This window comes from Theobroma cacao, chromosome 3, assembly GCF_053813885.1.
Source record: "Theobroma cacao isolate CCN51 chromosome 3, ASM5381388v1, whole genome shotgun sequence".
NCBI classification, from domain to species: domain Eukaryota; kingdom Viridiplantae; phylum Streptophyta; class Magnoliopsida; order Malvales; family Malvaceae; genus Theobroma; species Theobroma cacao.
Genome location: NC_142641.1, coordinates 38,507,639 through 38,631,429, shown reverse-complemented (window position 1 = coordinate 38,631,429; position 123,791 = coordinate 38,507,639). Strand labels below are relative to the sequence as shown.

Sequence of the window (123,791 nt, the reverse complement as noted above, 5' to 3'; positions counted from 1 at the left end):
CCTTGAAGGTTGGTGGGCCTATGACTCAAGTGTGAAAGGCATAGGAAACCCAACCCACAGTAAAATGACAGACTTTGGGTTACTAAGTGTCTGTTTGATCTGATTTATTTTTAGTTTATCTATTATTTAAAAGTAAAAGTTAAGTTAAACAAGATTTCGTAAAAAGTTTTTAAAAAAAGCAACTTTTTTTTTAAAGAATAAAATATGAAAAAATAGCTTAAAAAAAAGCTTTAATTAAGAGCTTTCTTTTCTTTTTTTTTTTTAAAACACACCAACTTTTTAGGAGAGCTATTTTTTCCCAAAAAGATTCTCCCTCTCAAAAAATACTCCATTCCTCTCTCCCTATCAATCTTCCTTTCCTCTTTCCCTTTCTGTAAATCATGTTTTTTTTGTTCTCACAAAAATTAAAAAAATATATCCAAAATTCAAAATTACATTCAGGTATTATTTTTTTTATTTTATTTTTCATTTTATTTTCTATCGTTTTTTTTTTGTACTTCGAAAACTCTCTTTATTATTTGATATTTCTCAATTTATTGTTTGATATGACAATTATATGATGTTTATTTATTCTTAACTTCTTTATAGTATATATAATATTTGATGATTATAATTGAAATAATTAATTAAATAAGTCAATGGTTGTTGATATAAATTACATGAAAATTAAGATAATATTTGTTGATTATGGTTGTTGAGATAATATTGTTTATGGAGGTGAACTTCGTTAGTAAGAATCAGGGGCGGAGCTAGCTAATTTTTGTTGAGGGGGCCAAAGACAAAAAAAAATAAAAGCTTAAAATTTTTAAAACTAATATGCTGAATTTAACCAATGATCAAAAGATTCATAATAGACAATAATTTTATATAACATATAAATAAAAAAACCAACAAAAAATTATAATAGTTATCTAAGAAAGTTGTGTTCGACGATATTTCCTAGATTCAAATTCATCAATTATTAACTCTGTATTGAAAAGACTGGCAATATCTTTTTCAATATAAACAACTAAATTATCTGCAAGAAACTCTTCATTCATTTTGTTCCGGAGTCTTGTTTTCACAATTTTCATTGCTGAAAATGCTCTCTCTGTAGTTGTTGTAGAAACTGAAAGAGTCAAAATAAGGTGAATTAATCTATCAATCAAGTGGTAATTCTTTGACTTTTCTGTTTCTGTTAATCTCTGGCACAATTCAGAAAGTGTCTTAATATCTTCAAAACTTTGATGATGAGTATATCGATCTCGTAATGCCTCAATTGAAACCTCAAAATAAGCCTTTCTTGTTTTGTGAAATCCTGAGAATAAATACTCTCTGCTAACTTGTAGATATTATCAATATTAAATGATTTGTTATTGTTATTAAGATCCAAAGCAGTGCTTAAAGTTAAAAGTTCCACAGCTTGCTCATTGAATTTCGAATTCAATTCTTGTAACTGAGTATCGATCGTCACTAAGAATATATCAACTCGATAATGATGCTCCACAGTTACATCTGGTTGACGAAATCAACCTCTGCCCAAGATATATCGTGCACCCATGTCAGGAATTTCTATCTCATGTTTTTAACAAAATTTTTTCACATTCTCAAGTAAATTAGACCACCTATTATCTCTTAACTTCTAAAGGAGTGATTTTGTAGTAAAAACAAGATGAATTGCATTTAAAATATATTGAGAGCGTAATTGTAATGCTTGGCAAAGAACATTAGTGATTCCTATGATCTCATACATCAAGTGTAATATGAAAATAAATTCAAATGATGCTAATATTTTACTAGTAGCAAAAGCATCACCTCTTTGTGAATAACTGGCCCCTTTGTCAATAATACCTTTCACAATAGTGCAAGTTGCATGAAACATTCTCATCAAGCTACAAATAGAATGAAAGTGTGAGCTCCATTGAGTATCTCCAACTCTTTGTAGAGTTCTCACTTGATTTGCTCCTCTACCTGTTTCAAGTTCATCACTAGCAACCATGTTTGCAATGTCAATTACTTGAGCAACTTGTAATTGGTCATGTCTTTTGGAAGAAGCACTAACAATATTTACAATAAAAGTCAATTGTGTAAAAAATTCATGAATATGATCTACTTCTCTAGATGTTGCAACCAATGCTAATTATAATCTCTGAGCATAACAATGCACATAATATGCGTATAGATAATCGTTAAATACCAAAACTTGTAAACCATTCCATTCACCACGCATGTTACTAGCACCATCATATCCTTGACCTCGAATACTTTCAACTTGAAGGTTATAATGAGTAAGAACATACACTAACTCTTTCTTCAAAGTCATTGCACTGGTATCACTAACATATATAAGATCAAAGAAACGTTCTTAAACAAAACCATCACCATAAAAAAATCTCAAAATAATAGCCATTTGCTCTTTTTTAGACTCATCTTGAGTTTCATTAATAATAATACAAAACTTAGCATTTCCCACTTCCTCTCTAATTGAATTTCTCACCATATTAGCCAAAATATGCAAAATCTCCTTTTGAACATCATTGGATGTGTACTTAGCAACACATGGAGCATTTTCCAAGACAAGCTTATGAACTTTGTCATTGTAAGATCCTAAGAATTTTAGCATTTCAATGAAATTTCCTCTATTTTTTGAGGATGGACTTTCATCGTGACCTCTAAATGCACAAGCTTGAAAAGTTAACCATCTAACATAATCTATAGAAGCTTTGAGTCTAAGCTGATTATTCAAGATCTCTTTTGATGCTTGTCTTTTGATAAGCCTATCAATATGTTGGGATTTTTTCAATAAATCCTTACAAGATTTTATAGCAACATTATATGGGGAACTTGGATTTTTCCCAACATGATTCCAAAGTGGACAATTTTTTCCACTGTTTACTTTCTTTTAACTTTTGAAACCCTTTTCAATAAATACATTTGAACTTGGACGATTCAAGGTGTTCTTACCAAAAAGGTGGCATGGCAAACAAAATATAGCATCTTTGTCACAAGAATACTCTACCCAAGAAGGATATAATTCAAACCAAAAAGCTTGAAAACGATGAGGATGATCATCATCTAATAAAGGATACGTCTTAAGAATGGGTTGACATGGCCCACGTTTGATATAAGCACGACGAATTTCATCCTTTTAATTGATAGGAAATTCTCACATCATTTGTCGTAATCCAAGGTCAGGTTCTATATGAAAAGCATCGATTTCTTCAAGATTGAGTCTTGCACATTTTGATTCGTACTGCTCTTGTTCATGAGTTGAAGTATTAAGGTTTGGTGGCTCAAGCATAGGAGAATCATTTGAGCGATCTACCTCTTTTCTTTTAAAAAATTTATTAATTGTTTTCAATTTATTAATATTATAATCAAACCTGAAAAAAAAAAAAATATAGTCAACATTCAATATTTTTATTTATTTATATTTAAACTTAAAAAATAAAACATAAAACTAGATTGAATAAAATATAAATAATTAAATATGAAATACAAGATTTCATATAATAGTTAAATAATATAAATAGAAAGAATAAGGTAAAAGAAAACTTTACATCTTCTTAATTTTACACAATGGTGGTGGGTGATCTCTGTCTTTCCTTATCCAAACTCACAAGCTCATAAATCTCTTTTGAAGAATAAAGTGTATTTTAATGATGAGTTACAAGAAAAGAGAAATAAAAATAAAAAGACACAAAAGAGAAGAGAAAAAGAAAAAGAGAAAGAGGTGTAGAGAAACTTAAATTAGAGTAAAGTTAAGTAGGTTTGTGAGGTTGTTTGATTTTTTTATTTATATTAATTATTAAATAAAAATTTTATTTTTGAGTGGGCCATTAATAATATATAATAAATAAAAATTTTCAAAAATTTTGGGGTGCCATTGATAAAATATATATATAAAATAAATATTTTAAAAATTTTGGGGAGGCTACGACCCCCCCATTGTTAGCTTACCCTCCACCCCTGGTAAGGACATCAATAGCTAAACGTGATTTTCCTGAATTATTATTACCACCTTAAACTTCTCTTCTTCTTTTTTGGATTCTTCTTCATTGTTAGGGTTAAGAGTTTCAGTAATCAACTCACTACTTTCTTTCATCTCTCATTTTTTTATTTGATTCAATTTTTTTTTTGTCTTTATTTAATTTATTTATTAGTATTCAATAAAAAATTATTTATGAATTATGTGTTACTTATAAATTATTTATGAAACTCTTTTTTTATGATTTATTATTAATTATAAACTTTATGTTAGATAAAAATCCTTTTAATATTTTAAAAAATTTATTTTAAACAGATAAAAAAATAAAATTAATTTTTTATTTTGAACTAAGAAATTCATAATTAATAAAAAGTTATTTATTAAATACCTTTTATGATAATTTTAACTAAAATTAGAGTTTATATAAGTTGCTTTGTCAAACAACTTATATATAAAAATGACCTTATAAAAAGTAAATTTACTAAATAATTTTAACTTAATTTTAAAAGTTATTATTTTTTATAAGAACTTTATAATAATTTTTAAGTTAAAAAAAATCAAGTCAAACATACTCTAAGTTCACAAGAACAAAAAGTCAAAAAATAATAAAAAAAAAAAGATAAAACCAGATCAAGCAAAACAAAAGTTGGGCCTTCTTTTTTTTTTTCTTGATCTGAGTTTTTTTTTATTATTGTTTATGGGCTTATTAACCCAAGGTTCTAAATTCTTTTGCTGTGGGTTGGGTTTTCAATCCATTTCGTAGATGGGTCATAGGCCTACCAACCATCAAGGACCAAGGACAATAAAAATACACATAAAAAACCAAATTAAAAAGAATGTTAGTAAAAAATGAAATAAAAAAATTATAATTATAATAAAATGGGATCAAGCCTAGACAAATATGGTGTCGGTATAACTTAAGTCCAAGTGTGTTATGCATACTCTTATTGTAATATATTTTTTAAGTTATGATGAGTAGAATTTGCATATTTACTGGCTTTTTAAAGGAAACAAGATTTGATACTTAAAGTTGTTTAGTAAATCACTAATATATATATATATATATATATATATATATATATATATATATATAAATTGATTGATTATTCATTGAGACAATGATTTATAATATTGTAATATTTTTTATTTTACCAATTACTATTAATTATGCTCGAATATCTAATACTAAGTTGAAATAAATTTCATTCTTTTTATATCTTTGCTTTGTATTTTATTTCCTGAATATGCTTATAAATTAATTTAGATATACACTACAAGAAAATTAGTTTTTTTGATGGAAAAAATTTTGTTAGAAATTTTTCTTTGAAAATTTCCAATAAAATTCTAATGAAATTTTCATGTGACCTTTAATGACGGATTTTCAACGGAATAATTTCAATGGATAAATACCGTTGGAAATCTGTCGAAAAATTTATTGGCACAAAAAAAATTTATTTCCTCCAAATGTTCAAATGAAATTTCTGATGGATTTCGGTTGAAAATTTCCAACAAAAAATAATTCGTTGGAAATCTGTTGGAAAGTTTAAGGCGGAAAATTTAAATTCGCTAGATTTTCCAATAGAATTTTTTGTTAAAAAATTCCGTCGATATTACTATTCTTTAAATTTTTTATTTAAAATATATTAAGATTTTTTTAAAATTTATTAATCTTTTATAAGAAATATATTAATAAAAAATATATACATCTTGGATTTTATAATATTAAAAATATAAATATGTTTTCTTTCATAAAAAAGGTGATAAAATTCAATAATATATTAAACAAAAACTAATAATAGTTTATTAGTAATTATAACCTTTATTAGTAACTTTATTAACTTTATTTATATGATTATATTTTAATAACTTTATTAGTAATTAGTATCTTATTTTTTCATAACATATTATTTTTTATAAAATATATATAATAAAGTAATGCATATAAATATATATTATATAAAATTAACATATTAGTGATTAGTGATGAATAAGGACTGTAGATATCAGAATTCGGGTTGAGTTTAATTATCTTGAGTAAAGTCTTGACTATGACTCTTTGGTTTAATTAGATAAAAGACTTAAGTTAAGTGGATCACTAGAGTTTATGATCAAATAGGACACAGGCTGTAAGGAAATACTTTAAATGACTGTGGGCTGTAAATGGTTAGATTCTGGTTATAGACTGTGAATGGTTAGCTTTTAGCTGCATTAGTGATAATTGGTGATTGTAAATCAAAGATGGTTTTATAATCTTTTAATTGTATTATAGGATGGGGAGTTTTTATATTAGATACATAATATCTTTAAATTGGATTTTTTGGGTGCTTTGGGTTATTTCATGTTTTTATTTTTATATGTAATTTATAAAATCCAAATTAAGTTATTTTGTCTTTGGTATCAAGTAATAAAATTGCATACTTTTGGAAAAAAAAATTAGTTATGCTTATTATAAATAAGTAATTAATATTTTACAAAATGATAAATTTAGTTAATAATTAATAAATATTATATTATAAATAAATAATAAAATAATATTAATTTTGTTCATAATTTAATAATAATAAATATGTTACATTGTACATTAATGTCTAATATGTTATGAATATCTCAAGATATTATTATTATTATTATTAATTATTCATTACATAATAAGTTTAATATAAATATATTAAACTTTATTTGTATTTAAATTTTATTTAATTTTTAATGAAATATAAATTATTTAAACTTTTGTTGATTTAGAGACTATAAAGACTCAAACTTGTGTATGGATGAAAATGAAATGGGCTGAAAAATAAAAAAGGGATCCAAAAACTTATTCAATAGGCTTGAATTAAGCCTAACACCCTTCACCTTTCCTTTCCAACGGGTCGAGGTCTAAAGAAGCTTTAAAAGATAGTAGAACCCGAATCCAACAACTCCCAAAGAAAAGCTGAAGCTGAGCTCGACTGTGAACCCTCCAAATTCTAGGCTGAACCTTTTTCCTTTTGTTTTTGTATGATTTTTTTCCTTCAATTTTTTCTTTTTGATAACTATGGTGGTGAATTTGATAATGCTGGTGCAATGATGAGCGTCGATGAAAACCTGATGTGTTCTTTCCAGATTCTCAAGCCAACGGAGAAAAAAGCAAAGTTCATGTCCATTAAAATGTGATGGTTGCTACTATCAATGTATAATGGCTTACAAGTCTTTACCAAGGTCAGCTAAATACTGTTGTTTTCTTGTTCCTCTTTTTTATTATTGATGATTGTATGGGTCCTGAGTTGCCAGTGTTCCTGCTCAGCAGTGCATACCGATAAAGTATATTGACTTCCATGACTTTGCTCTAGCCTCTAGGGTTCAAGAATATGCGGTTGTGATTGTAGGAATAAATTAATTTAATGACTTAAGCTGACCAAATGCTTTTAATGTATGTCTTATTGTCTGGTAGTTGCATCTTTTGTTGCCTCAAACTTGCCATTAATTTTAAACGCATCACCTAGGAGTTATATGTTCTAAACTTTTAATTAGTCAAGGTAGCCATCTTGTTTCTAATACCTGCTAATGGTTTTAAAGAAATGGATTTTCTAAGGATTCTGTTTGTGGTAGAACAGTTTAGGCTTAGTTGTCTAATGACCACTGAAACATTTACTTGAATTAACCGAAGGAGATGTTCGTATTTGGCTCGACAATGTACAAAGTTAGGCATCTGGTATGGGACATTTTTGTATCCTGCATTCCCTCTACCTTCGTCTGAAACATAGTAGTTCTCTCAAGCCAAAGTGAGATTCATGTGCCTTAAGTATTCTAATAATATAGATCTCTTTAACAATCAATGACTCAAAATTGACACTAGCAGCTCCCTTCAGATTACTGTAAAGCTCGGCGCCAAAGAATTAATGGAGTAGATTTCATTGTGCTAAATATTTAAAATTTCAAGTTGGCTTTCTCTTGTAGCACTTCATCTAGCAATTCAATAGCATAAATTCCTTCATCTTACTGCTGCTAATGAATGCTTGATTGTTATTTTGTTTCTATTTGGCTATCTGAATAAGGAATTATCTCCAATTTGCTGGTCAGTTTTTTGCAACATATTTACCTTTATCGATTTATCCTTTTCATGTTTCATTTATCATAATTATTATAAGGTTATTTTATTTGTTGTATTTCATGTTGTCTTGAACAACTTTATATTTAGTAGCTCAGAAAGTCGTTTGCTATTTCATTATGTAGACACTAAATTAAAAATATAATGAACAAAAAATGATGGAAAGAAAGGGAGAGAGGTACGACTGGCAGGGTGCGGACGCACCCTGCCAGGCACCTCTCTCACCTGCCAGACGCGAAAAATTCGCGTCTGGCAGGTTAGTGGAACTTGCCCCTGGGTGCCCAGGGACAAGGCAATGGGGCGTGCCCCCTCCAGAACCCGAGAATCGAGTATAAAGGAGAGGGGGCACTGTAGCATTTCGGGGGGGAGGAGGAACCTGCAACAAAAAAATTTCCAGCAGTCACACCCAGAAAAATTCCACAATGAGCACTGAAAAATCAATCAAAAAAGGGAGAGAAATAGGAATGGATGATGGAGGGTGGGGGTTTTGATTTTGGAGGAGAAGATCCAGATTTTTTAGGAGAGAAGGAGGGAGAGGCGGAGCCGTGATCTGCTGCCGGCGCAAGAGGAAGGAGAGCCGAACGGAAGAAGAGAGAGAGAGGAGCGACGGCTGGCGCGGCACCAGATCTGGAAATGACGTCGTGCCAGTGACAGTGATCTGCTGCCGGCGCAAGAGGAAGGAGCACCGAACGGAGGAAGGGAGAGAGGAGCGGCGGCTGGCGCGGCACCAGAGAGAGAGGAGCGACGGCTGGCGCGGAAAGGAAGAAAGGAAACTTGAGCAGAGGAATAGAGAGGCGGACGACAAGATCCTGGATCCCATCGCCGGCGAAGGGGGCGGAGAGAAGGAAGAGAGCAAGGAGAAAAAAATGGAGATGATTTTTTTTTAGAGAAAAAAGCAACATAATAGTCAGGAACAAGAAGCATAGAGAAGAAAGGACGAAAACCATACCTCAGTGCAAAACGAGGCTCCAAACGACACCGTTCAAGTGAGGTAAAAAAAAAAAAATCATATGTCTTTCATAATTTATTATGTTTTATATGAATTGGGCTTATTGTGGTGATTGATGATATATGGCAAAGTTTAATCATTTCAATATAATGTTTTAAAATCTTCAAATAGCATTCTATAAGTAGGGAAATTAGCATGAGCAAAAATGTAAAGATGCAAAGAGGTAAAATGACAAGCATTTCATTTTAAAGATGATTAGTTAAAAACAAAAAACAAAAAAATGAAATAGGTAGAAATAAAAATAGGATGTTTCATAATATATAAAAAAAAATGTAAAAATGTAAAAAAAATGGAGATAGATAAGAATATAGGGACATATATATATATATGTTTGAATGTATAATAAATAATAATAAAATTATGAAGAGATAGATATTTGGTTACAAAGGTAAATGAAAAACTAAATAAATATATAACAAAACAAAGAAATACATCTAATTGCTAAAACTAAATATATATAATATGTATACATGTAAAATGTAATGGAATAAGATCGGTAAAGTAAAAAAAAAACAAATCAAAGGAGATAATTTTATGAAAAATGTAGAGTTAATAAAAATAGGATGAGATAATAGATTATTTAAAGAATCATTTAACTTAGTGCCGATGATGGGATAATCGATCGGGATGCGAGAAGTCGCAATCCCGAGCTTATGTTCCCTAGGCTCGGAATCCGAATCAAGGCCCCACCAGTACGATGGGAGGGTCTCGTTTTTAAGATTCCGAAATCCTTAATAAATAAAGAGCTTGATTATACAACAAAAATTATTACTTGATGAAATTAATTGATAAAAAAATAAATAATAAGTAATAAAATAATGATAAAATGATAACAATTCAAATATATATAATAATTAATTCGTGAAAATACAATATATATGACATTAAATAAGTAAATAAATAAATTAATAATAATAAAAAAATAACTAATTTAAAAGTAAGCATCGAATATTAAGTGGCATAAAGAAATGTGAAAATAATAAATAAAGACCTTAGGCATTATGTTTGAATAAAAATCGCTTATGAAAAATATAATAATAATAAAAATATAAAAATATATATAAAATAGTACGATAAAAAATATATAATTTTTATTCATTAAAATAACATAGAATTATAAACAATTTGTCTAACTATAAATGAAAAACAAAGAACTTAGGACAAAAAATGTAAAGTATAAAAATAAAAATAATAATAATAAGAAATAAGAATGGGAAATAGGATAATAAAATATATAATAAAAATAAAAATAATAAATGATAAAAAAATAAATAATTGTATTAGCATAACATATACATATTGCATCATACATATCATTGCATATCAATATTTTTGGTTTTCGAGTTTAAGCCCCGATGATGGGATCTTGCGGGGATCCTGCGAAGGCGGGTATTTCTCGAAAAGTTTCTTAGGTGAAAAGATGTCCTCGGGTCCCACCAGTATGATGAGAGGGCTCGAGAACCATCTTTAATAAAAGGCTTTTGCCCGAACTAGGTTCATTAGGCACAAAAATATTATTTTAAAAAGAAAACGTACGATGACCCCGAAGACGGGAATTATTCGTCGAATTTGCGAAGGCGAGTTTCTCGGATAATTTCCTAGGTGAGAGAATATCCCGAGTCCCACCAGTATGATGGGCGGATTCGGAAAGTATCCTCGATAAAAGGTTATTCGTCCGGCATTTTTATCTCACGCCATGCATTTCATCTCGCCACTCATTTGCGTTCCATTTTAGGTTAAATAATAAAAATAATAATTAAGGAAATCTAGTGAAATTAAAAATTAAAGCCCAATATGATGATCTAAAAATGGTACCGTTCATAGAACGGGCGTCCGAGGGGTGCTAATCCTTCCCCGGGCGCAACCGTACTCCCGAACCTAGATCCAGAAAATTGTAGACCGGTTTAAGGTTCTTTTCGGCGGGCTTAAAATTAATTTAAGTTTTCATCGATTAGAATCGAGTCAAATAGGTGGCCAATCATACCTAGTAAAATATAAAAAAAAAAGATTGGTGGCGACTCTTAGTTAAATTTTTTAGTGAGTTTTCACATTCACGTCTAGCGGTCAGGTTCTCGGACCCGCACGTTACGACACATTACAGGATTTGTCTGCACAGTTGGAGAGAACAAATGTTTAAGCTGACCAAATGCCTTTTTCTAACAAAAGCTGTGGCACAGATTCTTGAATACTTTTTATGATATGATGTCTCTTTTTCATTTCTAGATTTGGATACTTTTTAGTATATGTATTTAATAATACATTTAGCTTTATATCAGGTTATGTGTTAGACATTTTTAGATATTGTGTGTTTATAACAATTTTTAATTGTATAAACTTGATTTTGAATTTTAAGTTTTAATATGTATTTCTCTTATATATTTTGAAAGTCAATTGTGGATGTCAATTGATAATTTATTATCAAAATTTTAATTAATAATTTTTGTTGGAAAAGCATTACTAACAGAACATGAAATTAAAAATTAGTAAAAGAATTTCCGTTGGAAATATATTACTAACAAAAAATTTCGTTGAAAATTTTCAACGAAATTCTGTTGGAAATGCCTTTCGGACAACAAAGTCGATTGGAAATTTCCAACGAAATTCTCCGTGAAAAATGCTTTTCCAATGGAATTCTTCGTGGAAAATGCATTTCCAACAAAAAATTTCATTGAAAATTTCCAATGAAATTACTATGGGATAGCCCATGGATTATCTCTTTTTTTCAATGAAATTTTTTAACAGAATTTTTCGTTACAAATTTTCAATGAATTTTCAGTGGAAAGTATTACTGACAAGGCTTTTACAGACGAAATTTCTAACGGAAAATTCCATTGAAAATTCGTCGGAAAAACGTATTTCCAACAAAAATTTTACTTTTTCCAACGAAAAATTCTATCAAAAAAAGCTTGTTTTTTAATAGTGATAATACCTTTAAAAACCCCTAAATTAATACAAAAATTTAAATTTTTTTTATTTTTTTATTACATCCTGTACACACAAATTTCTAGTCAAAATTTCTTGACATGAAAATTATGAGACAAATACAAATATTTGATGATGTGAGTAGACTTGTCAATATGGGCCAGCCCGGCCTTAACCCTTGTGGACTGAAAAAATATGGGTCGAGCCGGACCAGTCCATTTTTATATGGACTGTGAAATCTCCAATCTAGCCCACCCCTTGCTAGCCCATGGGTTAGGTTGGGCCAACCCTTTTCTTTTTTTTTCAAAAAAAAAATTTATTTTTATAATTTTAGTTAATAAATTTTCTATTAATAAAATTATTTTATGATTTAATTCATAAATTAAATTTATTAATTTGATAAGTGAAGATTAAACACATTAAAATATATAAAATAAGTAATATATTGGTAATTAAATTATTACTTTTATATAATTAAATATATAAAATTATTAATTTTTTAACTCATAGGGCTAGCCCGCCCCAGCCCACTGATTTGGTGGGCTGACCCATCTTGGCCCGATTTAATATGGGCTTAAATTTTAATGACCTAGCCCACCCCATATCAAGTGAAAAATTGGTTGACCAAATGGGTCAAGCCCATTTTGACAGGTATAGATGTAAGTGATAATCTCTAAAAATTCCTCTGATTAATTTCTTCAATTCGTCTTCAAGAGTGTAGACACTATAAAAATTATATTAAAATTTTATTAATTAAAAAAATCATAAACAAAAAATGAATAAAAATGACAAAAAAATAAAGAAAAAATGAAAAAAAGAGAGAGGTACGACTGGTAGGGTGCGGATGCACCCTGCCAGGCACCACCCTCACCCTGTCAAACGCGAAAAATTCGCATCTGGCAGAGTAATGAGAGCGTGCCCCCTCTAAAGGCCAAAAACTGAGTATAAAGGGGAGGGGGCATTGTAGCAAAAAGGGGGATCAAGAGAGGCAATCAAAAAAACCATAGGATTTTAGCAACCAAAATACCTAGTCACAATAAAAAACACCCTAGACCTTCTAGCAACCAAGAACAACCAATCCACAACTAAAGAAATACCAAAAAAAAAACATCAAAAAATATACAAGGAGAGTAAGTAGTATTTGTTGTTTTTGGGGGATTTTCTTTAGCTTATTTTAGGGAGATTTGGAGGATATTTATATTGGGGGGGTTTGTGCTGCCGGTGGGGGGATTTGAAGCCCAGATTTTTAACCGTCGGTGGTGAAGGGAGAGCAAATCGGTGGTTGTTTTGGGGTCAGATCTGGTGGCTATCGGTAAAGGAGAGTAAACAAGAAAGTGAGAGAGGATTGGGTTCCTCGAGTTGTGCCGCCGACGTGAGGACCAGCCGCAGATCGACGCCAAAGAAGGAGAATCGATCATCGACGATGACCTCGAATGGCGATAGGGAGATCTGGTCTGAGCCGGTCGGTGGGGAGCAACGCCAACGTGAAGGTGAGAGGAGGTGAGAGATTTGAGGAAAGGAGAAAAATATCAATTTTTTTTTAGAGAGAGAGAGAAGAGAGGGTCAGGTGGTAGAGAGAGAAAATGGGGGGCAGAAAATGAAAGCATGAAGAAGGAAAGAGGTTTTTATACTTAGGTATAAACCAAAATGGCACCGTTTTGAAAAAGGGTTACAGCTAGAAACGACACTGTTTAGGGAGAGAAGGAACTGTGTCCTTGAAGTGGGTAAGCAGGCCATCTCCCAATCCGAGCTCTCTTTGAATAGGATTCGGGCCGCGGAGAAGCAAGTGGACAAAATTGAGTGGGTATTGGGCCCATAAAGGTAAACTCTTTGCCATGCTATTAAGGTCTGCAATGATTTGGGTTTGTTCATTTTGTTAGCTTTCGGATTTATTATTCAATTATTTAGGATTAGGATTGGAGTACTTTAATATAATGTTTTTAAGATTTTTAAGAGGTTATTTTTCAGATAAAGAGAACAATATATATAAGGGAATATAAATATATATATAAATAATATAACATAAAAATAAGAAAACTTGCATATTTAGTTAAGGAAAATTTAAATATAGGAAAATACTTGTTAAAAGTATTTAAACTTAGGAAAGTGAAGTCCATATAAAAAATATATATATAATAAAATGATAATAAAATAAATAATAAATAAACAAATATAAATGATATAAAATATCAAGGTATTAATTACGAGTGTAATGAACCAATGATGGGATGGTCGGTCGGGACGCGAGAAGTCGCAATCTCGAGCCCATTTTCCCTAGGTTCGGGATCCGAATTAAGGCTCCACCAATACGATGGGAGAGCCTCGATTTCGAGATCCCGAAATTTTTGTTATGAATAAAAATTTTAACAATACAAAATCTTCAAAAAATATAAATAAAAAATAATAAAAATAATAAATAGACAAATAATAAAGAATATCAAAGAATAAATAAAAAATAAAATGATAATAACAATGATTCAAATATATATATACATATATAAATTTATGAAATGTTAATATCCATGACATTAAATAAATAGACAAATAGTATAAACTATCAATGAGGAAATTCCAAATAAATAAATAATTTAAAAATTAAACATTAAATATTTAATGGTATAAACTATAGATTAATAAAATGTTATGTAAGAAAAAATAAGATAGAAAGTAGAAAGAAAAAATAGAATTAAATATAGATATAAAATACAATTTTAGGCATTAGGTTTGAATAAAAGATTGCTTACAAAAAAATATAATAATATAATAATAATAATAATATAAAAATAAAAAAATAAAAAAAATCATCAAAAAAATAAGCTTTTCAGTTCACTAAAAATAACATAGAATCATAAATAATTTATCTAATTATAAAAGGAAAATATAGGAGAAATTTAGAATAAAAATGTAAGGTATAAAAAAATAATAAGGAACAAAATGAAAAATATAATAATAAAAAATATAATAAAATAAAAATAATAATTAAATAATAATAAATAAAAAAATAGATAATTGCATTAGCATAACATATATATATTGCATCATACATATCATTGCATATAAATATTTCTGTTTTCGAGTTTAAGCCCCGATGATGGGATCTTCCGAGACTCTTGCGAAGGCGGGTATTTCTCGAAAAATTTTTTAGGTGAAAAGATGTCCTCGGGTCCCACCAGTGTGATGGGAGGGCTCGAGAAATATCTTTAATAAAAAGTTTTTGCTCGAATTAGGTTCATTATGCACGAAAATATTATTTTAAAAGAAAATGTACGATGACTCCGATGACGGGATTTATTCGTCGAATTTGTGAAAGTGAATTTTTCGAATAATTTCTTAGGTGAGAGAATATCCCAGATCCCACCAGTATGATGGGTGGATCCGGGAGAATATCCTCGATAAAAAGTTATTTGTCCAACATATTTTTATCTCACGCCATGCATTTCATTTTGCCTCACATTTACATTTCATTTTAAGTTAAATAGGAGATAAAATAAGAAAATAATAACTAAGAAAATATAGTGAACTTAAAAATTAAAGTCTAAAGGATAATCTAAAAATGGTACCGTTCATGGAATAGGCGTCCAAGGGGTGCTAATCCTTCCCCAGGCGTAATCGTACTTTCGAGCCTAGATCTAAAAAAAAACCCGTAGACCAGTTTAAGGTTCTCTTTGACGAACTTAAAATTAATTTAAGGCTTCGTTGATTAGAATCGAGTCAATAGGTGGCCAATCGCACCTTGTAGAAAAAGATTGGTGGCGACTCCTAATTTTTTAGAGTTTTCACTCATGTCTGGCGGTCGGGTTCCCAGACCAGCACGTTATGACAAAGAGTCACGAACTTGAACATAGTCTTGATCACGAACTTGTTTGATCTTCACTTTAAGGGTCTTGACGACTTAATCTTGATTACGAACACTTGATCTTCGCTTCAAGGGTCTTGACGACTTAATCTTGATCACGAACACTTGATCTTAGCTTCAAAGGTCTTGACGGGTTAATCTTGATCACGAACACTTGATCTTCGCTTCAAGGGTCTTGATGACTTAATCTAGATCACAAACACTGTATCTTGATCACGAACTTCGCTGCTGCTTGATCACGAACACTGTATCTTGATCATGAACTTCGCTTGATATCTTGATCACGAACTTCGCTGTTGCTTGATCACGAACACTGTATCTTGATCACGAACTTCGCTTGATATCTTGATCATGAACTTTGTTGCCGCTTGATCTTCACTTTAGAAATCTTCTATTCTTCTTAATCTCTGAAATGCTCTCAATCTTCGAATGCCTCCCAATCTTCGAATGCCTCCCAATCTTCAATTGCTTCCGAATGAATCAAATGGCTAGGAGGAGCCCCTATTTATAATGTTTGGTGGGAGACTTTGATGAAAATGTAATCTCTTTGAATTATCTCTAAATTATTTTACTTTATTTAGAGATAAACTATGATGACTCATTAAAAGTCTTTTGATTGGTTGGACATTGAGTCCTTGAATTTTGATTGGCCAAAGTTAGATATTATCTCTAAATTATCTTAATTTATTTAGAAATAAATTAAATAATTAAATTTGATTTTTATCTCTAAATTAGTATAATTATTAGAGATAAATTAAATGACCAATAAGTAATTTTTGATTGGTAAAAAATATGAATATTATCTCTAAATTATTTTGATTTATTTAGAGATAAATTGATTACCAATAACTAATTTTTTATTGGTCAAAAATATAAATATTATCTCTAAATTATTTTAATTTATTTAGAGATAAATTGGATGACCAATAACTAATTTTTTGATTGGTCAAAAATATGAATATTATCTCTAAATTATTTTGATTTATTTAGAGATAAATTGGATGACCAATAATTTATTTTTGGATTGGTCAAAAATATAAATATTATCTACCAATAGGTGAATTGGTCCAACTATATGTCTTTAAAATAATCCAACCAATAAATTAATTATTTTATAATTAATTATATCGTTATTAAATCCATATGGTAGCATGCAATTGGTTGATAATTTTTTTCTCTTTCTACACATCCAATACTTTCATTTTGGGTTAAATAAATTTTTATGCTTTTATTTTGAACTAAATTCTTGTAACTAATGGTTGACTTGATTAAAATGTCATTTATCGTTCAATATCATATGACGTTGATGTGACATATTAACATGTTATAATAGATGATGACATGATTATTTAACATTTTTCACCCTTTGCGTTAATGTTATGTCATCACTACTAGGACATAAAATGATATGTGGTATTTTAACTAACGATAATTAGCAAACCATAAATTATAAAGGTTTATTTGACTCAAAATAAAAGTACATGGACTTGATTGAACGTAATAAAAGAATGAGACTTTATTTAAATTTTTTAAATGTTTTGAGAGTTTTTTCAAACATTATATCTTTTATTCTTAATTCGTAGCTAGAAAATTAGGTTTCAATCTTTGTAACTTCTCAATAATTAATTAATTGATTGTGTATCTTAATGAATAATCAAATATTGCTTATATTATTTTCTAAATATGTAACTGAATGAGCAATTATTGAATGAGAAAGCATATATGTCAAAATTTATTTATGTTTTCTCTTTTTGCTTTTGTGATTTTAAAATTTAGTAAGTTTCGCATGATTGATGTTTTCGTTTGTTTTTTAATTTTTTACAAAAAAAAAATGAATAAAAAATAAAACATGAATAAATAGAAAGTAAATAATAAAAATATCGATCAAGAGTCTTAATTAAATTTTGATTGGTTATAGTATATTAAATTTTAATTGGTTATAGTATATTGTTTTTTACAAGAGAAATTTTATTTTAGATATTAAATTTATTTAATTAAGTATTTTCATGAACACATCTTCTTCTATTTACATATAATTAATATCCTTAAATTTTTAACATTAATTAATTAGATTATACAAAGATAAAAGAATATAGATAAAGAGAGAAACATGCGAAATATATAAAACAGGCCAAGTTTAACAAGTTCAAGTTTCCATTACATAAAGCTAATGCAGAGTTCCAAACCACGCCTACAGACTATATTACAAACCAAAATAAAACAACTGCAAAACCCATGTCCAAAGTTTCTTATTAACCAAACCATACTATATATGCATATATATGTCATGCATAACTATATGTCTAATTTTACTCCAATCAACTAATTTCTTGGAGCTTTCTTCATGATTTAATTCCGATGCTTGCAGCTATGCTTTCACTCAAAATGAGAGCCGAAGCTGAACAAGGAATCTACGAAATCGTCTCCCCAGTTCTGCAATAAGAGCCAAAACCAAAGAATAAGAAAGCTTTTTCATGAAAGTTTTTCATAAGAAATATAATTTGATATAAATGTACGCCACTATTTTCTACTATTTCAAAGAATGAAGCTTCACAGATAATGACATGCCTGATTGTCTGATGCGTTATCTCCAGAAGCAGAAGCATTGTTTACTTGGAATACGCTGCTGAGCTCAGAGATGGTTTCTTGATCTCCTCCACTTTGTTGCTAAACACATAACAACCGATTATATATGAGAATGTGGCTAAAGTTCGTTTTAACTTATAAAGCAATAATAAGGAAAACGTTCTGTAGTTTTCATCCAAATTCATTCAAAATCAATAGAGTTGGTTATTGAATTATGTATGAAGTTACATAGCAGATTATTGACAGAGGGCGGAAACTGAACTTGCCTGATTAGCGCTTTGATTAAAATTAGTAGGATAAGATTCATTCGAAGGATATGCACTGCCACCAACACTGGTGTTCATCAACTGTCCATCATCACTTTGAACCTGGGCGACCAACGACTGTGAGTAAAGGAGCAAACAGGGAAATTGGGGTTGGGGGGTTAGGATCTCGTTTGGGAATCTGGAAAATGGTTAACTTGCCTTTTCAAGAGCTTCCTCATTCTGAGGAGCGGTATCTTCCAAGGACAACGATTCAGAGAAGTCAGAATTCAGAAGTTCTTCCAGTGAGGGGAAGATTTCTGAAAATATTGAGCTGCTGAGAAAGTCAGGACTCTGGACGCCATCTCCACCATCTTGTTGCTACACCAATCAAAAACAATTGATTGATAAGAAGATTTTCTACTATTAAACAAAATGAGGGAATAGTACCAATTTGCTCAACCAAAATACTTGAAAGGAATATTGAAGGATACAAGTCTAGTACCTGACAAGGGAACTGATAGTTTTTCGACTCAAGGAGAAGGTCGCTGAGGGAACCGTCACCAAGTTGTTGAGGAGTTATATTGTCAAAAGTAGGAGCATTATTCATCAGATGACCAGACTTATAATGCTTTGCTCCTCCATTATTGTCAAGACCAGGCAACATCGAAGTGTTAGCTGCAGTGTTGGCTGGTGAAACTTGGTTTGCGCCGTTATTTAATCCTGCGGATGAGGAGCCTCCTTGACCCATATAACCAAAAGTTTGATTCCCCATGGCTGCAACATTCATTTCCTCATTGTAAGTTCCATCCATTGAGCCGTAGCAACCATTAAGACGGGTTTGTCCCATTTCGATGAGCTGTCCACCAGTAGTCAATCTAACCCCGGCATAGCTATTATTATTGGAGCAACTGGAATTCAGAGTAGGGTAGGAAGTGCTAATACTTCCTATGTTTCCAGTTCCCAGAGTAGAATTCGAAGAATGAAGGCTGGATGAGCCAAATCTGAACTGTGATGGGAAACCAGCACTGTGAAAATTTTGCCTTGCTTGAATTTGCTGTTGGTACGTGTGCCTTGAGTTTGCACCATTCATCAGGCCATTTGTAGCGTTGGTTAGGCTACCGTTTAGTGAGAAATTCGATCCATTTGCAAAACCCAGGCGATTACCCTGATAGAGAGGATTCGTGTTGCCAGAAACCAGTCGCTTGTTATTAGCTTGATTGCCCAATAATAAATGGGATTGTCCACATGCATGTCGCTGAGCAGAGTTGCTGCTTGAAGCATTCTGATATGGAAAGAGCACGGATCCATGGGTGGCAGCATTATGAGCATTCTGATATGAAACATACCCTCCATACTCTGGTCGGAATGTTAATCCTCTCTTTTGTTGCAGCTCTGCCAATCGCGCATATTCTTGGGCAGTTTTCAGCAACAATGGATGGCCAGATGCAAAGCTTGACCTAAGGATCTTCTCAACGAAAGCCTTTGATGCAAAACAACCCCTCTCTGCTACTCGCTTTAAGAAGATCCGGTACTTCTGAAAAATTTACACGAGTGCAAGGAGGCGTTAGGGGAATACCAACCATTGAGAAAGTGTCAAGAGTTTCTTACATGAAGACTCTAAATGAGCAGAAACTCCAAGCAAGTATTTCAATCGTCAATAAGTACGTGAATGTCTTTTTCAACATACATACTTTTCATGCATTGCAATCATGGATGTACGTAATTAAGCTCCATTTTATTTTATGCTTGCTGATGTAAAAATTAATGTATTATATTATCGTAAAACAATATAAGGAAGTTAGGCAAAACTCTCTCACAAAAATATCAACAGAACAATCACACAATAAATAAATTTTTGATACACATAACCTCTAACCATGAAAAGAACAACCCACTCCTTATAATTTCTTTCATCAACTAATAGAGATCCCTATCACCCAATCAACATCGACTTGCAAACAGATTGCTAGTGTAATAGTTTGCTTCTCTTAACACAATTCAAAAAAGAACACTTTCAATAATTTCACGCCATTTATATAAAAATTTATATATATATATATATATATATATATATTAACAGTCAGAGCATATTGAGGAAGGACAGCACAGTTTTTTCTTAATTATGTCTATGAAAATATGGGATTCAGATTTAACATTTCCCACATTCATCTTTTAGTAAATCTCTTTTTCCTTTTTTCCAAGTTTTAATTGCTTTCATTATAACTAGTCATAGAATTTCACCTATAACTCTAAACTTAGTGGTGATTAGGAGCCTTCATCACTTTATGTAGTACAAAATCATTATTAAGTTGTTACAGTGATAATTTGATTTACCAAAAAAATTGTAAAGTTTATACATGGGTGTATTCTATGAATAGAGTGGGACTATACATCTCTTAATCATATAGTTTTTTTGGAAATCCTTAATATATAGTCATCATAATTCTTTTATAGTAATACTATTTTGTCAATATTTGATTATCCAACTACTCATAAATGATACAAAAATAATAGATAATAATTTTAGTTACACTATTCATTTTTTATGAAAAATTTTAACATTTCTCATATTCTTTACCATTTGACGCACAGCTACTCCTATGTTTGGAAGAAAAGAGTTTAGTAATATCTCCAATGTGTTCACGTAATCCATGATTTTTCTATTATTATCTTATAAGTTGTCTAAAATTACAACTATAAATTCATAATTATAAAAGTCTCTCTTTAGCTTTTCCAACTTTATATATTTAAGTTTGTGTTTGGTAAAAGCACCAGAGAAAAATGATAATAAAGGGGTAGCATAACAAGATATATAGGTAGCAAAAACCATACCTGTAAATGGCTAGCCACATTCTCTCTGGTTAAACCTGGCACGTTCATGATCTCAAGAATCTTCTTGGGGACAGCTTCTGCTTAAGTTAAACATTGAAAGAAAACAACCAAAATCATCATCAGTCGGCAGAAATTGAAGCCAGGCATCATAAAATCACGTATTATCAACACAATAGAGAAAGGAGGATAAACAAAATATATAGAAGATGATGAGCAAAGATAAATCCCCCGTACTGTCCAGGCCAATTTGTCTCAAGGCTTCCAAAAACTTGTTGTGAAGTGAATTCGTCCAAACCACCTTGGCCTTTTTTGGGGCAGATCCAGTTACGTCTTCTTGATCATCCTTGCTTTTTCTTGACGCCTTTCTTTTGGTTCCCTTTTTAGCATTATTCTTGTCATCCTTCACCGATGCCACAGACCTTACTTCGTCTTTTGATACTTTTCCCGCTGACGGTGCTTCTCCTTCAGTGCTTGCAATTTCCTCAATAACAACGGATTTACCTTTCTTCGCTGCAATTGCATATTGCCATACATTTTTTAGATCATCAGGCTTTACGGGTTTTGCTATAAAAAATACAGCTCCTTCCTCTAAGCTTTGCAACATGACACTTTCTTGTTCATCTGAGGACATTACTGCATACAAAACAAGGATAAATACCCCTTTAAGTTTGTTATATATTTACATTAAATCAGTAATTTCAAAAATAAGATGAAACTGCACATATTACCTAGCTAGATTCATTGTTTTGCACAGCATAATAAGATGAAGTTAATTTCTTAAACTGTTGGCTTATGAACTAATATCTTTATTTAACAAATAAATCAATCGTACTTTTATAACTTTATTCTTTAATAAATTATGACCATATAGAAGTTAAACAAATAAAGAGGGCTTTTTAGTCAGAAATATACATTGGTTTTTCTTTATATACTTTCACTAAATAATTCATAATTATTAAGAAAATAAATACTGAAAAATATATATAAAAGTCAGTAATTTGTATAGAGAAAATGGTGTACTTACTAATGACGGGGACTCTAAATTCTCGGTTGATTTGCCTTTGAAGCTCAATCCCATTCATTCCAGGCATATGTAGATCAGTGACCACTAGGTCGATTCCTGGTTTAGCTCGAAGAGTGGACAAAGCATCCGCCGGGGATTTAACAGTTGCAACTAAAATACGAAAAAAACATATTATGAGTATACAAATGTAATTGGGTACTAATGAAGGGTTGCGGTTTCAATTTTCTTCATTAGAATTTGTTGAATCAAATGAAAGCAAAGAGAATTAAGTAAGACCTTGATTAATTGCATGTATGTACATCCTATTATATATTAATTGGTATATATTAAAGAAAATAAGAGAGGGCAAAAAAGTAGAAAAAAAAGATTTAACTCGGTGGATAGTGAATAAACAAATTTAAAGTGGAGTCAAATCTTATGTAATTTTTTTTTTAACCGAATCTCATGGAAGTTTGTCCTAATGATTATCGAAAGAAATACCTTTTCTTGTTTTCTTTTTGAAAGGGACATACCTTTCCTACTTCTCTACATTTCCTTTTTTCTTTTTATAAACTTTTTGCCAACCATGATTAATAAAATGATCCATTGAACATATTTCAAAAGAAATATAACAAATATGAGCTCAATTGAAAAAGGAAAAATGGAGGGAAAGGATTGAAATAGAAAATTTGTTAGAAAACAAAATAAGAAAATACCCATCATCACTATGTCCACCAACATCCTTGATAAATCATTGAAATAGAGAGATCTACAAAAGGCTTATAATTAAAATTGTATCTTAATTAGAAAATAACATTGAAACTTTTGTCTATGTGTCGTATCTAGAGGGAAAAAAAATTATTAAAATTTGAACAAATTCATATACATAACTTTGATAACCTTATGTATATATATTCTTGACTCATCTAAGTTGTTCTTCTAAAAACGATAGGGAATGGAAGAACACTCTTGGATTAAGTGAAAGACTAGGCAATGCCTACGAAAAGCTACGAAATATATGACATATACCACTTAGATAATCAAAATGGTGATATCTTCTTAAGAAATGAGAAAGGATTGAAAGAGAAATCATTTTTAATAATATCTTTTCTAAGTTGAAGAAAAAAAAAGAAAAAAAAAAGCCATTGTTGGAAAAATAATAAACCTTAAGCCCATAAACTAATTAGTCTAAAAGAGAATACTGAAACAGCTGTTTGGGACACCCATTGAAAAGGTAATGGAAAACCAACAGTAGTAAAAGCAGGTGGAAATGAAAGTAGCTAGCCTATAGAACAGAGTTAGCATGCATGCACCAAGCCTTTGTACATTATTGTTTATGAATAAGAAGTAAGAACAAGAGAGTTAACAAAAGAGAAGAGGGAGAACCCTAAACAAAAGATCTTCCTTATACCTTCATAGCGCCACTCTTTTAACATCGCAGAGACGATTGCCAAAGAAGTGGAATCATCATCCACGACCAAGATTGTGACTTTCAAGAGGGAGTTTATAGGGTTTGAATGCTCTGCTGAAATTGATCTCTTGGAAGCCATTTCGCTCGGATAACTCAATAGTGGAAGCAACAATGGAGAATACTTATACTGTGAGCAGCCAATAGAAGTGAGAACTGCGTGGATGCAATTTAGGTGCTACAAATGGCAGGGAAGTCTGGTTTTGTCGGGAGTGATGACAAAAACTGGCCTAATTACACACACAGGAAAAAATTTCCCACTTCTTGTTTTTTTTTATAAATTGATTTCCAGGTTCTTTCATGTTTTGAACATGAGATGAAACTCTGAGGCCCCTGAATTTGACGCTAATTAATGTCAGAAATCCAGTGCAGAATCTAGATTAAATGCAATTTACCAAAAATAAGAGTTTCTTACAAGGAATTGTATTGTAAAGAGGATTTCTCAATCTTTATGTTCACACCTCTCTTCCTAGATTGCAAATGTTTTCCATTTTAGGGGCGTTTTTTATCCTCATCACCATGTTTACCACATTTTCAATTGTTGAAGAAGCTATTTTGTTGATTAATTTTTTTTATTAAAAAAAAAACCTTAGTCGAATAAATTCGAAACCAGGCTTAAGCTTTCATGAAATGTGTGAACTAAAGTTTGTTCAATCAATTCCTTGTAAAAATCCATCATTTTGAAAAATATGAGAGTGCAAATAAACCGAGCTGAGGACTTAAATAATCAGGTATATTAAATGGTTGAAGAAGCTAACTCAATGAAGAGCTTCAAAATGTTAGTAATAAGTTTACATAATTTCAAAGGAGTGATCATTACAAACTAGATTTTTAATAGGAGATACTAGTTGAAGAAATTGATTAACAATTTTTTGGTAGAAAGATTCATGAAGATAGAAAAAATTAAGCAATTAAAACTTATATAATTGATGTATTTATCAATTTGTTAAATTAAATCTATAATTAAACGTAGAAAACGACAGAAATAAATAAAAATAACGGTTTAGTGGATTAAAATAACTGTATTTAACGGTATAATGATTATATCTTATCTATGATGTTGCTGCATGACACGTTGTTTTTTTTTTTTATTTGTATTAATGTGATGTGAATTTTAGCAAGTTTAAATTTATATATTCAAATTTAAATTATTTGATCATCCTGTTCCTAAAAGTTTAAATAGTTGAGACTTTCAACTATTATTTTTTAATTTTGTCTTTTTTTTTGAAACTACAATCTATAAATAATCTTTGATCAACTTATAAATGAAGGAAAAAACTGTTTCAAAAGTTGTGACCAGAAGTCTCACACCAAAACAATGCAACCACCATGAACAGAGCAGCACGTGGCAACAGTGCGACTCTATTTGTTTGGTCATAGGGCTTGTTTTCGAGAACTCATAAAAAAAAAGGTAAACTTGTAATAAATATGGATTTGTCTCATGCTTATCCAATAATAATGTAAAATTGGTAGCTACTTCAAAATGGAAGGCAAAGATTGTTTTTCCCATGAATTCCTTCCAGAATTACTCCATTAATTACCATTCAGACAAATGCCTGATTAAACACAAAACAACACTCCTTAATTAAGAAAAAGACACAACAAAAAAACTGTGTTCTCTGCCCACTGTTTGTAAAACCATTTCCCTAACTGGATGGATTAGAGCAAATAATTTCCACCCTTTTCTTTTGATAAAAATTGTCAGGTCCATTATTTAAAAATGCTTCATTTTCCCAAATTAATTAATTACATAAAATTGTTAGGGCCAAAAAGGGTTTGACTCTCATTTAAGTTACGCTGAGAATCTTGTTCATCTCTTTACATGACAAATTAATTTTTTAACTCAGGAAGGAGATAAATGAAATGCACCTAATTATTATCTGCGTTGTCTCTCTACTTAATGAAGAGTGAATTTAATGCATAAAACCAATGGTTTAGTGTACACTGTTTTGTCTCCTCTACTTACTGCACAAAACAAAACAGCTGTTTATCTTCACATATTCATATATGCGTTTGGCTGCGACACTTACTTTTTTTATTTTTATTGTTTTCTAGTTTTGTCATTAGAGAACAAATGCAAATAATAAAAAGATTATAACTGAAGACAAATGAATGAGAAATTGAAATGGAAAAATCATGAAGCAATACGATGACTGTTTTTTCCTTGTTTTTGTAATTTATAGAAGTGAACTTTTTATATCATCAAAATTCAAATAAATTTTTATTCTTTTATTAGTTTAATTAAATTTTTAGATTTTTATTTTAAATTAAATTGATCCTTATAATTAATATATTATTAATTAAAATATTACTTATCATTTTCTATCATGCAACGTCGACATAGAAGATGAAAAATATTATATAACTATGTTAGCATGTCATTTCACCATCTATTCTAATATATTAACATGCCATATCAGTATCACATGACATAAAATAATAAGTGACACTTTAATTAATGACAGTCAATTAACAATTAATTATAAAGATCTATTTATTTCAAAATAAAAGTATAAAAATTTAATTAAAAGTAATAAAAAAATAAAATTTTATTTAAAATTTTTAAATAATTTAAGAGAATTTTTTAGGTATTATATCTTTTTAATGCTTCATAAATTTGTTTTTATATGAAGTACTCTGATTTTAATCTTTTAACTTTTCCACGTTTCAAAATACAAATAAAAAACAGTAGCAACTAAATAGTTTAAAATGTCCAAAATGACCATTTTTATCAAAGTTCTAACAGGCATATATAAGCAAATTATATTCTTTTAATACCTCTTTCGTAGTATTATATATTTTGAACCCTCAAGTTAACCAATTTATTTTAAGTATCTATCATAATTAGATCATAGATATTCTCCCTTATATTAGTTGCAAAATAATAATGAAAATTAAAATAGAATTTATACATTCTTTTGTTAATAAATACATTGAGAGAGGAAGAGTGCTCGAAATCAAAGAGCTTCGCTCGGATACCACTGAAAGCAATCAAAGCATTACCTTAATAATCAGAGGATTAACACTTTTCTGCAGGATAAATACTAATTAGGACGCCTATATATCCATGTATAAATTCTAATTGGTTAGACAAGAGAGTCATCTTACAAATTGAAGAGCTCTTCTAATCTCTATAAATTAACAAATCAAACTTTAATTTTTGTATTATTGCTAATTATTTTCCTGAATCACATGTATTGCAAACGAAAAAGTTAGCAACAAAGGATGATTAAATTCTTCTTCTATTTCTTCTGCAACTTCATTTTTGAATCTGATCATATAATAGGTCTGTATGCATGCTACAATGCAGCTTTAATCTGTTCATATAATGCCCACAACACGATGCCAATCAACGTATCTCTGGCCAAGCTCCTGAGATGACCTTCAACCCAGCCATTAGACTCAGCCTCAGATGGAGTCTTACCTGCAAGGTCTCTAAACCGCAGGTTTCCTTGATCTGATACTAATGCATATATTACACCATTCATGTGCCCCTTTCCAATCACCCCTACCACCGTCTTACAGTTATTCACAGCTTTGCTCCGCTTTAGAGACCACGCGATATACTGAAAACATGACACCAGCAGTTCACCTTGTTAGAGGATCATCAATCATATTCATAGGCCTTCCAAGTTTCAAATTTGGGTGACAAGATCAAAAGAACCAAAAAAGTTCTACAAACATATTGCATTCATATAGCAAATCTTGAACTAGTAAAGGATGGAAAAATTAAGTAGTTTATCAAGTTGAAGAATTTGATTAATATATGAATGCCCTGTAAGCTGCAAACATAAGAAGATAAATAAAATCAAGTTTATTCTTTTTGTTTGTCCATCACTGAGAAGGCATCATCCATGGACACATCAGGTTTCCAAATGTTTTACTTGTACAAATACATGTGTACTTACAGTGTCTCGCTCATGTATGAGAGGCTGCAGAAGTGATGGATATGAGCAGCTTAACTGCTCATACAGCTGAAATGTATCATTTTCACTGTTCTGTTCCTGCAATGCAATATTGTAGATAAGAGATTTAAGATTTTTAGCTAACCTAGAGAGTTCACAGATATCTTCTTTTGTATCTTTCTGCTAATGCATATAATTTCTTTCTGTTCTACTATATTTGCCCTTCCTGTTTGAATATAGTATCATCATTTTTTTACCATGAATGACTTATGCCACATAGTCTGTAACCATTAGCCACTTTTTGCTCATTTGTATAACTATAGGACATTGTTGAGTGTTGACTATAACTGACATCTATATTTAGAATGACTTTGTCACTCAAGCATCATGTAAAAGTCATTTATGGATCCAAAGTTTTGCAGGGAAAAATATGACCAACAGCCCTTTGGAGTCTAATTCTTCCAATACAACACAAAATTTTAGCTTTGATCTTAAACAATGATATCCAACCAAAACCTATCATCTTCTATAAATAGTATATTCCATGATAATCAGCCCCAAATTCCCGTTATCAATATATACTTCCTCTCCTTGCCACAATATGCATATAAACATCAAGGGTAGCGTGAAAACACCAAGGGTAATGTTCTACTCCAACTCACAGGAAAGTTCATCATATATTAGTTCAAAACATAATGCACGTCTCCTTGTTAGATAGTTGCAGAAAATATGAAGAAATTCTCAAAATGGGTCTTGCATTTTCCCTTTTCCTAGACTGCATAGACCAAGGCCTTATCTAAATTAAGTATTAAACTTTGAAATGTGCACAAACAAATTCAAATTCAATAATTAAACAAGGGACATAAATCCATGTGAAAATATAAATTGGTAAGGGAAAAACCTTGAAATCATTCCTAGATATATCTAATGATGGTGACGTTATCCCATGAACGACTGAAAGCACTAGACTAAATTTCTCACTCCACTTCAGAGAATTCCAAGCCCTTTCAAGCTGCAAAAAAAAATCAGGAGTAAAAAACTCCTGGTGATTTATGCATCTCAAAAGAAAACATTCTAGCCTTATAAGTCATAAGAAAGGACAAGCTGTGCATTAGTGCTGCAAGAGATAAAGGTCAAAATTTTCCAAATAAAGTTTATTTAAGAAAATTTCAGTATCTATGGATCATATGCTGGAACTAAAAAGTGCATACAGTTATTTCAATTGGACGATCCCCCAAAACTATTTGAGCACCAATTTCCTCAGATGCTTTTCGAGCTGCACGGAACTGCAAATCAACCAAAATTTTCAAAAGTTGAGGTGCACATTTTTTTTTTCGGAACAAGAAGCAAATTTGATGATTACTTTATGTGAATCTGACAACCTCATCTCCAAAAGGACGGTTGACATGAGAGGATATTTTGGAAGAGAAAAGTGCCAAAAGTAGACGCAATGCTAGAGCAGTTTGACCCCCTATCATTTACATGAGCAACATGTAAACAGTAAGCCCTTTCACTAGCACACTCACAAACACAAAAAAAAAAAAAAATGTATTGAAGAAATTAATGCTTACCCAAGTTTATGCTACGACCAACAGCACCAAAAAACCCAGTTCCACTCAAAGAAAACATATTTGACCGTAATTGCTGGCCATTGTCAACATCATTGGATGTGTACATGATCCCAGCTCTGAAAATGAACTCTGCAATAATTAAAGTTAAGATGTGGAATGAATATTTGCTGACATTCTATTTCTTTTTTCAGTAGCCCATCAGGCAGTGGCTGACTCATTCCTAAAGTCGTATAAATCTCATTGATGGAGAATTTTCGATTTGCAATTTGAAGAAAGCCCTTCTATATGGTTGACAAATTTAGGAAAGATTCGTCCAGGCTTACCCAATTAGCTGTTTATAACTCCATTAGGTATATTTAGTAATGAACCAATAAATTCACAGACAAATAAGCTCAAAAAGAGTATTTCAATCTTCCACATTCTCCGGAAAGCATTCAACCCAATCCCGGTGGGAAACTCTTCACAAATAAGAAATAACAGTATACAGCACCAATAAAATCAGATTCAAAGCTCAAAGTTCAAACAAAAATTTTATAAAATGAAATAAGAACAATCCAATGCTTGCCTGCTCCTGCAGAGTTCGACCACTACATTGTCAGGCCTGACTGCCCTCACAACTCGCTCCACGTCAGCAGCTGATTCCCGCGATATATGACTGGTACCCACCAGCCATATCGCCTCTGGTTCCACAAACTCGGTCCTCCAGGCAGGAACAGGACCGAACTGCCGCTTCTCAACCAACACCAACGTCCCATTCTCTGCCAAGTCCGCCAGCTGAGGATGAGTTTTTCCGATTCTGGCACTTGATTCTGCTAAGATGTCTGCCCTAAAATCGAAGTCAGGTGGTGGGGGTTTGATGGAGACCTTGAAGGGTTTAAGTTTGACAGGTTTTGGTGTAAGGAATTTTGGGTTTGCAGTGACGATTGGAAAGCTTGATTTGAGAAGAGGATCCATGGATGGGAAGCTCAAAAACCAGGTAGTTTGGTGTTTGTGTTCCAGGTTTGGATAAGAACAATGTTAACTACCTTTAACGGCTACACAATATTTTCTTTCGGCAGAGTCTTTTTCATTTAGTGGAAAAAAATAGGATTAAAAAAAATGGTCTTGATATTGAAATTGAAGGTTGGACTTAAATGTTAGTTGTCCTTATGATTTTTCATATTATATTTATGTATTCTTATATTAATTTTGTACCCTTTACGTGTTTAAATTGTTTGATTTAGCATGGATAGATCTCATATTAATTTTATTTTACAGATAATAATTTTAATCATCAATTTCCTTTTACCAATAATAATTTTAAGCATTAAATCTATTTTTATTTGGAGAAAAATAAGATGAAGAATTTTACCTACTCTTTTAATTTATTTTTCATGAGATATATGATTGTTTTCTAATTTAATTTTTATATAATTAAAAAAGAATAAGAAAATTCCAGCTAGGCATTATCTGTGGATAATAAGATCTTCAGATTGACTCCGTGGCCTTGAGCTAAGAACATGACAAGAAAGAGGTAGAGAAAACTTCTAGTTTCTACTATGAAAATACGGGAATTAAGCCCATTTGCCCTGCCGCTCAAAACCCCAAAGAATTACAGGTTGATTTATAAGTCCATTTTGCTCTTGAAAGATCCAAAACTTTCAAAACATTTTCTTACAAGTTTTAAACGTACCTTAAACAGAATCTTGCAAAGACTGCTTCCTCAGGGGTCAGGGCACGAGGTTCTTAATTTGGCCCCTACCCCTATTGTAGGCTTAGTCCCTCCTTTCCCTTTCTTTTACAGTTTACTGTAACCACATGGTAGGAGTAGTATGTTTTTGTAATAATTGATGTAAATGTGGGGGACCAATTAACAACCATGGAGTCCATGATTTGACAATTTTTAGTACTGATAATTTTGATGTTTCAAGTAGACCATATCCTTTTGCTTTTTATGTGGATCTTGTTAGAGCCTCTTTCTTTTTAGTTCCTTTATTATTTTATTGTAAATAAAAAAGACTACCAAAACTTTGGAAAATAATACTAACTATGTATCCTGCTTACGGTTTCTGGTTTCTATTTCAATAGTTGGAAATTGGAATGAACTTCATTTGGTATTCATGATAATTTTTGGTACCTTTCCAGCAGGCGCAGAGAAAGGTCCTGATGTGAGTCTATGTGAGAAGATACTGCAAAACGCTGACATATTTCGAGATTGAAAGGAGAGTTGTCCCCACTGATAATCAACTGGGTAGGCGATTGCACCAATACAATTTCAATAACAGGTCACTTACCTCCTCTGCCCAATTGGAACCCACTTGTTTGTGAGTTGCTCCCAGCCTTCCCACATGCTCATCACTTCCCCTAAAATCTTGAAAACAGAAAAAGTAGTTGAATGTACCACAAAAATTTCTCCTTGGGAAGAAAAAAGAAGGAGGTTTGTTTGCAGGAATGAACGATAAATCAATAATTATGAGGGTCGCAGTCAAGCGGAAGGTTTATAGACATAAAACCCGATGATCATGATCCTTTTACCGATGGGGTGGTTGGGACCTTAGATTTTAATGGTGGAAGAAGCAATGAACTGATTATTAACTATGGATGGGCCAACTTTGATAATTTTTTCTTCTTATATTTCATGTATGTATGGACCAATCTTATCGATATAATTGTTCTGTCCAGAATGCAGAGGTTTTAACTAAAGCTATTATTGCACTGAGATTTATTGAAAGCTGCAGTTTTTCGTGGGAGACGGACAATCTATGCCTTTATTTTGATGATATACATCTAACAAAAACAAATTACCCATTCCATGTATGTTTTTCTTTTCTTTTTAATAGACTGAGAGGTAGGGGACCAATCCGCTCTGAATATACACAACTGTAAGGTCATATAGCATGTCTAGCAAAAAGGGGGGAAAAGGAGTAAACCGTAGGGTCAAAGGCACAAAGAAGTAGCTCAAAATTTTAAATTCAACAAGACATGATAGAGGTAGACATGATTTTGTCGCGGCAGAGAACATGGAAGAGGGAAAACTAAAATAACTCTACTCGATCCACCCTTGTGTATTTCAAATGGTGAAAAAAAGAGCTATCCTTGTCTGAGTGTTGATAGCGATGTACTCGTACTCAGAACTTTGAAAATTTTATTGTTTCATTCCAAAAGTTTATGCATAAAAAATCTGGGCATGAATCATAAGTCAAGCTATATATGCTACCATGCCAAAATAAAGTCCAGGGCACATGTAGGTATTACTTCAATGGATTGTTTATTTATGTAAATCAACATATTTAAGCATTTCTGATACAGAGGATCCATTTTTAATACTGGTAGCCGCATGTAAAGTGTATGTTGCTTGACAATTAATCACTTAAAAATAGGCACTAGTAAGTTTTCTAAGTCATGAGATTGACAAGGGGGAATTTAGAAAGGCAAGTGATGAGCACAAACTGAAAACGTTTAATTACAAAGGAAGTTCTTATTAATACATCTACTTCTTTAGAAAGGCCCTTCTGCAAATGACCAGCAAAATGAAAGCAAGGCAGAAGAAGAGTAATGATTGTTACTATCATGAGATAGATATATGATATGAGCATCAGTCGCACAGGCTCAGGTCTTTTAAGCCCCTTTTTACTGAAAGGCACAGCCCAACCTTTTTAATAAATGAAGAAAGAAGGGGAAAGTCATACAATTCAGTGAGCAGTAAGCATGAGCCAAATTTATGATCACCAACCATGAGATGAGAAAGCAAAGATTGTAATTGAAAGAGATAGATTAGAATAGATAGGAGCAGGAGCAGGAGTAGGAGTAGGAGGAGTATATTGGATATACAAAGGGCAGGCGCGGACAAACAGGTAAGTTACAGCTAATCAGTTTTAAGTTATGTGCCTAATACGTGTGCCCTGTGTAGCCTCCTCCTTACCGTCACATCACCAGTGTAATGCTGTCATGGGAAAATGTTTGGCTTTGTAAAAAGTTCCGCGAATTCCCCACGCCTTTGCCCATTGGTTTGTTTCTCTTTATAAACCCAACCCAACAGCATCCAAACGATGAAGTCTTTAAACCCTTCCTACTGCATACGCATGATTCCATACATATAAATAGACAAATATGGCCAATCCTTCAACCAATGTGCCCCCAAAAGATCAGCCACCATCCACCCCAACTGTCCAAATCCCTGACCCTCCAGCCTCTCTTGTGCAGCCGCAAGACCAGTCGCCAAAACCTTCATCAGCGAGCCCACCAGACAACCCATTAGTGAGACTCGTTCATTCTCCAGGAAGGACGACATTGGGTCAACCGCAAGACCAATCGCCAAAATCTCCAAAACCCAGCACCGTGTCAACGCCAAGGCCTGTTCAATCTCCAGGCAGGTCTTCATCATCGGCGCTGCCTGGTTCCGGAAGGCATCCGACTTATCGGGGAATACGGAGCAGGAGCGGCAAATGGGTATCTGAAATACGCGAGCCGCGTAAAACGACGCGTATATGGCTTGGAACATATCCGACCCCTGAAATGGCAGCTACCGCGTATGATGTGGCTGCTATTGCCCTAAAAGGTCCCGACACGGATCTAAACTTTCCGGATATGATTCTTTCGTATCCAAAAGCGGCTTCCACATCCGCAAGCGATATTCGGGCTGCAGCTGCTAGTGCTGCCGCTTCCAGGCTACCCAAGCCAGATACAGGGTCATCAAAAGACTCAAAACAGGATCAGGGCGAGCCTGAAAATGAGGGTACCACGTCAGGTAGTTGCATGGAGTCTGGTTCCGGTCAGGAATTTATTGACGAGGAAGCGCTTCTAAACTTTCCAAATTTGTTGGTGAATATGGCAGAAGGAATGCTTATAAGCCCTCCCAGGATAAACTCACCACCCTCAGATGATTCACCGGAGGATTCAGATGTAGAAAGCCTATGGACTTACACTTAAAAGAGACTCAAAATTTACTATGAAAGTGATAGTATAAAGAAATGTAGAAGCATGTGATTGAGAAGAAGATGATGATCAAGGTATTGTCTTTTTTCTCTTTTCGCTTCCTCTTTTTCCTACCCCTTCTGTTTTTGATCTATCTGAGGGGTTAGATGCCCATGGCTGGGGGTGTTTTGAAGCTGATTAGGTTGGCTTGAAATCAATTTGCTGTGAGAGCGTGAAAATCTAGCCATAAAAAAGTTAGGTGCTTTTATCTGTTGCTTATCTTGTGGGCTGTATATTTCAGAGCTGTTTCTCTTAAGCTTGCTTTGGTAATTAAAACCAAGAGAGTCTTTGTTTTTCTTATGTTTTTCCCTGGTAGTTTTCAATAATATGAGTGTACCCCTCACCTTCCTGGTGTACTCATATTTTCTTCGTACGAGAGCTTCTCATCCTCAGAATTATAAGCGTTTCACCTTTTCTCTGGTCCTTCACCTATAGTGCCTACAAAAAGCCTATTTCTAAGCTAAAGTCATTGCGTCTTACTGACTTGGCTTGACTGTTAACAATCATCTCTGTATACTAATTTTCAATTTTTTGAAAGATTTCTGAAAATCATATGCATGTTCTTTTTGGTGGAGAGATGTCTTACTCCCATTGCATTTTCAAGTCTGATAAAACACTGCGTCACTGCCTACTCAACTTTCAGTCGGTTCATGAATTTACTTTTCGACAAACAATTAGTTAATGGCAATTGTTAGCATTAAAGCAGGCAGGATTCTTTCTTCATTCTATTTAGGGTGATCATCATCAAAGTTTAAACAGGCAAATTAATTTGGTAAAATATGCAACAAAATGACTTAGTGTTATTAATTTCAATCTCCTTAGTCCTTAGGATGAAGATACTAAACTAGGATATACGAGCTGCTAGTATATCTTAATTCTTATCGTAATGCTTAAAACTTGTGAGACACATGGATTTGATGCTCGATTCGATCATTACCTTTCAGTAAAGAAAAAGGATTGCATAATCTCAAAAAGTCGAAAATAAGATGCTTTATTGTGTTAACGGTATCAACTCTTTTTTTGCACATAGATTGTTATGTAGGAGGATGTTTGTTCAATTGTTTGCTTAATTTGCAACTTTAATCCAGTCTCTTCTTTTGTTGATCGGCATATTGCTGCATTAATACATTTGTCAAAATGTTTGTTAAAAAAAAAAAACCCCAAAATTATTGTGTTAAGCCTTCTTGCTGTTAATTTTTTGCCCAATGAAAGTCATGTGCCGAGATGAGTATTTTGTCTTTTGAACAAGACTTTAGACTTAACTCGGCATTTGATACTTCTTACCTTCAATGAATACAATTTACCTTGCAAAAGAAATTATGTTAAGCGCGACTACTAATACTCTTAAAAGAGTAATCTATTCTCGAATATAGTTCATTGATAGTTGCATCTTACAAATTGAGAGGAGACTTTATGTGTATTCCCATATCATGCTTTGTGCAAAGTAATGTATAATTATGCACAAATTAATACTAATATTGTAACAATTAGGACTTAATCTAATGGTTATTATCATTTTCTAAGCAGTCAGTAAATTTTAAAATTCATATCCTCTTTTTTCGTTTAAATTTTTTTATACGCATAAAAGAAATAATTAATAACAATTAGTGTAGTATGAAATGCAACATTTTACGATTTAGGTGTTACGAATAAGATCGTAGACCTAAATATTGTGGTATACTAAAGTATTAAAGTAGTCCTTTGCCTGCAGTAAGCACAATTTAATTATCCACAACTGAGTCATATGAGAGTTAGATAGTATTTATGTGCAGAGTCCATGGTAGAGACGCTGGTTACACTTTGAAATCCAACGAGGCTCACTTTTGATACATGATATGTGCTGTACAGATATCAATGAGTGATAGTGTTATGATAATGTACATTACATATGTATAAACAAGAGAGAGGGACATTTGATCATAGAAATTATTTCATAAAATCTTATAGTTCAGCTTAACCATTCATTTGGTGCCGCTAGCGGCATCACTAAAACCTGTCTATTATATGTTGCGAGTAATATTATGACCAATCATAATGATTCTTTAGCTAGATAAAAGGCAAAATTTGTGGCGAAAGTCATGGAAAGAAATGTTGATCCCAAATGCTAAACCCCCGAAAGAGATAAACTTGTGATGCTTTTGAAGGTATTGTGTTCCATGGGATCACATGGGTCTTTTGCGGTTTGAATGAAGTTATAGTAATGCAGGAGACTGTTAAGACACATATTATATATATATATATATGTTTTTTTACTTCATCCTTGGGTCCCAAAGTGGCAAGTCCTCATCCACAACATGAAAATGCATAATTAAGAACATTTTATAAGCACAGGAATATAGTAACAATATTCAATATCTTATCATAGTTAATTAACCCTTTCTAAATATAGATGAATAGTCTACAACACTATAACAAAGAGAAAGGGGATTTTTCTTTTCTACGACTTCGAAAGTGAAAAACAAGTAGATTTTGTCTGGGCGTAAGTCGGCAATGAAATTTGCTGTGTAGGTCAAACCGATTTGCCTCCTAAGTTTGAAAACAGAAAGTCGAAACAAAGGAAAGGGTAAGCTTAGTCACAGAAAGAGGCTCAAGTAAAAAGGTCGAAATAATTAAGGTATGAATAAGAACACGACCGACAAAATATGATCCCCTGGACCGGTGATATCAGAGACCCTATAATGTTTCAAAAGTTACGTTTTGTTCTTCAACGTCAATCTGGCAAAAAGTTACTATATATTCTATATATATTTAACAATTTATATTAACAAGCCTCCTGCAATCCATTCAAAAAACACAGTCATAGAAATTTGTGTGAAGTAGCTAACTAAATGATGATTGTAACTAAAAGTAATAATTATGTTAGAAATCTTTGGTCACGGAAAAGATATGACTATCAACTAAAATATATCTCAATCACAAAAGGGAGAAGAGAATTTAACTTAATCAGCAAGTTTTCCGATAGAGTTTGTCGCATTAACTTAATCATACCATTGATTATATGTTGAAGGGTTCTTTCACCTTCTCGATAATTTACTTTGGTACCTGGTGGGACATGCAATCCTGTAACATTAAACAAACTGGATAGGTGGGCCTGTCTATCATTGATGGTATGAATTTTTTACATTTTGGATTCAGGTAATTTTAGGTCGAAAAGCGACTGAACAACATTGTACTATGAGTCCTGTTTTTCTTTCCTCTTTTTTTTTTCCTCCCATTGCCTGTTTCCAGCTCTCAACTTTTATTTGTCTCTTAACAATTCCCCCTTCCCAGTATGACTATATTCTATTAAAATAGGGGCTACGCCAGAAAATTAAAGTTCAACTGCTCTGGTCTTGTTGGCCAACTTGCCCCAAAAAAGACCACCAAACGGGTGAGAGTTCTTACACCTTTTTGGGTTCTTTTCAGAAGTGTTTTTGAAGGAAAATATCTTTTAGAAAGTCAACATAGATTTTGAAACATGTAAACATTGGCAGGCCAAAGTATCGTCTGCCTCCAAATGTCAAAAATTGTATCATCCTCCTCTCCACTTCGTTCAAGTCCAATCTTTCTCTTCTCTCCTCTACCCCGAAGCGTGTGAAAAGGATTATATATCTCCAAGTGTACAAAGACAAGCATTTTGCTTTACCAAGAATAAATTGCAATGTCGGCATGCTGACAAGAAACTAAGAATCTTAGATTCATTCCCCAATTCTTATTGTCAATATGATAAAGACATGAAAACACGTTAAGCATAATCTTACAAATGCATTGTATATATATATATAAACATAATGCCAATAATAATATGATATTAATACGATTATTAAGAGATATCATAATTTTTCATTGCTGCATGCTAGTGCCACTGACCAAGTCGATGCCGGCCCTACTAAGAATGGAATTTTCGAGTACATGAGAAAACGAGAAGGAGCACAAGGGGAGGGGGGTCTTAGTTAAAGAAAGTGAGCTCTTAAGTTCAAAATTTTCAAAAAAGCTTAGCCAAGAATTCAAGTCAAACTACAGAATCATCTAAGATTCGGCCCCGCTCTCTTTTTCTTTTGCTCCATGTTTAATTTAGATCTGTATCTTCAATTTGTCGCTTTGCATCAAGAGATTAAAACGGTGGAGCCCTTCATAATGGAATGGTGAACCTAAATTGTGTAACCATATTTTAATATGTTTTTATACATTCTTTTTGGGAAATAGTCTTTATTTTATGAAGAAAAGATGAATTTGTGCTTCTCTAAAAGTGGATGAAAGATAATCATTGAAGATTACAATAATAATACTGTCGGTCCACATCCCAAATAAAAAACATATTTAAAGACATTTAAATGGCTATAATATTATTTAATTAACTGTGGTCTAGATTCAATCAACTTGATGGGTGGATGACTATTCCAAATCCGGCTTACAAATAGAAAATAGAGGAGGGAAGGAAGGATATCTTTGGAATATAGAAATAGTAAAAGAGATGTTATAGAAATATGATCATACACATATTAGGAAATCTGGGTTCTTTTCTAGAGAATGGAATCATTGGTTTTAACTTCTATCTTTTGCTAGAAGGGGAAACGATGTGTCTAGTGGGAATGAAACATGGTCTACCTCTCACCCCCTCTTACCTCACCCTACCCACCCATCACCTTCTCACTTTTCTCAGATTCTTTCTCAGCATAGCCAAGATTTTTTTTTTTTTGGTTATTGAGATTTAGACTAATTTGATCACCACCATGATGCTCGCAAACATTTGCATAAATTCTTCATATGTTATTCATTTATAAAATTTAATTGCTTTAAAAAACTTTTTAAAATTTGTTCCTTTTTTTTTTTCTAACAACTTATTATTATTCATGTAAATCAATCTCCACAATGGTTTGGGATTTTGTACATTAAGTTGTTTTAGCTGGTTGTGGAGGGATAATTTTGTTTGGAGATTCCTTAGGGCCACTTTATATCTATTGGGGAGGAAGGCTAAATACTCAAATTAGGGTTAAAAATTTAGGCACTTTTTCAATTAAGGATCAAATATTTCAATTGTAACAATTAAGAGTCAAAAGTTCTTGATTCTTTATAATTAAAGGCTAAGTTGATAGGTGGATGGAACGTATGACATGACAAATTACGTGAGCTGATAACATGGCAACTTTGAAAAATATAGTGTTACACATCATATTTTAAAATTTAATTGTTATACACTATATTGGAAATAATTATTACATGTTATGTTGAAATTTTAATTGTTACATGTCATGTTGAAATTTTAATTGTTACATATCATGTTGAAAATTTAATTATTACACATCATGTTAAAAATTTAGTTATTACACGTCATGTTGAAAAATGTAATTGTTACACGTTATATTGAAAAATTTAATTGTTACATACCATGATGAAAATGTTATTATACGCCACGCCATAATTTGAACCATTTTAACTTGATAGAAAAACCTTTCTGACAAAACTACTCTACCTGTATCTGGTTTAGCAAACGACGATAAGAACCCACAAATAGACGATGCCTAATAAGTTCACAACGATAGATACCCAGTTGGTCAATGAGACAACGAAGAAGGGAAACAATTGGAGAGGAAAAGAGGTAAAGTGTGGGTAATTTGGATTGATGGTGGAAAAATTAAAATAATGAAAAATTTTAACTGATGGGAGTAACCAAATAGAGGAAAACAAAGTCGTTTTTGCATAGACAAAATGGCGTCGTTTGCTAAAGATCTAATTCACTTGCCAAGTAGAGATAAAAATTCAAATCAATGTTCACGTCATACACATGTCCTACACAAGCTAGACATCTCTCACCTTAATTCTTAATTGTAAAAAGCTGAAAATGTTTGACTCTTAATTATTACAATTAAAACGTTTGGTCCTAAATTAATAAAAATCTAAAAATTTTGGTCTCAAATTGAACATTTAGTCCAGAAGTGTAATTTGATCCTTGACACAATTGGGATAGGTTGTTTTTATATTCATTTATGCAGATTAGCGTTGTAGGGGATGCTTTGCCCTCAGTGTGCTACTTTGCTCCAATATCGATTTATGATAGTTTTTTGTAATCATTTAAGGTAATGAAATATATTTTTATACTTGTCAAAAAAAATTTAAAAAAAAAACTAAATTATTTGACATCAATTGGATCAGGACTTTGGAGTCATGAACTATGAAATATTTGCCTCAAAGGATGCATGCTGATGTAAACTGAATGCAACCTTATGTTTGCCTTTATCCAATTCATCTATTGATCACTAATGAAATTTTTCTTGAAACGAAAACTTATAGGATGAAGAAATTTGAACTTCAAACTTCTTTAAAGGCAATGAATAACTAAATTCTTGTCTTTGGCTACGTACGAATGAATATATAGTTACTTTTATTTAGAGTTGTAAACAATGTGAATTTTTTAAAATAAACATAGGGGCAAAAGAGGACTAATAATTACCCACATTCTCGAAGAGATTTCGACGTTCTCATTTTTATGGAAGACATATATGTATTTAATAATTATCATGTTCATTAATTAACATATAATATAATGACAAAGGAGAACCACTCTAAGTACATATTATGGGTCACGATATGTAACTTTTTTTTTCAATAAATTGTAAACCAACCTGATCAAACCCAACAAATTAATGTCCTTAAATTCGAAGTTTTTATTTTACCTATACATGGTTATTGCAGGCCACTGAGTTAATTTGTTTTAGTAAAATGTTAAAGAGTGTTTATAGGTACTTATTAAGATGATGTTTATAAAAAAAATTCTTATAATTAATGTATTATCTATTTTTGAATTTGGTAAAAATAAAGCATTAAATAAAAATATTTCTTAAAAGAAAATTTTAACTAACCTTAAACACCCATTAATCAAACCCTCTGTTTTAATGACTTAAGTACCCCTTAACTAAGGTTGGAGAAGGAAATTAGGACGAGAGTTTAAGGACACTTCCAATCCATTTCCCTACATTTTAAGGGATTTATCCTCGTCTTGACAATTAAAATAATAAAAAAAGAATCAATGATTACTGCCCGATACAAAAATTTGCATGATCGAGGTATCAAGTAGGTGTTCATTAGTCAAGGTTATATTAATAATGTCAATTTAGCTATTCAAAGGCTTAATGAAAAAAGAAAAGATGTTGGAACGACATTGGCCTTCATCTCTCAAATCCAGCCCCACTCAATAGTCCTAATATCTATGCATATTATTATAATTATTAGTTTTTGTAAAGTTTTATAATATCAATAAAATAAAATAAATTGTCATGTCAGGTCGAGTGGGGTAGCACTTAATGCTCATAAAATTTATCAGATTTGAAATATAATCGCCTAAATATTATGTGGGCCTCTGCTCTTGAATTACCTTAGTATTTAAGTTATCAAATATTGGTGTAGATTGATAGACCCTATCCATGGACCAAGGGCTACAAGCAGAGCCCCCCTTCTCAAGCCTAACACGGGAAAGGACCTATAAGTGTGGTCCAGCCCAATTCAAGTTATTACATTATTTATTATGTATTTATAAATAATTTAAATTAATTAAAAATTTAAAAATATTACATTTTATCAATATAATGAATTTTGCCATTTAAAAAGTCTGTGTTTGTAAATAAGTGTATGCAATTTCATCAAAAGACCCAACTGATGAACACTTGTAAGTTCTACTCATTTTGTCAAACTAAAAAATAGATTGTATGAAAATATATAACATGGTTTAATGTATGTTTACACAAAAAATATATGTGAGCTTAAGTTTTAATATAGTGACTCCTGTGAAATTAAAACGTTACTTGGCCTGGTAGTTTGTTAAGTACTTGTAGGCCTAAATCCTAATGAAATGCAAAATCCAGTCATTGAATTTGAGGATATGGGTCTAACCCCATCCCTACTTATCTATTTTTGGAACCAAAAAGAAAAAAGTTAATCTAAGGATTAAATCATTTTGGTACAAAACCTTCCTTGACCAAGTCACCAGAGCTTTTATTCTTCTCAAATTAATATCCAAATGCCCGAATCATCCGTTTTGTCCAGGTCAACATCCAGGGCAGCATCGAGGAAAGAAAGGCAAAGTCACACCCCCCCCCCCCCCCCCCCCCATCAGAAAAAGCCATCTCTTCTTTCCGGATAAGGTAAATGTCGTGTCCATTTGCAATAGACTGATAGTTTATAAAATCAATTTCAGGCTCGTGCTCCTATTCGAATCAGTCTCCAGGTGGCCTCCAGCAGCAAGCCAGCCACTTGGGGGCGCTTGGGTTTGCCACGAAAATAACATTTCCAAGAGATTAAAAATTGAAGACAAGGACAAAGAACAAGTCTCGGCACACGGAATTAGCTGGGAAATCCGAAATTCCATTGTATTCGTACTACTACGGATTGATTTTCTGGGTGACGTGGACTGTCTCACTTTCGTCACCAACATCCTTTTACAGTTCCATGATCCACTGTAATTAAAGTGGGAAACAAAATCCAAATTGAAAATAAAGAGCCGAATCTTCGTGGCCCCAGAAAGGGAGAGAAGACTAGGCGCCTAGAGGGGAGGGTTTGGTCCACGTGGTCCACGCGCTGTTACGCGGCAAAAAACTACTAGCTCAAGGCCTCAAACACACCACCGCCCTTTGTGTGATTTTGTCCAATAGTGGAAACTGGCAGTTGGAAAGGATTTAACTGTCAACCGTGTGTTGGAAAGCGTGTGACGTCACTCTGGAAAGGGTTCCTTTGCTTCGTTCCACTACTGCTTACCAACTTGCCACCTCATTCTTTCCACCATCTGTTCCCCATGCTCCGTTAAGTTTCCATGAAACTGTCCATAGTCGTCGCCAATGTTTTCCTTAACTCGTCAAACAATATCTTTCCTAAAACTTTATTTGATTAAGATTTAAATATATCCACCCTTTTTTAAAAAACAAATTGCACCTAAAAAAATTATCCATGGTTTGATGATTTTTAAATCTTTTTTTATTCAGTATAACTTCTATAAATTATTAAGACATGTCTAATTTTAATTAAAAATTTTAAACTACTATTATGATTTTGCTTAAACCAAATATTAATTATTAATTTTTAGGCAATATACTTGAGTACTTTCAAATTTTGAGATTAAATAACAAATATTTTACAAATAAGAAAAGTAGTTGTAATTAAACTTAACAATTTTTATTCGCATATTTTAATTGTATCATTCAATATAAATTTTAAAAAATAATAGTATCTTTTAAAATAAAATATTAATAATTATATAAGTAAATACTAGTATAACACGATCAATTTAAATGAGTAAAGGTCATAAAAATTTATATAAATATGTATTTTTTTTGGAAACTATATAAATATATGTATTTTATATTTTTTTAAAAGCATATGGATATGTTTATTAAATATGTAATAGTACATGTCATACTTAACATATTTATTAAAAGACTCGTTTAAATTTTATATGATACTATACGATTGATAACTCATTTAAATATTAACCAATTAACATGATAACACAATTATATTAAAATATTTTTTATTAATAATTTAATTTTAACATATATATGGGCAAAATATAAATTTGTTATTCAAAATTAAAACTAAAAATTGTCCAACAATAATAACAGAATAATAATATCCATCAAGCATCAACATCAACATAAGTATAATATAATCCAACATCAACATAAGAAAACCATAATAAAATTCAAAGAATATCCATAGTCCATCAATATAATAAAACACCAAAAGCTAAAATTGAAGGCTCTTTTGCCACTGTAACATCATTTGTATACCACAAAACCTATTTGTAAAATAAAAATAATTTATTAATATCATTTGATAAAATGCATATGAGTTATTTATATAAATCACAATGGGTAAACGATCGACATGTTAAATCAATTAACTAAATAAGTAAACAAATTATACGAATCGATATAGTAACATGATTAAAACAAATTTAACAGGTCTTAAATGAGTTAATTAAGGAAGTTTGACATGAAATTAATGTGTGGATAAAGTTGATACGCGAACCTAACTACTCTAAATCCAAATCAACTTAATTTCATATGTCATATACAAAATCGTTAAGTCTAATTATCATTTGTGATACAATAACTAAGATGAGGTCAAGGTGAATTCAAATAATAGGTTGGTTGTGTTAAAAAGGTTTGACATTCCTTCTGTATACAAATCTTAACAATTCATGATTGACATAGTCTACACTTGAAGTTATGATAATTTGTGACTTGAACAACATTTAATAAAAAAAAAGTTTGCTTGCATGTTGAAGAAGTTTTAGCAAATGCTCAAAGACCATGTGCTTACCATTAAGTACATGCAGATATACTTTATTCTGTTCTCATTGACAAAAATAAATTCAATTTATTTACTGAATAAATGGAAAACAGACAAACTCAATTTTAACTTACTATCCGGATTTACATGCTATATATTTTGATTACAAATTTTGTTAATTAGGAATCATATTCATATAACAAAATATTTGTGAACATGTTATAATTTAAGAAGACACAAAAAATAATATACTATATACCTACAGAAAAAAGTCCCTCAAACTCAAACATTTGTATGAATTGAAGTATTAAAAGATCAAACTTTTACGAAGTCGAGGGTCGCAGGGGAAGGAAATCGGGCGAGTAAATTGTCTACTCAAAATCCAACAGATAATACTGAAGCTGACCCCTTTGACTCCGACAGGTACAGGTACAGATACATTCTCTCAACATTAAAAATCGAAAACCCGACTAGTCAAATATCCTACGTGTCGTCCCCTAGTTGTGAAAAACAGACAGCTGGCTACGAAACCTAGACCTACTCTTTTAGAATCCTTCTTATCGCGAAAACTACGTTCAAAGCGTGGATCCCCACCCCCCCCCCTACCCCACAAGCCACAGCCTGGATCCTCTTCACTTTCCGTGTCCGCCTCCCTTTTTTTGTTCTGTAAAGAAGGTCAATTTCTAGACCATCCGGAGAACTACATTTATATAACACGCCATTTCACACTTCTAAATTCTAATTCACTCAATCAGTGAAGCAAAGCTCATCAGTTTCTTAGTACTTACAAATTCTCAAGTCCAAAAAGCTAATCATTTCCTATAACTTAAGAAGCTTTTGTTTACCTTTGCTCAGCTGAAAGTTCACTTTCAAACTTCACTTCAAATACTCACAGTCAAACGTTGCTCAACTGGAAGTTCCAAGTGTTACTACTGTTTTATCCCTCATTTCAGAAATGGATTTTTTTGCTCAGGATTATGAGATGCTGGATTCTGGGTCCGTTTCCTCGCCGATTTCCGATAGTGGAAGTGTGAATGGTCGACCGGCGAATTTCTCCGATGAGGATGTGATGCTAGCTTCGAGTTATCCGAAGAAGAGAGCAGGGAGGAAGAAGTTCCGGGAGACTCGGCACCCTGTGTACCGTGGAGTTCGCCGGAGGAACTCCGGGAAGTGGGTTTGTGAAGTGAGGGAGCCAAACAAGAAATCGAGGATTTGGCTGGGGACTTTTCCCACTGCGGAGATGGCGGCGCGCGCACACGACGTGGCGGCGATAGCCCTGAGGGGAAGGTCGGCTTGTCTGAACTTTGCGGACTCCGCTTGGAGGCTTCCAGTTCCGGCTTCTAGGGATCCTAAGGATATTCAGAAGGCGGCGGCAGAGGCGGCGGAGGCATTTCGATCGGCTGAGCATTCGGATGGGAACTCTGGATATGATGCAAAGAGAGCAGAAAACACGGAGGCGGAGAAGATGACAGAATCTGAAAATGGGTTTTATTTGGACGAGGAGGCGATATTTGGGACACCGAGGTTTTTGGCAAACATGGCGGCAGGGATGTTGCTGTCACCTCCTCGTTGTGGGTATAATGGGAATGAAGAAGAATACGATGCTGCTGATGATTATGTACCCCTATGGAGTCATTCCATTTAAAATTACTTCAATTTAAGTATACAGCCATGAGTTATACAGCGTGCCTTGGCTGATGGTTGGTTGCACCAATTGTTTCCGTACTCGAAATTTTTGGGGCTAGTACGGATGATGTATATTTGTAGTTCTCTTAAAATTCTCCTACAAGGTAAGCACACACGAGCGCTCTAGCTTGTAAGTTGTATCACACTGATTCGAAAGATTTTTCATTGACAATGGTCTTAGGTATTTGGTTGACTTGATCGATTCAATGAGAATGCAAGGGTATACTAATATAGGGGCAGTTTGGTTATCCAACATTTGGGATGTGATTTCTTTTTTAAAATCTTTTACTTGATGAAATAGATTTTCCGCAGCTGACGCCAGCATCAACAAAGGGTTATGTGACCCTCCAATGTGGATATTGTGGGGTCAGGGAACTCAGCAATCAAGTTGTACTAAAGCAGATAATGGAACACCCAAAAAAGAAAAAAGGTGAAAAAATTGGAGGTTAGAAGCTTTTATGGAATGGAGACGTTAATTTCAGAATGCCACCAAATCTGAGCATTCCGCTGTAAATAGCCCGAGGCTTTTTAAGTCCAAGCTAAGCTTTGCCCAATTATAGTAAGGTTTAAACAAATGGGCTTCTCAGCATCTCGGGGCCTTATCTCCTGTATGTCTTGGCTTCAATATGGTTTAAAATTCTTTGCACAACAGGAGACAAAACTAAATTCATTGTAAAATGACAAGAATGCTTACAAGTGACATCGTTCCCTACAAACACTGACTGATCAAGCAATGCAAGTAAAACATGCCTGATTGAAAGATACCACAAATTTACATTGAGATTGGATTGCCTTTGTGAATATGTACCGATCATCACGAAAAAAACAAAGACGAGATTCTAAAAAATTGGACTTCAATTACAGTGCATATCTTTGCATTGCGAAGAAATTTTCAACCATCAGCAAACAAAATGCGAAAGAGTCCGGCCATGTTAAGCATTCTAGAAAAAAACGCAGAGACACAGAGGAGCCATTGATGTTTCATGCACAGGTGAGCTTGATCACGGGTGAGTTTGGTTACTTGACAGATTTCACCATCCGGTTAGTGCATGCGTTCCATTAAAGAAATATCACTTTATTTTCTTAAGGAGGGTTGTGGTCCTGAACTCAGCATCGTCCCTGACAAAGCTCCAGCAAATGTAAGTAAGCGGGATACTAGCAGCATGCCAGAGGGCATGAGCATCAACAAACCCCCTATAAGGTGGGAATTCATATATTTCCAAAAGCACAGCAAGGCTTCCTCCCACAACAAACAGCCAAACCTTCCAGCGAGATGGATGGCTGGTTACACCAGCCCAAACTCCCCAGATGAGAAGTTGAGCTACCCCCATAGCCATACATACTTTCATATTTAGACCTGCAAAAAAATTTGACTTGTGATGCAACATGAACCAAATGATAGCTGACAATCATCATTAGTGTTCATTTCAAAAAGAATGAAATATAGTTATGACAAAACCGATAAAATGATTGAGCTATAACTGGAAGAGTATTTATGATGAAAGAATAACTCAGCACAAGAGATAGGTGAAGACATTTTGAGAGAAAGTTCAGGAGATCCCAAGTAGCTATCAGACAAGGCCATTTTGAATTGAGTGAGAACTTCGGAAAGAAAATACCAAACTGAACCACTGCTCCAACAGTCTCAATTTATAGTCTACAATATGTTGCAAGTACATAAAATTGCAGAATAAAATTGTACACAAGGCCCAAGTCTAGAGGCTAACGATGTTTAATGTTGAAAATCTTGTTTTGTGCAAAGAGATTAATAAAGAAAGAATTACCATAATCAAGTTTGTAGAAGTTCAGATACAAGATGTGTGTTGTCACAAATGCTATCAGTGGAGCAGCAACCATGACTCTTGAAGCTTCATCTCTCACATCAAATGCCCGTAGTATTGATAAAATAAGACTAAACCCAACTAATGCAACAGCAGATGAATAATCTAGCTTCTCTGTCAACTCAACATCTCTATGGTTAATTAAGTTAGAGAACTCCACATAAGATAAAATCAAAATAGTAAAAAAATTCAACAACATTATACAATGAGTACAAGAATATTCTGCTGAAAGAACAACCATCTGATTATATCGTATTTCTGTTTTTCAGAGATATAGTGATTATTTGTTACTGCTATGACATCATGACTGACTCATCTTCTATATGGACATTGGAAATCATTGTTGCCAGTGAGAACGCTATAAATGCTATGCTGAATCACATGTCAAAACCCTTTTGCTCAAATTATTTTCTGGAAAGCATCAAAAAGTGTTTACATGACTAAGAACTTGACCAGGCTCTGGTATAAGAATTTCTCCTCATTGTTTCAGTGCAATTTATGAAATGTCACCAAATCGATTCTTTGACTTGACATCAGGTTGGCCAAAAAAAGAAAAAGAGTTGTGACATCAGGAAGGAACATTGAACCCTATTTTAAAGTTACTCTAGAACTACAATAAAGGAGATGCTTTGAGATAACTGGTCGAATGAACATAAAGAGGACTGCTTACCGACTGTGAAAAACAGCACTCCAGAACCAGAAGTTCATTGCCAGGACTCCATAGATGTGCCACAAGCCAGTAAACTCGTAATAAGTCCTTTTATTAGGCCTCAAAGGCAACTTATAATACAGAAGGATAAAAAAGGAGATCCAACCATGAAACTGTATTGCAAGACTTAGTGCAGAGAAAGCTACAGCAACAGGCTCCTGAAAACATGTGAACCGAATATCACTACAAGAACAACAATCTAAAAACAACATAATAATGATATAAAGGTGATAAACTAAGAACCTGAATCCCATAGACACGTCGAAAAGGCCATTTTCCATGATATTTGACCGGTTTGTCACCGAGGTTCCCTCTTTGCTCCTCTCTAGCAAGCATACAGTGGTATCGACAATCTGTACGACAGTCCCACTGCTTCCATTTCTGATAAAGGGGCTCTTGTAAATACCATGGCCCATCAATTGGTTTCCCATCAGATGAGAATTTACAGTGTTGAAAGCACGTTTCCCCCACGCACCCACTTTTCTCACAATCCTCCAAACAAGCCCTAATAAATGAACAAACCGCTTAAGAACAATCGAAACAACCTCAAGAGAATCACAATCAAGTTAAATTGCCGCGAAAAGATAAGGTCATAAAAAATAAGCAAAAAAAGAAATATTCTAAATATAGCAATTTCAAACATCATAAAACTCTTATTTATTACAAGAAAAATACTAATTTTAGTACCATTACTTACTAAATTTTATCAAAGTAAATTTAAACACCCTAAAACATAGCTTTTGCATCTCCAAATAAATCCACCAATAAACTTTTCATCCAATTTTTCCTTCAAAGGAAATAAATTAATAAGATAAAACAGCAGCTTTTTCTATCAAACAGTACAAACATAATTAAAGAACTAAAATTATTTTTTTATCAAGCTGCCAATTTTCGTGCGAATAGAATTAAGAAAAGCAAATATAGAGCGAATCGAGAGAAGGAAATCGAGCGAACTTACTTGTAAATCGGATCAGCATCACCTTCACTGGCGTCAAGTGAAGGTACGAGAAAGGAAAGCGCAAAAAAGAGCAGAATCAAACCGCAGGGAGCCATTCGATTCATGGCCAAAAAATAAAAGTCAACAGAGAAAAAAATGATTCGTGATTTTTTTCTACAGAATAAAGGATTCCTGATTGAGGTTCCGGATATGACGTGGTGGATTCTGTCCCATGGAGTGGAAAAGAGAGAGAGAAAGTGAAAGAGTTCGATTTGAAGAACCGAGTTGAGCTGGTAAAACGAACTCAGTAGAGAAAGAAAGGGACAGAGGTGAGTCAGTTTTCAGGGGTAGAGGCAAGGAATCGTCGAGTTTTGTGTGTTTTTTTATGGAGAATCGTGACCGTGATGGGGGCAGCGACCAGAATCCCGTGAAGAGCTGATCTCAGTAGCGATCCATCGTATGACACGTGGATATATAATTTTACCAAAATGACATCCGAGTTCCACCATGATGATGCTTATGCCCCTGGCATTGACCATTTTTAAACGTCGCCGTTTATTTTCTACCAAAGCAGTTACTTCCACGTGAAAAATACGTGCTAGAACCGTTGGCGAATTAAACCAAGAATTTGGACAAAAATTCTCAAAAAATCAAAATTATCTCTCTCTCTCTCTCGCTTTTCTTTTCTATTCATGTGTCCATGGCCACTGCCTCCGCCTCAATAACCGTGCCTCTCCTTCACCATCTCAACCCGACGCGCTTCTCCAGTAGCACATGCCACGCGCGCAAGCTCAAGCTCAAGCTCAAGCTCAGTCTCTCTCAAAATTCCCCTCTCCACCAATCATGTACTTTCCCGCCAATTTCTCTCCCCACAACAACAAAATCCAGACGACTGAACGTCTCGAGTCCAGTATCTCGCGCTTACATCGCCGGGCCTCCGATCGTGAGCGAGCCTGACCCGAAAGTCGACGAGCCGGATCCGGATATCGAGAAAGCTGAGCCGCCGAACTTGATCAGTCGGAGGCTACTATGGGGTCTTCTGGTTCGGCACAAGCTCAGAATCAGCGTCTCGGTGTTGGCTCTCATTGGCTGCACCACGTGTACTCTCTCAATGCCCATATTTTCTGGTAAGGGATATCTTTGCTGATGTTAAGTTAACAAATTAAAAGATTTTTATGCTAATTAAGATCAAGGAAATGTATAGGACGATTCTTCGAAGTGCTTATAGGCGCCAGACCCGAGCCGTTATGGAAGCTGCTTAGCAAAGTTGGGCTTTTATACTCATTGGAGCCCATTTTCACAGTTATTTTTGTCGTAAATATGAATACCATATGGGAGAAGGTTATGTCAACACTTCGAGCTCAGATTTTTAGAAGAGTTTTGATTCAAAAGGTATGTAACTTATGATTATTTTTCACTATCTTCTCAATGGATTTGATATTTAAATTGTAGTATTACTTTTTCTAATTGTACTTTTGTCTTTGTCTATGCAGGCGGAGTTTTTTGATCGATACAAGGTTTGTGAATGGTAAAGAAAATAGTTTTTTTTTTTTTTTGGTTAGTGGCTTTTTGTCAAAGTCTAGTGTTTTGCTTCTTATAGGTTGGTGAGCTCAGTGGTTTGTTGACATCTGATTTGGGTTCTTTGAAAGATGTTGTCAGCGAGAACATTTCAAGGGATCGCGGGTTCAGGGCACTTTCTGAGGCAAGCCACTCTATACTAAAGCAAACGTGAGCTAGATGTTGCCTAAAATTAAGAATGTAGTTTGAATTATCTTCGACTCTGGCCAACTTTATTCTTCTTTGACTTGAATTTAGTTTAAAGTTCCTGGACTTCAAAAACAATTTTAGCAGAATTGTTTGAATCTTGAATGCCATTGATAGTTGAGACTAGTCGCTTAAAAACACTATGTTTACCTTTGTATTTCTAGGATTTATGCATGTGTGATTCAACGCAAAGCATCTTTTATGATTGTATTGATCATTTCATTTCAACCCGAGTATTTTATGTTGTTGTAGGTTGTTGGGACAATATGCATACTGTTTGCTCTATCTCCCCAACTAGCCCCAATTCTGGGCCTGTTGATGCTTTTTGTGTCCGTTTCAGTTGGTAAATTCTTTCTCTTTGGAAAGTTTGTTTATTTAGCAGGTTATTCCTTGTTTGAATTTATCTTTATCATAAAAGTAATGTAGGAGTTGTCTTTATCCTCTATGTTACTTTGTAGTGTTTAATACTTGTTGGGAGTCTCACAGTGTCAGATTCATGGTTGTTTATGTGTTTCCATAACCTAAACTTTCTATGTATCACACAAGAATAGATACTAGACTTACTGCCAAAACTTTGTGATACTTCCCTCACCAAATTTGCTGTTGAAGGTGGGCATGTCAATGGTTTGAAGAGTTTTATTTTGTAGGCTAGTTGCAAGTTTGGCATTTCTTCAACTATTGTCTATTTGTCATGTTCACAAATGTGTATATACACTTTTCTTCCTTAAACCCTGTTTCTTCTGACACTATCTAAATTTGATCTGTTAATGATTATTCCTTCATGCTCATTTTACTCCCCTTTTGAAATGTGTCATAGTTATGCAAGTTCATGTCTTTTTTTTTTCTGCTTCTGATGATGATGATTATTCTTTCAAGCTTTATACAAGCGATCAACTGTACCTGTGTTTAGAGCTCATGGATTGGCCCAAGCTTCAATGTCTGACTGTGTGACAGAAACATTTTCTGCAATTCGAACTGTATGTTCTTAAAATGCTATGTCCACCTACCTACTTATCGCTACATCTCCTGATGGAAATTTGATTTTCTTGAACTCCAAAATCTGACAATGCCAATCACTTGATATCTTTGTTTTACTTCAAGATAAAGGTGTGAGTAAAGCTTTGATGTAGGCTTGATTAAAATTATAACTTTGGTTGTCGTAGGTAAGATCCTTTTGTGGGGAAAAGCGTCAAATGTCAATGTTTGGTAGCCAGGTAAGATATTTGAGATTGGCTCTTTTATGTAATTACTAAAGCTTTTATTCACACTGCATAAGTAGTTGAAGTTCTTTGGTGCACTTAACATTTATTTTCAAGGGTTTTGGCAGGTTCTTGCATATCAGAAAAGTGGTATAAAGATTGGGACTTTCAAATCCATAAATGAATCTTTGACCAGGGTTGCTGTCTATATTTCTTTACTGGCCTTGTACTGCCTTGGAGGAAGCAAAGTGAAGGCGGTGAGCATTTCAATCTTGGGATACACTTTCTCTTAACTATCTTAAATGTTCGTGTTATTCATCCTAAATGTTTAATTTTAACCATTTTCCTCTGAGCATTTTATTTTTGTCATTCTTTCATACTAAATGTTTGTCTCTCTCTCTCTCTCTCATATGCTGATTGCAGGGGGAATTGTCTGTTGGAACTGTGGCTTCTTTCATTGGATACACTTTTACATTAACCTTTGCTGTGAGTCCCTTTTCACCCTCCACACTCACGTATGCTTGCACCTTATGATATGTGCTTTCCGCTGTAACACTCATATCAGGTTCAAGGACTGGTTAACACATTTGGAGACCTACGGGGAACTTTTGCTGCTGTTGAGAGGATTAATTCATTTATATCTGGAGCAGAAATCGATGAAGCCCTTGCTTATGGTTTAGAAAAAGAAATCCAGAAAAAAGAAGTTGATGATGAAAATATCAAATTGTTCATCTCCAATGGTGCTTTTGAGAAAAATCAACAATTAAATTCACATTACATGTCAGCACTGAAATCAGCTAGCAATGTGGGAAGACTAGCTTGGTCAGGCGATGTTTGTCTTGAAGGTATTATTGTATGCTGTCTGCCTAATTTCTATATGAGGCAGTCTTTGTATTGTATTTTTTGGAAGATTTGTATCTTCTTATTACGAAAATATAAAATATTTTTACATTAAGTGAAATGAGGAAGTTTTTGGTAAGAGGAAAGTTTCATACATATATCATACTTTCTTTTTCTGAACAAGTTTAAAATAATTTAGGCTTTTTTATGAAGCTTAGAATGTGAATGTAACTCATCTAGTATGTTAGCAGAAAAGTTAGCTTTTAAAGTAAAATCTCTCTTCTTCATCTCCTTCTTTTGTTTTAAATCAGCTTTTTCTGAGTCACTGGTAAATGTAATCTTGGAGCAATGATCAAATATACATACAATATTCTACTGCACCATCTAATGTGCTTCTTTGTCCTGCAGATGTACATTTTTCTTATCCTTTAAGGCCTGATGTGGAAATTCTTAATGGTCTTAATTTGACTCTAAAATGCGGAACTGTAACTGCTCTGGTGGGCCCAAGTGGTGCAGGCAAAAGCACAATAGTACAGCTATTGGCACGCTTCTATGAGGTTTGAAAGAAAATTGTATTTGTTGGTTCCACTTATCTTGCACAAATTGATATTATATTCTTGCAGCCAACGAGTGGTCGTATAACAGTTGCTGGAGAGGATGTCCGAACTTTTGACAAGAGTGAATGGGCCCGTGTTGTCTCCATTGTGAATCAAGTATATATTTGAAACTTGCTTTTCAAAAAAAAAAAAAGTATATATGTGAAACTTCATGCATGTTAATTAGCATTTAACATGAAGGCATTGTACTTGTGCTGTCATTCTTGTGCTTTCTTAACCTCAGCATGATTAATCAAATAACCCGGTCAACTTGCTTTATCAGCCAACCATTGAACTTGTTCATAGGATAATGCTTGTATAGGTTACAAAGCAAAAGGTTACTGTCAATAGTGCACCAGACGTGTTGAATGGTATGAATAGCATTCTTTGACTTACTTTGCTAATCATCGGACAAAGTGAAAATGATGACAAATTATCTCAATCAGAATTGACTCCAGGCTGCTGTCCATAATTTTATGTAATAATAGTTCTGTAGTGTTTGTTTAGATTAAGCGAAACTTTGCAGAAACATATATGCAAGCCTAGCATCATTCATGTTCTCTTATTTCTGAATGTTGTTGTTGTTAATTAGGAGGATTTAATTAATGGCACTTTGGTGCTGGATTGATTTAGTTGGCTTCATCGGTTTAAGGAATAGCTTGAGTTTGATTGGTTAAGCTTGGATGTAATTCAGACTTTATTGTTGCATTTGTCAATGTTGATATGGATAAAATGACACAGGAACCTGTTCTATTTTCGGTGTCTGTTGGAGAAAATATCGCATATGGGCTTCCAGACGATAATGTATCCAAGGATGACATTATTAAGGCTGCAAAAGCTGCAAATGCTCATGAATTTATAATTTCTCTTCCACAGGTTTGTTGGTTTGACTTATGCATCTGTCTTTGTTTTGCAAGCATATTTATTTTCTGCTAAATTTTTGTTTACTTTAAAGGGCTATGACACACTGGTTGGTGAGCGTGGAGGCTTGCTGAGTGGAGGACAGAGGCAGGTAATATACTTAGTATACGTGCATGGTGCTGGTGCATACTTACATTATCTACATGAGTGGATGTATACGTATGTATGTATGTATGAATAACTGGGAAAGGTAGAAGGGGTAACTGATTCTTACTGTTTCATCTTCAGAGAATTGCTATTGCAAGAGCTCTCCTCAAGAATGCTCCTATCCTGATTCTTGATGAGGTAATTTCTTTTTTATGCCTTGTGCATCTGCACATTCTCTTGGTGCAGATCATTCTCAGCCTGATTCAAGACATGAAGCCCGGGCATTATTTAATGCCAGGCCCTAAATTTCTTCCCAAAGGCTTGTTTGGTTGTATTTTTGAGATACTTTGGAACTCCATTTCCATTCAGAAGTCTAAATATTAAAATGCATGCTTTTTATTATTATGTCGTTGCAGGCAACAAGTGCTTTGGATGCAGTTAGTGAGCGCCTGGTCCAGGATGCTTTGAACCATCTAATGAAAGGAAGAACAACATTAGTGATTGCTCATAGATTAAGCACAGTTCAGAATGCCCACCAAATTGCCCTTTGTTCTGATGGCAAGATAGCAGAGCTGGGGACGCATTTTGAATTGTTATCTAGGAAAGGGCAATATGCTTCATTAGTTGGCACCCAAAGGCTGGCATTTGAATAATATTGAATTCGATACATATCATGTCTAAAACAAAGAAGACAAAGGAAAAGAGGAAAAGATGTTATTTAAACTAGTGTAACCACCAATAATGCGAGTAGTAGCATTGACTTTCATGCCAATTCTTTCTACTTACTGCCTTACAAGTGGCTTTTATATTTGCTGCAACCTTGATTTTGCTTGAGGTTAGGCAACTCAATTATGGATTTTCTTTTTGTTCTGGGGGTCGTAAAGAGGAGGCAGGAGTGGTTGAAAATAGTTGTATTTTTCTTTTCGCTTGATCAAAATGTTCATATTTTATGAAGTATCATGTAAAATGCTACAAGACTTTGGCATAGCCAAGCAATGATCAAGCAAATGATCATAAGGCAGTAACCCAGAACGGTTCTGCCACCAACATCACGCCTAAAACAACAAATACCCGAAGACCCCAAACACCTATTGCTATACATTGTAGTACTCTACCCGTTTAACATCATAAATTTAAACAAAGATGTAAAGAACTAATAACTGAGATAATAGTAAGTTACAGTAGGAACTATATTGTTGTAAGTTGCAACAAAGATAATAGTACTAGGAAACTGGTAATAAATAAGTTATACTGTGCCTTTGCAGCGTACATTGTTCACTTACATATCAAAGAAATTTAAAGATAAGTTGTTAGCCGAGGCTAGGTGTTGTAACCAAAGGTTGAGCAATGAGCACCGGATGCCAGATTAGGGTTTTTTTTCAAAGCAGCAAACAGGGGAAGTTCCAAGTAACTCTTCCTGAGTTTTTTTATTTTTTATTTTTTTGGGTAAATAAATACTTATTACACTTTAGATAGTCATGAGTAACATTGTAACAATATATACAACATATTTTTATGTGGTGAAAATTGCATGCTTCATGAAGAATTAGATAAGGTGATGACAGCATTCAGTTTGGCAAGGCATTCAGTGGGAAGACCGAGCAAAGAATTCATGAAGAAATCATCAATAGGGTCAACAGAGGCTACTCCAACCAATTTGCAATTCCCTTTGTTATCCAACCTCTCTCCTCGTCCACTTCTGATCTTTCCTTTTGATTCCTCAGATGTTAAAACTGTCTTCACCAGCAATGGCGGTGCTTTGTAAATACTCCCAACAGAAAAGCAGAACTTGGCCAAGAATTCCAGGTCAACCTACGAAAGCAAATGCAAAGAAACATCTCAATTAATGCAATATTTGCTTCTTTGACAAACTTCTGTGTTACTTTAAGTAAGCTTAGCTTACCTTGCCAGATTCTTGGTTGATGTTTCCCTGAAAGAGTTGAGGGACAATGTCAATCTTCAAAAACGGTGGCAATGACAATCCCAGGAACTTTGTTGTTGCACTTGTCAGTGGTGGAACGTACAGTGTTTTAAGGTCAAAACTAACTGAAAGTTCATTACGGTCGTTGATCTTCGTACCAGTTCCAGTTCCTGCTCCCCCTTCAGCATTATACTCAAAGTCGGGATATCTGGAAATACCTAGCTTACAAGCTCCCAGGGTCTTGAAGCTAATACTATAGACATCAGTCTTTGGCAGCTGGGTTTCGATGGATTTGGTTGTGGAAACAGCTTCGCCTTTGTTTGGTGCATAAGAAGAGAAAGCAGTCAGTCTAGTTCTAAAACGTGGTTTCCTTGCAGGGACCTGACATAAGATTGGTGGTTCCAAGGAGTTCAGTTTACAACCCATTTTCTGTTGGGAATGGAAAGCTTCGTTTTGAGTTCAGAAAAGTGAAAAGAAGAGTAGCACACGTATTCTTGCAATCGAATCATATTATCAGCAAATCCATGTGGAATAACCCAAAGCACTAATTATTTTTGTTCAAATGGATGAATGGAGTATATCAAACTGTGTGGCTGGTTTTTGTTGGAAAGTTAGGACCTTATCTTTTACACTTTGGAAAAATCATGGAATATGGTGAAATTTCGTCCAATTGATGCAATCATGGTGATTTGTGAGCCAAGTTGGTTCTGAATTTAACGTTTACATATTCAAAATCTAAGTCCAAAATAACTGGAATCAAACCGGACCAAAGAAATTAAATCTTCTTCTTCTTTTGTTTCATTGTTTGTAACGGTAAGAACAGACACAGAGCTACAGTCACGATTGTTATTACTGTAAATCACAATTGCCAAATCTTATTGTCAAACTGGACCTTACTCGGTTATCAAATTGCAAATAGAAGTTTCCTTGGGAAACCTACTAGTACAAGCTCAGTTTTCAGGATTTTATCTTTTGCTTCTGTTTTTCTGTTTTTGAAGTAGTTTTCATTGGCATCCACAACTTCGATGGAATGACTTTGAACAAAACCATTGATATGATTGCACCGTTTGCCTAAATTTTTTTGCCACAACATAACAAAGGAAAAGATACATAAAATTTCAGTTGCTGTTATTTATACAATGCCAACATATGAAACCTGGAAAACTTCATACTATCCTTTATACACCAAGCAAAGCCCCAGCAGCCACAACTTGTTACTCTCGTCCTAACTAGTATCAACCAGTGAAAAAGCTAGAAGCAGCACTCAACAGCACTCGTTTGAAGCTGGTGCTAAGCACCGGGAATCAGCAACATGGGCACAAAACACTACCTAATACAAGATTAGCTATAAAATCTTTTACATGGAAATGCAATTTCTGCAAATGTTAATTCTCATCAGAGCTATCCTGACTCATAGCAACAGCTCAACACACAAGAGACGACCTCAGGGATGTGGCAGTTGGGAGATTTGTGCATGATGCCCATCGGATAACTGATTCAGACACCATGAAATCAAGTTGTTCTCGCTCACCATGACCAATGGTGCGGTTCCTTTTGCTGTGAAAGGCCAACATCCTGGACCCACTCGATCCCCCTGTCCTCCTAAATTCAGCTGCCTTGTTCTCCATTTCTCTTGCCTCAGGCCCACAGCAAGGAGAAGAATCTGGCAACACAAGCACCTTGTCTAAACCTGCATCTGCACAATGATGCAAAAACATAATTTGGGATGCCAAATGTAGAACAAATGTTAATATAGAGAGTTGAAAGATGGTTAACACAAATTACCTCCATAAGTTGTCTCCATTCTGGTAACGGTGGTTGAGAAATCTAATTTGCAGTTCTCTTGTTCAACCACAGAACATGGACTGAAGAAAGCAAAGCTTGGCATTGAGGGAACAGGAGAAGAAAGTTCTAAGGTATCAGAATTACCACTGCAGAATGAAAATCCACCCAAGGGGAAGCAAGGTGTAGATGGCTCCACCAAGAAAGAAGAAAATGATGTTCTGCATGTGAGTGCAGGTGACTGAACACCACATATGGTTGGTGATCCAGCACCAAAGCTGATATCCTGATCCCTAGACAAAGAGAATGTGCCACTACCTATTTCCCACTCTCCACAACTTTGGTATATAAGCTCACTTGATTCTTCATGACAAGATTCATCATTCTTCATCCATAAATGATCTGCAAAAAGACGATTCAAAGTTAAGCTTCTTGAGAAGGGAGAAATTACGGCAACAAGTGAGAAAGGGACACTCTTAAGTATTTCTCAGGGCCTACTGGCCCATTCATACTAGTCAGCCAAACAGGCAGCTTCATTCAATTAAAGAAAGTTAGTACAGAAGGTGTTGCAACTCCAAGAATTATGGCTATGGTAAAAACACAATCCCAACATTAATTGCATTGGTTCCTTTGAACTCTTCTAGTGTTAAGCAAATAGATAAAATTGGCCTTCCCATTATGAGGTTTCCATTTACATTAATGCCAGAAAAGATAATAATTAAACAACTATTTTAAAACTGTCCACATGCCCCAAGTATGGATTTATGACGATTGTTTGCAGTGAATTTCCAGCCTACCTAAAACATGCAAAGCAGTGAGTCTTTGAAAAGGATCTGTATTGAGCATTCCCCTGACTAAATTCTTTGCAGAATCAGAAATGCGATCCCAAGGATCTGATGGGAACTGCAGATCAGCTGCCCTCACAGCATCAAATATTCGTGACTTAGTCTTACCCCAAAATGGTGGTGTCCCACTAAGGAGTATGTACAGAATCACCCCAGCACTCCAAACATCAGCAGCCTGATTATATCCCCCCACCAAAACCTCAGGAGCTATATAAAATGGACTCCCAACAGTCCCATGCAAACACTGCCCTGTTGGTAACAAAACCCAAAATGGTTAAAAACATAAAAACCTAAAAATGTTTGAGGAAGCAAGCAATCACTATGAGAAAAATTGTTCTTGGTTAGAGAAAGTGAAAGAAGAAATGTATAACTATACCAGGCTCAATGTACGTTGCAAGACCAAAATCTGCTAGTTTGATTGGCGATGATGAGGCTTTTGTTGCTAAGAGGATATTCTCTGGCTTTAAATCTCTATGGACAACCCCAATTTCATGACAATATAGGACTACTTGCATCAGATGCCTGAAGAGAACTCTAGCCTCTGCCTCAGAAAAACGCCCATACTTCTCTAACCGGTGGAAAAGCTCCCCTCCTGCGCAAAGCTCCATCACCAAATGAACATAGTCCTCATCCTCATAAACAGCCTTCAGATCTACAACATTTGGATGTCCTGATAACCTAGTCATAATTTCAATTTCAAGCTTGACACTCCTTGCATCATCAGATGTTACCAATCTATCTTTAGATATCGATTTGCATGCCAGTACCTCTCTAGTCAACTTATCTGAGCACAACCTGATAACACCAAATTGACCCCAACCCAATTGTTCTCCAAGAATGTATCGATCTTTCAAATTTGCAGTCTGTTCAGTCTCCAAAATTGTTTCACTCAAGCTTGCAACTTTGAAGCAATTGCACGGTTGCTTTGACGTTTCACTGATGCTGTTGCTCTTGGCAACAGCCATAACACTTTCTAGCCCTTTAACCAATCCAAAAATGATTCAGAATCTCCGTTTATGACCCTATGTTCTTGGCAGCAGTAATAACTTAAGCTCCCAAAGAATCAAGGAAGTCGAATTTTAGGTCAAAATTTTGATTTATATATTTTTCTGTTCACATAACTCGTCGTCACCAAATCCATACGTGAGGTCAAGACTCCTAAAACATAAGACTTTCAAGGCTAGTTGTTGAACTTTGACAGCAACACTCACTGTGAAGAACACAACACCAGAATTCGTGACAGCATGACCTTAAAATGGAACAGTGTGGCCCAAAACATCATAATCTTAAACGCACAGCCGAGGATTCATCTCAGTTCTTATCAGATTGCCTGGATCTGTAAAAAGATTGAAATTATCAGCTTTCAATCAAGCACTTTAATTCAACTCCCAAAAAAAAAAAAACATTCTTTGTGGATTAAATTAGAAACTATAATATTTTTTTTTTAAAATAGAACTATAATACCATGCAAGTCCAGTTTGAGAAAAACCTCACATAAATACATCAATATAGTTTGTTAGCTCAACAAACTTTAATCCCAGCTCAAAGCAGAAAACGAATCACATTCCAACATCAAATAAGAAACAAACAAACTTTATCATACCAAAAGCTCAACAAAAAAGATTACCAATTGAAAACCCTAAACACCTAAAGAACCACCTCAACACCTTAAAGCACCAATACCCATCAGCTAAAAAGCCGGTAATCACATAAAAAAAAGCAAAATTCAACAGAAACCCATCAAAATTTACCTCAGAACAAAGCACCCCCAGATCCAAAATCTTCCCTTCCCCACAAACAAAGAAACAAAAACCCACTTTTCAAATTCAAACACACAAAACAAAACACAGACCAAAAAACACTATGAAGATTATAGAAAGAGAAACAAAACCTGGCTAGGAATAAAGAGAGAGAGAGCACCACAGAAGAAGAAGAAGTCCGTTGGAGCAGTGATAGAAAGCTCCCCCAAGCAGACCTCTCTCTGCGGGCTCTTCTTTTTGGTCTCTTCTTTTTTAAGTTTACTCCGAGGAAATTTTTTCTTTTTTCAAAAGGAAAAGGACGAAAACAATGCTTCGAGGCTTTGAGGTATGGCTGTTGGTTCCTTTTGTTTTTTGTCGTTAGTTTGGCTCTGTTGTTTGAAATTTCCTCGGACCCGAAGTTTAAGTTTGATTCAGTTTAATTATGTTTATTTTTTACTTAAGAGAATTCATGTCAAAGTTCTGTTAAACGGCGGGTTGACTTCTACTAACCCCAACCTGCGAAACGTTTCGTTTTTCTCTACTGAAGTGAAGTTAAAAACGCTGCCCCTCCCTATTCCCCGTCTCTATTTCCAGTCTAAAGGAAAAGAAAAGAGCGCCCCCCCTGTATCCAAAGGAGCCATATTTACAAAATTGGAGCTGGAGCTGGAGAATCTTATGGGTTTCCGTTCGTAGGTAAATACTCTTTAACCATGGCTTATTCGAAGGCATTGAAGTTTGCAAATTTTATTCTAATCTGCATTATTTGCAGATGATTAGCATTGAACTTTTTGGAAATGGGGATTTTTGTTCTTCTATTGTTGATTATTACGGAAAGTTTGTTTAAGCAAAGTTCATTATAAGCTGCTGACATTCAAGCATATGTCTTTTTGTTAAGCTCGGATTTTGAATTACCTCAAGTTGGGTACTAGGTTGTAGATGTGATTTGGGATAATGGGTTTTGGCCTGGACTCTTTTGTTTATTCTTGGTTGGGGAAAAAATTAATTGAATTTGCTAATTTAGACTGAAAGTATTGTGTTGTTAGATGAGTATTTTGTTCATTTTTATGTTATGAGCTGGGAAGAAGTAAAGAGTTAGCAGTATATTTTGACCATATAGGTGAATGATAACAATGTTTTGCTTTTCTTTTTTTTTTCCTAGAGTTGAATTGGGGCTGTTCCTAATGACATGAAGGATCTCATTACATGCATTCTGAACACAAATTTGCATTCCAATGCAATGTCATAAGCTGTCCAGCTGAACCGCATATGTTAATGGATGCTTGCAGACCATTCAGTCTATAGCTGCTTTTGTTGAAAATGATACAAAATTCAATTATGTCATGATACAATAATATATGGTATATACATTTGTGTATTTGATTTGGTCTTTTTGTTTTCTGTGAGCATTTCATTCTTGTTTGTGTTTTCTGCTATCCTGGTTCACCTTCAACTTTTTCCTCTACCTGTTTTTTCCAGGAGTGGTATTCTGATTGCCCTTTTGATGAAGAATTTATAAATGGCACTTATGATTTTGCCATCCGCAAGCCTCCTCAAATTTCGTTTGAGTCCTCAAACTAGACTTTCACGCCGAAAGTTATTTATTTCACGATCATCACCTGGGTTTCTTAACATCCGAGCTGTGCAAGAAAATGGCAGCCCTCGAAGACTAGTTGATATCATAAGGCTTGTGCCAGATATCACTAGGAATTACTTTCGAAGTCCTTCTCGAAGGGCACTATTTGGTGGAATCTCCTTGTTGGGTGGTTTTTATGTTGCACAAACAATCTCTCTGTCCTTTGGAGCTTTAGGAGTCAATGATGTGATTGCAGCAGTATTATGTGTGCTCTTGACAGAGTATGTGACAAGGTTTTATTACAGCCGTCCAAAGGTAACATTCCCAATTGCTCTTCTCAACAATTTCAAGATGGGTTTCACCTATGGACTCTTCATTGATGCTTTTAAGCTTGCCAGTTGATTGTATCTGGTTGTCTTAACACTTGCGATGGTCATTCATACTATTAAGTTTACAAAACTCTCGACTTTCCTTTAGGTGTATATTTTGTAAACTACACTTTTTCCCTCTTCTTCTGTCACATCTTTTTTTTTCCCTGTTTTGTGGTTATCTCTTTAATCCTTTTCTTCTCATTTGCTCTAAATTCATATATGCTTCTTTTTGTGTTGTTGTAAGTATGTAAATTATCGTCTGCCTACATATTGGTGAAGAGAACTCTCAGACGAAATAGGTTTTTGATGTATGGTTCTATTATCTTAATTGTTATTTTGTAAAGCTAGTTACATAGTTATCGAGACAAATGTCACTCCCCAGTGTAACATCATTACTGAGCTGGACGTGGTCTTTTGCTGCTTTTGTTTACTTACCTGTGGAAACTGCAGTTGTGACTTGTTTTGGCATAATTCCACATCCATTGACCGCACAAACTGCTTAATATTTATGTGAAATGTGATTGATTCCAACCAGATTTGCATGCTTTATTTGGTACTGTGCCAATGAATATTGTAAGACTCCTTTATATGTATGCATCCCAATTCCCAAATTTTGTTTCTTTAATTACCATGGTAATGACATTTTTCAGCACCATGCCCACTTCATAACCTGTTGAATACATGATATGAGCAAACCTTGTTGCATTATTTGTTGTTGTTCTTAAGGTAGCCCCTTACTGATGCACCTCACACTAATTTTCCCCACGGGACAAAACTTGTGTGGTCTATTATGTTGGTACGCTCTGATCAATCTTGGAAGGTGGTATTGTACTGCAGTTTTCTGGATACCTTCAAGTTGTTTAGGCTTTGCTCATGAGCTAGCTCTACTTTGTGAGTCTTTGATGCGTCTCTTAAGGAAGATTCATTACCTGGTCCTTTGGTTACACCACCTGTCTTGTTAGAGGTGCCTGCTCTTTAATTTCTCAAGCGGCAGTTTCTCAAGGAAAGACTGCAAGGCAGGACGCATATTTTTGTCTGAGCTTAGTCTCTCTTACATAGCATGCCTGTGAAATTTATAATGCAAAAATGCTAGACGTGGTGCTCAAAACTGTTTCGTTACTACGCATGTTCGCTTAAATCGGTTATTCGGAGATGCATGGCTCTTCACAGCTCTAAATAAATAGAATTGAAAAGAGAAAGGAAAATTTCTGATGAAACCGAGGGATGCCAACGTAACCATCCTGTAATAGCCTGCAGCGGAGTCAAATACATCGAAACAAAGAAGTAAGGGAGTTCACTGGAGTTGTTGCCTCCATTAAAACCGATTCTAGTTGTGTTGGAACTATATCATGGTGGTTTACATGGTTCATGGACTCCTGCTCAATAATTAAATATTAAATCTGGTCTACTGGGTTCACGATCGTTGCTTGCACCTTTTCTTTTGTCCATTTCCTAGGGCTGGAACTGGAACTGGAAGTACCTAACTCAGTCACTTGTACTTTTAAAACCATTTTTATTAAAGGCCTAAAGAAGCCTTTGTAGTCGCTACGTAACAAATTGGAAAGTAGTACGATGATATACGATATATTGGGCCAAGTCAGGAAGGATAAATGGGTCGGGTCCAATTACGCGGCTCACTTGTTCACAATTTATTCTAGTACTGTCGTGCAACAATTTGTCACCAAAACCTAAACTTGTCAAAATGGACCTCACCTATTAGGTCAGCTTCTTTTTTATTTTAAGTGAGGTAGTTTGGGATTTAAAAATTCAGATTCATATTAAAATCGGATCTAAATGGGTCAATTCATTTGTTCAATGAATTGTCTCGGATTACTATAGGTTAAAGAAAATTTAAATTAATAATTTTACATATTTAACTATATAAAATTAATAACTTAGTTACCAATAATATTATTTATTTTATATATTTAAATATTTTTAATTTTTACTTATTAAATTAATAATTTTAATTAAATTGAAACTTACTATCTCTTTTATTTTAATGATAATAAATATTAGATGATAATGATTCAATCTTTGAGACATCATTACTATTCAAATAAGATTCAAATATTTGATTTGAAAATGAGGATTGAAGAAAATATAAATGAGTCTTGAAGTTTTTATTTATTTAGTTATGTATTTATGTTTATAAAATTGTAATTTATGTTAAAGATTGAAATTTTATTTATATTTGATATAATTTATTTATTTGTAACATGTTTTTATTATTTAATTTATCTATTAAATCTTTAAATAATATAATTGATAAAAAATTTATAAAGTAAAATTATGAAAATAATTTTTTTTTTAAATGAGCTGACTCAATCTGACTCATGAGCTGACCAGAGGTGAGTTCGGGTAGAAGTTTTGATGATTCATGTATAAAATAAGCTGATCCGGCTCAATCCATATTTTTTCAACCCGTATTTTTTTGAACCGGACCAGCCCATATTGCAAAACCCACTGGAATAATCGGCTAATAATATAAAGTTAAATCGTAATGCTGAAGCGATTTTGTCTTCTCCTTCCTCCCCCCTTACTGCCTCTCTCCTCTTCTTCCATGGACTTATAAAAACCCCCGGTCCCGACACTCCTATTCGTTCCCAAAAGCAGTCTCTTTTTTCACTTTACTCTCAATTTTTACAGCACCAAGGGCGACGGGCCTTAGTCCGATTTAGGGTTTGCGCGATCTCTTTCATGATCGGATTCTTTGCGACCAAGACTTCCATTAACTGGCCCAACACAGAAACTGAAGCTTCTTCGATTCAATCCGTTGTTACTGACACAAAAGTAGGCTATTATGGATTTAGACGGTGGCAACAGGCGCGTCTTCAACCGACTCGGCGGTCCCTCGACCGCTCCAACCGACTCCTCCAAACACCAGAAAGTTTGTTACCATTGGCGGGCCGGTAAGTGCAACCGTTTCCCATGCCCTTTCTTGCACCGCGAACTGCCTGCTCCGGGGCCCGCCGCCACTGCGAACGGATCGGGTGCCCCCAAACGTTTCGCTGATGATTCCGGATTCTCGGGTCCGGCCGCACGACGAGGCCCGAACTTCAATAATAATCATCATAATAGTTGGGGGAGAATGGGAGCTAATAAGGTGGTTAGAAAGACAGAGAAAGTATGTAACTATTGGGTGCAAGGGAACTGTAATTATGGGGACAAGTGTAGGTTTTTACATTCTTGGAGTCTAGGGGAAGGTTTTACGATGTTGAGTCACCTTGATGGGCACCAAAAAGTAAGTGCCTGTTCTCTTTTCTTTTCTGTGTTTTTGTGCTGCTAATTTGTGGGACTATCTGAATTTGATGATGATGATAACGGGTTTGATTTGTGGACAGGTTGTTAGTGGAATTGCGCTGCCAGCAGGGTTGGATAAGCTCTATACGGGGAGTAAAGATGAGACTGTTAGGGCTTGGGATACCAACTCTGGTCAGGTTGTGCTTAACTTTGTCACTTTATCCTTTATAGTTGGGGTTTTAATTTAGCTCTAGTAGCACCTAAAGAAAAGAAGTTTATGTATCTGTTGGAACTCGATTAAGCATGGGATTCAAATCAATTTAAAGAAAAGAATTCTTCAGAATTATCCAGTTGTATACTGTCTGATCAAATTATTACTGGCGAAGATGCCAAGGGTCGATTGCTTTTAGTAACTGTGCACTATCAGATAACTTAAAGGATGGTATTTATGTGTCTATGGAATCACTAAATTGCTAAACATTCAAGCGATCACTCAGATCACCTACTAATTTATGATCTGAAAGTAAAGGGAGAGTCAATTACTGATGGAAATTACTTTGTGTACTAGCTTTTGTTAGCAATTATCATTTAGGTAAATTCTCTTAATTATTATCAGAGATTAAAAAGAGAACCCTAAATTTAGATTGGATCATTGCTTGGGTAGTTTCCTTTTTTTCTTCATTTAATTATATCACCAGTGTCATCATAGAGACCAAGCAAATATAGTTGTGTCTGATGTATTGTCTTTGGGCTTTTATGTAGTGTACGTGTGTGATTAATCTTGGTGGTGAAGTGGGTTGCATGATTAGTGAAGGTCCTTGGCTGTTTGTTGGCATACCGAATGTTGTCAAGGTAATATGTGAGGCAAATTCTTTACCCGTTGTTTTTTTCTCTAATTATATTACTATCTCATTTCAACTTCCATTACTGGGCTCAACAACAATGATATTGCAGGCATGGAACACCCAAACTAACTATGAGCTCAGTCTTACTGGACCTGTTGGACAAGTTTATGCTATGGTTGTGGGTAATGATTTGCTCTTCTCTGGGACACAGGTAATCTTTTAAGTACTAGTATATTGCTTTCATTTTCCTTTTTGCATTCAAAATTCCATGTTCACTCTGTATGGTTGGTCACCTTAAATCATCATGTTTTCAATTATGGTTTATGCGATATGTAAGACTGTGCAACAATAATTCATCAAATTAAGGCATGTTCTTTTTGGCCCTCTGACATTCATCATCTCGTAAATTGTGACTTACTTGAAAGAACTTTAACCTAAGAAATGAGCTTTTCTAAAAGCCCTTGATTTTTTAGGAGTCAAAGTTGAAGTTTGTGCTGGATGAATCCCACTCAAGAACGCACTTACATAATTTAAAGGACTTCCATCTCTCTATTCTCTGGCACCCTATTCCTGATCCTTAGGAAACAATATCTGTTTGTGCAGGATGGGACTATATTAGCATGGAAATTTAATGCCATCACCAATAGCTTTGAAGCAGCGGCATCACTTAAAAGTCATACCCTTGCAGTTGTATCTTTAGTTGTTGGAGCTAATAGACTTTACTCTGGTTCCATGGACCATTCTATAAGGGTAAGCTAGTTTTTGTCATCTGTATTTGATATTGCTGATTGAGAAACTTTGTAGTTTCATACCACCATTAATAGTATGTTTTGTTGTTATTCCTTTATTTTCTTTTTCTTTTTTAAAATATTGTCTTTATTACTAACATATTGGTTGTTTTCTTCCAGGTCTGGAGCCTGGAAACTTTGCAGTGTCTACAGACTCTGACAGAGCACCAAAATGTTGTGATGTCCTTGCTTTGCTGGGAACAATTTCTATTATCATGTTCATTGGACCAAACAATAAAGGTGAATTCTATTTTTTGGTTATTTTTGAAATTTTATTTTGGTTATTTTTTTCCTGTCATTAAAGGTAAAGTTGTTTGAAATTAATTTTTTTGTGCAGGTGTGGGTGGCTACTGAGAATGGAAACTTGGAAGTGACATACACTCACAACGAGGAACATGTATGTTTTTTCATCTATACGCTATTATGCTGTATTTTGATTTTAACTCAATTAGTCCTAAGAAGGAAAGGGGTTGAGGACAGAATGAGAGAAGGAAAAACTGAATGTAGAGAAGAGGAGATCAGCAATGGTCTTGTGCTTGTAGTTTATGCTAGTTATTAGAGGTGGCAGTGACTGGAGAATGGAAGGTGAAGCTGTGGTGGGTGGTTATTTAAAATGAAGATGATGATTGAGGGGAGAGAGTGCTACTTGGCTTTGTCTGATGTGTTAGAGAGAGAGAGAGAGAGAGAGAGATTTTTATGCTCTGCATTTGAGTTTATGAAGTCACCTTATGGGACAAAGTTTTTGGGAGAATGGCTGGGATGGAAAAGAGGATAGTTGATTTTGAGAGACTTAGAGTGTATCAACTTGCTTTTCTAGCTGATGCTTTTTGATTTTTAGTTAAGTTTCTATTTGAGTCCTGAGGGTTTAACCCTATGTTCTTGGTGTCTGTAAGTTTCTTGTGTATGCTATTTCTGTAATGTACAGGCATAGGGGGAGAAAAGAAAGAGGATGCTATTTCTTCTACCAAAATATATTTTTTTTTGAAAATTCTCTGAGTATGACCCTTTAAGGCATTAGAACTCTAAATTAATACCAGTAAAGGCCATCTCATCCCTTTTCCTGGAACACCTGTGGGTTTTAAAAATAACTGATTTATATGTTGTGAGGTTTAAGCCTAAGGACTTAAGAGGTATGCTGAGAATGTGGGGGATTGAATCTGCTTTTCAGTAGTTGGGAGATTTGATAATCTCTAATATTTTGGTGATCTGGGCAGAAGAGTTGAAGAATATGGATGATCCTACTTACAGTTTCAAATTTTGTAATGATTGAGCATGTCTTGACCACTACAGCAACCCAATCTCTTTTTTTGAGTTTTATTTCATCATAAAAACTGCTTCTAGGAATATTTAGGCTCTGTTTGATTGGTACTTTTGCTTTTTGCTGTTTCTCTTTTTTTTTATATATTTATTTTTTAATTATTGCCTTTTGTGTTATATTCATTTTTGGTCAAAAAAGAAAAAGGCAAAAAGCAAATAGTAAAAGTATGAACCAAACAGAGCTTTATTGGTTACAGGTTGCAATAAAAGCCTTAGGGTGTGGCAAGTTTGCTTGTGTTTGGAACTTTCAAGTAGGTTGTAAGATGGTTACATGTAGGAAAAAGTTTAATTTGTGTAGTCAGTTTGTTTCTAGAAGTTTCTTTGATTTGCTAGGGTCAAGGTAGCTTGATCTTCAATATCCATGCATCTATTCTTGATATAGATCATCATCAAAGTTTAGATTTGTTCACTGTAGTGCAAAATGCAAATGTTTCAAGTTTGTCTTGACAGTCTGAATGAAAAAGACAATTCAAGTATCTGGTGGTTTAATGCACCAAAAAAAATATAATTATTTTGGGAGAATGGTTTAGTTAGAAGTGTTAAAGTGCATTGTCAGATTTATGTAGACATGCAAAATTGTAAATTGTTCCGATTCTATCTTCAGCTTTTCAATGTAATTTACTCAGGATCTTGTGGAATTTTAACACTTGTACTGTGGGTTGCTGTTACCAGGGCCTCCTTAATCTTCGTGGAATGCATGACTCAGAATCCAAGCCCGTCTTGCTATGCACATGCAATGACAATTCTGTCCGGCTATATGATTTGCCCTCGTAAGTTTTAATGGAGACTTAATTTTATCCTAGTGCAGATCTACATGTTGTTGCGCCTTATTTGGGTCCTTTCAAGGTGCTTATCGGAATACTGTATTTCTTTTGCTGAAGGTTTTCGGAGAGGGGTAAAATTTTTGCTAAGCAGGAGATTCGTGCTATTGAGGTAGGCCCTGGTGGCCTGTTTTTCACTGGGGATGGAACCGGTTATAGAGTATGGAAGTGGGCACAACCAATTGCCACGTCCTGATGTGTCGTGTCATGTCATTTCTTATAACATATTCATCATTATGTATTTTTTATGTTAATTATTTGATTTTTTTTTTGTTCATCCTTATGGGAAGGTCTTTTGTAGTTTGTAAGTTTGCGGGAGAAATTAGGAAATAGAGAAAAACAATTTTGGGTTGCTGGTGGAATGTTTTGCAGCACCAAGCCCGTCAGCTTAGTGTGTGCCATAATAACTCATAAATTGTAGCATTCTGACGTTGGGAATTTAGTATTCAATGTGCCAAGTTGAAGTGGTATCTTGGTTTCTCCCTCGCCTAGCTGCTCTCCTCCTTTTACCCTTTTTGCCGTGCCTTTCTTCCTGTATGTTGTTTCCCTTGGAATCAATTTTGCTGGCTGGTTGTGTCAGCAACAGTTTTATTCAACTAAATGCTCTTTGTTTCTTTAGATATTTTCTGCTTTTATATTCAAAAAAGCGTACTTCATATTTTATTTTAAAAGTAGAAAAGCAAATAACAAAAACAATAAACAAACAGATGCTACATAACAAAACAAAATATTAAGTATTAGTGCATCTTTTGTGAAAAAACACAAGGTATGGTCATATGCAAAACCATCAAAAATTTATTGCATGTACAGCCAGAGGCTTAAGAAAAGTCCATTATGTTATGTAGCTGGTTCCCACATGCTACTACTTTGTTGGCAATATGCATCTGTTTTTGACCTCCCACCTTTCTTTACTTAAATGCTATAATAACATAGCAGTATTCTTAATCCCTGTTGAAGTCACAGATTAAACATGACCTTAATGGCATTGCCACCACGAGCACTGGTCTCAAAAGCTTCTTCCACCTCTTTCTGGGAAAACCCATACCTGTGGGTTATGAGGGGCTTCACATCAATCTTACCGCTCCTTAGAAACTCAAGGCACAAAGGCCAAGTGTTCTTATACCGGAAGATTCCAATAATATCAACCTCCCTGCATTTTGTGAAAACCATCACCTTTGGGTGGTGAAAGAGCACAGTGCCAAACACACCTGAAATCATAGGTTTAATATCTACCTAAATATTCTACAAATTGTTGCAACATTTGGTACAATTTTCTTTTGTGCCTATCACATTTCAACACTTTACTATGTCTAACTCCTAAAATTCTATTACTCATAAACCATTCTTATATAACTAAAAATTTTCACCATGAGTTAAATAAGTCAATAAAATAAGTACCTTGCAGCAGCTGGAGTGAGTGGGACAGTCATCTCAGAATGGCCCATTCCCACAAGGCAAACCTTGCCACCAGCACGAGTGGCACTCAAAGCAGTTGACATCGTTTTGTTAAAGCCTGCACAATCAAAGCTTACATCCACTCCTGCTCCCATCACTTTACATATTCTTTCAACTTCTTCAGGTACATCCTGTAATATAATAAAATTAGAACACAAAAGTGACTACAAGTCTGACAATGGAGTAAAAGATACTCATGACATTATATATTTGACAAACCTTTAGTTGAGCAATGTCAAAATCACCAAAATCCTGATAAAAATGAATTCCTAATGATTGTTCATCATGAAATAAAGCAATTCTTTAAGAGATACCCTTTAACAAGTCTGCATAAAATGCCTGCTGGTGCCAACTTCAAACTGAAGTTCCAATAAATATTGAATATCATAAAATTTGAATGAAATCATGACATTTGAAATAATGGTGATTTCAAAGGAACTGAAATGATAAGAATTTCTATGAAAAGAAAAAGGGACTTTAAGGATGTTATGAACCTGCATATTTGTTGAAACTTTAACAACTCCATCTGCACCAAGATCCTTAGCAACAGATAATCGATTGTCATCCACATCTACAACAACAATTCTAGGTGCCCCAAAAGCACGAGCTGCCAGCATCGTAACAAGCCCTATAGGTCCTGCTCCCATGACCAACACATTTTTTCCTGGACCAATATTAGCTCGGCGACAAGCATGAACCCCTACACTCAAGGGCTCACACATAGCCCCTTCTTCCAAGCTCACATTGTCAGGTAGTTTGAAACATAAATCTGCAGGATGCACAACCTACATTCAAATCAACTCATATATTAGCAGTCCTAAAGATTCGATTCCATCAAATTCATTCCAATCTCTATAAAAAAATGCAAAAGACAATGACCAACATTCATATAATACGCTGCTAATGCATTTTCCAGAACTCTACTTTTAAATGAGAAAGTCATTACATTCTTACCATAACCCTCCTAGCATGGATGGCAGTTTAATTTAACATAAGCCAAACCTTTAATACCAACTTGCCTGTAGCACAAATCTCCATGATTACACTAGTTTTGAAGATGATCACATAACCATATTTATTTTGTAATTCAAAGTTCTCATTCTCCACATAGTAAGAAAAGTCTTGGCTTGTTTGTGTTTTAAGGTCTCACATCAAGCATGACTTTAGATGTAATGAGATGACATTTAGAAGTACAACAAACATTATATTCAACAGAGACCAAAATAGAAACAACTAAAGGAGTTATTAACCAAGTAAGTAGCACTTTTACACACAAAGGGCCCAATTTAAATTGACAGAACTTTATCCTTGAAGCCTTTTGAATCTGAAAATTGAAGAATACCCGTTAATAAACCTCTAAAATATACTTGAGAATTTTTGGATCAAGGTCCCCTAAAAAAATATTTACTCACTGTAACAGATATGCACCATTCTGAGTTTCACTCTTTCTATGGTTGATTCAATGCATATTATGTTGCTGTATTCTAGAATGGCATAAACCATGTTAAACTAGCACTAGCAAGATGCAGCACTAATAAAAAACTAGATCGTTTTTTTATAATGAAATTCAGCTTATAGGTTCACCTGATTAGCAAGAGAACCATGAACTGGTGGTGTGGCAAAAAACTTCATTTCAGGGCATAGATTGTATCGACCTTCCTTGCAAAGATCACATCGCCAGCAACTGATCCCCGGTTCCAATGCCACACGGTCTCCAGGAACTAAATTCTTGACTTCACCTCCAACCTCCTCTATGATCCCAGCACACTCATGCCCAATCACCATTGGTTCTTTTACCACAAAATCTGCCAACCTCAATGTCTACAAACATATAAACAAATTACAATTAAAACTAATGGCAAAGATAAGAAAAATAAACGCACATATTTATTTCTTTCTTCCTGAAAAATTTTATTCATTATCAATTTGATTGGCAAAGAAATGAAGGTAAAAGGGTAGAAAACCTGTCCTAGTTTCTGTTTGCATACCACACAATAGTTTAGGAAAGGAGGCAAATTTACTCAAGTCAAATACTTGTAACAACTAACAAGACTAAAATTACTGACTTCAATTCATTTTTTACAGTCTCAGCAACAAAACAGAAGCTTTGCTAACCTATCAAAATCTGGTAAGTCTTAATACAAATAACATTTGATTAATGCACAGTAGAAGAGCAAGAGCTAGATGCAACAAGGATATATATATGTACCTTGAGATAGTGAACATCACTTCCACAGATACCAACAGCTTTCATCCTAACTCTGACATCACGGGGTCCTTAAAAATATTTTCAGAGAACACAATCAAAAGGGTTTATCAAAAACCTCAAGTCACAAATTCAAATAAAATCTAAAAGATGAAATCCATTCAAAGAACCCAGGAGGAAAACAACAGCTAGAAACCGATAAAAAACATCATACCAAGAGGCGGGAGCTTGAATGGTTGAATTTTGAGGGTGTTGAGACCCACAAGCCAAGCAGCCATGTTTTCTTCTTCTCCAATACTGGCTTCTTCATGAGATTTCCCTCCTTTGCCCATATTCCTGCTTCCCTTGAATGGACACACTCACGCAGTTGCACCCTCAAGAGTCACAAACTGGACTTGGCTTAGAAAGGACCAGATAAAAGTAATTGCTTAAAGTTTTTACTCTTCTCGAATATCTTTTGCAAAAATGTTTGTGATAAGACTTTGAGGTGGAGGGGTATCTGATGCCAGCAGAAATACGTGGTGGATAAACTATTTTATATACCAATTATTACTTTCAGCGGGTCCCTTCCTTTTCTGGCAGTTTTCCAGTAAAATACAAAGCATAATCATATCTTTATCTTTTTCTAGTTTTAAAAAGCAACTAATTCACTAATTAAAGGATACCGACAAAAAAACAAAAGGATATAGAAAGGATTTAATTATTACCCTAAATTAAATGTTAAAAAAATGGGAAAATAGGCTACACAAATCTTCAGAGCATAAAGCTATAGCTAAAACAAAATAAATGGATAGAAAGGATAATAATAGATACATATAAACAACTATTTATATTGGATGGTGAATGATATTGAGTGGACAAATACATTTTAATTCTTGTTAAATTGGAAAGTGCCAAGGAATTTTCAAGATTTTTTAGGCCAAAAAGTTGAAACCCTTTTATTAGAGATGAGAAAATTTCTTCCACTGTATAGTGTTCAACAATTAAACAAAAGAGTATCTATATATATATATATATATATATAATTTTGATTAAATAAAAATGGAACAATTTATAAAACACCTCAAATGATGTAAAAAGAAGAACAAGTTATGTTGGATTAAATGCGGATAGTTCTTTCAATAATTTCTTTTGGAATTCATATTGAGTTATTGATTTACATTTCGAATTAATCAGTCTTCCATTTAAATGGTACCTAATGAATCGTTGCTACAGAGGACAATATGGGGTTTTCCCATTTGTATTATCCTATTTATGATTCGAGCATTTGAGGAACTAAATTATAACACGAGGGTAGACGTTGACCATCTCGAGACCGTTTGGAAAGACCAAGACGCAACTGGCTGTTTCGAGGAGGATCAAAACGTGGACTCAGCTTATTTGAAGAGGATAAGACAGTGCGAAGTGCTAACAGAGAGAGAGAGAGAGAGAGAGAGAGAGAGAGAGAGGCAGAGACAAAGATATCAGAGATGGCGCACGTTGCTCAAGCTAAGGCCGGCCAAGATGATGGGGAGAAGAATATGGCAGCTTGGCTTCTTGGAATCAAAACCCTTAAAATTCAACCTTACCTTCTTCCTCCTCTCGGTAATGTTATCATCTTACTTTTACCTTTATTTTTTATCTGCAAAATACATACAAAAACAGCAAAGAAGAAGAAATTTTGCTATGCGATTACTCCAATTAACGATTCAACTTCTTGCTTGAAAATGGTACTTAACTGAAAGCCAGTATATTGAATGTGTGACGAGGACATGAAGACCACTGACCCAAGTCGGGAATGGTCACTGTGTAGTTCAAAAACTACTTGCGAACTTGAACTTGAAACTTGAGCATGATGATTTGGTTGCCTCTAAAGCCATAACCAGTTTTGGTGGCTGTGGTTATAGTTCTACTGTCTAATTTGAGTCATAATAAATACCGAATTATAATGGTGATAAAACTTTAATTGAATTTTTCAGACTTGTCATTTCTTAATCATGTCGCTTACCCTCCAATTTATCCTTTCTTTTTTTGAGTAAGACTTCAATTATCAAATTGCGTTTATCAACCATGATTGGATTACCCTATTATCTGCAATTTATGAATTCCAATTAGCTGGATAGGCAATTAATACTCATTCATGTTGTGAAAAAAATCATCTGTTATCTTAGGTCCTCAGGATGTGAAAGTGCGTATAAAAGCTCTTGGCATATGCGGAAGTGATGTTCACCATTTCGAGGTAAATTGCTCTCTGCTACATCTTCTAGTATTTTGTTTATACCATTGCTCTAATTATATTCGATGGCCCTGTTCTAAATGCTATGCTTGTTAGACAATGAGATGTGCAAATTTTATTGTGAAAAAACCAATGGTCATTGGACATGAGTGCGCTGGGATCATCGAAGAAGTTGGGAGCGAAGTGAAGTCCCTGGCTGTGGGAGATCGTGTGGCATTGGAGCCTGGCATTAGTTGCCAGAGATGCGGTATCTGCAGAGATGGACGCTACAATCTTTGTCCAGAAATGAAGTTCTTTGGATCTCCTCCAACTAATGGCTCTCTTGCCAATAAGGTGATCAGCATTTATCCAGCACATTATGGCAAGACAGATTCCGTTTGCTTGACTAATGGAAACTTGATCCTTTTTGTTTTCTGCTATCAGGTGGTGCATCCTGCAAACCTCTGTTTTAAACTACCTGACACTGTGAGCCTGGAAGAAGGAGCAATGTGCGAACCCCTCAGTGTTGGAGTCCATGCCTGTCGCCGGGCAGGCATTTGTCCTGACACAAATGTGTTGATCATGGGAGCAGGTCCCATAGGCCTTGTTACCTTATTGGCTGCTCGAGCATTCGGAGCCCCCAGAATTGTCATAGGTGATGTTGATGATTGCCGTCTATCTATTGCAAAGAATCTCGGTGCAGATGAGATTGTTCAAGTTTCAACAAATATTCAGGTTAATTTCATCATCATTTGGTCCAGAAGTTTGTTTCGTCTCCATGTAGTTTAGGCTTTAGATTTTGAAGTCTAGACGCTCACCAAATGATTACACAGGATGTGGGTGAAGAAGTAGTGAAGATACAAAATGCAATGAGTTCACGCATTGATGTGAGTTTTGATTGTGTTGGTTTCAACAAAACCATGTCTACAGCTTTGAGAGCCACTGGAGCTGGTGGCAAAGTTTGCCTTATTGGATTGGCGCAGAGCGAAATGACTATCCCCCTCACTCCGGCAGCAGTGAGGTTTGCCGAATGTCCCCCTCTATGTTTTGGAAAATAAAGGATTCTTAATTAATTAAGTTGATATTCGGCTATAAAGAAACTGTAATTAAGTTTATCAGACCAACACTATGAGTTGCAGCTTGGCTTGAATATTAATCGTATAATAAGACATGCAATTAAGCAAAAATATGGATTCTCTACTTTATTTATCTTTTACGCCTGTTTCATATTGAATATATATTAGAGTAATGCTAACGAGTTTGCTGGTTGACAGGGAGATTGATGTGTTTGGCATATTCCGGTATAGAAATACGTGGCCACTCTGCATTGAATTCTTGAGGACTGGAAAGATTGATGTGAAGCCCCTTATAACTCATAGGTTTGGATTCTCTCAAAAGGGTATAGAAGATGCTTTCCGAACCAGTGCTGCTGGTGGCAATGCCATTAAAGTCATGTTTAATCTGTAATCCATCCTTTGTCAAATGAAGGTTGGAATTATCTGCATATAATCTATAAAAGATGTCAATTCTTATGTTGAACCAGTGCCATGCATGTACCTCATTCCTCATTCTAATAGCTTCTCGAAATGGTTTTTCTTCATATATTCTCAACGAATGATTTGTTTTTCTTTTTAGCATGGATTTCATGGTGTACAGGAGATAATAGAAGCTTAACTATATTAATCTGCCCGACTGGTGCTTGGAAAAACTTAAAGCAAAAACTACATTTTATGGTCTCTAAGACCATATATCAGACCATAATAGAATGTGGAAAAATAAAAAAATTGGTCTTTGGGCGAAACCTTGACAGCATACCTTCTCTCCGGCCGGTAAGGAACAATTAATAGTAGGTGTTCTGACTGTGTTCACTAGTTTACCAGGAAAAATTTCCTGTACCCTCCCAGAGACCAGGTTCTCATCCTTCAAAGAATTGCAGGGAAATGAATCGATGATAATTTGTTTCAAGAGATCAATGTTTCGAAAACCTGTGCCAGCTGCATTACAATAGGATGTATACAAGCCTACCTCAAAGTAATCGTCTTTTGCTTCTTTAAGGTGATATGCAAACCCATCACAGCTAACGTTTGAATCGAAATTACGATAAGGTCATCTTGGTGCAATATTACCACTCAGGTGATAGTATGTTAATGTCCATTGCCTTTTCAGGACTACTGCTTGTATCAATCCAAATTCACTATAACTGCCCATGCACTGATGAAATGAAGTCCATCAGTACCAGGATTATTTTCAGGGAATTACTCCTTTAAAATTGGGAAAGTGAAGCTCCCCGGAGATACTTGATGTCATCCTTTTTGCTTCAATGGAGCTCCAGCCAGATGGTTTCTGCACATTGTTCCCCTCCATCAGTTCTCTCATTTTTGTAGCATCATCCCATCTATCTGAGCTTGCATAAGTATTTGACAAGAGAACATAATTTCCACTGTTAGAGGGATCCAGTTCAAGAAGCTTGTTTGTGACAATCTCAGCTAAGACCACATTCCCATGAAGCTTACAAGCACTCAATAATATCCTCCACACTACAACATCCGGATGTATAGGCATTGTTCTTATGAATTGATAGGCCCTCTCTAGATAGCCATAACGACTTAAAAGATCCACAACACAGCCATAATGCTTCATTTCAGGGGTTAGTCCATGAACTTTTTCCATAGTTTCAAAATATTGCAATCCTTTATCTACCAATCCAGCATGAGTGCATGCAAGCAAAATCGCAAGAAAGCACCCATGAGTTGGCCGAACACCTTCTTTCAACATCTGAGAGAAAAATTCAAGCGCAGAATCAGCAAAACCATTAACAGCAAGTCCTGAGATGACTGAAGTCCATGAAACGGAGTCTTTCTCTTTCATATCATGGAACACTTCCAAAGCCTTATCAACAACACCACATTTGCAATACATATCTATCAAAGAGTTTCCAACATAAACATCTGCTCTTATTCCATGCTTGCAGATATAGTCATGAATTGCCAGTCCAACATCAAGAGCACCCAAATTGGCACAAGCAGAAAGCACACTAGCCACTGTAATCTCATCCGGTACAACCTTAGCAGCCATCATATCTTGAAAAAGATTCAATGCACCTGTAAATTGGTTAGCTTGAGAGTAACCTGTAATCATGGAAGTCCAAGAAATCACATCCCTTTGCTTCATGTTGTCAAAAACCTTCCTTGCTTCAATAAAATCCCCTACTTTCATATAACCCTTGATCAATGCATTCCAGGACACTACATTTCTTTCAAGCATCCTATCAAATAATTCCCGCGCTAAATTAACTAAACCACGCTTTCCATACATATCTATCAAAGTGTTCCCCAGATAAACATCAATATGAACACAATTTTCCTCAATATATTTAACCATAGAATCTGCCAAATTCATGTTATCTGTATAACAACAAGCTAAAATAACTTTCACCATTGTCACAGCATCAGCTTTCACATTAGCTTCTTGCATTGCCCTAAACGAACCCAATAATTCCTTGAACTTTTTGCATTGACTATATCCACAAATCAAAGAATTCCAAGAAACTATATCTCTTTCCTCCATTGTATCAAATACTTTCCTTGCAAAACCCAGATCGCCACAACAAGAATACATGTGAATCAGCGCATTTGCAACGAATAGATAGGAATCAAACCCCAGTTTAACAGCATGAACATGAAACTTTTGACCGTTTGCAACATCCGAAACTCGAGCACAGGCCTTGAAAACGAAAATAAAAGTCATAATATCACCAGGAAAACCTTGTAAATAGTACATTTGGTTGTACATTTTAATAGCTTCATTGGGTACGTTACTTTGGGAAAAACCACGGATCATGTGATTAAAATTAAACATTGTGGGTTCTTTAGTTTGATAGAAAACATGATGGGCTTTGTGCAAATGAGAGGGAGCAAGAGAGTAAGCTCTGATCACGGGAGATATCGAAAATGGGTCTTCGTGGCGTTGGGTCCTGATGAGGTGTGCGTGAAGCTCTTTGGCGGCGTTGATTGACAGCGGATTCTTGGTTACTCGCTCTGGTTTTAGGGGCGTTGAGAAGCAAGTGAAACGGCGCGAAATGTGTCTCGCGAGTTTCATGAAGAGCGAGTGATTCTTGTAGCAGAAATCTCTGGTGAATTTTGGGACACTGAAGTTTGAGTGTTTTTTTTTTAATTTGATTTGTGAAGTTGAGATTTTCTTGGTGGTTCATGAGGGGTGACAATGAGCCTACCTGACCAATAGCACAAGGACAAGGTGGGCTTCTGTGATTGGGTTCATTCTGGACTTGATATCGAAATCCTTGTCTTCTTAATTCCGACCTTTTCTTTTCATTTCTTTTATTGTTTTGAACATCATCTGTAAAAAAAAAATATTAGAGTGTGGAATTGAAGGTGTGCTGGCGTAAATTAAGAGGGTCCTCTTCGCTGTTCCCTATTCTGATTTAGCAGCCATGCATCGCAAAGGAATTGATGTTTTAGCTTATAATTTTTGCATTTGAAGTTGATAGATGGAAAAGGGCAAAGAAGTTTGCCACAAAAACTTTACTTAAAGCCTAAAGGAAGTCTCTCCCTCTCCCAAAAAAAAAAAAATCCTTAAAGTTAGCAATTTCCATGTAAATCCAAGAAGAGATGGTTCGTTTTTTGGGTAATATTTGCTTCTTATCTGCTGGTGACTCGTGATTGAGGTGAACTATTTCTAGCTCACGGGCTAGGCACTAGATTTGCTTGGTGTCAAATCCCCTTCTATCATAGTAATAATAATATCGAAATCAGTCCTTTCTAGCTTTGATAGTAAGCACCAAATTTAAAAATTCTCACGCATACCCAGGAAGGATATTCCTCTTCATTATTCATCATAAATACCTTGAATGAAATTATGCATTTTCCTACTTACAAATGCAATTTAGCCAAGCTAGAAAAATGTGAAGTATATATATTGTTGATCAATTGATCATTTCAAGTGGAAATTATTAGTCTCAATCAATGTACAATGACTGTCATGACTGGGAAGTTTGATGATTCTTAACTTATTAATAAGGAATTGACTCGCATTCAAATTCCTTAAATATCCTTGAAATATAAATTTTATTGTTTGATGGGCTTGCTTAATAAATTACAGACAGCTACAATAGTACAATTAAAAATTTTGTGAATTAGCATTGAATCTGGTTGCTTTTGGTCATTTAAGCTGAGAAGCCAATAGGAAATGAAGTTCTATCCTCCTGTCACTTCATATAGTTCCCAAGCACAAAAAATGTGGCGGCAAGGCTTCAAGATAAGGAATGACTTCAATTTTAGCCACCCCACTAAAATTAGTGGAGCTTAATGTGATTCAATTATTTCTATGATTCTATCACTTCACTCCAAATAGGAACAGGCATGTAAAATAGGGCCTCCCCATATTGAACTGAGTATCGATGTGTGGATGCTGATTCAACCAGAGGCCATAATTATATATCCCTAAGGTTACTTTCTGCGGCCATTGTTCATCAGACTTCTTTTGGACTTTCAACCCATTTTGCTTAATTTTCAAACAAAGGTTAAGTATCCATCATTATCGAAAACCTCAGCTCTAACCTACATAAGAAAAATATATTATAAAGAAATAGCGTTTCTGCAAGTCTATTCGAAGAAATGAAATTTCAAATATAAGGTTCTAGCTAGGGTTTCCAGTTCAACTTGCCCGCCCAGTACTTTTACTAGGCCTTGATAACCTAAGTCTAAGAGGTTATTTGACGTATTAGCCTCATAATTTAAAGAGGCTTAATGCAAGATGTTTATGAGAGAAAAAATAGAAATTTAAGGGGGCAAAAAAACAATTTCTGAGAGGTCATGTGTATGAATTATGAAACCCCAGGGGGAAATCAAGCCTAACCGGCTTCAAAAGAATCCTTAACGTCCACCAATGAAACTTGTTTTCATAAGACGATCAGTGGAGAACGGAAGATCCATTTTAAATTTATTAACCGATTTGGAATGCCATTAAGATTAATAGATTGATAGTATCTGGTGGAGGCTATATTTGCTTGAAGGCAAAGCAGATGCCACAGACCCAATGAGATTTCAGCTGTTTAGACACGAAAATTCTTTCCTCGAAGGTGTAATTGCAACCGTGGCACGAATTAGACTATAAGATAAGGTGGATGAATGGTTGCTGTCTTTTCAAGGCCAAGCAGGCGTTTGGTATGGAAACGGTGAGAGTTAAGTTAACCAAATGCTGACACCGAAATGCTTTCATTCAATTGGAACCCAGAACTGTTTGAGCAAGAACCGGTGAATCTTTTCCTGCCACCTTCATTTGTCAACAAGGACCGACCAGGACGCAACATTATTTTATCTTTGAATCTTACCGAATCCCCAAAGACATTGATCAAGAGTCATCATGACCAAAAAGTACAGAGCATATTTTGGCTATGAATTTGAGAGTGATGGTTGTGGACCTCCATAAAACATTGAACCGTTCCAAAATGGGTGAAGGACTTGGTCACAGCCTCACTGGTCAGCTTGGATGGTTGCTTTTTGGGCATTTTTTGCACGCGACGACTCAAACAAAGCTCCAAGTTTGAAATCCGTTTAGTTTGGTCCCAAGCCAAATTGAACAACAATACAAGCATACATGCTCTGCAATTAACCCGCCCCTTAAGTTGAGATTTAGGGATAGGTTAGTTGGTCGGTTTGTGTTTTGATGGTTGCGGATTTTGATCCCAAGGTGGAGAGTGGGAAGGCCACAATTGCTTCACGCAATTCGCCACAGTCACACACAAGACGCACCCCACATTCGCACTCCAAATTCTGCATTTTCTCCATATCTTTGACAAAAGTGCAAAATAATTTCTTTCTTTTTTTTTTTTTGGGTAGCCAATAAAAAATTTCTTTCTTTTTTTTTTTTTTGGGTCTATATATAAAATGGATTTTTATTATAAGATCCTTTAAATGCCCCTTGAATCTTGATGAATGGATCTTTTGTTTTTTTTTTTTGGAGGGGGTGGAGAATTGAATTCCTTAATAATTTCCCTTAATAAATGATCAGTTACATAAATAGCCAAAGAACATAAATATGGAAAAAGATTGAAACGAAATTGAACATATAGTATATATGCATATTGCTGGTTTTTGACTATGATGTTTCAATTATCATGATAGGAAATGATATTTATACCTTACTATAATAATTTCTAGAATATATATATATATGTGAAGCAAGCATAAAAAAAAAGGGGAAATGATTTTTTTCACACCTAATCTCTTATCAAGAATGTGTTCGTTAAAGCAGAAGATGCAATTATTAAAGAAAGTCTTCTCTTTATATATTGCCCACCCCAACTTATAAAATAATAATAATAATAATAATAATAATAAAACACATGAGGAAAAAGGATAAATTGATAGAAAAAGTCTCCAAACTAAGAAGCATATTCATCGATTATCTATTAATATTAATCAATGTCAGACCATAGCCATGGATTTTATATACCATATATAAATAAAAAGAAATTTGCGCAAAAACTTTGTAGTTGGGTTAATTGATTGCATCATACTGAGATATTATGGACAATATCATACCAAGAATTTCATTACAAATCAAGCAAACTACTATCAAATAATTGAGATCTCTCCTACCCCTTTTTTTTTTTCCCCTCTCAAGCAGATGATTGGAAGTTTTTTTTTTCCTAAACTTAAAACTTCAATGACCACTAATTTGCACGTAAGAAATTGCATATGATCTCAGTTTTGAGATTGGTTACGAATGAATTGCATCATATTTTTGGTGGGTGAGTCTCGGGTTCAAGCCGATTGATGCTGACTAAATTGTCGTGATACCTAGGGCAGTTAAGGTGCGTCTTTCTGAGCTATGGACTTCCCCAACACGTCAAAGATTTTACTTATAGTTATTGCAATATAATACTAAGCATAAGCTCTGGAATAAATTATTAAAAATTAGCATTGAATATTACACTAATTAACATCAAGTCCTTACCGGTCATTTGTTGACAAGGGATGGAAGGTGATTTATGTGTTAAAATAGTACCAGTGTTCAGTATTAACCAAAATATTAAAATACCCTCCCCCTGCCGTCGTTGAACCCTAACTTTCTACCAACGCAAACCATATATACAAATAAGTAGCAGTAGAATTTATATAAAGCACTTATTTGTATCTCCTATTATTCCTCCGTATTCCCTCTGTTTCATCAATATTCAAAAACCCTCTTTCCATGCTTTCCTCTTCTTCCTCGAGCAAAACCATGAAAAAATCCACGGCGCTAGTTGATGCAGCCTCGTGGTACTGTGCCGTAGCCTTGTTGGCCTTAATATTGATAGCTTCCATCAGGGCAAATTCTGCATCAGATGAACCTGTGAGAGGGAGCCAGCTCCTAAACCGGCCCTGTGATGAAATCTATGTCGTCGGAGAAGGGGAGACCCTGCACACAATCAGCGACAAGTGCGGCGACCCTTTCATCGTTGAGCGCAACCCTCACATCCATGACCCTGACGATGTTTTCCCTGGCCTTGTTCTCAAGATCATCCCTTCAACGGGTCGGAAACTATAGAGGTAGCCATACACCAAAAGCTTCTTCAAACTAATACAGCCTTGTATCATAGCATCATATTTTCAAACAGGAACAGAAGAAGATTTATACTTTTGCATACATGGATTTTGGTCCCTTTTTCTTTTCTCTTAGTTACTATGTAATAGGAGATGAACAGTTGAACAGCAAAGTCTTTGTAATAAGTTCAAGGCTCAATATTTGGCTTTGAAGCTATAGAGAGAATAGGTCTTCCCTGATAGGATTACATATAATATGGAGATTGGATTCTCCAGGGAAATTCCAGCTTTTCTGTAATTATGGTTTTTTTTTTTTTATTTCAGCTTTCTTCTATGGCCTATAACTGGTTTGGGTTCGCCTTTCTTTATGTTCTTGATAGTTAATTAAGGGGAAAGGTCCTTTGAGATTAAAATATATCCTAAACACACTGTGTCCATCAGGTTCCTCCCCATCGTATTGTTGGGACTTGGATACAGAGGTTCTGTACATATTTCTCTATATCAATTCATCGTCAAGTTTGTTGACTTGGAAAAGCAGATTTCTATTACGTCTCGTGAATCCGTTTCTGTTAATTCTCCGCTTCGTTCAAGGCTGCTGAAAAAATAACTGTGGAGTTGCCGGTTTGAAACGACAAAAGCCATCGGCTTGGTGTCAACAGGAGAAAAGTCTTGGGCTGTGGTGTCTGGTGATTAAAGCAGAGTTTGTTACAAATTCCAACTTGTATTTGCTCTCATGCACACGTGTTGTTTATCCTTTAGTAGTAACTTTTTTCAAGTTATTTACAATTTTTACGTTAACATATTTGCTGTTACATTGACGCACACCTACCTTTTATTATTTTTTCAGAATAAGAAAACCCCTATATATTGTGGACTAAACCAAAAATAATTGTATGACTGGACGTGTGTCACCAGCCGATGATCTTTCTCGAAGAAGTGAGGATTCTGACAATTGACCTCTTAATGAGTTAAGAATCTGCTCACGCCTTATCTGATTCAAATCTTAATTTCTAAGCGAATAAGGTATAAACATCCATCTTCCAACCACGTTTAAGAACACAAAGAAGCAGTAATTACCTGCTGCATCTTTCAGTCTTTGGAATACTGGGAATTTCCCTTGCCACAGGCTAAGCTAAATCTACTTGGCTGCAACTCTTGAGATATTTGGTTTGACTGACTCAGCAATATAGATCCCCCCTATTTTTCATTTCCCATAATTCCTTGTGCCTGTCAATTTTTCATTTACTCATTTTTTTTTCAATTGTAACACATCTTAATGTAAGTCAAGAAATTCTATAGCTGATTGTTGGAATTAAAATGTCTTTTTCTCAGTAAACACGTGAAGGATCATGGAGTGGTGGGGTGGTGGATGCTTTTCTCTTATCCAATTTGCCGGCGAATACGTATGGTAAGCCTTAAGCCTAAATGGGAATAATATCATCCACGAAGACAATCCTGATTCTTTCATCACTCGCTTAAAGTTGAGTGTGACTGGCCTCATCATATGATAAGATGGGATGGGAAGAATGCCAGTACCACCCCTCCCTTCTCACTTATCTTTTCTTTATTTCCTTGTATCAAGACAAACAAAAAATAACTTTTATCTTTTTGTTTTTACTTTACAATTATTTTTTAAATTAAAAAATAAATAACAAAAACATCAACTAAATGAAAATTTTTTAGCATAAGATCAGATGTCTATACCGAAAAAACTAGATGTCAACTATGCAAGTGCTTTGTTTTATAACGATACCAACCATAGCTCAATGTACAATAACATTGTAAAACTAAAGATTCAATTTAAGTTCTGATTTTTTTTAAAGCTGTGGATAAAATTTATGTAATTCCAAAAAAATAGACTTTTATTTCTTACAATATTTTTAAAGGGAAACATTTTCTTCTTGGCGCTCAAGATTAATAAAGAAAACAATAAGATGTGAGTAATGAAAATGTCTAGGAATTGGGCTCTCGTCTAGGGCCTCTATGAACTTTTCCATTTTCTGTAATGGGCTAATACTATATTACAAAGTCAAGGGCAGCCTAGCTATGCGGTCAGAAATGGAACTGAATTTCCAGCCCAAGTACTGATCTTTCACCGTTAAGACTTTTGGGTAGGGAACCTTGCTAATCTTATCATATCTAACACGTTGACGTTACAATTGCCATTGCTACTAGGTAATCTCTCTCTCTCTCTTCATTTTACTACATGATGGTGGATCGGCCGGTAATACTAGACATGGTTGTGCAGGAAGAGGCGGGACTAAGCACAAAGTCAAATCCTTCACGTGGAGGACAGCGACAGCCAAGCAGGGGAATTAAACGGGGGTTGCATGTCAAATGAAGAACAAAGAAGTGTGCCAGTTTTGTGGGAAGCAGGAGACGAAAAACCGTGCAAAGGCTTAATGAGGAAACCAGCAAAACAGACAAGGAAGGGGGCAGAGATGTCGAGATAGAATTTGCAAATATTGAAGTGAGGCTTGGTGAAGAAGTGGATTGGGGCTTTCAAAGTCAAACTCAACTTGAGGAGGAAAACCCAAAATGCGAAACCAAGTCCAACAACAAGGATAGTGCTGGGCCGCATGAACCTCGCTGCTCAGAGGATCACTAGCTAGAGGAGAGTACCCAAAATGGGACTGGACCGCTGGGGAACAAGCCCAAAAAGAAAAAAGGGAGCGTGTTTCTGATGAGTCCTGTAATGAATTCAACCCAGCAGCACAACACTTATCCTGCCCCTCTGTAGCTCCTCACCTGAAAGCACAAGACCAGGCCGACGTCAAGCCTTCCATTATCAGGCAAGCTCAAAAATAAAATACTGGGGCTTTTAAGCAAAGTGGTAGAAAGAGTTTGTGGCAAGAAAAAGCAGAAAGGCAGAGGAGAAGTAGGAAGGCTGTGCAGAGAAAAATCAATGAAGAGCTTGGAGCTGGTGGTGCCGAATCAATTTCTGACGGGGACATAAGAAATCGGAATTATGCCATCTTCGAAGGAGCCAAGGAGGTTTGTGGTGGCTTTTTATTTTATTTAATGTCTCTATGAAGAGGAATGATCTTTACATGTGGATATATTTGTTCATTTCATGAATAGATGAGTATGTATAATTAAGAGATACGTGATGTTTCATTATCTATAAATATTCATTTTTTATTATTCAAAAGCACTTTTAATCTTTTGTATCTTGATTTCAGAAATTCTCTTAATCTCCTCTTTTTCAAAAAATCATTCTAAGCCATTCGCATTTTAAAAAAAAATTATTTTATTATATTTTAAAATTTTTTTGAAGAGCAATCGAGAGATATACAAATTCATTAGATTTTTATTTAAGTACATATTAGAAGATATTTGAGTAGTTTGTTATATCTTGAGAGTAAATATCATTGATTGCTATTTGCTCAAGTAGCAATAAAAATTTACTCTGAAATCAACGCTTTTCGTAACTTGCCTAAGACTGATTTTTACATTCAAAATTCTTTTTTTTTTTACTATTAATTGTTGAGTCTCTATTATTTCGTTGTAGGTTCTTTTTATTTTTTCAAGTATTTCAACAGTTTGGGGACTAAGTAAAAATCTTGGCTTCAATGCCAACTGTTAGGAGGGTGAAATTTATGACCAACTGTCGGGCATGTGGGGGTTATATCCTCGGCTAAACTCAGTTGAGGTGCAGGTAAATGGTGGTGAAGGCTGAGGTATTTATTGGTGAAGAAGAAACTAATGAAAGGTTATCGGGTCTAGAGGTCATTTCCTCGGCAATCAAGTAAGCCGAAAGGTAAGGTGCCCTGCCCCTGATTTCGTGCTATACGTTGTGAGAATGGGGCTGAATTTGTGCTATGTCGAGAAGCTGGTATGTATTGCAAAAAAGTGTAAAAAAAATAATTTTTTGTTTTTACTGTATTTGGTAAAAAGAAAAGAAAACAACAGGCAGTGAATATGAAGTTTTAGAGAAGTGGAGTTTGAGAATAATTTTTTGTAATAAGTTTTATTTTAATCTTATTAAAATTAATTATTATGGACATCTCATCAAATAAAAAATTATTATAAAGATAAAAGTGTCAAATTGAAAAAAAATAAAAAGATAACAAAATTTTTTTATAAGGATGAAATTATAAAATTTTTAAAAAATGAAGATAAGTTATAAACCCCCCTCCGCCTCTGCTGATGGCTATGGTAAACTTTGGAAGGAGGAGTAATGGAGGGAATTAAATTCTAGTTTATGGGCAAAATACACTTTTTGGGTGGTTTGCAGTGAATTGTGAAGGAGGAGATGTGGGCATATTTTAACAATCACCAGAAGATGCAGTGTTAAGGCAACAGATTGTATGGGTAGTTTACCGTAAGAGACATTCCAAGAGATGGCCTTATTGTGGGAGTGTGCTGTTTCGACCTACCGTATAAATAAAGAAAGGCAAATGAATGATGACTATTTAGCAAAGCAAGGGGTGCAGTGTTAAGGCAACAGATTGTATGGGTAGTTTACTTTAGGTTTTCGCTTTCATGTTCGTAATAAAAAATTTCAAATAGCTTTTATCCTAATTGTATCATAGGTAAGACGTTGATGTTGACAATTGGAAATCAATTACCACTAATCAATATCTCTCTAAAGCAAGAAACTAAAATAGGTTTTGCTTCCCATCTTTATAATAAAAAAATTTCGAATACAATTGGTGATCAATCACTACTAAATAATCTCTCCCTTTGTTTCTTCACAATATAGATAGAAAAATGGAAAGCGAAAATTTCGTGGGAAAAATTTTTAGGTTTCGCTTCTCATGTTTGTAATATAGTACTTAGACTAGCTTAATTAATTTATAGTTAAAGTATTCAATGCTGTTCATTTGAATTAAGAAAAATATTTTTTAATTAAATTAATTCCATTCAATTAGAATTCTTATTTACATATTGGATAAATCTAATTAATATTTATAATAAAATATTTAAAATGAAAATTTAAAAAAACAAGATTAATCTATATCCATTTAGCAACTGTGTCTACTTCTTAATTTGAATTCAAATTTTAGTCTCATACTAATATGTACAATTGTAAGTATTATTTATATAATAATTAAAATCATTTAAAATGACAAATACTAATTTAAAATTTTAATGAGTAGAAATGTTCATTTTCAACGATAAAATATTTTTTAACATCCATAATTTTATATATACCAACATTTGTTGTCATATGCGTCATTACACACATGAATACTTATTTTTATTTATGTATAAATAAAAACTATATATAAAACATAAATGTCTCAAGTGTAAACTAATTGTTTATAAATAAAATAAAATTATATAATAGTTAATGTTTCAATTATCTATAACTAAAATTTTGTAATATTAGTTTATAAATTATTCAAGACTGTTAGAATTAAGACAAACATTTTTAATAAAAGTCTTCCCACACAGTTAATTAGAACTCTTATTTACAAAATGATATAATTGAAAGACAATTATACATAAAAGATAATTAATATTTCAATTATGTATAATTTAATGTAATTTAAATGACTATATATATATATTTTTTTTCTTTAAAATGACTTTATATGTATTATTGAAAGAAATTAAGACCAAGTCAGTGAGCTAAATAGGCTTGGTTATAAGTCACATAAATGTTCTAACTTCTTGCTGTTTAGCTGTATTCTTGTTCAGTGTTCACCTTTATCTTTTTGGGGAATTACAGATGATGTAGGAGTAACCCTACTATAAGCCAAAGATGCTTGAATTAATGTCACAAAGTACAAACTAAACCACCTCTCTCATATTTATATGTAAAGCTTAGTTTAAAAAAATGAAAATGAAGCAAAAGGGAAAAGCACATTTTTATTTTTTCCATTTCCGCTTGAATTGAACTTCCTTCGCTGGGAACTGAGAAAAACAGATGTACCGTGAAATGCGGCTTATAATGAAGGCAAACCAAAGCCTAGTAGAGCTCGTACAGTTTTGGGTTTATTTATAGGAGAATAGATTGAATTGTTGGTTCAATTAGCTCCTTGGAATTGGAAGCTTTAGAAAAACATATGGGCTTGGGGTCGTGGTCCACGTGGGGCCTGCACCTCGTACATTTTGTTTAAATCTTTGAATAAGTGAGGTTGGTTGGGTGAATATTAATTGCTGTTGAATTAGAACACTTTTATTTTTGTGCGGCAGACAGGATTCTTTGTACCTAAAGAACATTAGGTTTGCAGTCAGAGAAAATGACAAGGTAGAGATTTCTTCTTCCTTTGGGGATTTTACAAGGAGAGCGGATTGGCGGACAGCTGCCATCTTTGATGAGTTCCTGGCAGGAAAAGCAGCGCAAAACATGGGTTTGGAATCGTCGATGTTTCTTGCACTTGTTTTTGTTGCTCATTTTCAGTTTTGTTACGCAGTGCAAGGTAGTACTATTTTTTTGTCATGCCATTCCCTTTCCCATACTTGCACTATTATAGTATATAAAATGTAAAACTTGAAAAAAATTAAAAGAAATAAACACAATCTTAACACTTACGCAGTACCGGCTCAAGGGTAAAGCCACCAAAGTGGTGGCTTGGGGCCCAAATTTTTATAAGTTTCTAATTTTATAATAATAATAATAATATAATTAATTGAATTAAAAATATACAAATATTAAAACAATTAATATTGTATATATCTATTCTCTTAGATCTAATAAATATCTATGTTATATATTCCTCTTTCATATTCTTATTAATTTTTAACTATTTGACTCATTTTTCATGTAAAAGTTAAAGATAATTAATAAAATAACGTATTCTTTCACTTCTCTAACTATGTGCTTAATAAATATAAATTTTTTATCACTTCTCAATTCTTATAATACTATTAATTCTTAATTATTTTTGTTATTTCCAATAAACTAACATTAATATATATTTAGTGATCTCCAATAGCATTTTTTTCTCAACTATTTTTTCTATTTTCAATTAATTAACATATTTAATTATCTCCAATCGTTATTTTTTATATATAAAATTAATTTTTTTAATTTATAATATCTATTTTTGAATTTTTCTTTTTTCATTTATTTTTTCTTTTTTTTAACTTCAATTTTCTTCAAAGAAATACACAACAAGTCTACTATATTATTATTTTCATAAAGTCGTGAACCTCATTTGCTATTTTCAATTAACATTCAACTATTGGATACTATTATTTTAATCTTTGTAAATTTTTTTACTTTAATTTAGAGTTTATATAACATTGTTATAGTATCTTTATTTTATACAATAGTTGATTTATTAAATTAAAATTTTAATTCAAAATTTTATTAAATTTTTTTCTTAATTTTAATAAAAAGTGTTTTATTTAAATATTTAACTCTACACCTTTGAGGTTATTAAGCGGTCCCTGCACTTACGGAATTCTCTTTTGCAGCTCCTTATTACAGCTTTCTCCAAGAATCAACCTTGGCTCCACAAGTATATCTTATGACATAATCATTGGTGGAGGAACCTCTGGTTGTCCCTTGGCTGAAACCCTCTCCACAAGCGCAAATGTTTTAGTCCTGGAAAGGGGAGGATCTCCCTATGTCAACCCTGGCAAGTCGGACTAAGAGAACTTCTTCCCAAATCTTTTAGACCGTTCTCCTGGATCACATTCCTAAGCATTCATCTCGGAGGATGGAGTCTACAATAGCCGAGCACGCGTTCTTGGTGGCGGATCAGTCATTAATGCAGGGTTTTACTCACATGCTGAAAGCTGATTTCTTGAAGCAAGCTGGTTTGAGTGAAGCTTTAGTTAATCATTCCTACCAGTGGGTTGAAAAGAAGGTAGCCTTTAAGCCACCTATGTTGCAGTGGCAATCTGCTCTTAGAAATGGGTTGCTTGAAGCTGGAGTTTTGCCGGATAATGGATTCACCTATGATCATGTTTATGGGACCAAAGTTGTTGGAACTATTTTTGATACGGATGGTCATAGATACAGCATCTGATTTGCTTGAGTATGCTAATCCATTGAATATTAAGGTTTACTTCTATGCTACAGTGCAAAAGATCATATTTTCGACAAAAGGTAAAGAGTATATTTTTGTTGCATCAGTGAACTTGTTGCACCGGCAAAAAACCGTAGGCATGCATGCCTAATTTGTTTAAGTTGTAACCCAAATATTGAATACAACTTAAGAAGTAAGAAGTAAGCTAGTAAAATAGTAAAAATGAATTTTTTTATTCTTTAAGCAAAAACCTCTGAAATTTAATTGTTCGTTGTTTCCCTATTCATAAACATAATGTGTGTTGAGGCAGTTTTTTCAAGACCAAGAGCTGATGGGGTGATTTTTGAAGATGCAATGGGAGTAAGACTTTGGGCATTCTTGACAAGAGACTCCAAAAGCGAGGTGATCTTAGCAGCAGGTGCCCTTGGAAGCCCATAATTACTAATGTTAAGTGGCGTTGGCGCTGCTCGTCAACTCGAAGCATTGGGCATCAAAGTGGTGATGGACCAACCCATGGTTGGCCTAGGGATGGTCGATAATCCATTGAACATTCTGTTTATTCCGTCTCGTCTGCCTGTCGAGCTCTCACTCGTTTCCATTGTGGGCATCACCCGATTTGATAGCTATATAGTAGCCTGCAGCGGTGTGAGTTTTGCCCCCTCTTGGACTCAAAGGGTTGCTAGAGAGTTGGCGTCCATCTTAAATCAGGTTGTTTTTCCCTCCTTTGAAGCTTTGTGGTGCTTGAGTTTTACGGGCAAAATCTTTAGGTTTTGATTCTCATGTTTGTAATAATTTTTTTTAATATTTTTAATTTTAATCTTAAGATAAAATATTCTTATTATCTAGCTTTTAATCATAATTTCAAGTGAATTCATTAATTTTCGAAATAGACATTATATTTAAAAAAATATCTTTCACTATATATATTGTTCCAATTGTTAATTAACTATTAATATTTTTATTTTTTTATGATATGATAATATTACAAAAATAATTTTACTTTTTATTAATTTTAAAATTATTATTATATAATTTTTTTTGATTAAAAACAATTTCAAGGAAGCACCAAATCTGATGGGGAGCATCCATTGGTGCCCCGCTCCCCTGGAAAGCACTTGATTGGTGTTCTCAAGGGAAGCACCTGTCGTGGGATTGATGCTCCCCTCCCTTGGGAAGCACTTGTCGTGATGGTTGACTGACAAATAGGAGCATCGCTTGTAGGCTACATTGTGTAAATGAAAAAAAAAAAGCATTTTAGTTATTTTATTATCTTTTTTAATGGTGTTTACATGTTTGGGACATAATATCTATTTCAAAAATTAATATATTCTTCTGAAATTATAATTAAAAGTTAAAAGTGAGGATATATATTTTACTTTTAATTTTATTATATGTAATGCATTGATGTTGACAAATTAATAATCAATTAATAATAATTAAGTTGTATCTCTTTATTTTTTTAATTAAAGAGATATTTTGTAAAAAAAAAAAACTTTGCATACTTTTAATCCTTTTTTGATCATATGTAACATGTTGATGCTGTCATTTGGTAGTAAAAATTTTCTAATTAGTCTCTCTCTAGATAGAGAAGCAAGAAGCAAAAATTTCTTAAGCAAAATAAGTTTTGCTTCTATAATAAAAAACTTCAATGAGTTTTTATCCTATTAGGTATCGTATGTAACACGTTGATGTTGACAATTGGTAATGAATGACTACTAATTAATATCTCTCTAGAGAGAGCCAATATAGGTTTTGCTTCTCATGTTTATAATAAAAACTTTCTCATAGTTTTTATCTTAATTTTAGCATTTATAAGAGACCAATCACTATTAATTGATCTCTCTCTCTCTTTGTTTTCTTTAGGAAAGACAGAGTAGAGATATATAGATAAAAAGTTGAAAGCGAAAATTTCATGGGAAAAGTTTTTAGGTTCCGCTTCTCATGTTTGTAATAAAATACTTTGACTTGCTTTAATTTATAATTAAAGAATTCAACAGTATTCAATTGAATTAAGAAAAATATTTTTAATTAAAGTAATTCAATACAATTAAAAATTTTATTGATATTTATAATAAAATACTTAAAATGACAATTTAGAAATAAGATTAATCTTTATCCGTTTAGCCATTGTGTCTATTTCTTAATTTGAATTCAAAGTTTAGTCTCATACTATTATGTACAATTGTAAATGTTATTTATACAATAATTAAAATTATTTAAAAAATCAAATGATCATTAAAATATTTAATGAGTAAAAATGTTCATTTTCATCAATAAAAAAGTTTTTCAACATCCATATTTTTACATATATCAACATTTGTTATCATATGCATCGTTGCACATGAATACTTATTTTTTATTTATGTATAAATAAAAATTATATATAAAATATAAATATTTCTAAAGTATAAACTAATTGTTTACAACTAAAATAAGATAATATAATAGTTAATTAATGTTTCAATAATTTATAATTGAAATTTGTAATATAATTTTATAAATTATTCAATACTATTAAAATTAAGAAAAACATTTTTAATTAAAGTCTTTCAATATTATTTACAATATGATATAATCGAAAGACAATTACATATAAAAGATAGTTAATATTTCAATTATATATAATTCAATGAAATTTAAATGACTATATCTGAATATTTATTTGCTCAAAATGACTCTATATATATTACTGAAAGAAATTAAGACCAAGTCAGGGAGCTAAATAGACTTGGTTATGAGTCACATAAATATTCTAACTTCATGCTGTTTACCTGTATTCTTGTTCAGTGTTCACCTTTATCATTTTGGGGAATTACCAATGACGTAGGAGTAACCCTACTATAAGCCAAAGATGCTTGAATTAATGTCACAAAAAAAGATTAGTTTGCAAGGTGAAAATGAAGAAAAAGAGTTGAACTTAGATTCATTTTTGCTTGAATTAAACTTCCTTCGCTGGGAACTCTCAAAAAAGAGTTGTACCGAGAAATGCGGCTTATATACCAAAAGCAAACGAAAGCCTAGCTGAGCTCGTAGAGTTTTGGGTTTATTTTTAGGAGAATAGATTGAATTGTTGGTTCAATTAGCTCCATTGAATTGAAAGTTACAAAAAAAATGGGCTTGAGGTCATGTGGTCCTCGCCTGGCATTTTGATTGAACCTTTGAATGAGTGAGGTGGGGTAAATATTAATTGTTTATTTAAAGAATCCTTGATGACTTCCTTGGCAGCAAAAGCTACGCAAAACATGGTATCGAAATCGTTGATTTTTCTTGCACTTGTTTTTGTTGCTTATTTTCATTTTAATTTCTGTTACGCAGAGAAAGGTAATGCTATTATTTTGTCATGCCATTCCCCCTCCCACAGTTGCGGTATTATAGTATATAAAATGTAAAACTTGGGAAAAAAAAAGAAGAAGAAAGAAGCACAATCTTAACACGTACAGAATTCTCTCTTGCAGCTCCTTATTACAGCTTTCTCCAAGAGTCAACCTCGGCTCCACAAGTATCATTTTATGACTACATAATCATTGGTGGAGGAACCTCTGGTTGTCCCCTGGCTGCAACCCTCTCCGCAAGCGCAAATGTTTTAGTCCTGGAAAGGGGAGGATCTCCCTATGTCAACCCTGGCAAGTCGGACTAAGAGAACTTCTTCCCAAATATTTTAGACCGCTCTCCTGGATCATATTCCCAAGCATTCATCTCGGAGGATGGAGTCTACAACAGCCGAGCACGTGTTCTTGGTGGCGGATCAGTCATTAATGCAGGGTTTTACTCACATGCTGAAGCTGATTTCTTGAAGCAAGCTGGTTTGAATGAAGCTTTAGTTAATCATTCCTACCAGTGGGTTGAAACGAAGGTAGCTTTTAAGCCACCTATGTTGCAGTGGCAATCTGCTCTTAGAAATGGGTTGCTTGAAGCTGGAGTTTTGCCGGATAATGGATTCACCCATGATCATGTTCATGGGACCAAAGTTGGTGGAACTATATTTGATACGGGTGGTCATAAACATACAGCAGCTGATTTGCTTGAGTATGCTAAGAGTACTTTTCATAAATGGGTATGAGGCATAAGGTGTTTTTAATAATGATCCTCTCTATAATTTTTTCTATTTTTAGTCAAAGAAAAAAAAATTGAATAAAATTGTCTTTAATGAAACCGATTCATTCACTAGGCTCCGCGTCTCATCCCGAAACTTATTAACGGGTCAAGTATGTTTAGGTTTGCGCCTCAAACTGACTTATATTTTTTGAACTTTCTTCACTAGACTATTTATTTATGGAGTATTCCTTATTATAAAGAAAAATGTTTTAGTATTTTGAACATTTTAGAGTAGTTTTTTATGTACAAAGAAAACCTATGAGCGTTTTGAGCATTTTTAAACATTTTAGAGTGATTTTTGATATATGAAGAAAAACTTTCGAATATTTTGAGCATTCATATTTGTTAATTATGTTGTTAAATGAAATATGGTGTATCGTTTGAAGTTGTTGATCTTGTTAAATGAAATTCAGTAGTTTTGGTGATTTTTGAAAATTATGTGACTAGTTTTTAAGCATTGCGTGACTGATTTTTGATAAGATATTGCGTGACTAAATTTGGACATTGCGTGATTAGTTTTTGATAAGGCGCGTGACTGAATTTGGGCATTGCGTGACTAGTTTCTGATAAGGCATTGCGTGACTAGTTGATAGGCATTGTGTGACTAACTTTGGACATTGTGTGACTAGTTTCTGATAAGGCATTGTATGACTAGTTGATAGGTATTGCGTGACTTGTTAGTAAGGCATTGCGTGACTTGTTAGTAAGGCATTACGTGACTAGTTAATAAGGTATTGTGTGACTTAGGCATTGTTTAAAAATCAGTCACGTAATGCCTAAAACCAATCACGTAATGACTAAAAATTAGTCACACGGTAATTAAGTCACGCAATACTTAAAAATCAGTAAACTTAATTTAGACTCAAATAAAATACTTAGTCTGCTGCGGCAGTTGGATGGAGACTTGGAGTGATTTTTGAGGATGCAACAGGTAGGAAGCAGTCGGCATTCTTGACAAAGGACTCCAAAAGCGAGGTAATCTCATCAGCGGGCACAGTTACTGACGTTGAGCGGTGTTGGTCCCGCCCGCCAACTCGAGGTGGTGATGGACCATCCCGTGGTGGTCCAAGGGATGGCTGCTAAGTGATAACCCTTCCTTCTCCTCCGCCCGTTGGGCTCTCACTTGTTTCTGTCGTGGGCATCACCCGTTTTTAAGCTGTATAGAATCTATCTCTGGATTTATTTGTGACTCTTCTTTTGCTCAAAGCTCTTGTAATGCCACCTTTTTAAATAAGGTTTTGCCCATTGCTCTGCTTTGCTCACTTGCATGCGTTTAATACCATTACGATTGAGACTTTTTTTCTTTATATATACATAAATGAAAGTTTTATATACCCAGTTTCTTTCTTGGCTTTACGGCATATATTACCAGTTTTCTTAATTACTGCCGCCAAATTATTGGTTCAGTATAGTCACATGCAGAAATAAATGAATTAAAGAGAAGTTGGCATGGGGCCATCTGACGTGAACTTACCCTACATATGGTTGACAAATATGCATGATGATGGTACCACCATTACCGAACTGACCCGTGTGCAGGATATCCTTCTTTTGTGTTGGTCTTTTCCTCCAAAACGGATTTCTGGGATTAAATCTAGCTATATTATCTTGTAATCAAAAAGCCACAAGACATTCATACCGCACTTTTAGTTTCTGTCATACTAGCAAATCTGACAAACCCAAAATTCCTCTCTCTTTTAGATCTTCTTTGTGGAATAAAAACATCTAAGACATTACTAAACCTTTGACAAATTGTCCCAAGCCATCCAATAAGCTCTTTGAAGAAGATTATTGATAAATATGGTTACTAGATCTTTCTAAAAATTCACCTAACCTTTCTTCTTTATTTCTTTCAAGAGTTGCTTTCCTTTGTACAAGTTTAGTTTTATAGGCCAAGCATATATTAATTATATAATCAATAATGCTTGTTATCTGGTATGCAATTATTTAACTAGAACGGCGTTGAATGTAATTAGTAGACTGACGATGTCGAGATGCAATGGTTTTATTATCATGATAAGATAACGGGGAATTCGTCAAGTATTAATTTGACGACGTTAAACCTTTGCGTAAAGAAAAAAAAGTTGTAAGTTGGGTTTGAAAAAATTTAGAAGAGAGTAAATGGATTTTAGTTGTTTCATCCGTGAGCTCTTTGGAAGTAAAGTCAGGAAATGTTATATGCATTTGGAATCAAGGAAGTATCCCACGGTTTTCCTTGTGGCTGTTTTTGCTTTGCACCACTTTTGCCACGCAGAGAAAGGTATAAGACTCTCTTTTTCATCCCTCATACTTCAATCCTCATCTGATTATTATTTTATGAAGCAACTGTTGAATTCAAATTTAAACTTCAAAATATAGATGCTATATTCATGGTTGATTTTCTTGTTTACAGTTGATTGAACAAATGGCATGATTTTACATTTGCTCAACTATCCGTTTATATTTGTACATATATATTACTAATTTGATTACATGATCAAAAGAATGAGAAATTAAGATTATTATTGTTACGAAGATTTTATGGTCATGTGATCAAAAGAAACAAAAATTAGTTATTATATATAACAATGGAATTAAAAATTTTCAAAAATAGAATTATTTTCATATATCCATCAGGATACACAAAAATTAGATTTTGTATTTTCTCTCATTCAGGACTGTACTAGGTTCATATAGTTTGCAGCCTTTTTTATATTTATATTTTGTGCAACAGGTTGTGGATAACAGTTGCTTGCAGATACTTGTACCAGTGGGCCTTTAGACAGACACACATTGTAGTTTTAGTATTAGTAATGAAATTATATTTTGATTGAGAAAAAAATAATTTATTAACTTTTTAATCATAATCTTAAAAAACAGTGACAATTCTTTAACTTCATTTGTAAAATTTAAAAACTTCAGCAATTATTTAGTATAACAATACAAAAAAATTAATCCCCACTGCTTGCAGCTCCATATTACAGTTTTGTCCAAGAATCAACCTCAGCTCCTCCAGTATCATTCCACGACTACATAATTGTTGGTGGAGGAACCGCTGGCTGTCCCTTGGCTGCAACCCTGTCTGAAAGCGCAAACGTTCTAGTTCTGGAAAGAGGAGGGTCTCCCTATGTAAACCCCAGCAAGACAGACGAAGCTAACTTATTCCCTACTCTGTTCGACCCTTCTCCAAATTCATATGCTCAAGCATTCGTTTCCGAGGACGGAGTCTACAACCACCGAGCACGTGTTCTTGGTGGCGGCTCGGTCATTAACGCAGGATTTTACTCGCACGCTGAAACCGACTTCGTGAAGGAAGCTGGTTTGGATGAAGCTTTAGTAAATGATTCTTACCAGTGGGTTGAAAAGGAGGTGGTATTCGAGCCACCTGTCTTGCAATGGCAATCCGCAGTGAGGGATGGGTTGCTTGAAGCTGGGGTTTTGCCGTACAACGGATTTACATATGATCACATCTACGGGACTAAAATTGGTGCAACAATTTTTGATATGGATGGTCATAGACATAGTGCAGCTGACTTACTCGAGTATGCTGACCCAAAGAAGATCAAGGTTTACTTGCATGCCAAGGTGCCCAAGATCATACTTACAACAGAAAGTAAGAATTCTTATGACATGGACTAATTGTTGCATCTCAAGGATATACATATAGTATTAAGCAAAGTTTAATGGACAACTTAATTAAGAAGGTCTTAGTATAATTTAAGAGTTTATGTTTGATCCATGCGTTATGGTATATAAAATCTCAAGGGTATACCTATACTGTTAAGCAAAATTTAATGGACAACTTAATTAAGTATTTGTATAATTGTAGAGTTTATTTTTGATGGATGCGTTCTGGTTATAAAAATTTAATGTGCATTATCATTGAATCACACACTATTATTTTGTTAGTTTTTTCCCTATTATTCTTAAATATCTCAAAATGCTAGAATTTGATTTATATATTCCTTTTTCTTTTAATCAGATCAAATTTTTTCAAATTTTTTTTTCCTTTTCTCCGAATAAAAAAAAAAATCTCAAAATTTTAGATCTAGATTTTGTTTGATGAAAATCAATACGGGAAAGTGCAAGAGAAAGAGAGAGGAAGAAGAAAACGGGATCCATGGCAGCAAAATCTCGTCATGGGTAACTAGATTTAGGTTTTTTTTTGAAAAAAAAAGAGAAAAATGAGGAAGAAAAAGAAGTTTTAAGAAAAAATAAAACAATTAAAAGATAGAGGGAGACGAGGAATCGAAAAATAGGATTTTCTTTAGGTTTGGTTAGAGATAGGTGACAATAGTGGCCAAAATCTGGATAGAGAAAGGAGGAAGAAGAAAAGGACATGGGAAGGCCTATATAGCTTCCTCAGAGCTATATCTTTTTGAAGAGGGGTGAGGAAAAAAAATACCACAATAAGTACCACGTGATCAAGTTATTAAGTCATATCATATGTTTTATGGACATTAAAGATTTACTAAAATTAGATTTAATAGTGGATAATTTTCTATTAGAGTTAAAAACTTGTTTATAATTAAGATCTTATTTGGATACTAATCAAAATTTAAAGATTTATTTGGATATATTAAAAGATGAAGAGTTCATACTTTAGGAACTTTTTTACTATTTAAGTTACTTATTTATTAAAGAAATTTATCTAAATTTTATTGTGATTTACCCATCTTATTGATTATCAACAAAGATTAGATCACAATCCATATGTTAAAGGCGTCTTGAATATTATTACATTGTTATAATATTTCAACTTTTTTATTGATTATAAAAGTATATGTTTCCTTCGGTTCAAATAGAATATATACTTTTACAACTTAAAGCAGTTTTTTTTTTTCCTTTTCTTCAAAGATTGCTACCTATCTTAACTGGTGGATAGGGTGTTGTATGGTTACTCTTTTTAAAACAATTATTAAAATTTAAGATTTGAATTTTCTTTTCCTTTTAGATTTTTTTCATTTGTATGAGAATAAAATATACATAACTTTTGGCAGTTGGATCACGGGCGAGAGCAAAAGGCGTCATATTTGAGGATGCATTGGGAGTAAGGCACGAGGCATTCTTAACAGAAGATTCCAACAGTGAAATTATTCTAGCAGCAGGTGCCATTGGAAGCCCACAATTATTGATGCTGAGTGGAGTTGGGCCTGCCCATCACCTCAAGGCTCTTGGCATGAAGGTGCTGATAGACCAGCCCATGGTTGGCCAAGGGATGGCCGACAATCCGTTAAACGGTCTCTATATTCCTTCTCCTCTACCCGTTGAGCTCTCACTCGCTTCGGTTGTGGGCATAACCCGGTTTGGTAACTACATTGAAGCCATCAGTGGATTGAATTTGGCGCCTTCTTGGATTCAATGGACTTCTAAAATCTCCCCAACTATCCTAAATCAGGTTTTTTAAACCCTTACCTTGCTTTTTCATAGCTGCGTACGTGAGTGTTTATATGTTAGTAATTAATTCAGTTGCAGATAGATATGTTTAACAGTAGTGGTGATTGTTTATGTAGATTGAATCAAAGACTAAGATTGGCTCTTTCCTAGTTAATACAAGAATTAAAGGTGGCATCATCATTGACAAGGTTAAGGGTCCGATCTCAACAGGCCACCTTGAGCTTCGGAGCAAAAATCCAAACGACACCCCGAAAGTCTGGTTTAATTATTTCCAAGTGCCAGAGGACTTAAGAAAGTGTGTGCAAGGCATACAAACCATACTGAAAGTTGTAGATTCCAAAGCCTTCTCAAAATTTCGTTATAAAACAATCTCAACACAAGATCTTCTGAATTTGGTGGCCGCGCTTCCCTTGAACCTAAGACCAAGACATCTTAATGCTGCAATTTCCTTGGAACAATACTGCATAGACACTGTCATGACCATGTGGCATTATCATGGAGGTTGCCATGTTGGAAAGGTTGTTGATCAAGACTACAGGGTCCTTGGCGTGGATGGTCTCAGGGTTGTAGATGGTTCTACCTTTAATTTCTCACCCGGAACTAATCCTCAATCTACGGTTATGATGCTTGGAAGGTAAGGATGGCACTATTTCTTTTCCGTTTTGGGTATGCCTCGGCATTTTAAATAGCCATTTTACAACAAATTCAAATCGCCCTTTTCCAATTAATTTTGATGTAGATATATGGGAGTAAGAATTCAGCAAGATAGACATTCTTATAAAAGGAAGTAGAAGATCATGCCACCTTGTCTAGTAGCATCACATCGGGGAAAAGAAAATGGGAAAACCCCGACATAAGGAGTTAAAGGAATCTCAATTTAGTTTTTTGCATTATATTTAATATTTGTATTTGTTTCATTATCAATGTATTGATCATAATTGTTGTAGACACCTAATTTTGTTCGGAGTATTTTTAAAAAAAATATAAAAATTAAAATAAAAAAAGAGTGATAAATATGAAAAGATAAAGATATGTTTGCACTAATCTTAATCAAATTGAAACTTTAAGAGATTAAGTGAGATTAAGTGCCTGTTTGGCTTGATTTTTTTTTAACTTATCTACTTCTTAAAAGCAAAAGTCAGGCCAATCATGATCTTTCGAGAAACTCTTAAAAAAAGTAACTTTTTTCTTAAGAACAAAATTTTTTAAAAAGAGCTTAAAAAAAACTCTAGGAGGAGCTTTTTCTTCTCTTCTTTTAAAAACATATTAATTTTTTAAGAAATATCCCTCTCTCAATTAATCTCCCTCTCCTCTCATTCCTTCTACAAATTACAATTTTTCAACGTAAATCACGATTTTCCTTTTCTTTATCTCTCTCTACAAAAACTAATTAAAAAATAGAAGACTTAACAATAGAATATCAAAATCTAAAATTTTTTTGTTCTTACAAAGATTAAAAGAGAAAAAATCTAAAATTCACAACTGCATTTAGATATTATTTAAAGATTTTCTCTTTTTTTCACCAAAAATGATTTTAATGTTAAATACATCGTTTGCTCTTTTCTCTTCTTTTTTGGGAATTGAAGTATCATGGTCCGATTGCTTGTTAAATCAACAAAAATCTAATACTATTGCTACTATACAAGTTTGAGAGTTGTTCCTTTTTTGTATTGATTTTTTCGATTTTAACATCTGAAATTATATATAAACTTGAAAAATTACATTATACCTTATTAGGTAATTGAAGATTGCATGAATACCCTTTTTAGTAATTTTAACCGAAATTAGAGCTTATATAATTTATTTTATTAAACAGTTTACCAAACAGCTTTAGCTTAATTATAAAAGTTATTATTTTTTATAAAAGCTTAATAATAGCTTTTAAATTAAAAAAAAAGCTAGGCCAAACAGGCTCTAAATTAAAACTCAAAAAACTAGTTCAAGAAGGAATATAACACATTGGCTATAAATATAGGCAAGCATCAGGGCTCAAGGGGACACATGGTAAAAAAGAGAAGAGAGAAAATTGAGAAAAAACAATTTGCAGAGGAAAGAAAAAATATATTTTTTGAGTTTTGGGTCCTTGGGTTTCAATTTCTTTTTAGATTTAGGAAGATCGATTTAGTTTTTAAAGAAACTATCTTTTTAAAGGGAGAGAATGACTCTTGAATAGGGTTTAGAGAGAGCTCCTCATTCTTGGCATTACACACTTGGTATTTTGGCCCACGCGAATACATTTGAGTAGTTTTGGCTCAATAATTTGGTTTTTTCTGTGAGTTTTTCAGCCCAATTAGTGAGTTCTTTTTTTTATTTCTCTATATTAATTTAATTGATTGTTTTTAACATTTAAATTCAAATACCTTTGAATTATTATTATTATATATGATTTTGATTTTTCTTATCTAATTTTTTGGGTCGTTTGAAATTAGGAATTCATATAATTTATGTAAGCTCTTTAATGATGAAATCTCAATAATGCCAAAAGTGGCTTATTGGGAATTTCTAGATGAAAAAATTGTCCAAAATTATGCCATGAGCGTTTAGAGGTTTTAGAAAATTTTTTATACTAAACGATTTATATAAATATTTAAATAAGATAAAAAAAGATAAAAATTATAGAATTAAATAAATAAGTTCTCCAGTGATGAAATCTCGAGAATGTCAAAAATGGCTTTTTGAGAATTTTTAGGTGAGAAAATTTTCCAAAATTATGCCATGAGTGATTGGAGATTTTGGAAAATTTTTAATATCAAGAATTTTTATTTATTTATTTATTTCAAAAAACTAACAAAATAAAAATAGGAAAAGGAAATAAAATTAAATATTAAACTAGATTTCATTTAATAAGGCTTAAAGGACACATAATTAATAGAGTACCAATTGTCACCACCCAAATCAGGAGGTTTGTGATCGGAGCACGAGCCCAACAAACAAGCCCACTAGACCCCAGCAAACCTCAGAGTTCACATCCATATAACTCAAAGCCACGGGATTCCATAATCAAATATTCACAATAAAACCAAACAAATTACATTATCCCTGGCATATGATTCATACAAATACTTATAGGGCCATACATTGGCCAATTAAGGCAAGTTCATACATAACAACCCTTACACACAATATAGCATGGCACTCAGTGCCTACATACATTATCCACAATGGAATGCTTTAACTAACTTAGCAAAGTGACCCAAATGGGGAACCTACTGGATGCCAAAATAGATCTATCGCTGGACGACACTTATTACACAATTATGTGGCCTATTTATCTACATATGTTATACAAATGAGTAAGTACTATAATACTCAGTGAGTGGTGCACATAAATAAAATCATATATATATTAGACACATACATGAAATATATGCACTATTCGTGCACCTAGATGTTCTAGCAAACATCTTCGAATATAAAGTATATCATTATCCCTAAAATCTCTAATGTGAGGGCATATTATCATCCTTAATGTCTCCAAAGATTATGACACATCATTAGGCTTACTCTCGAAGCTAATCAAAGTTATTCAAATCATTCTTCAAGACACACCCTAGTCGCTAGAGTATCACATTAGAATCATATCACATTTATCTAAGCCTCTCCATGGCTATCTCACATCATATACAAAACAAATCAACGAGTGGTCTTCCCTTGGACATAGTTAGATCACGCTCGGTGGCCAATTGAAGGAGAATTAGATCACGTTCAGTGCAAAGTCATTGGCGAAGTAACAGATCACATGCGTAAGCAACAAGCAAATAACAGATCATGCACAGCACTGGAGCAACTGGTGGAGAACAAATCATCAATCAAAGTAAACTCTTGACATCAACATCACTCGAAGTAATCTCAACGGATGGCATCAAAGCACTACAAGTGAATCACAAGCAAGATTAGTGCCACCATCCCTGCAGGTACACACATAGTCACAGAGGGATAAAAATCCACTCAACCACAAATCAAATTAACGTCCGAAATTCATCTCTCAAATGAAAACACAAATCCACAAACAAAGCTATCATGCCTTTTTCATTCACATTTTCCTCATCAAACCTCAATTCACATTTATCGAGCTTTAGTCGTCTTTAAGCTCAGTTAGGTTCTAAGAGCCTCTAAGTCTCTAAGGCATCATTCAATCAAATCGTCTCAACATATCATTTACCTAGGGTAGTCTACTTCTAGGGGTCCATCATAGCCTCTAAATGTCATAGTCTAGGTACACATAGCATAAGCCACCCATGTGGCTTACATCACTGTACATAAGCACACATAATTCACATATAAACATACACAAATAAATTGTTTTCTAACCTAGGTCCATTCGTCTAAGTGTACATATTTCATTCTAATACCATGGTAGCGCATCTATCATGCATCATACATTACATGCATTTTATTTAAACCCACTCATAGTGACAAATTCAAGGCACTCCCAATCAAGCTTCGATCCTTAGCCTCCAATCATTGTCTAGCTTGCCAACAAGTTGATTTAACTCCATCTCCTTCTTCAACCACATCAGAACATCAAAATATTAATCATTCTTGGCTTTCGAAAAATGCCAGCTTTCACACAATTAACCAAATCTTAACAATCTAACTATTTAAGCTTAAATCTTTCATTAATGAGCTAAACCCATACCTTAGAACTCGGATTGTATGGGTCTTAGCTCTTAAATTCCTCAATCCAAGCCAAAGGGAAAAATTACCAAATTTGGAGAAAAATTAAATTTCTTAGCATTTAACTGATTAAATTGAAAAATAATCGGTAAAAATGTTAAATCATACCTCCAAAATGATTTTCCACGCTCCAAATAGCGTCAAATCATTCAAAAATCAGTTTGGGGCCTTAGGGTTTCGTGTTTTGTGTTTCTAGAAAGCAAAAGGAAGAGAAAAATCTGAAAGAAAGGGTTGGGCGAAATGGCCCAAAATCCCTTTTTATTTTTGCCTTTCCTCTCTAATGTATCGATACATTTTGGCAATGTATCAATACATTTGCCCTAATTTTGCATGAATGTATCGATACATTGAGGCAATGTATTGATCCATTCTAAACAGAATGCTCCCTGCCCAGCTTGTATTGATACACATGGGAAATGTATTGATACTTTTCCCTTAAGTGCTCTCTGCTTCAAATGTATTGATACATGTTCATCTTTGGCCAAATCTAGCGATACATTCTTAAATGTATCGATAAAATATTCTTCCTAAGGCCTTTGTTGTTCATCTTTCCATGAATGTATCGATACATTGGGGTATGTATCGATACTTTCATCTTTGTAGGTAGTTATAAACTTCTAGAACTTCCAAAAATCTAAGTTTAACACCCCAAAATTATTCCTTGTTGATATTACACCTCAAATCATTCATTGAACTTAATTCCATACACAAAAATCCACAAACATAACATTAAATTTAGATCAAAGCCTCAAACCATGAGATTTGTCACATCTTTCCTCAAAATTTTGCCTAAGTGTCAATACATACACTCTCAAACACTTGGCATACATAATATATCATATCAAAGTCCTCAAGACTCCACATATTTCATAAATCATTTTTAGTTTACATCAAAAATTGGTGTTGCACCAATTAAATGTGCGTTGTGGTGTACTAATACCTTCCTCACATGTAAGTGAACTTTCAAGTACCAAATCTATTTCATAGACTAGAGTCTATTTTTTAAATGAACCTAAGTCAAGCCTATGACCTCGTTAGAAAAAATAAATTCACTCAGATGGTCGATCACACCTAAACAAAAAAGATTGATAGAGACTCCATTTTAAGTCAAATGGTTGATTTCAAGGATTCACATGTTATGACAGCTGTCATTAAAGGAAATGTTATTACTTTATTAATGTCATAGATTTTACATCAATAAGAAACAAGATGGGTCTTGGATTTATAAGTAAAGGCTTTTCTTTGCCTTATAATCGTATCTTTTATATTGAAAATGTGTGCCCAAGACAAGTGAATCAGAACTTTCTAAAATCTTCATTGATGTGGGACTTCCATGAGACATGCCAAGATTGAAGTAGACTCACACCAAAGTGGGACATTCTCTTTTACATGCGAAAGAGCCAGCAGGATGAAAGTATCCCATAATTGAGTGGGATATAATGTCACGGATTTCATATAAATAAGAGATAAGATAAGTTTTAGCTCTATAAGTAAATATCTTTCTCCAACTAATAAATATGTCTTTTAAATTGAAAATATAGATTTATTACATTTTTAAAGTTTCCTAATCTAAAAAATGTAATGAACTGAAGTGTTGTTTAGTTCCGTTATTATGATTAGTTTTACGATGTTTTATGGTGCCTTGGCCTCTATAAATGTCTTTACTTTTTTCCTAATTTTGTGGTGTTTTATGGTGTCTCATAGCATTACATCGGGAAAAAGAAATACAAGAAATTTAATTTCTTAAAACTTACCATTTGTTGTTAAATATAACTTAAAAGAACAACTATAAGATAAAGTATTTAGAGTGAGAAAGTATTTAGGAAAGTAAAAAAATCTTATTCAAGTGTTTATTTACAAATAAAAAGAAAGTCAATTTATAGGCTAATAACCTCTTATCTAGAATGAATTTACAATATAAAGATAATGCTTAAGAGATTTGATTTGAACAGATTAAATTTAATCTTAACTCAATCTAATCTATATCCAAATCTAGATATACGTAATCAAATATCATATTACACTTCTTTTGTCTGATTTGTTGCGTTATTTGACTTGGTTTGAACTTCTTGGGCCAAAACATAATAGACATTCACACATATATTTATAACACTCCCATTTGAATGTCCATTGCATTAAGAATATGCCTCGTTAAAAATCTTACTAGGAAAAAATCTTGTGGAAAAAAATCTGAGCGAAAAAAGAAGAGTAAATAATTATTTTCAAGAACATGCTTTTGAAATACTACCTCATCAAGAAAAATCCAATAGGAAAAATCTTGATGAAGAAAAAAAGTACAGTGTATATTTTACTCTACATGATGACTACATTATTTAAGGTCTTTAAAACAACACATTTCAATCTTTTATACTAACTTTTCAAATGTTACAGTAAGAAGGGATTTAATGAATAAATATGCTAGATTGTCACTTCAACAAATTTGTTGAATGCTAATATCACCATTTTCTTGGAGATAATGAGTGAAGAAGAATTTTGGTGAAATACGTTTTATTTTGTTGCCTTTAATGTATCTTTCTTTTAATTGGGCTATGCAAGCAATATTATCCTTGTATAACGCTGTTCGAATTTCCTCCTTGATTGATAAACCACGCGTTTCTTGAACAGGTTGAGTTATAAATTCTAACCAAACACGTTCATGACTTGCCTCATGAATTGTTAAAATTTCTGCATAGTTAGAAAAAGTAACAGTTATAATTTGTTTTACAAAACACTATGAAATAGTCATACCTTCTTATGTGAATAAGTAACTTGTTTAGGATCGAACTTTGTGTGGATCAAATAAGTATTTTGCATTTGCATAGCCAATTAAATTTGAATTGAATACATTTGAGTAACATAAGTATATGTTCATTACTTCTCAAAGATATTAAAGTATATGTTTAATTTCATTCTAATGTCTTCAAGTTGAAAAAAGAACTATATCTTGTTAACAAATTTATAGCAAATGAGATAGCAGGTTGTGTATTACTAGCAAAATACATTAATGCTCTAATTGCACTAAGATATGGTACTTCGAGATAGGGGTGAGCAAAACCAGACTAGACTAACAACCCATCCAAACCAAATGAGATTTAGGTAGAACGATTTGGTCTAATTGATCCATTGGGTCAATTAGTCCAACATATTTGATCCAATTGACTTTTTGATCGATTCTTGATTTTAAAATCTTTGGATCAAACCGACCAAAAAACCACAGTAATTTTTTATATATATTAATATATATATAATATTATATATATTATTTTAAATTTATATAACATATAATATACATTTATTATTTTTACTTCTTCATTTTTATTTTTTCAATTCTTACTTCTTTTAATTCTTTTTTGTTTATGCATTTTAGAGATGTCAATGATTGATATTGTGGATTCCATTTTTGTTATTGACGATTGATAAGTGAATTGGTTAAAAATACATTCTTCACGCTTCAATTGAGGTAAATGTTAAATTTTAAGTTAAATTATGCAATTAGTCCCTATACTCTACAAAAAAAAAAAAAGATTTAGTTTCTTGTATAATAATTTAAGTAAATTGGGTCCTTATACTTTGTGAATTTGTTAATTATAATCCGTAACTCTAACACCGTTAAATTTAACCATAAAATATGCTGACATGGAGTTGATTATGTATTGATGTGGCATGGTCATGTTGATGTGGGACAAATGTTGACATGCCACAAAGCGAACATGGCATAATACCGATGTGTCCACATGAATTTTAAAAAAATATATAACAAAAAGCACTATAACTTCAATTAAATGAGATTTACCAAAAAAGAAAGAAAATTAATAACAAGAGAATGAGAAACAACTTATTCTGGAATTGAATAATTGAAATTTAGGAAAGGTATGATCATGATTCTTGGCCTTGTTTTGAATTTTAATTCTCAATGAACATAATTTTCGAAGAGTTTTGGACAAATTGAGAGATTTTGGTGGACAAAATAACAAAGAAGAATTGGAGATTTTGTATGGTTTTGTTAATATGTTTTTTAGTTTTGAATGGTGTAAGGCTGATTGGGTATAATTAGTTCTCTTGTAAATCCTCTTGATTCTTGTTAGTTTTTTACAAATTGAAAACATATTTCACTTTAGTTTTCTTGTGGGTATTTTTCATTGTTGTCTTTTGTTTTGTTTTGCAAACTAGAACCAGCTTTTTGGATTGTTGTAGAAAAACCTTTAATATCCAATTGATTAAAAAAATAGTTTTTTCAATAATAAATTTTTTTTTGTTTTTCTTATTTTTTCTCTTTATTATTTTCAAAAAAAATTTCTTTTTAATTTTATTTTATCTTCACTTGAGTGAAAAAAAAGAATAGGCTAGTACCTAGACTTGGCAATTCGTGTTTTCGTGTCTTAAACATATTAGATACGTCTAGACATGAAACACGTTAAGGCTAAACACGAACACGATACGTTTAATATTCGTGTCTTAAATTTAAAACACGTACACGTATACGTTTAATACACTGTAACACGACACGACACGATTAACACGTTTTACACGTTTATTAAACGTGTCAATATACGACACGATACGATTAATAATACGTTTAACACGATTAACACGTTTAACATGATTAAATAAAAATATTTATAATTCAATATAATTTTATTATTTAAATTTAAAATCTATAATTATAAAAATAATTATAACAAAAAAATAATAATAATAACATCAAATATAATAAAATTTAATATAAATAACATACATAAAATTCATTATCATATATAAGGTTAAAATACACATCAAATAATTATTAAAAATTATTTATATAAGGTTAAAATAGTCTTTAACTATTAATGTTTAATAGGTTAAAAAACGTGTCATATATACACGTTTAAACACGTATACACGTTTAAACACATACACACGTTTAAACACGATAACACAATTAAGTAAACGTATTTAAACGTGTTTTAAACGTGTTTGTCGTATCTGACACGTTAATACACGAAAATTTTCATGTCTTAACTTGTCAGACACGATTAAACACAAAACACGTTAAGGGTAAACACAAAACCTGTTCAACCCGTGTCTTCTCGTGTCGTGTTAACGTGTCGTGTCCAAAATTACTAGGTCTAGTGGTACCCATGGGAGAAGATTGATTCATGTGATGGTGCTTTTGTTAATATGTTTTTGGTGGGTTGTTAATTTTCTTTTTTTGTTTGTTTGTAAATCTCATTTAATTTAGGGTTAAGGTGCTTTTGCTATTTTTTTTTTAAATTTATGTGGACATGTTAGCATTATGTCTTGTTAGCATTGTGCCACATCAACATGACCATGCCATATCAATGCATAGTTAATGCCATGCCAACATACTTAACAGTTAAATTTAAAGATGTTAGAGTTAGGGATTATAATTAATAAATTTACAAAGTATAAGGATTCAATTTACACAAATTATAGTATAGGGACTAAATCCATTCTATTTGTAGAGTATAGGGACTAATTGCATAATGTAATCTAAATTTTATGACTTTTTACATAATTTTTCATTTTTTATCTTCTTTTACTTTGTTACTAAAAAAAATATACTATGTATATTTTTTATGTTCATTCAATTGTTAGATAGCCTATGCAAGTGAATGCGTAGAGCCAAGTCATGGAGAAGATTCAAGTTGATAATTTGTGATGGTTAATGGTCTTGCATTAGATGGTTTAATTTTGTGGATGTTAATTTGATTATCTTTGACTTTTTGTTATGTTGAATCTTGAATGTTAATTTGATGGTTTATGTAAAAAGACATAATTATATGAGTGAAGGAAGTAAGTTTTTGTTAGCTTTATAGCTCTTAAATTTATCCCGTTTATTGAAATGACAAAAGAAACTTATCAAAATTCATTTAATCTTGGAATATCAACTCTAGACATCCCCTACACACTTTCAAATGAGTTTGAAAAGAAAAATAATAAAAAATGACTTTGAAAAATACATTTTGGTCTAAATCTATCAATACATGTTCTTGAGAAAAGTCAAACTCAATCTAATAATACATTCTCAAATATATTGATAGAAATGCAATAAAATGCTTGTTGCCTCAAAAGTATGGATGCATCTCTCAAATGCATCGATACATTTGAGAGCAGAATGCTTGCTACCTTAAAAGTATCATTACATTAGTAAATGTATCAATACATGTTCAACAGAATAGCTAAACCTTTGCAGGAAAGTTCAGAAGTATTGATGCATGGCAAAATGTATCGATACATCATAACGGGGAATTCAAAAATAAAAGAGGCAATGTATTGATACATTCACATATGTATCGATACAATATGATCGTTGAAGCCTTGAATGAAAAGCTATTTTCACATTTAATGAACCACCAACTACCCTTGAAGCTTCAGCAACTACAAATACAAGCTCTCTCAGCATTTATGAAGGTTGGAAGACTTTGAAACTCAACTCAAAAGAAAAGAATTTAGCAAAAATCATTCAATACCCTTTGTACTCTTTTTTAAGCTTTTAAATCTTCAAGTGTAACATTTATTAAGCATTCATTGTTCATTCATTCCTTCACCAAACATTGTACTTAATTTGTTTTTCAACTGTTAAAAAGCAAACCAGCTACATTTACATGCTTCTCATTGTATTCATTTGAGTGGTTATACTTTAACTAACTTAAAAGGTATAGCGGTTGTACTTTAACCAAAAAAGGCATTGTATTGAAAGGTTATGCTTAATCCACAAAAGGCATTGTATTAAACTTTAATTCAATAGTGAATTTTAAACTCCTTTATGAAACTAAGGGAGAGGATATAGGTGAGGAGGCCGAACCTCTATAAAAATCATTGTGTTGACTTTTCTCTTTTCATAATTCTTTAAGTTTTTTTTTTTTTTTACATTTACAAATCTCTTTCATTTTTCAAGAAGTCAATTATCTTTAAAATTTTTTTAAATTGAAAAAAATCTTCAAAATTTCAAAACATTTCAATTCACACTATTTTTGGAGTTATCCACATCGAGCTTATTATACTAATAGTTTTAATATTGTAATTTGGAAAAAAAAATGATAAACTTTTGATCTATTGGTCTAAAATCGAATCGACCGAACCAATTCAATGTTTGATTGGTTTGGTCTTCCTTTATGTTTTGTCAGTTTTAGTCGATTTTTTAAAAATGTTTGCTTCATTTGGCCTTTAGGTATGGCAGATCAAACCACCAAATTGCTAACCTTTACATCAGGATCAAGAAATTCTTCATCATCCTCAGAAGGTTAAAAATAGTTCTTTTTCATATCTAATGACCTTACAATCATTGGTGAATTGAATGGATGTGCTTTATTTCTATAAAATAGTTTTAGCACTTTTGCTATATAATTTGATAGATGGATAAAAATTTTATTTCTCAAGTGTTCAATTTGAAGACTCAAACAAAACATTATTTTTTCAAGGTCTTTCATCTCAAATTCTTTCTTTAAGTAATCTACGGTTTTTAATAACTCTTCAAGAGTTCTAATAATATTTAAATAATCAACATAAACAACAATTATGACAAATTTAAAACAAAATCTTTTTATATTACACATGGCACATAAAATCATTTTTATAGCCTTCTTTTAACAAATATTCACTAAGGTGATTATACCACATGCGTTCGAATTGCTTTAATTCATATATATATATATATATATATATAAATATATATTTATTTATTTAATTTAATCAAATAAATTTCTCTAGAATTGTGTACATGCTTCAAGTAGCTTAAATCTTTTAGGGATTTTCTTATAGATATCGATATCAAGTGAGCCATATAAATAAGATGTAACTACATTTATTAGATGTATTTCAATTTTTTCATGCATTGCCAAACAAATTAATATAAAAAATGTAATTGCATTCACCACAAGACAATATAACACTTCATAATCAATATCAGGTCTTTAGGTAAAACCTTGTGCGACAAATCATGCTTTATATCTCACAATCTCATTTTTCTCATTTCGTTTTCGTACAAATACCTATTTTGATTTCGCTAGTTTTTTCATTTTCTTTCATAATATTGAGCGCTACATTTTATATAAAATATCGTTGACGTTTATTTCATTTTGGTTCCATCTTTTCCCGTCATAGTATAATTTATTGAGATCTCTTCATTTTCAATGATTTTAGGTGCCAAATTTCTTTTAGAATTTGATCAATTATGTTATGGTCCTCTTCTGGAGTTAATGTTTCCTCTTTTTAATCTTCTTGAATATTTTCTCCTTTCCCTTTTCGAGGATTTTTATCTTTAGAGAGACATTAATTCTAATAAGAGCATTTACGTTTTTTAACTGAGTTGCTATATTTTGCAAATGAATTATATTTTAAACTTCGAGTTCACATTGATTTGTACAATGATCAAAATTAAATAATAATAATACATTCTAAGATATTTCTTGTCACCACCCGGAACTCCCATCGGGCCCATGACAACCGCCGCGACATCCCGATAGGCACTCATTACCCTAAATGCCGATCGAAACCCCGCAAGGCTTAGCATCAGCTTTCGCATATCCCCGGTGAGCGACAGTTATTAAATCTTGCATTTCAAGAAATCATAATTCATTTCCAAATCAAATCAATAAAATATTATTTTCTGGCTCATAGGGGCATTTTTGTCATTTTTCTTTGAAAATACCAAAACCCGCCAAAAACATGGTATAACAGCTAAATATGTTCATACATATTTTAAATCAAATAACTAAAGTATAAAATTACTTTTACAATGACACGTGGGCCCCCAACTAACCAATAAGATGCAAGTCTGTGAACCTATAATTTTGACAATGCAAGGCTAACTGAAGTCCTTGATGCAATCGGCTATCTACCGGCTATCCCGAACCTGAAATGTAGGGAATTGAGGGTGGTGAGATTATAAAATCCCAGTGAGTAAACAGACACCATCTAAACTATCTAAAGGTGAGTAAATAGAGACAATTAAAAAAATAATTAACTTCAGCAAATTTTTCACATCATGAATATTCATTTCAACCAAATAATCAATATGGCTCGTGAATTACTCAAAAGTTAGCTCATGCCAAATCCTGTACTCGGTGACACCTGGATCAGGGGTATCCAACCGAGTCCGCCAAGGCTGTTAAAAATTCATATTTCGCATAAATTATATTTTTATTTTGAAACATAGCCGTTCCTTGGCGTTGGCTGAGTCTCACTCTCACGCGGTGGTCCACGTGAAGTGCACTCAAAAAGCCCACCTCAGGAGATACCCTACGAGCTTCTACGACCGATGTGAGAATATAAAAGAGTTTACCGTGCCCCTCAATAGGCTGGCCCATAGAACCCCCCACCACTGCAGTAGCTAATCTTTTATCTACCACCTGATTTATAAAATCTTTTTCTACATGACATGGTAATTTATCGCAACCTAGCCTTTCAAGGCTAAATACACATACAAATAATTCTAACACCAAAATCAGTTTAGCCATTCATGCTCATTTATTGTCATAAGCCATTTAATTTAAAATCATAAGTTTACAACACAAGCAGGCAGTCTCCAATTACTCTATTTTCAAAATCAATATTCGAATTTCCAGAAAATTTATAAAATCATTTTAATAAATCGTAATTTCTCTTAAAATATAGCAATTCACAATTTAAACTCATTTTTCATAAAATCACACAATTGTATAAAACTACTCTAGATAATTAAGACGATAATAAGTTTACTCACAGTTTCTGAAAACTAAATTCGGGTACTCCAACTATTACTCCTCGAGTGCGATTTCTTTGCCCTTGCCAGAGGATTCGCCACCTTGACAAATTGTACAATTAAGAGGTTTACTACTTTGGTACTAAACCAAAATAAACTAATTTATACTACTAATGCATGATATGAAGTGCAAAATGTCTAAATTTTGCCTAAACGAGATGTTAGCCTATTTCGATCTTTTACCCGATAAATCGATATACGCGTCCGTTTAAACTCCAAATTAATTTTTTTCAATTTCTATACCTCAATTGCACCCAAATTGACTTAATGCTCCTCGGTGTGGTGCAAATTATCAGTCTCGGTAGTAAATTACGAAAATACCCCTAGTGGGTAAAAATTCATATTTTTGCTCCGAAAATTCTCATTATTTTTCTAGGCTCATAATTCATCATTATTCATCATAATTCCTCAAATAAACATCAATATTAGCAAACAATATTCCCCTAGAAAATTCGGCATAATGGGTTTCAATGGGAGAAAATTATTTCTCTAGCTTATTTTTGCTATATTTCAATATAACCTAACTAAAATCACTTAATTCAATTAAATCAACCAAAACTCAAGTTCAAAACTCATCCATGGAGGTTTGGCCAGCATGGGTGTCCATACCCACTTTCTAATTTTGCATGGAAATGAGAAAAAAATGCATGGGTAGTGAAAATCACAAGAAAAATCAATGAAATTTACCTTTTTAATGCTTGATTTCTCTTGATTTTCCCCAAATTTTTTCAGCTAGGGTTCTTATTTCTTTTCCCCCTTTTTCTCTCCTGGTTTGGACAGCTGAAGAAGATGAGAATTCTGGAATTTTGACATTTTTAAAGGCTAAAATAATATAATATTATTTTATTCATTTTTTTTGTTTTATTAATTCCTTAAATTCTAGCTATCCATTTATTTTCAAATTTTCACCATACACTTTTCCCACATATCCATAGCTTAGATAAAATTCTCAGACTTATCCAAAATCTTGGTGGAGTAATTTTGAAATTTACACTTTTACCCCGTAAAAGTCAAAAATTACATTTTTGCCCCAAAAACTGAAAAATTGCCCATAAACATATTTTTCATCCCTTATACTCATACCATTCTCCAATTTGTCAAATTTGATCTAAATTCTCTCAAAATCTCAAATTTTATCCGTGAGTGGAAAAATTACGATTTTGCCCCTACACTCCAGAAATCACCGAAATTAAACTTTTTCACTGCCAAACCCTCAAATTATACTCCAATAAGTTTAATACAATCAATCTTAATCAAACAGGATTAAAAAAAATTTCATATTCGTCCTCAGGTGGTAAATTACCATTTTGCCCATGGAATACTTAAAGTCCGGATTAACTCCATATCAAACCTCAAACTCTGAATCCTCATTTTAAATCAACCCATGGGTTTTAGTTTTCTCAAATTCATCCTCAATTCTCTGTTTAAACTAGTTCAAGACTTATTTGACTGAACCGTACCATTAGGGGCAATACAGTCATTTAACTTGTTTTCCGGGGCAATTCAATATACAAACATGCTATCCAAAGCATGTGAATGATATATCACAGATAAGTTAGGGTCGGGTGTTACATTTCTTTTACCAATTGCTTATTTTTTCCTCCTAATGTTGAAAGTGTTGTTTTATCAAAATAACAATAAGCAAACATTGCCATAAAGAAATTTCTTGTTAAGGGTTTTAAATATTTAATGATAGATGGAAATTCATATCCAACATATATTCCTAACTTCCTTTGAGGATCCATCTTTGTACATTGTGGTGGAATAACTAGAACATATATCGTACACCCAAAAAATAAATCTCTTGTTAAGGGTTTTAAATATTTAATGATAAATGGAAATTCATATCCAACATATATTCCTAACCTTCTTGGAAAATCTATCTTTGTGCATTGTGGTGGAGCAATTGGAATATATGTCGCACACGCAAAAATTCTGAGATGGAAAATATTTAATTTCTGACCATAAACCAATTATATAAGGGAGAATTTATAGTAACTTGTTGACCTAATGCGAACAAGCTGATGCATCCAAAATGGCATGCTCACAAACAAAAAATAGGAGTTTAGATTTCATAAACAATGACCTTACAATTAGTTAGAAATGCTTAATAAACAATTATATTAAACTGTTTTATGTATGAATATGAGCAATAGATTGTTCAATAATTATTCCTACTAATATACAATATTCATTAAAGTCTTGATTGCATAATCAAGAAATGTTCTTGCAAATGAATGATTTAGGCGAGTAATCTTACAAATGCTAAATTACTAGTTGATAATATGACTATCTAGTCGATGTATCAATTAAAATTATAAAATATCTAAATGGTCTGCATGGTGGATGTATGGGTCCACATAGATCACTCTGAATATGTTTAAAAAATATAAGGGTTTAGTCCCAAGTTTAGCTAGTGATGGTCTTATAATTAATTTGTCTTCGAAGCAAGCAGCACATGATAATTTATTAAATTAAAAAATCTTTTGATTTTTCAATGAATGACCACATGTATTTTCAATAATTTTTTGCATCATTATTAATCCAGAATGACCCAACCAGTCATGCCAAACATTAAAATCATTAGTAAACTTTTACTTTATTGTAACATGAGTTTTAATCATTCTAATTTTTGTGTAGTACACTCTAAAGGACAAAATGGGTAATGTTTTCAATATACACTTTTTACCCAAGATAATAAATGTAATATAAAGGTATTCAATGTCTTTTTCATTCGTTGTCTGAATAAAATATCCACTTAGATGAATATGTTTAAAACTTAATAAACTTTTTGAGATTTAGTAAAAAGTAATGAATCATTTATTATGAACTATGTTCCTCTAAGTAGTAAAATATTGACTTTTCCAGAGCTTTAATTAATCTTGTATTACCAGATATTGTATTGACATTAATTTCTTCTATTGTCAAGTGAGAAATATATTTCTCATCTTTAAATATAGTTTGCATTGTAGCAATGTCTGCTAGACATATATTTACATCATTGATCTTGGAAACTTACAATAAGATAAGATACATAATAAGAAACTTACAAGTTGACATAAGAGAACATTAAATATATAATTTACTAATTAAAATACATAATAAAAACATATCATTTAAATATAATGAGAACATATAAAATTATCTTCATGATAAAGTTATACTAAAACATATCAACAAACTATTAAAAAATTTCATTCTTGGATATATCCATTACCAATCAAATGATCAATTTCTCTTTCAAGATGGACAAGAAAATCTGTAATATCCTGATGTGTTATATCAACTTAACCATAGTTAAAATCATCTTAAACAAAATTTGCTTTGATTTTTTTTTCTATTAGCATTTAGTGATGCTTGATAATGTTCAACATTTTTTTTTCTTTTAACAATCAGTGATGCTTGATAAAGTTTAACAAGATGTTTCAATGTACAACTTTTTATATTCTTTTAACAATCAGTTATGCTTGATAAAGTTCAACGTGACTAATGATCCTTCATGCCATATTGATGATAAGACATTTTTTATTTTTTTTATTCCATCCATCTTTGTTTTTTTATTGTATCTCTTCACTGTTCATCAACTTTTAAAAAGTATTTGTCAACTTCTAGTGGATTAAAAAGTATTTGTTCACTTTGAGTTAGAAAAGTTTTCGTCCACTTCTGGTAGGTTAAATAGTATTCGTTCGCCTCTAATTGGTAAAGATATCCATCCACCTTTAGTAGATAAAGGTATTCATCTACCTTTGATAGGTAAAAGTATCCATCTATCTCTGGTAGGTAAAGGTATCCGTCTATCTCGACTGAGTAAAGGTATCCATCCACTTCTCATAATTAAAAGTATCCGTCCACCTTTGGTAATTAAAAGTATCCGTCCACTTCACATTTAGTGGGTAAAGGTATCCATCCATTTTTTGTAGATAAAGGTATCCATTTTTTGTGGATAAAGATATACATTCATTTCTAATAGTTAAATGTATTATTAAAATAGTAATTAATATAAGCACCATGATTGCAATTATTATGGCAATCTTTTTCACATTCATAATTATAATTATTAAATGATGTTGTATTCGTTTTAGAAAATAGACAGAATTCATGATTTTTTGTTAGTAGTTATAGAATAGCAAATTCACTTTTTAATAATGGGACAAAATATGATATATACTACATGATAGTAAATTCACATTTAGGTTAATATTAAGGATGAAAACACCGAAGAAATTTCAAATCATTTACTTGATTTTGTAAAAACAAAAATAAAAAACTAACTATTCAAATCTTTTTGAAACTTGGAGATATGAAAACTAAATAACACCAAAACTTGATAAATTAGAAAATCATACTGAAAACGTGTTATGAAATATAACTTAAAAGAACAACTAAAAGAAAAATAAAAAAGAAAGTATTTAGAGGGGTAAAAAATTTTATTCAACTATGTATTTACAAATAAAGTGAAAAGACTATTTATAATCTAATAACCCCATATCTAGATAAAATTTACAAAATAAAGATAATATTTAAGAGATTTGATTTGAATAGATTAAATTTTAATTTTAACCCAATCTAATTTACATCTAAATTAAAATATATATAATCAAATATCATATTGCACTGCGTTTGTCAAGCCTATTGCATTATTTGATTTGATCTAAACTTTTTGAATTATAATATAATAAATATTTACACATATATTCATAACACCATTAAATTATCTTTGCTTTTCCTTAAGTTTTATGAATGCAACAAAACTAGAGTCAAACAAAAAGTGGAGTTAGCGTAGCCAGGATGAAGGCCAAGGCCCATGGGGTAGCATTTTTAACTCCAATATAGGATCAAATCAATGCCAATCGTGGAGCCCTTCAACACGTATTGAGCCAGCTGTGGTTCTCATATGGGCTGGGCAGCGCACCAGAGCTTTGTTTTGTCAAATCTGGCGCAAAAACATGGCCACGTGGCTCGGATTATGACAAACTTGGCTTGGTAAAAACAAAGGACAGATAAGGGGGCGGGAAGTAGGAGGGTTAGGTAGGTAAGACTCTTAGAAGAAGTTATTAAAATAGGAAAACTTACTTTTTAGTCTTCCATTTTTGTCCTTATTAATTATTTTATATTAATTGTAATTATAAGGTGATTGCGACATATATCTAACAATTAGGATTTTTGTAAGAATTTATCTGAATGTTTAAGTTTTTTTTTTTTTTGAAATGCCCGAATGCTTAAGTTTTACAATCAAGCTATTAAGAAATCATGGTTCATAGAACAAAAACTGCAATAATATAATATTTCGCTATAAATATTAAATTTTTTTTTTGTGCATGTGAAAATTAAATGGATCTTCTACTATCAAAAGATATGTTCTCCTTATTTTTCCCATAAATTAACCTCACCACTTCATCAAAATTGGAATTTGAGTTTTTCAAATTTAAAACCTTAGAACCCATTGAGCTTTATATTATATTGTATTAAATTTAGATAATACATACATTTTCTATATTTCAAACAAAATAAGTATATATATTGGATTTTTTTCTTTAATTTATTTATTTAAGAAATTTTGAACTTAACTTTGTGAATAAAATTTCTTTTAATGAGTAATTACAAAAGAAATTTAGCATAATACTTAGGAAAGCCTTCGAACTTTGCAAAAAAATTTAAATAAACTCTTATTTTTTTATTACGTTCAGTTATGACTTAATATTTTTTGAGTTAAATAAAATTTTATAACTAATTATTGATAAGTGATATTTTGATTAAGTTAATTATTAGTTGTAAGAGTTTATTTAGTTCAAAATAAAAATATAACAACTTATTTAATTAAAAATAAAACTACAAAAACTAGATTGAATATAATAAAAAAATAAGAATTTATTTAAATTTTTTTAAATAGTTTCAAAAAGTTTTTAAATATTATGTCAAGAAAATTTTTATTAATCGATAAATAGTAAAGTGAATTACAGACTTTACAGCTAACTGTAGGATTTTTGCATTCTTATACGATGAATATATCCTATCCGAAGAATACATATTAGTATTAGTAATCGCTAAAAGCATATCAGTTTAACCTACGGATGATGAAAAAAAAGGGAAGAATTAATTGATTTGGCCACAATAGCTTGCTTTACCCCTTTGAAATTTGAAATATGATAGTAGAACCTAATTAATTCTTTATCTTAAATAGAGGCAAATTAACTAATTTAAGGAATTAAGAATCATGCAGTTGGAACGGGCCCGCCAAGACCTCTTTTCATTTGATGAAGCGTACCATGCCAATCTTCAATATATACCAAGATATTGGATTATAGTCCAGTTACTGAGCCTTCCCTAGATGATTACTAAAGAGGCAAGAGCACAAAACAGTGCATAGTTTCTGTCAGGTGTTGGCTTCCTTGATTACTATTATTTATTGACCCCCAATTTTCGTCGACGGCTTCGCAGCCTGGTGTAAGGCGACTAGGGAGGTTTCGGGTCCATATATACACGGAAATGGCTACGAGGCAGTGCCCAGAGGCGGAGGGGAGGGGGGTTAGTAGGGCCCCGCCCCCCTCAACAATTTTAAATTTTTTGTAACTTATTTTTATATTTTAGAAATTTTATAATTTCATCCCTATAAAATTTTAAAAATTTTTCTAATATATTTTTATTTTTTTTGAAATTTTATAATTTTTTCTCTATAATAATTTTTGGTAAGATATCCACAACAATTAATCCACAATTAATTTTAATAAAACTATAATAAAACCTATTACAATATAATTATTTCTAAACTTCACTTCTCCGAAACTTCATAACCACCTCTTGTTTTTTTTTTCTTTTTAGTAAATACCGTAAAAACAAAAAAAAATCACTTTTTTATATTTTTTGGTTGCTAACATTCTCTGTATAGAAAACTTCTAATCAGTAACTTAATTTTCATGTTATGATAATTGATAAGTTTGATTTATTTATTTATTTATTTTTAATATTTTTAAATAATTTCTACTTCTGATTTTGATTTAGGTGATTAATTTTAGGGAATTGCTTCCCCATTGAATTATTTATGGATAGCCATTAATAATTTTTAGGAGACTACTTCCCATTGAG

At 33.4% G+C, this 123,791-nt stretch overlaps 14 protein-coding genes and 3 pseudogenes across 19 annotated transcripts; 10 read left to right on the top strand and 7 right to left on the bottom strand.

The window, feature by feature from the left end:
• Window positions 1-18,217: 18,217 nt before the first annotated feature.
• LOC18605494 (uncharacterized) lies at window positions 18,218-24,057 on the bottom strand. The gene is made up of 9 exons (XM_018117111.2): window positions 23,919-24,057; window positions 22,529-22,678; window positions 21,739-22,137; window positions 21,505-21,581; window positions 19,175-20,206; window positions 18,892-19,050; window positions 18,694-18,795; window positions 18,410-18,508; window positions 18,218-18,274 (listed from the first exon to the last, which is right to left on the bottom strand). Exons 1-9 carry the CDS (start codon window positions 24,055-24,057, stop codon window positions 18,218-18,220), a joined length of 2,214 nt encoding a protein of 737 aa, XP_017972600.2.
• Window positions 24,058-27,237: 3,180 nt separating this feature from the next.
• LOC18605493 (TraB family protein) lies at window positions 27,238-30,522 on the bottom strand. Its single transcript, XM_007038523.3, has 7 exons — window positions 30,017-30,522; window positions 29,452-29,567; window positions 29,263-29,351; window positions 29,092-29,166; window positions 28,782-28,892; window positions 27,884-27,979; window positions 27,238-27,541 (listed from the first exon to the last, which is right to left on the bottom strand). The coding sequence occupies exons 1-7, from the start codon at window positions 30,403-30,405 to the stop codon at window positions 27,275-27,277; spliced, it is 1,143 nt and encodes a 380-aa protein (XP_007038585.3). The 5' UTR covers window positions 30,406-30,522; the 3' UTR covers window positions 27,238-27,274.
• Window positions 30,523-33,474: 2,952 nt separating this feature from the next.
• LOC18605492 (Integrase-type DNA-binding superfamily protein) lies at window positions 33,475-34,704 on the top strand. The gene has a single exon (XM_018117547.2). It carries the CDS (start codon window positions 33,541-33,543, stop codon window positions 34,357-34,359), a length of 819 nt encoding a protein of 272 aa, XP_017973036.1. The 5' UTR covers window positions 33,475-33,540; the 3' UTR covers window positions 34,360-34,704.
• A 10,690-nt stretch (window positions 34,705-45,394) lies between these two features.
• On the top strand, window positions 45,395-46,605 carry LOC108661363 (dehydration-responsive element-binding protein 1D-like). The gene has a single exon (XM_018117563.2). The coding sequence runs from the start codon at window positions 45,620-45,622 to the stop codon at window positions 46,307-46,309; it is 690 nt and encodes a 229-aa protein (XP_017973052.2). The 5' UTR covers window positions 45,395-45,619; the 3' UTR covers window positions 46,310-46,605.
• Window positions 46,606-47,004: 399 nt separating this feature from the next.
• Window positions 47,005-50,235, bottom strand: LOC18605490 (uncharacterized). The gene is made up of 5 exons (XM_007038520.3): window positions 49,859-50,235; window positions 49,144-49,405; window positions 48,862-49,058; window positions 48,135-48,322; window positions 47,005-47,707 (listed from the first exon to the last, which is right to left on the bottom strand). Exons 1-5 carry the CDS (start codon window positions 49,960-49,962, stop codon window positions 47,421-47,423), a joined length of 1,038 nt encoding a protein of 345 aa, XP_007038582.3. The 5' UTR covers window positions 49,963-50,235; the 3' UTR covers window positions 47,005-47,420.
• Window positions 50,236-50,455: 220 nt separating this feature from the next.
• ABCB28 (non-intrinsic ABC protein 8) lies at window positions 50,456-56,016 on the top strand. The gene is made up of 16 exons (XM_007038517.3): window positions 50,456-50,964; window positions 51,042-51,229; window positions 51,331-51,354; window positions 51,438-51,539; window positions 51,854-51,944; window positions 52,478-52,578; window positions 52,765-52,815; window positions 52,929-53,057; window positions 53,224-53,286; window positions 53,366-53,645; window positions 54,049-54,197; window positions 54,264-54,353; window positions 54,978-55,112; window positions 55,192-55,248; window positions 55,386-55,442; window positions 55,661-56,016. Exons 1-16 carry the CDS (start codon window positions 50,538-50,540, stop codon window positions 55,895-55,897), a joined length of 2,181 nt encoding a protein of 726 aa, XP_007038579.3. The 5' UTR covers window positions 50,456-50,537; the 3' UTR covers window positions 55,898-56,016.
• Window positions 56,017-56,476: 460 nt separating this feature from the next.
• Window positions 56,477-57,692, bottom strand: LOC18605488 (ATP-dependent Clp protease ATP-binding subunit). The gene is made up of 2 exons (XM_007038516.3): window positions 57,148-57,692; window positions 56,477-57,056 (listed from the first exon to the last, which is right to left on the bottom strand). The coding sequence occupies exons 1-2, from the start codon at window positions 57,589-57,591 to the stop codon at window positions 56,781-56,783; spliced, it is 720 nt and encodes a 239-aa protein (XP_007038578.2). The 5' UTR covers window positions 57,592-57,692; the 3' UTR covers window positions 56,477-56,780.
• A 580-nt stretch (window positions 57,693-58,272) lies between these two features.
• On the bottom strand, window positions 58,273-61,876 carry LOC18605487 (calcium-dependent protein kinase 26-like). 3 transcript variants are annotated; one of them, XM_007038512.3, is made up of 5 exons: window positions 61,684-61,876; window positions 60,169-61,128; window positions 59,745-60,041; window positions 58,951-59,349; window positions 58,273-58,861 (listed from the first exon to the last, which is right to left on the bottom strand). In XM_007038512.3, exons 2-5 carry the CDS (start codon window positions 60,755-60,757, stop codon window positions 58,590-58,592), a joined length of 1,557 nt encoding a protein of 518 aa, XP_007038574.2. In that variant the 5' UTR covers window positions 60,758-61,128; window positions 61,684-61,876; the 3' UTR covers window positions 58,273-58,589. The 3 variants fall into 3 exon arrangements, with proteins under 3 accessions (XP_007038574.2, XP_088660582.1, XP_017972961.1); XM_088804456.1 differs by having other exon boundaries at window positions 61,713-61,876; XM_018117472.2 differs by lacking the exon at window positions 61,684-61,876 and adding an exon at window positions 61,544-61,562.
• Window positions 61,877-62,035: 159 nt separating this feature from the next.
• NPQ6 (YCF20-like protein (DUF565)) lies at window positions 62,036-63,946 on the top strand. 2 transcript variants are annotated; one of them, XM_018117590.2, is made up of 3 exons: window positions 62,036-62,224; window positions 62,691-62,889; window positions 63,008-63,946. In XM_018117590.2, exon 3 carries the CDS (start codon window positions 63,048-63,050, stop codon window positions 63,504-63,506), a length of 459 nt encoding a protein of 152 aa, XP_017973079.1. In that variant the 5' UTR covers window positions 62,036-62,224; window positions 62,691-62,889; window positions 63,008-63,047; the 3' UTR covers window positions 63,507-63,946. The 2 variants fall into 2 exon arrangements, with proteins under 2 accessions (XP_017973079.1, XP_007038573.1); XM_007038511.3 differs by lacking the exon at window positions 62,691-62,889.
• Window positions 63,947-65,990: 2,044 nt separating this feature from the next.
• Window positions 65,991-70,959, top strand: LOC18605485 (Transducin/WD40 repeat-like superfamily protein). The gene is made up of 9 exons (XM_018117506.2): window positions 65,991-66,719; window positions 66,820-66,915; window positions 67,481-67,570; window positions 67,673-67,774; window positions 68,167-68,313; window positions 68,472-68,591; window positions 68,689-68,748; window positions 70,341-70,438; window positions 70,550-70,959. Exons 1-9 carry the CDS (start codon window positions 66,279-66,281, stop codon window positions 70,683-70,685), a joined length of 1,290 nt encoding a protein of 429 aa, XP_017972995.2. The 5' UTR covers window positions 65,991-66,278; the 3' UTR covers window positions 70,686-70,959.
• Window positions 70,960-71,204: 245 nt separating this feature from the next.
• Window positions 71,205-74,662, bottom strand: LOC18605484 (GroES-like zinc-binding alcohol dehydrogenase family protein). Of its 3 annotated transcripts, none has more exons than XM_088804332.1 (7): window positions 74,365-74,656; window positions 74,154-74,221; window positions 73,529-73,765; window positions 72,439-72,729; window positions 72,164-72,196; window positions 71,888-72,075; window positions 71,205-71,639 (listed from the first exon to the last, which is right to left on the bottom strand). In XM_088804332.1, exons 1-7 carry the CDS (start codon window positions 74,480-74,482, stop codon window positions 71,447-71,449), a joined length of 1,128 nt encoding a protein of 375 aa, XP_088660458.1. In that variant the 5' UTR covers window positions 74,483-74,656; the 3' UTR covers window positions 71,205-71,446. The 3 variants fall into 3 exon arrangements, with proteins under 3 accessions (XP_088660458.1, XP_007038569.3, XP_088660459.1); XM_088804333.1 differs by having other exon boundaries at window positions 71,407-71,697; window positions 74,365-74,662; XM_007038507.3 differs by lacking the exon at window positions 72,164-72,196 and having other exon boundaries at window positions 74,365-74,651.
• Window positions 74,663-75,450: 788 nt separating this feature from the next.
• Window positions 75,451-77,944, top strand: LOC18605483 (L-idonate 5-dehydrogenase-like). The gene is made up of 6 exons (XM_007038503.3): window positions 75,451-75,734; window positions 76,301-76,368; window positions 76,462-76,698; window positions 76,789-77,079; window positions 77,178-77,365; window positions 77,619-77,944. Exons 1-6 carry the CDS (start codon window positions 75,620-75,622, stop codon window positions 77,809-77,811), a joined length of 1,092 nt encoding a protein of 363 aa, XP_007038565.3. The 5' UTR covers window positions 75,451-75,619; the 3' UTR covers window positions 77,812-77,944.
• Window positions 77,945-77,995: 51 nt separating this feature from the next.
• On the bottom strand, window positions 77,996-80,623 carry LOC18605482 (pentatricopeptide repeat-containing protein At2g29760, chloroplastic pseudogene; annotated as a pseudogene).
• A 3,788-nt stretch (window positions 80,624-84,411) lies between these two features.
• On the top strand, window positions 84,412-85,688 carry LOC148763801 (uncharacterized). The gene has a single exon (XM_088804736.1). The coding sequence runs from the start codon at window positions 84,559-84,561 to the stop codon at window positions 84,892-84,894; it is 336 nt and encodes a 111-aa protein (XP_088660862.1). The 5' UTR covers window positions 84,412-84,558; the 3' UTR covers window positions 84,895-85,688.
• A 5,500-nt stretch (window positions 85,689-91,188) lies between these two features.
• On the top strand, window positions 91,189-93,592 carry LOC148763800 (protein HOTHEAD pseudogene; annotated as a pseudogene).
• A 2,468-nt stretch (window positions 93,593-96,060) lies between these two features.
• Window positions 96,061-97,996, top strand: LOC148763799 (protein HOTHEAD pseudogene; annotated as a pseudogene).
• Window positions 97,997-99,034: 1,038 nt separating this feature from the next.
• LOC148763798 (protein HOTHEAD-like) lies at window positions 99,035-103,080 on the top strand. The gene is made up of 5 exons (XM_088804621.1): window positions 99,035-99,173; window positions 99,864-100,505; window positions 101,893-102,290; window positions 102,418-102,923; window positions 103,029-103,080. Exons 1-5 carry the CDS (start codon window positions 99,035-99,037, stop codon window positions 103,078-103,080), a joined length of 1,737 nt encoding a protein of 578 aa, XP_088660747.1.
• Window positions 103,081-123,791: the final 20,711 nt, after the last annotated feature.

Excerpts from the sequence above, each read along its gene's own strand:
- LOC18605494 (XM_018117111.2), bottom strand. The coding sequence starts at position 24,057 with ATGGCTTCCAAGAGATCAATTTCAGCAGAGCATTCAAACCCTATAAAC. Across the intron at positions 19,051-19,174 it reads ACTATCAGTTCCCTTGTCAG|CAACAAGATGGTGGAGATGG; the intron begins GTACTAGACTTG and ends TGATTGGTGTAG. Across the intron at positions 18,509-18,693 it reads TTAATCAAAGCGCTAATCAG|CAACAAAGTGGAGGAGATCA; the intron begins GCAAGTTCAGTT and ends TTATGTGTTTAG.
- LOC18605493 (XM_007038523.3), bottom strand. The coding sequence starts at position 30,405 with ATGGATCCTCTTCTCAAATCAAGCTTTCCAATCGTCACTGCAAACCCA. Across the intron at positions 29,167-29,262 it reads ACCGTCCTTTTGGAGATGAG|TTCCGTGCAGCTCGAAAAGC; the intron begins GTTGTCAGATTC and ends GTTGATTTGCAG. Across the intron at positions 27,542-27,883 it reads TCATACATGAGCGAGACACT|TATATCGCGTGGTCTCTAAA; the intron begins GTAAGTACACAT and ends TCATGTTTTCAG.
- LOC18605492 (XM_018117547.2), top strand. The coding sequence starts at position 33,541 with ATGGCCAATCCTTCAACCAATGTGCCCCCAAAAGATCAGCCACCATCC.
- LOC108661363 (XM_018117563.2), top strand. The coding sequence starts at position 45,620 with ATGGATTTTTTTGCTCAGGATTATGAGATGCTGGATTCTGGGTCCGTT.
- LOC18605490 (XM_007038520.3), bottom strand. The coding sequence starts at position 49,962 with ATGAATCGAATGGCTCCCTGCGGTTTGATTCTGCTCTTTTTTGCGCTT. Across the intron at positions 49,406-49,858 it reads GATGCTGATCCGATTTACAA|GGCTTGTTTGGAGGATTGTG; the intron begins GTAAGTTCGCTC and ends TTCATTTATTAG. Across the intron at positions 48,323-48,861 it reads AGTGCTGTTTTTCACAGTCG|AGATGTTGAGTTGACAGAGA; the intron begins GTAAGCAGTCCT and ends AATTAACCATAG.
- ABCB28 (XM_007038517.3), top strand. The coding sequence starts at position 50,538 with ATGGCCACTGCCTCCGCCTCAATAACCGTGCCTCTCCTTCACCATCTC. Across the intron at positions 55,113-55,191 it reads TTATAATTTCTCTTCCACAG|GGCTATGACACACTGGTTGG; the intron begins GTTTGTTGGTTT and ends TTTACTTTAAAG. Across the intron at positions 55,249-55,385 it reads TGAGTGGAGGACAGAGGCAG|AGAATTGCTATTGCAAGAGC; the intron begins GTAATATACTTA and ends TTTCATCTTCAG.
- LOC18605488 (XM_007038516.3), bottom strand. The coding sequence starts at position 57,591 with ATGGGTTGTAAACTGAACTCCTTGGAACCACCAATCTTATGTCAGGTC. Across the intron at positions 57,057-57,147 it reads TCAACCAAGAATCTGGCAAG|GTTGACCTGGAATTCTTGGC; the intron begins GTAAGCTAAGCT and ends TTGCTTTCGTAG.
- LOC18605487 (XM_007038512.3), bottom strand. The coding sequence starts at position 60,757 with ATGGCTGTTGCCAAGAGCAACAGCATCAGTGAAACGTCAAAGCAACCG. Across the intron at positions 59,350-59,744 it reads CACTGCTTTGCATGTTTTAG|ATCATTTATGGATGAAGAAT; the intron begins GTAGGCTGGAAA and ends GTCTTTTTGCAG. Across the intron at positions 58,862-58,950 it reads AATGGAGACAACTTATGGAG|ATGCAGGTTTAGACAAGGTG; the intron begins GTAATTTGTGTT and ends ATCATTGTGCAG.
- NPQ6 (XM_007038511.3), top strand. The coding sequence starts at position 63,048 with ATGGCACTTATGATTTTGCCATCCGCAAGCCTCCTCAAATTTCGTTTG.
- LOC18605485 (XM_018117506.2), top strand. The coding sequence starts at position 66,279 with ATGGATTTAGACGGTGGCAACAGGCGCGTCTTCAACCGACTCGGCGGT. Across the intron at positions 68,314-68,471 it reads CCATGGACCATTCTATAAGG|GTCTGGAGCCTGGAAACTTT; the intron begins GTAAGCTAGTTT and ends GTTTTCTTCCAG. Across the intron at positions 68,749-70,340 it reads ACACTCACAACGAGGAACAT|GGCCTCCTTAATCTTCGTGG; the intron begins GTATGTTTTTTC and ends TGCTGTTACCAG.
- LOC18605484 (XM_088804332.1), bottom strand. The coding sequence starts at position 74,482 with ATGGGCAAAGGAGGGAAATCTCATGAAGAAGCCAGTATTGGAGAAGAA. Across the intron at positions 74,222-74,364 it reads ATTCAAGCTCCCGCCTCTTG|GACCCCGTGATGTCAGAGTT; the intron begins GTATGATGTTTT and ends AATATTTTTAAG. Across the intron at positions 72,076-72,163 it reads TTGACATTGCTCAACTAAAG|GATGTACCTGAAGAAGTTGA; the intron begins GTTTGTCAAATA and ends ATTATATTACAG.
- LOC18605483 (XM_007038503.3), top strand. The coding sequence starts at position 75,620 with ATGGCGCACGTTGCTCAAGCTAAGGCCGGCCAAGATGATGGGGAGAAG. Across the intron at positions 75,735-76,300 it reads TTACCTTCTTCCTCCTCTCG|GTCCTCAGGATGTGAAAGTG; the intron begins GTAATGTTATCA and ends CTGTTATCTTAG. Across the intron at positions 76,369-76,461 it reads GTGATGTTCACCATTTCGAG|ACAATGAGATGTGCAAATTT; the intron begins GTAAATTGCTCT and ends TATGCTTGTTAG.
- LOC148763801 (XM_088804736.1), top strand. The coding sequence starts at position 84,559 with ATGCTTTCCTCTTCTTCCTCGAGCAAAACCATGAAAAAATCCACGGCG.
- LOC148763798 (XM_088804621.1), top strand. The coding sequence starts at position 99,035 with ATGGATTTTAGTTGTTTCATCCGTGAGCTCTTTGGAAGTAAAGTCAGG. Across the intron at positions 100,506-101,892 it reads GATCATACTTACAACAGAAA|TTGGATCACGGGCGAGAGCA; the intron begins GTAAGAATTCTT and ends AACTTTTGGCAG. Across the intron at positions 102,291-102,417 it reads CCCCAACTATCCTAAATCAG|ACTAAGATTGGCTCTTTCCT; the intron begins GTTTTTTAAACC and ends ATTGAATCAAAG.